This window comes from Lytechinus variegatus, chromosome 16 (assembly GCF_018143015.1).
Source record: "Lytechinus variegatus isolate NC3 chromosome 16, Lvar_3.0, whole genome shotgun sequence".
Classification (NCBI taxonomy): domain Eukaryota; kingdom Metazoa; phylum Echinodermata; class Echinoidea; order Temnopleuroida; family Toxopneustidae; genus Lytechinus; species Lytechinus variegatus.
The window spans coordinates 14,031,373-14,175,551 of record NC_054755.1 but is presented as its reverse complement, the minus strand read 5'-3'; the positions used below and the strand labels follow the sequence as shown (position 1 = coordinate 14,175,551).

At 35.8% G+C, this 144,179-nt stretch overlaps 2 protein-coding genes across 3 annotated transcripts in view; one reads left to right on the top strand and one right to left on the bottom strand.

The window, feature by feature from the left end:
- The window catches only part of LOC121429426 (ragulator complex protein LAMTOR4 homolog), a 10,356-nt gene extending 4,818 nt beyond the window's left edge, over positions 1-5,538 (top strand). The window contains exons 3-4 of the mRNA XM_041626412.1: positions 2,732-2,849; positions 5,411-5,538. Coding sequence (XP_041482346.1) covers positions 2,732-2,849; positions 5,411-5,508 — 216 coding nt within the window. The 3' untranslated portion in view covers positions 5,509-5,538. The remainder of the gene's footprint in view (positions 1-2,731; positions 2,850-5,410) is intronic.
- Positions 5,539-28,295: 22,757 nt separating this feature from the next.
- Positions 28,296-108,597, bottom strand: LOC121429445 (trafficking protein particle complex subunit 14-like). 2 transcript variants are annotated; one of them, XM_041626447.1, is made up of 11 exons: positions 108,056-108,597; positions 93,021-93,258; positions 85,044-85,130; positions 79,901-80,003; positions 73,919-74,069; positions 64,978-65,138; positions 61,544-61,629; positions 47,103-47,233; positions 38,446-38,864; positions 34,700-34,819; positions 28,296-29,405 (listed from the first exon to the last, which is right to left on the bottom strand). In XM_041626447.1, the coding sequence occupies exons 1-11, from the start codon at positions 108,578-108,580 to the stop codon at positions 29,303-29,305; spliced, it is 2,124 nt and encodes a 707-aa protein (XP_041482381.1). In that variant the 5' UTR covers positions 108,581-108,597; the 3' UTR covers positions 28,296-29,302. The 2 variants fall into 2 exon arrangements, with proteins under 2 accessions (XP_041482381.1, XP_041482382.1); XM_041626448.1 differs by lacking the exon at positions 85,044-85,130.
- Between the last annotated feature and the right edge of the window lie 35,582 nt (positions 108,598-144,179).

Below are 144,179 nucleotides of genomic sequence, written 5' to 3'. Positions count from 1 at the left end.
TTGTAGGCCCCTATATATGCATTATTAATCCTTAGCAAGCTGGCGGGGGGGGGGGTCAATTTGAGCCCCCCTCTTGAAAATGTTGTCGCTTCATGTATGCCGTTGGTGCGGAATTTTTTGACCGCACAGCTTGCTGACTTTTACTTTCAAGTCTTGCGCATCATTTCAGACCAAATTTGCGATGCCCCGGTGTGCTACATCTTCAAAATTACGCAACATTTTGTACGTACTTGTCTCACCCAAAATTGCTCAAAAATGTGATTCCATGCACAAGGTCAATGTAAATTGTGTTTTTCAACCATTCAATTTAAATTGAATGACACTCACCAAAAATGAGTATTCTACTTCTATATGGTAAATAAATTGATTTAAAGGCAAAAACATAAGAAAAACAAATTTAGAGTGAATTTTATATAAAATTAATTAAAAAATATTTTTGTCATGTAAATTTGATGTAGAAGTACATTGAAGCCCTTAGATAGATCTGCTTTAAGCTGGTATATGCATAGTTTCTCAAATGAAATTTGGATTTTAAAGCCAATTTTGTAAAATATGTTCCAACTAACCCCAATCTCCCCTGGTTTTACTGTGATTTTTGTCTCACCTGCATAGCAGAGTGAGACTATAGGCGCCGCTTTTCCGACGGCGACGGAGGCGGCGTCAACATCAAATCTTAACCTGAGGTTAAGTTTTTGAAATGACATCATAACTTAGAAAGTATATGGACCTACATAAAACTTGGCCATAAGGTTAATCAAGTATAACTGAACATCCTATTAGAGTTTCATGTCACATGACCAAGGTCAAAAGTCATTTAGGGTCAATGAACTTAGACCATGTTGGGGGAATTAATATCAAAATCTTAACCTGAGGTTAAGTTTTTGTCTCAACTGCATAGCAGAGTGAGACTATAGGCGCCGCTTTTCCGACGGCGGCGGCGGCGACGGCGGCGTCAACATCAAATCTTAACCTGAGGTTAAGTTTTTGAATGACATCATAACTTAGAAAGTATATGGACCTAGTTCATGAAACTTGGCCATAAGGTTAATCAAGTATTACTGAACATCCTAATAGAGTTTCATGTCACATGACCAAGGTCAAAGGTCATTTAGGGTCAAAAGAACTTAGACCATGTTGGAGGAATCAACATCAAAATCTTGACCTGAAGTTAAGTTTATGAAATGTCATCATAACTTAGAAAATATATGGACCTAGTTCATGAAACTTGGACATAAGAATCAAGTATCACTGAACATCCTGCATGAGTTTTATGTCACATGACCAAGGTCAAAGGTCATTTAGGGTCAATGAACTTTGGCCGAATTTGGGGTATCTGTTGAATTCCCATCATAACTTTGAAAGTTTATGGATCTGATTCATGAAACTTGGACATGATAGTAATCAAGCATCACTGAACATCCTGCGTGCATTTCAGGTCACATGACCAAGGTCAAAGGTCAATGAACTTTGGCCGAATTGGGTGTATCTGTTGAATTACCATTATAACTTTAAAAATTTGTGGATCTGATTCATGAAACTTGGACATAATAGTAATCAAGTATCACTGAACATCCTGTGCAAGTTTCAGGTCACATGATCAAGGTCAAAGGTCATTTAGGGTCAATGAACTTTGGGCGATTTGGGGTATCTGTTGAATTACAATCAAAACTAAAAGTTTGTGGATCTGATTCATGAAACTTGGACATAATAGTAATCAAGTATCATTGAATATCCTGTGCAAGTTTCAGGTCACATGATCAAGGTCAAAGGTCATGTGAGGTCAATGAATTTTGGCCACATTTGGGGTATTTGTTGAATTACCATCCTATCTCTGTAAGTGTATTGGTCTAGTTCATAAAACGTGGAAATAAGAGTAACCAAGTGTCACTGAAAATCTTGTGCGAGTTATAGTAGTTTTCAAAGTCAGCAATGCTGCTATGTTGAATCGCGTGATGCAGGTGAGACTGCCAGAGGCATTCCACTTGTTATTGAGTGTGATTATTTTGCTCTTACATTGTACACTTGTATCAAGGAGAAATATGGGATAGGCCTATGCATGCACTACATGTAGGAAATGTTGTGTACTTTTGGAACCGTGTACCCAGGGGTCACAATTTTGATCCCAAAATTGCACAAAACTAAAAGGTAAAAACTCGGCGAGCAATGCATCTGCATGGCAGATTTATCTTGAAAAATGTCCGTCCCCTGTTGGGGTTAACTCCCAAAATGGATTGATTTCAGAATAGTGTGAATTTTTTTGTAAATAGTTTGATGTGAAAACTTTATTTAATACCATCAATTTTATTGATTTAGTCATGGTTTATGTTGGCCACTTTTTATTTATGATGGTAAACTGGGCAAGGTCAGAACCAACGAACAAATAAAAAAAAACGAGACATTACGAACATGTAATATGCATTTCCAATGGCCGATTCAAAATCAGTGGCACAAATCTTTATTTTAATGGACTCTTGAGCACTGTTACGGTTTGAGTTGCTATTGTTGGTACATGTACATGTAGATAACAACCAACTTAATTAAAATTTTACTTTATGTACAAAATGTAAAATCTGTGTCAGTAAGTAAAGAAAAATATAGAATAAAAGTTGAGACATATTACAAGGAGCAGAACATTTTTGAATGAAACTTTTGAGTGTTGATATCTTTTGAGCATTTGGCACTTTGAACTGAATCAAATAATACCAGTATCTATTTTACTTTGATATGCTAGTCATCTGGGGATCTTGAGAATGATGAAGCTACTGCTGCTACCATAATAAAGATGATCAGGCTAGCATCAAAAGTAAATATTACATCAGACAACTCACAATCCTTCAAACGACTCTCAGGTATGATTGAATGTATGGAAATCATTCAGTAAACATACATGTAGAACTCTGTGAAAATATAGTATGTTTTTTTATTTTATGTAAAACCATAATTTTGTGTTTTATTGTTTTATTATTTGTTCTTTTTATATAAAATAATAATTATATGTGTTTTACTGAATCATCTACATGTATAGACATAATCAAAGAATGTGTACTGTACATGTTTTCAGTAGCTTGGAGATTACTAAAAACAAGTGAGAAAAGGACAAGATTTTTTTCCCTCAATTTTAAACTTGATTGATTTTTGATAGAGGAAAATAGAAGAAAAAATGGAAAAAAATGAAGAGCAAAAACTTGGTTTATAATCAACCTTGATTTCTATGAGACATTGGACTCACCAAAATGAAAACTGAGTCCAATATCCATGCACATACATATACATCGCGTCCCCCCAAAAAATGTCCCTCTGACATAGGACTGAATGAATTCTAAAATGTGGTAGGATTGTCAAAGAAATGTTCATGAGTAGAAAGTTCATTTCATGTTCTAACTTTTATGAAAATTTCATTGGTCGCGCTTCAGTGGTTTTGAATACACACTCTGTTGCGTAACAGTGGTGCATTTTAGCTCATTCCAAGTTTGCAGCATTGATGCATTTCTTCATTGTCTATGGCATGTTAACCCGCATTCTTACATCCATGATCTGAGCAGGGATAATTCCTTAATCATATCTAGGCTCATCAAATCATAAACTTCAGCATGTTCAGAAGGACAAGAAACATAAAAAATTAAGTTTGTTTGATGATTAATCAGTGCACCAACTTGAAAGAAAATGTGATTGATGGATGAGTAAAATAAGCTGAAAAGGGGGGAATCAACAAGTTAATCACCCTTTGCGAAAAGGAACTATACCAAAGATAATTTTGACTTTTTTCTTTTAAAAAGTTGCACTGAATTATTGAACTTGACCTCAGTAGCTAATTAACTAAAAAAAAAGTAATGAAAACAAAAATGCAGTATTGTTGGAATTATGCATGAAACAGACATGACCCGTTGTCTCAATCATTGTGCATCTCCCGTTTATCAAACATGAAATGAACTGTCAAATACTGTTTTTGCCCTTCTGAACATGCTCAAGGTTGTGATTTGATGAGCCCAGTTAATAGATCCATGGATTTCCCTGGTCAGATCAGGGAATTCTTTGGTCAGAACAAGGAGATAGAGGTGATATCTCCTTGGTCAGAATGGTCAACGAGGGTTGATATGCAAGAAAGTGCAGAACACAAAGCAGTGTTGCATGCATATAAACTTGGAATGGGTTGAAAAGCACCACTGTTACATAATAGATTGTGTATTCAAAACCACTGAAGTAAGACCAATGAAATTTTTATAGAAGTTAGAACATGAGATGGGCTTCCTATATCCATACATTTCATTGAGAATAATTTTTATTTTTGGAAGTTATTAAGCCGCATATCAGAGGGACATTTTTTTGGGACGCGCTGTATAGAATGCATTAATTGGCTGAACATTGAGCAAGCCCAAATCTACAAAGGTGTTTTGAATTTGTGGTTAGAAACCATGGTTTATGCATATTCTATGCATCGATTCAGCATGTACAAAATGAAATCTTTACCAAGGTTAAGTTTTTGAAATGTCATACCTTTGAAGGTATATGGATCTAGTTCATATTTAGACATAAAAGTAAATCGAGCATCAGTGAAGATCCTGCATGAGTTTCAGGTCGCATGATTAAGGTCACTTTGTTGAGTTGCCATCATACTGTTGAAAGTTTATGGATCTAGTTTGTAAAATGTAGACATAAGAGTAATCAAGTAACATTGATGGTCTTTTACAAGTCTTTGGTCACACAATCAAGGTCAAATATCATTAAGGCTCAATGAACATAGTATTTTATTATCATATGAATGGTGCTTTTTGTGAATAATTATTCTAGAGTTCTTTTCAAAGTTAGCACTGTTACTAAAGTAACTTACTATATTGAATCGCGTAATGCAGGCGAGACTGCTAGATGTGCTCCACTTGTAAATCAGCCAACAAATCTTTATCTGTCCTTTGCATACAATCACCAGTATCCAGTACTTATGGGTTGAGCGCTAAACACAGTTAATTTTGATAATCTGCTTTCTTTAAAACAACGTGCTCATCAATGTGTAGCCTCAGTAACAAACATCAAATTAGCATCCTGTTATAATATAAGATCAGTGCAACAAATCATTTAAATCAATAATAAATTTCCTTTTTTAATTACTACTGATAGTAAAATATGCTCCCATAAAGATAGGCTGGTGACTAAGGCAGTTCTAAATATTCCAATCATAGTCCTTTTAATCCAAATTGGCTGGTAAAGATTCTTGAAGAAAATTCCTTTGGAGAGGCTTCTTCTCCTCAAATTATATTCCTCAATACATTTGAATAAATTGAAAGCTTTAATAATTGTTGAATTGTTAAAAATAATTTAATAAAATTTAAAAGAAAGAAAAGGAAGAAACCTATTAAATTTGCTATTCAAAATGTTTTTTCTTGAAGATGTATTTCATTATTTTCTTTTCCTGCAGTGATTTTTGATGACTTCCTGTATATAGCCACAATATCAAGTGACAAGGTCTACATTAGTAAAAGGAAAAATATTCCCAAAGAACCCGTTTTGGCATGATAAAAGAACCATTTGATGCATTACAAGGTTTGTATAAAGGATGTACCTCTTTACATTTGTTCAACAATCTATTAAAGGGAAAGTTCACCTTGCCTAAAAGTTGATTGTATTGATAGCAGGGAACAAACAAACAAATCACCATCAGTAAAGGTGATGGTCCAACTATTTTTTGAGGGAAGCTGGGTGTAGCTATCTTTTGAAGCGAAGCTGAGGAAAGATAGTGATAACAAGTACATTCATCTTGCCGAGGAAGTGATAGTTTGCCTCACTACCTGCAATCAAGAGGTGATTATATGCTTTATATTCCATTAATTGCCTGTTCAATACTGTTACTAGAGTTTATTCCTAAATATTTGGTAGGTGACTGTCCACAACTTGCTGTTCAATATGAGACCTTATTCAACGGTCAAGTGCACATACGCAAAATGTACACCTACAACAATGAATGCAATGTGATACACACCATAAAGCACATTTTTATGATGATTATATGAAGTGAGACCACATTATCTTATTGTAGTGACATGAGACTTACAATCAAATTTTCCCCTCTTTCTTTTTTTTGGGAGGGGGGGGGGGGGGTGGGATAGATAAGATAATAATATTTGATAGCTTTATTTCATGGAATACAAGACATATTCCACTCGTTCGGACCAACATTCCTCTGCAATTCATGGAATAATTATATATAATATCAGATGGGTGAGAATGGGATACCAGAAATATTCCAAGAGTTTGGTAAAATATTCTACGAATCCTAGATGAGTGGAATGTTGGAGCTAGAGAGTGGAATATTTATGGTATTCCTTGAAATTAAGTCATACAGTATAATTACAATATATCTCCCCCCCACAAAGAGGGAAAATTTTTATTGAGCGCGTCCTTTCACTTACCACAATCGGTTAATATGGCGTCACTTCATAAGATCAAATTAGATCATAGAAATGCGTCGTGACATCATAGAGTGTGAGTGTCATTGGCCCGAATTCACAAAGGTAGTTTTGAAAACCCACAGTTGAGTCCATGGTTCATGCAGATTTCTTGTATAAATCACGCTTATTATGCCACGCATATTAAAATATGTCCAATGCTGATGCTCGCTTTTGTCACAGTGCACCAAATTGACGCCTGTTGCCATGGTTATCCACGCTATTTTATTCATGTGTCCACTCTTCAAACAGTGGACTTGTGAATAAAAAAGCGTATCTTACCATGGTAACAGGCATCAATTTGGCGCACTGTGACAAAAGCGCGCAACAGCATTGGAATTTTTTATACATGTTAATGCGCCTGATGCGCGATAAAATAAGCGTAATTTATACAGGAAATGTGCATAAACCATGAATTCAACCGTGGGTTTTCAAAACCACCTTTGTGAATTTGGGCCATTGTGCTCTATGCTGTGTATCACATAGCATTCATTGTTGTATGGGATGTATATTTCATGCATTCCTGCATACGCACTACATGTAGACTGTTGATTATTGTCCCATATTGAAAAGCAAGTTTTGTACAAGAAACTTGGATATTGGTCCTTTCAGGAATACACTCTCATAATGAACAGGCACTTCATGCAGACAGAAATATGTATTTTTGCTAACTCTATATAGATAATAATTGACCTTATCCCTAATAAGATCGGGAGGGGGGGGGGGGGGTGGCTGATTCAGAAATTTAGAAATTAGAAATTTAGCAAACAATATTTTTAAGAAAATAAATGTGATGTTGGAATTTTAAGAAGTACATTTGATCAGATTGCTATAAAGAGTCTACATGTATAAACCAAAAATTAGCACTTTTGGGGCATTATTTACTTAATGGGAGTAAACTTTTGATTTTACGTATATATTAGCATAATCAATTAGCAATGAGATATTTCACAGAATCTGCATTAGTAACATGCGTGCCAATTTTCGACGGCTAAGATCCTAAGGGGCCCTCCCTCTTCTTAGGCATCCCAGTCTATTTAATAATGGTATCCCATTCCATCCCATTTTTTCTTGTATTTTTACAGCAAAGTTTTTGTCAGGATGAACTGCCCCTTTTGGTGACTTCAAGCTCAGTGTCATGAGTGAAATTCAGTCAAGGCTAAGTGTCGCATGAAAAAATGGTTCCAACCATATCTTGATACCCCAACATCAAGTAAAGTTTGATCTTGCACCAGCCTCATTTATACTTTGATGCAGTGGCAACAATAGTTGATGTGGTTTTGTGATCATCAACTGTGACCTGCCATTCCCAAACCATCAAACAGGAAGGTTCTCTGTAAACTGCCAAAGTTGTGAGTTGGTCTTCAAAAAGTTAAAATTTGACCAGGCATATCAAAACCCACTTACAGTCACCAGAAACAATTTTTTTTTCAGTTAAAAATTTCTACTTAAAAGAGGAGACTCTCAGCTTTAAAATGACATACAACTCACTACTTTTAGATGATCTAAATCTTCGTTAAAAAGAAAAGAACATTCACTATCACAGTATGTTACTTTTGAGAAAACAGGGAAGCATGCTTACCCTCACACCTTTTTCCAAAGGTGACAAAAATATTAGAAATATTAGTTTTCCTAATTTTTTTCAGTCTGCAAACCCCTATGTTAATGAGCGAATGAGCAAGATTTATCCAAGTCCTCTCGAGGCTGAATTCATATCCCTACAAAATCTTGTGAATTGTGAGACTTTTTTGTCAAAGAATTTAACCATTTTCTCCTTGAGTAAAATTGATTATTTTTGTACCATAGGAAAGAGTAAACATTACTCTTATATTGGTTATTTCTTTTGAATAAAATATTTTGATAAATAGGTGAATTTCAGGCCTGAAAAGAGGCCTCAAACAGAGTTTTCTTCCTCTGTTTTTCTCTTGCGAATTGTGCAAAATTTTGTGTTTTGGGCACAAACATTATTTATATCATGAGAAAGCTCAAACTCTACTATCATACAATGTTACTCTTTGATATGTGACACCTTTTAGATGGGTCAGCAGCCAGCCTTTTCCATCAAGATGCAAGACGAGATTTCTGAAATTTCTAGGTAGCATAAAATCTAGAGTTCTGATTGGCTGAATGTTTTAAAAACAACAGGCGCTGGTAATTTGAAGAGATTATCACATGGAGAGTGTGACCTTCAGAGGCATGGTGTGGGGGAACATCGGAATTTGCGTGGGTGTGTGGTCTCTATGACCAATCAGAGAGCAGTATTCTTGCTTTTGAGCTGCTAAATGTACTTATCCTATGAAAAACTGTCTGCTGACCCATCTAACATACATGTACCTCTTAAAAAAAAATTAAAAATTATATCATATTAAAGCTAAATCTTCAGCTTTATCATAAAAATCTAAAAACCATTTGTGCTCAAACCGAAATTAAGGGTAAAAACAACAACTTTTGTTGCATGAAAATAATCATATAGTTTTATGTTTTAGATCAAAAGCTTCCCCTATATTACAACATCTTTTTAAAAATCCAAACACATGACCTAAAAGAATGATTTTTCTTCTTTATAAAGATACCAAAAACATGGTTTTTGGTTAATATTTAGAGCAGCAATGGCCGAATAAAAAGAGGTGTTTTGGTCCCAAGCTAATTAATGCAAAACCACTGTAGTCGTGAATATCACTTGGATAAAAGAAGCCACTTTTTCAGGGCTTGTCGACTGACTAACTCCAAACTGATTAGGCATATCCTGATAGCATAATGCATTTTCTTTATACTGTTAAACTTTTAAGTTGTAAAGTTGAATAAAAGACGAGATACAAGAAATTCTTTGATAATTTCCTTGGGGATTGCTTAGCAGTTTCACTGAGATTTAGTATGCACATATCATTGGGTATCCTCAGGTGATGGCTCTTTTACACTCTACTACACTTCACTACCTTTACACTTTGCTACACCGACCCAAACCATCAGGGCTCGTAATTCGGATGGACACTATGAGTGACAAAGGGTGTCACTTTAAAATTGCTAAACACAACAATTTATGCAAAAAATAACATGTGATCTAATCTTAGATTTCACCCTGTTTTACCCCTTCTATCAGTTTAAAAATCAATGAATTACATCACGCACCTGATATCTTTGCACCTTATTCACAACAGAATTGAAAACATTGAATTGCAAGTATTGCAGCACTACATGCGATTGCTGAAGTGATGTTTTTGATTAGGTAGTGAATTTATAACGTGCAAAGATATTAGGTGTGGGCTTTTAATTATGAGACTGGTAGAAGCATGGACAAGGAGTGTCCAAATACTGGATTATAGATTCCTGGTCATATATTTTTCATCAATTATAGTTCTTGTCCCCCAAATTGTACCTTTGTGAATCAAAGTGGCAATTTCAAGGGTAAAGCCCTGTTCCTGATGGTTTGTGTAGTGTAGTGGTATTGAAGTGTAGTGGAGTGCACACAAACCATCACCTCAGGTAATGCTTGGGTGAATCCTAAACTTCAAAAGTTCAACCCTTGTTTTCTCCTCATTTCTTGAAGCTGTATCTGAATTTCTGCATTTGTTGGTTATTGTTGAACTATTTTGACAAGTCATCATTTTGAAGCTTATGGCGGGTTTTACAAGCTCAATCTTGAAAATCATTTTGGACAACTTATTGTTGTCCAAAATGGGTAAACTATCATTCTAGGCTTGAATTCTTCAAGGGGATTTGCTGTAGTAATTCACTAGAAGAAATGCCTTACGGGATTTACCACTTAGTATCTAATCATAACCAGTATCATATCATGGATAATATATTCTTGGAGCGTATTACTGTCCATTTCAGCAACTTCTCCTTTAAAAGGGTTCTCATTTTCTAAGTGCTATGTAATACATGTATCTGCCAAATTAAATTTTCCAAAGGCCTTAGCCCATTTTGTCCTGTGACCAAGACAGTACTGGCTAGAGCCTAAGGAAAATATGGATTATGCTAAAATCATATTTTGATCAATGGGTTTATTGTAGATATTTGTGCTGAAAATGTGATTTTATCATTTGTGTATTTTAAGAAATCTATACAATGTTATAAACCTGTCTGGAGGTTTTATATCTTGTAAATACACACTAGTCTCTGCTGAGGCAAGAGTAGCCATCTCATTAGATTCATGAGAAGGTTGTGTTGTCAGGGGTTGTTTTTACTGCAGAAGCATTAATAGACAATTTGTACTGTTAGAAGATAGAAAAAAAATGCAAGATCCTAATATATCTCGGCAAAACTATATTGTTAATTTCTTGAAGAAAAATGTAATAAGAGGTCTTATTTAGTGCAATAAAAATTTGTGTTTTCTTGTAGTATCCCTGGTTTTTCTGAAGAGAAAAAACAACAACACACAAATTGTTACTAAAATGGAAGACATGAATTGATACCCTTTTCTTAAAACCAATCAGGACAAAATGGCTGAGGAATCAGTAAAAGGCAGACTTTTTATTTTCCATTTGTGTATGTTTTCATTTCTATGTGAAAATTGTCTTGAATTTAAGCACTTTGATGATGAGCCCAGTTAGTTTCTTGAAAACAGACATTCAACAAAAGTTTGAAGGCCTATAAGTGGTACGAGATGTGATCAGTGATGACAATAAGAAGACCAATAGTGAAAGTTGCTTTGTTTTGTCCATAACAGTATTGTATGTTGCAAACTAGCAGAAATTAAACTTTTTAAATTTAATCTGAGAGATATATATGATATACTTTATCATTTTAATGGTCCAAACCAGATCTAAATGTGAAATTGATTTTAGAATAAGGAACCTATGAGCTACAAAGCATAGCAAATATATTTGTTTCATTCTTCTTCAGAAAACTGAAACTAGCAGGTTGTGTATTTTATTCGTCAGAATGACATGATGTCACATTGCGTCAGTACACAGGAGTGTATTAGTCATTACAAAGGTTTCTTAATTTGCTTTTGGTGTACATTATATTTTGTCAATTTAACTTTTGAGACCAGTTGGGATCTTTATATAAAGTGTGTCGGCTAGAAAATGTTAATGGCACTTTAAATAAGTATTATGTGAAAATTAAATTACCAAATCATATTGGGTATAATTCAATAATCGCAAACTAGCATTTAATTTATACATCTGGCATAAATTTTATGTGATATGGTTGATTATAAAACGCAGATATATGAGGCTTCCAACAATTCTCATCAGAAAACCTCTCAATCCAAGTTTCTTTTTTATGTTGAATAAAGTACATGTCCTTAATATACATGTACATTAGTTCACTGATGTCTTCACTCACTCTGATTTTATTTCCTTTGAGTGTTAAGGTGACCATATGCTGAAAGTACAAAAAAAAAGTTTTAAAAATTTGGCATATCTTTAATCAAGCATAAAAATAACTACAAAGAAATAAAATCAAACGTGTTTTGACCCATGAGCTAATCTTGAAAAGTTGCTTTTCCTTTCTTCTAGTTTTTTTTCTCACCTGCTTAGCAGGTGAGACAAAAGTCTCACTCTGCATAGCAGAGTGAGACTAACTATAGGTGCCGCTTTTCCAACGCAATTTTTTTTTAAATGACAGCATAACTTAGAAAGTGTATGGACCTAGTTCATGAGACTTGAAAATAAGGTTAATCAACTATTACTGAACATCCTGGTTCAGTTTCAGCTTATGGATTTGATTCATATGACTATGGGGGTGTTGCAAGAAAATATTTGCGATCAATCGCAAATATTCTGTTGCAGTGTTACAATTGACTGATCACTTTTAACTATAGCAAATCAGATCACACTCCTTGTTGCATGGAGCAGATTAGCAATCAAGCGCAATTAACCAATTAATTGCACGGCATATGCTTGATTTCGGGAATGAAAATAGACTTGCAATTGATCGCAAGTTTCTAGCAACGCCCCATTAGACATACACTGTAAGAGTAATCAAGTATCACTGAACATCGTGTGAGAGTTTCAGGTCCCATGACCAAGGTCAAAGATCATCTAACCCTCGACGCTTTGCGAAACACAAAAATTTAGCACCGCACTATTTTATGACTTTTTCTTTGAAGTCTCGCGCATCCTGTGCAAGTTTTAGTTCACATGACCAAGGTCAAAGTTCATCGAACTTTGACCATGTTGGAGGGAAATGTTGAATAACCATAACTCTGAAAGTGTGTGAATCTAACTTGGACATAAGAGTAATCAAGTATCACTGATCATCTCATGGGAGTTTCAGGTCACATGACCAAAGTTAAAGGCCATTTTGGAGGTAATTATTAGATTGCTGTCATAACTTTCAAAGTTTATAGATATAGTTTATAAAATGTGGATATAGGGGTAATCAAGTATCCCTTTCAAGTCTTAGGTCACATGGTCAAAGTCTAATGTCATTTATTATCAATGAACGTAGTATTTCATCATTATATGAATGGTGTTTTTTTTAATAGTTATTTTATAGTAGTTTTCAAAGTCAACACTGCTGCTAAATTGAATCGTGTGGTGCAGGTGAGACTGCCAGAGGTGCGCCACTGTTTTAGCATGTACATTTATTTTCATTATTTTTTATTCTAAAGCATTTTCCTGTGGAAAGATTTGACCGTACTAATTTATGCCCTAGCTGATCTGCTCATCAAGGTGAAGGCATGTCTTGAGTCTGTGTCACTTCAGCCATGTCTTCATGTGGAGGAGACTACACATACTACATTGTAAATACCAAACTTGGATGGAGAGGTTTTGTGATGTGTAATGAAAGAAGGCTCATATCTTTGTAATTATTAGACTATATCACATAAGATTTCATCCAGTTGTAAAAAATGAATTTTACATGTAGTTTATGAGTGTAAAGGATACAATGTTAAAATTTTAATGTTATACCCATCTAAAGTGCCATTAATATTTTTTGTGGGACATGCTGTACAAATAATCATCCATATTAAAAGGGAAATGAAATAATGTACAAACATGTCCAACTCTGTTAAACAGATTTTTGCTATCTAAAATAATTTATGTACATATGTGAATAAGAAATTTGTGATTTTCAAAGAAATGATAATCATTTTGGTATTTGTGTTATAATAGACTAGTTGACATTCCATTGTGCATTTTGTTCTCATATATGTCAAACATTGAGAGTATTAGAGACCTCCATCAATTTCAAGCTCAAGATAGCGGTCTCCTACATCTATTCTTTAGCTCATTATACATGTTTCTGTACTTTAATGAAATAAAAAAATTCCAAGTATATTTACTATGTGTGTTAGAATAAGGTAAATGAATATATTATATTGGAAAATGTTGGCATATTGTTATAGTTATCTAAATGTTGACAAATGATTATACATGTACATGTACTTGTGTGTAATTTTATTATTTAAATGTGGAAATGAAATAAAATCAACCAGGAAGCTATGTATGTTAGTAATGATATTTCATTTCAAAACTTAATCCAAAAGGAAATCTATTTTTAAGACTATCTAGGATTTAGTGTTATCAGAGTTTGAATGCAAATATATACCGTATATAAACTATTAAAAAATGTTTGGAAATCTGACTTTGATTGATAACCCCTCCTCGGTCTTAGTGAATATTAATGTGTGATTGATGCCAATGCATAGATCATATAATTCTCTTTAAAACGACACGCTACATGATAATGTATGATTATGGTTAATATGTAGGTGCAGTGCCTTGAAATGTGGGACAAGGTCAAAATTCAAAAGTTGAAAAATTAAACTCTTGAAAGTCACTGTTGATTTTTTTCTGTGGGGATGAGTGAATTTCTCAGCGGTCTAGTTTTTTTTATGCACCTTAACATCAACATCAGCATGGTATCAAACACACCTCTGCACAAGCAAATACAATAAAGAAACATGCATGGGTATTTCAAACGACTCAAACCATGTTATCTTACAGAACCATCACTACATAGACCACATCAAAACAAAAAATGAAGCAGGGGCTTGATTTGAATGGATTTTCATCTCTGTTGACACGGACAAAAGAATGATGTTCTTTATTGACCCTTCATGACTATTTCTGCTCGTTTTGCAGCTTTTCAATTCAGACCTCATCCAACACTTATGAATCCTGCTCATTTAGTGATGGCATGATCATACCAAGTATGGTATCATTTTAAAGAAAATTACATGATCCTTTGAATGATATCAAATATGCATTGTGTAAAGTTGGGAGAAATTAATGGCCAAACTCAAGATTTCCAAACTTTTATTGAGAGGTTTAATAGTTATGTGCAGTTTTAAATGAAGTTGAGTTAAAACAGTGCTTAAAGGAAAATTAAACATTTGGAACAAGATAGATTGTGTGATAGAGACAAATCAAAGAAACAGATCAACACAAGTTTGAGAAAATCAGACAAATAATGAGAAAGTTATGAGCATTTGAATATCGCGATCACTAATGCTATGGAGATCCTCCTATTGGCAATGCGACAAATATGTGTAATGTCACTTGTGATCAACTCTCATCATACATGGTATAGATTCGTTGTTGATAACTAGGCTGAAACCGTAGCCCATAGACAGTGGCAGAATTACGGGGGGCACGTGCCCCCCAATCGACTGAAAAAAACGGGGAAAAGGAGAAAGGAAGAGAAACAAAGTGGGAAAGAGGAACTTCTTTTTCATTATAATTTTATATTAGAGAGTCAAAAGGGGTCTAAGCTTTCGATCCTAGCAGAATCTTCGTCGGAGGCAAAATTTTGCCTGCGACGAAGATTCTGCTAGGATCGAAAAGCTTAGGCCCCTTTTGACTCGCTAATTTACTCCATTGGCTCTTTTTTTAGATAAGCAGTTTTCAGCAGCTTCTTTTTGCCTATAATTTTATATTATAATTATTTTATGTTACATTACATGATAAACATTTTTGTCTCGCCTGCGTAGCAGAGCGAGACATAGGTATCACTATTTCTGCTGTCGGCGGCGTCGTCAACAATTGTGTTGTACACCCAATAACTTTCTACAGCTTCGAGGTGGGATCACCAAATTCATACCAGAGGTCCATCTCCTGAAAGCACAGGTCAAGTTTGAATATGAGTTGAATTTGAATAAGGTCAAAGGTCAATGAACTTTCCATGACTGGCACTGTGCTATGTTGTACACCCAATAACTTTCTACAGCTTCGAGGTGGGATCACCAAATTCATACCAGAGGTCCATCTCCTGAAGGCACAGGTCAGGTTCGAATATGAGTCGAATTTGAATAAGGTCAAAGGTCATTGAACTTTCCATGACTGGCACTATGCTGTGCTGTACATCCAATAACTTTCTACAGCTTCGAGGTGGGATCACCAAATTCATACCAGAGGTCCATCTCCTGAAGGCACTAGTTAAGTTTGAATATGAGTCGAATTTGAATAAGGTCAAAGGTCAATGAACTTTTCATGACTGGCACTGTGCTGTGTTGTACACCCAATAACTTTCTATAGCTTCGAGGTGGGATCACCAAATTCATACCAGAGGTCCATCTCCTGAAGGCACAGGTCAAGTTTGAATATGAGTCGAATTTGAATAAGGTCAAAGGTCAATGAACTTTCCATGACTGGCACTGTGCTGTTGTACACCCAATAACTTTCTATAGCTTCGAGATGGGATCGCCAAATTCATACCAGAGGTCAATCTCCTGAAGGCACTGGTCAAGTTCGAATATGAGTCGAATTTGAATAAGGTTAAAGGTCAATGAACTTTCCATGACTGGCACTGTGCTGTGTTGTACACCCAATAACTTTCTACAGCTTGGAGGTGGGATCACCAAATTCATACCAGGGGTCCATCTCGTGAAGGCACAGGTCAAGTTCGAATATGAGTCGAATTTGAATGAGGTCAAAGGTCAATGAACTTTCCATGACTGGCACTGTGCTGTGTTGTACACCCAATAACTTTCTACAGCTTCGAGGTAGGATTGCCAAGTTCATACAAGAGGTCCATCTTTTGAAGGTGCAGGTCAAGTTAGAATGTGAGTTGAATTTGATTAAGGTCAAAGGTCAATAAACATTTTACTTCAGAACTCAGTACTCTCTATACTTGAACCAGATTTTGTATTTTACTTGTTTATTCTTTAAAAGCTGTTATTTATTTAATGAGCTATAGTTCTTGGCACCATTTATATTCACACAAATTTGCCAAAGGTACAATAGAAAAGCTGTCAAAGTTTCTTAAATGTTACCCTTCAGATTTGCTGTATGTGCATTTTCTGGTAATACTGTAGATTATACAAAACAAATTGAGAAGTTATTCCTCTACCACCATCCAACATAATTATAAAAAGATTGGCATTTTATTACAGTGAGAATATTATGAAGTGTGATCCGCGTCCACGCCGTGGAACTTCCATGGAAATCATTATAGCTTCATAGTTTTAACAGCATTCTTAGTGTTATCTCATTTCCTAGGGATAAAGTAGGCCTATAGCATTATTGCATATGTAAACTGTCAGAACCACAATTCACCCCCTAAACTGCTGACAGCCTCGGAAGTCATCGAGCCATCTTCGTCAATGTAAATTGGGTTAAATCCGCTGTCAACCTTCGTTTAAATGATATTGGTCAGCAGAATTGGAGTTCGGAAGTAAATAGAAACCGCCTTTGCACTAACTATAGGATATTTAAAGAAAGTTACATTTTTGAGGATTATTTGATCAAACTTGATTATTCGGATCGGTTAGCATTATGTAGATTTAGATGTGGAAACCATAGACTACCTGTAAGCGAGGGACGATATCTTCCTGATCAGAAGTAAAATTGTGCACCTTGTGTAAAATGAATGATCAAGGTGACGAGTTTCATTTTATTTTTAAATGTCAATTTTTTAAACAGATCGGAAAGCTCTGATTAATTCCTTTTATGCTCGTCGACCGAATGTTTTGAAAATGAAGCAGCTTTTTAATTCTAGAAACAAAAATGTATTAAAGAAATTATCACGATTCTGTCAAATCATAATGTCCAGATTTTGATGTCTTCACACTATTTTCCTTTTACATTGTATACATATTTTGAAAGATACTACTGCCACTGTTTGCCATTAAGTACCTATTTAACTATTATTTAGTAATAGTATTTGATCATTATTTTGTTAATTGAAGTTGTTTGCTTTATGAAGTTCATGATTTGTAAATAGTATATGCTTTTTGCGTTATCTTTATATCTTACTTGTTTGTTATTCTTCCATGCCCCCTGGCGGGGCCGTTCAAGAATAAAATTCATTGTCATTGTCATATAGCAGAGTTTTGACATACATTCTCTTCATGACTGCAATATGCAGGCGAGACAACGCTTGGCGTTTGCCTTGTTATCATAACTTTATGAAACATAATTTTCTCAGAGCCTATGTCTTCACTGTTCTTTGTGCTTGCATTGTCTGTTAAATGAGATACATGATCCTGTTGTACTAAAACCTCCCGTTTTCAAGTCAATATACACCAAATGTATTTCCTCGCACTTCGAGTTACATGTATTATTGTTTTATGTAGTGACATACATATGCTTCTTTTTCATGACTACTTAAAGAGAAATGCCAGTAGTTGCAGTAACAATGATTTCATGAGAAAGTCTGTAAAACCAGGCTTAATTGTCAGAATATCATCGAGGATCTAGATCTGGTAGTTACACAAATTGAACTTTGTGAAATCTTGAAATCTATGCTGAAAAACGTTCACACTGAAGATCACCAACACAGATAGGCACACGTGGGACAGTGTATTATTGCTGGAATAAAGACCCGACGGAAGTGACCGAATCCGCGGTTATTTTGCTATTTCTCAGCAATTACACAATTTCTCCTAGAATCCTTTGGCACATATTTTTTATTCATACAGACACTTGGGTGGTCATTATATTAGATTCTGTAAAAAATCATTTTGAGATCGTAACCAAAACTAGAATTTATCTTTAAAGTGATTGCCCCATGTTAAGGTCTTAATATAAAACAGTTCCTGTCCGTGATTACGTTCGCATTAGTGGATAGGCGAGATACGTCTGTTCTCCATGAATACGGATCAGTCCTTGAAATGTCCCTTTTTTCTGACATGAACATCAAAACTTTTCAGCTGGCTTCGCGCTCGCATCACTTGATTAGTAAAATACGTATGGTCTTCGTGAATTCTTACAAACAAGCCTTGAAATACCCCTCTTCAGGTCTGAATTATCTAAATTTTCAGCTCGCGCTTCGCACTCGCAATGTTTGATTAGTGAGATGCATATGTTATTCATAATTACAATGACTACAAATGCTTCATGTGTATAGATGTAATTCTAACAAAACCCGCAAGCGCTTGGCACTCGCATTAGATGACTGGTTAGATATGTATACTTTTAATGGATTCCTTAAAATATAGTCCTTCAAATCTCCTTGTTTGGGGTCAATTTATACAAAAGTTTCAGCTCGCGCTTGCATTGTTTAGCGAGACAGGTACGTATTCTAGTCATGATTACAGAAATTTGATTATTATGTCCCTTTTCAGGTCTAAATATCAAAATTTTCAGCTAGCGCTTCGCGCTCGCATTACTTGATTAGTGAGATACATATTCGTTTTATGGCATTGTCTTTAAAATGTCTCTATTAGGTCAGTATACCTGGCAACTGAGCGCGCTTCGCGCACTCAGGAAGTGACTCAATATTTTTGCCGGTGCCCCCCCCCCCCATGCCATGACCCATGATACGCCACTGCCCATAGACTGCCCAGTGGGCAATCAATCTTTGCTGAAATCATTTATTAGCAGAGACATAATGAAGATGAAAATATGTTTTGGAAGATTTGATATCATGAAAAATACAGGAAACATAAAGAAAGTAGGCATATAATTCGCACACCTCAGCAATGTGGTGAAATGGGGGTTAAAATCGGTTTATAATTTCATTTTCAATTACATATTTTCTTAAAGTAGAGACATAGAAGAAGAGAACGATATTATGCTTGACAGGAAATATATTGTCAAAGAAAGTACACTAAAAAAGAAAATGAATTTCTAAATCGATTTTCGACAATTTTTGAAGCAAGATTGCAAATTTCATGACGTATATGTAATATGCATATGTAAACAATGAATTCTGTTTGTGATATTTTGCATGTCTCTTTTGCACTACTTGAACAATACAGTGTGTATAAAAAAAAACGGGACAGTTTTGAAAAGTCTATCAAAATTTTGTTTCAAATTATGATGTCTACACATGTATTTTATTGTTTATAGATGATCTGAAGTCTTAACTTTCATATGCCATAGAAAAATATCAGTTTCGTTCATGCTTGAGCGAACATGGAACACTTTTGTGAGGGGTTCAAAAAAGGCTTGCGCCAAACAGTAGAAAACTGAGAAAATACCGATTATCAGACTTCTTGCTAATCAGCAAACTTCCTTTCAATCTTTACATTCTCTCTGCCATAATTTTTTAATTATGCTGTCAAAATCCATTTTATCTATTAATTAACTTAAATTGTTTTGTTGGTGTTTCTTAAAATACATCTTTTAGCATTGAATTTTTTTCATGAGTACATGTAAAAGCAAAACTGTCAACCCAAGTAAGGGGATTCGTATTATTAATGGGATAGCTTGTAGTTTTATCACGTCCTTTTCTTGTGGGCTGCTAAGGTTTTGGTGCCTTCAAGAAAGGATGGACATGACCACATACACTCGGCAAAAAAAAGTTCTTGGACACTTATAAAAGTTTAGATATTCCATATAGATATTTGATTAAAGGTAAATTATTGTATGTCAACATGACCAGACAATATTCCCCTTCCAGTATGACAGGACATTTTCATGTGAACAGTCATGCATGGGTGGTTAAATGGTTAATGGTGGTTAACAATAGCAATGTCAGTAAAAGAAAATTGCAAGAAATGGACTATTCAAATGCTAAAGATCATGGCCATCCTGTAGGCATACTTAATAATTTCAACAGACTGTGGTTATCATTTGAATTGAATGCTTGGAGATGCATAATGAGATGGATCATTTGGACACTCACTTTCAAGTTTAAGCTTTCCAACCAAGAGCGTTCAAGGGCAATAGGAATGCATTCTGGGCAGTCATTTAGAAGAGTGGCTCGATATTTCCAAGTTTCACCAACAACAATTTCAAATTTGAACCTTTGGTATTTGGCTACTGAAGACCGTCCTAGGAGTGGTCGACCTAGGGCCACCACCCCTGCAGAAGAGGTTAAGGATGCTTGCGTTGAGAAGGTGATTTGTCACTGCACAAACTATCGGATCATTCGGATGTGAAATTCATTGACTAACTTTGACTTAAAATTCCAGTGGAATAGTGATGCGTCGAAGGTGGATAATTCTCTCTTCTCTTTTAGAGTGGTATTTGACTTTAAGTTTGCTCTTATCGTTTAATGGTTATTTATGCCACATAAACTTTCACAACTGAAAGAATGACTGATCATTTTCTTGCTATTTCTTTTTACTGACATTGCTATAGTTTAATGCCTGTAACCAGCCATGCACTGACTGATCTATTTCTTGCAATTTTCTTTTACTGACATTGCTATTGTTTAAAGCTATAGCCACCCATGCATGACTGTTCGCATGAAAATGTCATGTCATACTGGAAGAGGAATATTGTCTGGTCATGATGACATACAATAATTTACCCTTAGATATCTATATGGAATATTTTAACTTTTTTAAGTGTCCAAGAACTTTTTTTGCCGAGTGTATAATTTGACCTTACATTTATGACCCTTAGACGACCTTTTAACTCATTATCCTCATGGACAGATATATAGAATTATCCAACGACAATATTTACCAAGTATGAACATAAATTTAATGAAAACTTGCTAGAAGTCCTCACAAAATCCCTCACAAAAACGTCTGGTGTTCACTCAAGCATGAACTAAGCCAATTCTTTTTAAAGCATAAGATAGGACATCATATAGACATCAAAATTTGAAACAAAATTTTGATAGACTTTTCTAAACTGTCCCTTTTTTTATACACATTGTATACATGTACATATGTAGTTTGAAAGTTTCATACAAAACAAGCATGAATGGCTGAGATATTCTACCTTGACTTCACGCTATGCGGAAAATGTCTATGTAGGGCCATTTTGTAGGGACGTCATTTCGGAGGGAAGACCACAGATAGAAGCCGGCAGCAATGCATTTTTGTAAACTTCAGGGTCCATGCCAACCAGCTGTGGGGTCATTTGCTTGTCCAGCTTTTGGTTGAATAAATCTCCTGGGCTACAAGACTAGAGGGGAAGGGAATGGAAGGAACAAATGATGTTGAGTAGGATGGTTGATTCGAAGGAGACAAGTGGTCAGAGGGGAAGGGGTGATTGCAAGGAGCAAATGATGTTGAGTAGGAGGGTTGATTCGAAGGAGACGAGTGGCCAGAGGGGAAGGGGTGACCAAAGACATGGAAGAAGCAAATGATGTTGAGTAGGAGGGTTGATTCGAAGGAGACAGGTGGTCAGAGGGGAAGGGGTGACCAAAGACATGGAAGAAGCAAGTAGTAGATGCGACTATAAAATGGAAGTTTTAAACTGTACAGTGAATTTCTAGAATTTACTTACATTGCTGTGCATAACATGTGTAATCTATAAAGAAACCTGCAATGACTCAATCAAGCTCAGTTATATTATACCTATAATGTCATAAAAGTTATCTGACAATATAATTACCCGAAACATAACACCCTCAACAGATGATGTGCAACTGTGAACACAATTAATTGTACATACGAATGACAAGTTTACATTCTGTTTCTTCATTTTAATCACACCTATTTCCTGCCTGTACTTTGTAACATCTACAAGACACAGGTATTTTTGTAATAAATCAAGTAATGGCTTATAGATGAAAGGCACTTTTCAAAGGTACATGTATGAAAAGTGAGGTGATGATACGATAGTAAACAGTATAACCTGAAAAAACAATGGATCCTTTATTGAACTGCATGAGTTTACACAATTAACTTGTTAAATTTCAGTTCAGTTTGACTTCCAAAATTTTTTTTGGGGGGTTTTACTAGTGAAGAGAGAGTTGACATAAAATACAATACCAACATCATTAACAAACATGTATTTCAGAGATTAATTGCTAAACCTATTACTGGGTTACACTTCGTATTTCTGAAGGTTATTTATTCTGAAGGTTCGTAATTCCGAAACATGTAAATTGCCTATACCTCAATATTCGTTAATCCGAAAACGTAAAAGGGTTCGTTAATCCGAGTATTTGTGGCGTTATTCCGAAGGTTCGATAATCCGAAAACGAAATAAGGTTCCTTGTTCCAAAGATTCATTAATCCAAAAACAAAATAAGGTTTGTTAGTCCGAAAACAAAATAAGGTTCGTTAATCATTACGTTTTCGAACTAAAGTACCTTCGGAATTATGAAACTCATTTCGTTTTAGGATTAAAGAACCTTCGGAATTACGAACCTCACTTTGTTTTCGGACTTACGAACGTTCGGAATTATGAACCTTCGGAATAACGAAGCTTCGGAATTACGAATGTATGCGCTATTACTGTAGTTGCATAACATATCTTGTTACTGCTGAACATTTTTCAATTATCAACATCTGTTTGTTTTGTGAAATGAAATACATATTAAATCTATATATATATATATATATATATATATATATATATACATGTATTGCATATATTCTTTGTACTGTACATGCACAGGTTTCATTATTCATTACCTGTGTACAGTGCAAAAATACATACATGTAGCATACACATACTGTACATTCAGGTAGATATATAATTGTCTTTCAAATACTTAAGGTCATACTGCACATATTAGTCATCATTACAGTTGATTACATTTGAGACAATATTGCACATAAGGAATCCCAACATTAACAGGGCCAGCGCCAGGATATTTTGATATTTTTATTTGGGGGGGGGGGGAGTGTAAGACAACCTTAGGGTCACGTCCACCCCAGAAAAATGTTGATTTGAATAAATAGAAAATAATCAAACAAGCATTATGCTGAAAATGTCGTTAAAATTGGATGTGAAATGAGAAAGTTTGAATTCTTCCTTAAAAAAAAAACAGTGATGTGCACAACTCGGTGACATGCAAATGAGACAGTCGATAATGCCCCTCACTATTTCTTTTTTTTTATTGTTTGAATTATACAATATTTCATTTTTCACAGATTTGACAATAAGGACCAACTTGATTGAACCATATACATGTAGTATTAAATAATGCTAGATACACATGTTCAGGGAGGAATTAATCATTGTTTTACACAACAACAGGGAGAAAATTTGAACATTTCATATTTTATATAATAAAATACCAAAGAAATAGTGAGTGAGTGATGTCATCAGTCTCCACATTTGCATACTGACAAGGATGTGATATATAACTGTTTATTATTCATTTACTGTAATATTACCATGTATTTTCCATCAAATAATTTGAATTTATTGTCATCTGATGGACTCTACACATGGGTACATTGGTAGCAATTTGAATACTCATGAATATTCATAAGTCACATGACTAAAGGTTTAATGGAAATGTAAGATACTGTTAAAAAAAATACATGTAAACTAACTCTTAACAAGAGTGCCGCTTAGGCGAGCACATAATACGCCTGCCTGTAATGCAGACAATCGAGTTATTGGTCAAGCAAGAAAAGTTGAAGGTGGCGACTTCACCTTTGACCTTCTGACCTCAAAATCAATAAGCTTCCTAAGGTCCATGCTAGTATCATATACACTATGTGAGCCTAGGTTAAATTAATTTAATATGAAGTTATTGCGTTTACACGTAAAAGTTAAAGAAAGGACGGACACCTAGCGTGTTACGTCCCGTAGAACGGGCGTATAAAAAATCTTAATCATGCTTGAAATAAAGGAGAGACTATTGTTTTTATTCAATCAAATGGCTGGATGAAATACATGAACAGAAGGGTATGGTGTCATTGAAACTCAGTTCTAAAACAATGAAATATTACCAAAGATGAACAGAAAAATAACTAGTACTAATAACTATTGATTTGTCATGGTTTGAGATGAGGATGGTTTTACTTTTATCAAATATATAGGATCCACATCAGTCTTAAAGGTCAAGTCCACCTCAGAAAAATGTTGATTTGAATCAGTAGAGAAAAATCAGACAAGCACAATGCTGAAAATTTCATCAAAATTGGATGTAAAATAAGAAAGTTGACACTTCAAAGTTTCACTTATTTTTAACAAATAGTTATATGAACGAGCCAGTTACATCCAAATGAGAGTTGATCTGTCACTCACTATTTCTTTTGTTTTTTATTGTTTGAATTATACAATATTTCAATTTTTACGAATTTGACGATTTGGACCTCCTTGACTGAAGCACAAAATGTCAAAATAATGGTATTCCATGTGTTCAGGGAGGAATGAAACTGCATTTCACATGACAAGAAAATCAAAATATTTCATATTTCGTATAATAAAATACAAAAGAAATAGTGAGTGATGTCATCAATTCCCTCATTTGCATACCGACCGAGATGTGCATATCACTGTTTTGTGAAATAGAGCGAAACTTTAAAATGTCATAACTTTCTTATTTTACATCCAATTTTGATGAAATTTTCAGTGTTATGCTTGTTGAATTTTTCTCTTTTTTTCAAATCAAGTTTTTGTTGGGGTGGACTTGTCCTTTAAACAAGGAAATAATTTTGCTCTGGTATTAGAATAATTACATATATGTAATAAACATTTCCTTAGAAACAGTCCAAACGGAACTGTTCCAAAGGTACCAGCTGCCTGTCACGATGATTTCCATTCATCTATCTAATATAAATTGTACTACGCCTACTTAGCTTGTTGTACATGTACGCGTGCAAATGCAGAGCTGCCAACCTGAACAAGAACATTTCAGTATTTTTAACCCTAAAAAGACTGGGGGGGGGGCTGATTCAGCCCCCCCCTCGACATTTTTCGCGATAAATCCGCTGCGCAAAATTTTTTGACCGCGTCGCTCATGGACTTTTTACTTTCAAGTCTCGCGCAACTTTTGAGACCAAAATTGTGACCCCCGGGTACACGGTTCCAAAATTACGCAACATTTCGTAAGTGCATGCAGACCCAAAATCACTCAAAAACGTGAATTTGTGTACAAATCCAATGCAAATAGTGTTCTTAGCCAAAATTCATAAATGTTTCATTATTTTTCCTTTTACTGCTGAAAATCAATTAATTTTATCTTGTTTATGGTCAAAATAAAGTCCCTGACAATTTCCATTGAAAAAACAATAAAAAACAAAAAGTCGAAAAACAAAGAAATACATAAGAAATTTAGAAAACAATATAATACATAAGAAAATAAATTTGATTTTGAAATTTTTTAAAAATCAATTTGATCAGATGCCTATCTAGAGTATGTGAAACAAAAATTAGCATTTCAGGGGCATTATTTTATTAATTAGAGCAAACTTATGATTTTACGCATAAATTAGCATAATTAATGAGACATGAGATTTTTTGCCGAATCTGATGTTATAGTTTTGTAGATAATGCCATGGGTAACGCGAGTGCCAATTTTCGTCGCGATCGCGCGATCAACGGCCGAGATCATAAGGGGGGGCTGAATCAGCCCCCCCCCCAGTCTTTTTAGGCGTCGAAATAGCCCAGTCTATTTAGGGTTAAAGCAGAAAATCAGTATTTTGGCAAGGAAATCAGTATTTTCAAAGAAATACCATAGGACAACACATAAAAATGAAACTTGAGAAATCAGTATTTTGCATGAAACCATCAGTATTCTCATTTTTCAGTACTAAATACGGAAAATCCGTACTACTTGGCAGCTCTGCAAATGGGAGGCTGAATGTCAAACATACCGCTGCACACAAGACGTACCATCCAAAATGTACCGTTGCAGGGCTTTAGATAACGTCACCATACGTTTTAATTCATTGCGCTCAGTAAATATGAAGGTGCAATACGTATATAGCCTGCTGGCTCAATGCGCAATGTTGCCCAAGGTCATGTGCGCTTGTGGGATTTTTCTTTTTGCTTTAATATTTTTACACCCTTTTCATAGATTACTGCATATAAAAAATCCTTGTTTTTTCATATTTTCGCTAGATTCTGAGGCGTTGGGGGCATAATGGCCCCCCTTCTGATCTCGGCCATTTGCGTGATCGCGCCGAAATTTGGCACGCACATTCTTTACCGCATAAACTACAAGCCAGTATAAAGAAAAATTTCTGAAAATTGTTTTTATTTATTATGAATAAAATATGCAAATTTATTTGAGAAAAACACAATTTGCATATTTAACACCCAATTTCACTTCAAATTTCCTTTTTTTTTCAGAGGTAATCTTTGTAAACTAATTGTTTTTGTTTTTTTCAATGAAAATTATTACAGACCATGTAACAACTAAATTAAACCCTAAACTAATTAAACAGACCATAAGAATGAAGAAAAATCACCCTTTTATGAATTTCATCTCCCATAGACTTTGTACACAAACAATGAAAATGAGCCATTTTTGGCATGACACTGTCGTAAGTCGCGAAGTTGGTCTAAAAAATTGCACGAGACTTCAGAAATATCGAGCGAAGCGTCGAGGGGGTTAATGAACCTTCATGCCACATTTGAAGATGATCGGAGAAGAAATGCAGCTGGAAGAGCGCTCACAAGGACATCTCTGCTATTTCCTCAAAAAACTCTTCTTACCATGGCAACCAAGTCTCCACCCACACCAAAATCGATACGCTGCTTTGCTTTACCATAACGGACCTTCATGCCACATTTGAAGATGATCGGAGAAGAAATGCAGCTGATAGAGTACTCACAAGGAAATCTCTGCGGCCGAGGAGGTGGCGCGATGAGGCCAAATCAATAGTATCCTCCAAACTCTGTTCGGGGGATACAACAATTCATACCAATTCTTACTAATGCCCTTGATGTACCATAACTATAACAGATTCCATAACTAGTGTATATCATACAGAACCTGTATCACACACCTTGTTTATCGCTTTTTTTTTCCTCAAAGAATTGCTCTCAACCAGTCAGTTACTACAATCTGCAGCATTGAAGAATGAATACTTGTCAGCCTTTCATGAAGCAAGGGAGGACTGAAATTGATCTAAAAAAATTTCATGACATTTCTCACAACTGGACAATGTCAAGCCAAGGAAGATAACCTAATCTATTAACTACATCAGCTAAATGGTATACATGCATGTATCTTGTCAAGCAGTCTGAATATCTAATTAGAGAATGTGGTTCAATCGTGAATCCTTAACCCTAAAAGGACTGGGGGGGGGGCTGATTCGGCCCCCCTCTCAACATTTTTCATGATAAATGCGCCGCGCGAAATTTTTTGACCACGTCACTCACTGACTTTTTACATTCAAGTCTTGCGCAACTTTTGAGACCAAATTTGCGACTCCCGGGTACACGGTTCCGAAATCGCAACATTTCGTGCATGCAGAACCAAAATTGCACAAAAACATGAATTTGTGTACAAATCCAATGCAAATAGAGTTTTTAGCCAAAATTCATAAATGTATCATTATTTTTCCTTTTACTGATTGAAATCAATTAATTCCATTGGAAAAACAATAAAAATCAGAAAGTCCAAAAAAAAAAACAAGGAAATACATAAGAAATTTAGAAAACAATAAAAGCATAAGAAAATAAATGTGATTTTGAATTTTTTTAGAAGTACATTTGATCAGATACATATAAAGTGTCTGTGAACTAAAAATTAGCATGTTAGGGGCATTATTTAGTTAATCAAAGAAAAATTTTGATTTAATGCATAAATTAGCATAATTAATTAGCAATGACATTTTTTTGCAGAATTTGATCTTGTAGTTTTGTAGATTATGCCATGGGTAACGCGCGAAAGGGGGGGGGGGCTGATCAGCCCCCCCCCTGTCTTCTTAGGCATCGAAATAGCCCATTCTATTTAGGGTTAAGCTCAACTAAAATTTCAAAATTGTTTATATTCACTTAGTTTACAAGCAGTTATCCTACTTATCAGATACATGTAGTCTATGTACAGTACCACATGGACTAACCCTCAGATAGTCTTATACTACATGCGCTAATCCTTGGATAGTCTTATACCACATTGACTAATCCTCAGATAGTCTTATATCACAATGACTAATCCTCAGATAGTCTTATACTACATGCGCTAATCCTCGGATAGTCTTATACCACATTGACTAAACCTCAGATAGTCTTATACCACATTGACTAAACCTCAGATAGTCCTATACTACATGCGCTAATCCTCGGATAGTGTTATACCACATTGACTAATCCTCAGATAGTCTTATACTACATGCGCTAATCCTCAGATAGTCTTATACCACACTGACTAATCCTCAGATAGTCTTATATCACATTGACTAATCCTCAGATAGTCCTATACTACATGCGCTAATCCTCGGATAGTGTTATACCACATTGACTAATCCTCAGATAGTCTTATACTACATGCGCTAATCCTCGGATAGTCTTATACCACACTGACTAATCCTCAGATAGTCTTATACCACATTGACTAATCCTCAGATAGTCCTATACTACATGCGCTAATCCTCAGATAGTCTTATACCACATTGACTAATCCTCAGATAGTCTTATACTACATGCGCTAATTCTCAGAGTCTTATACAACATTGACTAATTCTCAGATAGCCTTATACCACATTGACTAATTCTCAGATAGTCTATACCATAAGGACTAATTCTCAGAGTCTTACACAATATGGACGAATTAGACTCAATAAAATTTGATAAAGTTGGTATTAGACATATTGTACTTAAGACCTAACAGCAATTACAACAAATTGAGACGATCCGAGAATTAGACATCCGCTTACAGACCAAGTGGATGCAAAGTCTTTTTAATACTAAAGGAATCAAGAAGGAGTATCAGGGTGTGATGTAAACTTGAGACCTGTGTTTGACAATCCTCTCAACGCTGAGGCCTGTGTCTTCTGAGCTTGTTTCCAGTTGAACTTTCTTCTGTAAAGGCCTGGGGAAAAAAATGAGAAGGGCACTTAACCGTAAATAGACTGGGCTATTTCGACGCCTAAGAAGACTGGGGGGGGCTGATTCAGCCCCCCCCTTATGATCTCGGCCGTCGATTGCGCAATTGTGACGAAAATTGGCACACGCGTTACCCATGGCATTATCTAGAAAACTATAACATCAAATTCTGCAAAAAATCTCATGTCTCATTAATTATGCTAATTTATGCGTAAAATCATAAGTTTGCTCTAATTAATAAAATAATGCCCCTGAAATGATAATTTTTGTTTCACATGCTCTAGATAGGCATCTGATCAAATTGATTTTAAAAACATTTCAAAATCACATTTTCTAAATTTCTTATGTATTTCTTTGATTTTTGACTTTTTGTTTTTTATTGTTTTTTCAATGGAAATTGTCGGGGAATTTATTTTGACCATAAAAAAGATAAAATTGATTTTAAGCAGTAAAAGGAAAAATAATGATACATTTATGAATTTTGGCTAAGAACACTATTTGCATTGGATTTGTACACAAATTCACGTTTTTGAGTAATTTTGGGTCTGCATGCACGTACGAAATGTTGCGTAATTTTGAAACCGCGTACCCGGGGGTCACAATTTTGGTCTCAAAAGTTGTGCGAGACTTGTAAGTAAAATGTCAACTAGCGACGCGATCAAAAAATGTTGTGCGACGGATTTATCGCGAAAAATGTCGAGGGGGGGGGGCTGAATCAGCCCCCCAGTCTTTTTAGGGTTAAAATCATTTAATATTTGGTCTTTCTCTAAATGATATGAAGCTCTTTGATCATCCCTCTTTTTGGTTGCCAGTACACTGCCCCCCGCCACATTACAGATAGCTTATCCCTTAACCACTTGACTGCGTGCTAGGCGAGCATACGATCTGTGCGAGGCACGTAACATTACGTGCTTGACCTATCTTCTGCTTGAGGCGTCAGCACCGCGCTGTTAATACCCCTACGATGAAAACAGCGTGTGTATATCAAATTTCAGACTATTGACACCAGTGGCCTGTTGCATAAAACTTTTTACCTGAGAAAACTCTGGTAAAAACTGAAAAATAAGGTTAGTCTGTTTTCTGCCACTGACTTTAACACAGGGCAAAAACTCCGGTAATAACAACCTGAGTTTTCTAAGGTAAAAAGTTTTATGCAACGGGCCCCAGATGGTTCTTTTCCACAAAAGTTATCAAAACTTTTGCAGTGATTTATATATGTTTGCATTCACTTTGCCATAGCGAAAATGTACGACGCTCAGTTCAAAATGGCGGCTCGAAGTGGAGAAGTGAATCAGAAGGATCTAGACAAAACTTTTGACGATAAGAGTGATAAATTTAGTGAAAGATCTGGGTCAGAAGGGGAGGATGATTTTTTTTTTTTAATGGATATTGGAAATAATGATGAGGAAAGTGGTGTGATTATTTTGATTTTTTCCCCCAAGTTGCTGTTGGTTGTAGTCTAAAATCTAACTTGTTAATCCCATTAAGCAGCACCAGGGGGGTCAGTGCGCATTACAGCCTATAGCAGTCAAGTGGTTAATACAGTGGGCTACTTTGACACCCACGAAACCTGAGGGGCCGTCAATCATGCAATCTCAATGAAAATTTGCATGCACGTTTAACCCTAAAAAGACTGAGGGGGGTTTTTGCGATAATTCTCCCGCTTGAAATTTTTTGACCGCATCACTCACTGACTTTTTACTATATTGACCCCTGGGTACGCGGTTCTGAAATCACGCAACATTTCGTAAGTGCATGCAGACCCAAAATTAGTCAAAAACGTGAATTTGTGTACAAATCCAATGCAAATAGTGTTTTTAGTCAAAATTCATAAATTTATCATTATTTTTCCTTTTACTGCTTAAAATCAATTAATCTTATCTTTTTAATGGTCAAAATAAATATTCCCCGACAATTTCCATTGAAAAAACAATAAAAAAACAAGTGGAATGCCTCTGGCCGTCTCACCTGCATCACGCGGTTCAATATAGCAGCAGTGCTCACTTTGAATACTACTCTAACTCGCACAGGATGTTCAGTGATACATGGTTACTCTTATTTCCCTTTTTTATGAACTAGACCAATAAACTTACAGAGATATGATGGTTATTCAACAAAAAACCCCAACATGGCCAAAGTTCATTGACCTTACATGACCTTTGCCCTTGATCATGTGACCTGAAACTCGAACAGGATGTTCAGTGATACTTGATTACTCTTATGTACAAGTTTCATGAATCAGATCCATAAACTTTCAAAGTTATGATGGTAATTCAACAGATACACCCAATTCGGCCAAAGTTCATTGACCTTTGACCTTGGTCATGTGACCTGAAACGCGCACAGGATGTTCAGTGATACTTGATTACTCTAATGTCCAAGTTTAATGAACTAGACCAATAAACTTTCAAAGTTATGATGGTAATTCAACAGATACCCCCGATTCGGCCAAAGTTCATTGACCCAAAATGACCTTTGACCTTAATCATGAGACCTGAAACTTGCAAAAAAATTTCAGTGATGCTTGATTACTATTATGTCCAAGTTTCATGAATCAGATCCATAAACTTTCAAAGTTATGATGGGAATTCAACAGATATCCCCAATTCGGCCAAAGTTCATTGACCCTAAATGACCTTTGACCTTGGTCATGTGACGTGAAACTCATGCAGGATGTTCAGTGATACTTGATTAACCTTATGTCCAAGTTTCATGAACTAGGTCCATATATTTTCTAAGTTATGATGACATTTCAAAAACTTAACCTCAGGTTAAGATTTCGATGTTGATTCCTCCAAAATGGTCTAAGTTCATTGACCCTAAATGACCTTTGACCTTGGTCATGTGACATGAAACTCTAATAGGATGTTCAGTAATACTTGATTAACCTTATGGCCAAGTTTTATTAACTAGGTCCATATACTTTCTAAGTTATGACATCATTTCAAAAACTTAACCTCAGGTTAAGATTTGATGTTGACGCCGCCGTCGCCGTCGGAAAAAGCGGCGCCTATAGTCTCACTTTGCTTCGCAGGTGAGACAAAAATGATCAGATGTCTATCTAGAGTATGTGAAACGAAAATTAGCATTTTAGGGGCATTATTTTATTAATTAGAGCATAAATTAGCATAATTAATGAGCAATGAGATTTTTTGCAGAATTTGATATTATAGTTTTGTAGATATTGCCATGGGTAACGCGCGTGCCAATTTTCATCGCGATCGCGCCGTCGACGGCCGAGATCATAAGGGGGGCTGAATCAGCCCCCCCCCCAGTCTTCTTAGGCGTCGAAATAGCCCAGTCTATCTAGGGTTAATACCGTTGACATATTCTACTAAACTGTTAGGTCAAATTCTGTGAAAAATATCACTGCTACATGTATTGTGCTAATATATGCATAAAATAAAACTATTTGCATTGGATTTGAACACAACCTCACGTTTTTGAGCTATTTCGGGCCTGCATGCACTTACAAAATGTTGCGTAATATCAGAACCGCGTACCTGGGGGTCGTAATTTTGGTCTAAAAAGTTGCGCGAAACTTGAAAATAAAACGTCAGTGAGCGACGCTGTCAAAAAATTATTGAAGAAATGTCAAGGGGTCTACTTAGGGTTAAGGGTTCCTTAATACTCAACTTTAAATAATTTTTTAATTGGTTTATTTTGATAAAAAAATTGTGTGTAGAACTTTTGTAGAGAAATTAACAATCCTGCCAATAGTATCAATTTTGTTATTATACACGTTGAGACTATCAACTATACATCCTGCATCCAAACCCTCTCTTAGAAGGTTCTGAAATATCAAATACTTTATAATCAAGGCTTATTTTCTATCCATGAACTTCACATCCCAATGGCATATCTTGGAGGTAATTCTGTGAAAAATCTCATTGCTAATTAATTATGCTAATAATTTATGCATACATGTAAAATCAAAGGTTTGCTCTAACTAACAAAATAATGCCCCCAAAATGCTGATTTTTGGTTCACAGATTCTATAGGAATCTGATCAAAATGTACTTAAAAAAGATTTCAACATTTATTTTCTTATGTATTTGGTTTTCTAAATTTCCTATGTATTTTTTTCTTTTCGACTTTTTGTATGTATAATTTCTAAATGGAAATTGTAGGGAAATTCATTTTGAAATTAATTGATATCAATCAAAAAGGAAGAATAATGATACATTTATGAATTTTGGCTAAAAACACTCTTTGTATTGGAATGTACACAAATTCATATTTTGAACAATTTTGGGTCTGCATGCACTTACCAAATGTTGCGTAATTTCGGAACCACATACCCGGGGGGTCGCAAATTTGGTCTCAAAAGTTGTGCAAAATTTGAAAGTTTTATTAGTCTTAAAGTCTCATCAGGGTTAATTGCAATATACATGTATATGTAGAGTACCAAAGTGCGTCATCACTATGTCATAACAACGAACGGCTGGTTATAAACTGAATCGCAGGTGCACGATCGTCTATAGTTGCAAAAATGGTGATGTGTTTCGTCCATGGTTTTTTATACCATCATTCTGAGAGCCAATAGGGTCCCGTTTCATAAAACTGTTCGTAAATTAAGAGCCGCTTTAAGGACTGGTGATCCTTTCTTGTGGTAAATGCTGTAATAAATTAGCGATGATTTTACAGCGATAGAAAGGATCACCACTCATTCTTAAAGTCTCTCCTAACTAACAAACAACTTTATGAGATGGCCACTGGGTTCATTTGTTTAGAACCAGGCTGCCATGACACCATGACACCTGACGTCATCGCTTCGGTACTCTATTAGAACCATAAAACCTGACCTTAAAGGGGTATTCCTGGCTGACAATAATGATTTGAACAGACAAAATCAAATCAGACAGACACTTCAAAGGAATAACAAACTTAATTTCATATTTGAAAATATGAAATTATGTTAATTCAGATTTCTTTCTCTAAGAAATTGTAGTGAAAATCATTTTTTATGTGCATGTAAGTTAAAATTTCTACATGTACATATCATATACACATTATGAAAGCATGAAATAATTACAATTTCATGTAAAAATATAGGATAAAGGAAAGGGAGGACATGGATGACATAATCAGCCCTTCTATCCCATATTCATAATGACAGCATACATATAACAGTTTTTAAACTTTCAATTTTAATAACTTAATGAATTGTTATTAGATTATAAAGTGTTTTGCTTAATAAATTTTACTCTATTGATTTGAATATAGATTTCAGCCAGGATTACTCATTAAATTTCCTAAGACTGATATAACAAACTGTACCTGATTCCAGGATCACTACCAGAGCTTCTATCTCTTGGGATGTTGTCATCATGATTGTCCTGGTGATCACCTCCTGACTCACCGCTAAACGAGTGTGATCTGATCCCAGCTAAAAACTTCCTAGATGAGGTCAAGGTGGAGAATACACCGTCATTGTGTGTATAACATACATGTACAATAAAGACTTTTGGATCAACTATTAAATGTTAGCATAGGGAAGATAAAAAATTTCAGTAAAAAAAATCAGTAAAAATACAAGTGACATCCCCAGAATGTTGAAATGGAGTTTTCAATCACTTTCGAAGAGAAACTGTCATTAATGCATGGTGCTGAGTAGTCTGCAGGAACAGACCTTTGATTATATCTAGGGTTGCAAAGGGCTGGAAACTTTCCGGAAATTTTGGAAAATTTCCATGGAAAGTTTCGGGAATTTTCAGCTGCCGGGAATTTTGGGAATTTTCGGGAATTTTCATTTTTCCACAAAAAGAGACAAATTCTGTTTTTAAATACAAAATTATAAATTGATAACCTCAAATATCATACTTTCCATTTGTATTTTATAAACTATTCTTCATTCTTTAAATTGCCAAGGATGTAAAATATTCACCAAACTGTATTATAGTACATGTATCCAGTAACATGATGGAGCAGTGTACAAAATGAAACTTTTCAAGTCAAGAAAAAAATAAAACTTAGCATTACATTTTTTTTATTTTTCTTTAAATGTCAAGGGTTTTTTTTTTTCTGAGAACCTGCCATTATATAACAAAATGATAAGGGAACATTGCCCCCTACATGTACTCTGCACGCACAGACCCTTATTGAAACTTTGATCCACATGGGGGTCTTCACACAAGACTAGCACAAACACAACTTTCTGTTGAACACAAGAATCTTCTGTACACAAGTCATTGGCAGAATTCTTAGGCTGCATATTCAGACCACTTTCCTTGAGTGAAGGGTTCGCACTAGTCTGCTTTACAAAGCCTTCACTCAGTTAAGGGTCTGAATGTGCAGCCTACTCATGCCTTGTGTACATGTACTTAAGGCCTTCTCGATCAGGAAACAGCAAGATTTTATGTGCTAGTCTTTGTGTGATCGAGACCCACCTGTTGATCAAAGTTTCAATCAGGGTCTGTGCCTGCAGACTAGGTTTGCACAGCAGACTATTCCCACCAGCAGCTATGGCAGGTCCAGGAACAAAAAATGTAACATTACTATTATTTCTGAGATGCCCCCCCCCCTCCTAAAACAAAAATAAGGGTGGTAAGAACTGTCAATATAATAGCTGAATTTGAAAACAATCAAGATGAATATTTTTTTCACAAAGGGAGAAAAAAACATGTGCACTAAGTTTGTTGACCTCAAATGACCTTTGACCTTGATTGAGATTGAAAAACTTGTTATTAATTTCATATTTTTGTGATATTACATGTAAATGACAATCTCATATCAGTTTCATTTAATTTGATCTATTATTTTGAAAATAATGAACAAAAATGTTTATTTCTTAGAGGTTTAATTGAACTGAAATAAACTTAAAGCTAGAACCAGCAATCTGTATATATTTACAATGTATACTAATAAAATTAAAGCCACAAACAGCACCAAGTTCTCACTTCTACTATGCAGAAATAAATGAGAAATAAAGTAATGATGATAAAATAATAATGATAATAATGCTAATAACAACAATTAACAATATAATATTACAATTATCATTAATTATTCTCATCATCTGCAAATAGATCAGAATATCCAATAGGCATCGTTCCATGAACAATATGTAAATCATTGTGTAAAGCCCTTGTGTAAAGCATTTGCAATGTACATACTTCCTAACCATTCAGCTACTAATACAGTAAATCAACTTATACATGAAATTCATTTAAATTCTGCCTTGTCTGACTGTCTTAACAAAATATTTGGCTTGAAACTTGCTGACAAACCACCATCAAGCATCATCTGCCATTGTAATCCTTTCAATTCCTGTATAGAAATATCAGAAAATTGCTACTTTTTGAAAATTCCCTACACATTTTGAAAATTCCCAACATTTCTTGAAAATTCCCGAATATTGCCGAAAATTCCCAAAATTCCCAATAAATTCCCATTTATTCCCATGGAAAGTTTCCACCTCGAAAATTCCCGGGAATTTTGCAACCCTAATTATATCGCAATTTATATTGTGAAATGCAGAGTCTGCAGTTGTGAGACTAGATTCAAGCTGTTCTGAAGCTGAAAGTTTTGAGTCTAGTCTTATCTTGTAACTCTAAACATAACAAATTAGATTGGTATAAGTGTCCAACTTGATTCTGTGCTTACACACTAATAGAACATGCTGAGCATGCTTGTCCTTGCTGGAGATGATAAAACTCTTTAAACTCCAATAAAAAAGTGATGTCACTATAAAATTTGTGTGCACGTATTTTGAAATAAATTGAGATCCACTATGATACTGTAGTACCCTTTAATAATGACTTGGTTCCAAGGTTATACAGTCCGATGTCTCTTATCCGGCCTTCCCTTATCCGGATCTCTCTATTATCCGCACGCACACTTGCCAACATTTTATTACTTTTTGAAAATTCAATCTAGTACGAGGAAATGAGATTCAAATCTAAACTCAATCCTATATGCAAACTCACTTCGATTACATATATTTTCCAATATACAACAAAATTATTTTTTCATGAAAATATCTCACCCAAATCAACGAAAGAACTTAGGCATAATAATTTCCAGTAAATCAGGGTGCAGCGCAAACATTTCATCACATTTCTCTTTTTGCTTCCCGGGAAAAACAACAGATGTCTCGCTAGCTAACGTTAGGCCCCAATACGGACAGCGCCATCTATCATGTTTGAGCCTACAGTCAGTGTAACAATGGCTGACATTGCGAAGCTGCGATACCCGCCGCAATGATCTAATTGTAAGACTTACATGTAGTTTCATCAGGTCATTCTTTCTTTCGAGGTACATGTATGCTCGATGTATACCTCAATCATTTTAGCTGGTAAATCATCCAACTGTTTTGGCCATCGATCGATTTCAATCCCTTAAAAATACCGCCCATAATTTGCACTGACACTGCAGTGAATACTGTTTGTACGCCCACTACAATAGATAATGGGGAGGCAGCCAGCAGCACAGCTGCGTGTATGCAATATTGGGTCTCCCAGATCCTGATAAGTCCTTTATCTGGATTGGTGCTTGTCCCATCATGTCCGGATAAGAGAGGTTGGACCGTATGCAACTTGTCTTTCACAGCCACCCCCCCCCATCCTCTAAGTGAGCTATCATACAGTTGGTTTGTACAATACATTACACTTAATGATAAATTTAATCTGTCATAGGTCCACCCTTTATAGTGAGCTATCATACAGTTGGTATGTACAATAAATTACACCTAATGATGAATATCAGTCCTACAATCACAGATTCTAAGAAATGCATAAATTCCATCACATTTAGGAATATGATGAACTTAAAGGTTTACTTCCTTATAGATGAGGGATGATGATATATCAACCACATGTAGGTCTATAATCTCACTATTGAGGAGATGACATGTTTGTGGGAATTTAAATCCCGAAATATGAAAGACCTGCTCGTCTATGAGGTTACAAAATCATAACTGTTTATCTTTGAAGAATTTTTATTGATGAACCGTAACCATAAAAAGCAAATCCAATTTTAAACAAAGCGAGAGACGTGAATTACAATGTAGGCATCTTAAAACTTACTTGATAGGATGAGAGCTTGGTGTCGCAAGTGACATCTGCCTGGTAAAACCACCTTTCTTAACTAGGGCGCTGTTTGGTCCCATGCTGAACATCCGACGAGGCAAGATAGGGCTTGAATCTCTTTCCTTGGAAACTAGCATCTCAGACTCCTCATGAGATGACAATGGTGGCTCGGAGATCGGTAATGATGGAGACGATGTGGATGCAGTGAGGATGGCAGGAGAGGATGTTTTAGAGGTAATGGAAGAGGCAGATGATGATGATGACGAAAATGAGGAAGAGGTGGAGGATGATGATGATGAGGAGTAAGTTGACTTGAGAAGAGGTTTAGGAGACTGGGTTGCTCTGGAAATTACTGGAGGTCTGGTTGCTACGGGCTTGGAGGCATACTGGAGACGTAGCTTCATGAACTTTCCAAGCTGGTGGTATCAACAAGGAAAAAAAATTCTATAAGCCATTTACTTAATGCTATTTTGTTGAATTGCTAAGAACGTTTTTTCCTGGTTTCGCACAAAATGTGCATTCCCATGATGGTAAATTACATACAGTATGCTTATAAAGTATACATGTGCAATGTATTTCCTTGAAGCGTATTTGCCTATCAATGTGTACATGTAAAATGAACCTCCATGAAGCTCTGACTATTAAAGTGTTCATGTATATTCTTGAAGCTTCAGATAACACAAGGCATAGGCGATGTTGTGTACCTCTCCCGCTTTGTGAAAATGATTGACCAGTTTCGCATGTTTGATATGGTTTCGACCAAGTTTCCTAGCTGTTTGTAGAGTATGCTCCCTGTAGAGCTAAGTGTTCCCATCAACGAAGCCTGCAAGATAGTCAGGGACAGACTCCTCACAGATTTCACCCTATCTGAACGAACTCAGTTATCACCAAACCAAATCTACGACCTTCTACTGATGTGCCTCAATGCCACATCCTTCCGCTGGAGAGATGGGTTCTACAGACATCAGGGGCAGCCATGGGATCGCCTCTCCCTCCCCCCATCATAGCAAATATATTCATGGAGGACTTCAAAACCACTACTTTTCAACTAGCTCCTGTCAAACCAAAGCTATGGCTGCATGAGTTTTTGTTAAATGGGAACACAACCAATGGCAATTTCAGGACTTTTTTTAGGCACCTGAATGAGCAACATCCATGATGGAAACGAACCAAACAAACCCATCTCCTTCCTTGATGTACTCGTCACCAAGTCTGATAATGGCAACGTCTCCCACCAAGTGTACAGGAAACCTACATGTACCCACACAGACTGATATCTCAACTCTTTCCATCACCCAAGATCCATTCTCCGTTTGGTTCCCAAGACTCTGGTCAAACGGACACACGACCTAAGCGACAAACAACACAGGACTACAACACATCAAGAGGACCCTTGCCACTGTTAATGGCTAACCTGCTGGGCAGATCAAGACATGTCTTACCACTAGCCAGCCTACTGACCAACCCTCCAATATTCAACCTATACAGTGCGTCCCAGAATAAACGAAACCGAGATTTAGCGATCATTTATCATACCTTAATCATAAATAGAATAGACAAATGACCTACCAATTTAAAGCTTAGAATCTCCTCTTTCATCTGATATTACTTAGGTTATTTCTCATTCACGCATGAATGAGCAAAAACAATTTGAAGAAAGGATACCAAAAACTGATTTGGCGGGGGGTATCTGGGTTTCAAAAAGAAAACCACATTTCCGAAAAGTTCAATATCTGCTCTTTAATTTGGTACCAAAATTACAGAAAATGGTGAAGAAATAAAAAGTTCTGGTCATTTGAAATAAGGCTTGTATAATTTCATGAGATAAACGTGTTTTCACCGGTTTCCCACAGAAGCTTTCGCATGGTGAACAAAAGATTTAATGCATGGCTGATCGTCAACAAAACAGAGTGTCGAGAGAGTTTGAAAGCCAGCCTGGAGAACCTCTTCATTTTAAGAAATTATTGAAATTCAAGCCTTATTTCAAATGACCAGAACTTTGTTATTTCGTGACCATTTTCTGTAATTTAGGTATCAAATTAAAGAAGAGATATTGAACTTTTCAAAAATGTGGGCTTCTTTTTGAAACCCAGATACCCCCTGCCAAATGAGTTTTTGATATCCATTTTTCACATTGTATTTGCTCACTCATGCGTGAATGAGAAATAATCTAAGTAATATCAGATGAAAAAGGAGATTCTAAGCTTTAAATTGGTAGGTCATTTGTCTATTTTATTTATGATTAAGTAATGATAAATGATCGCTAAATCTCGGTTTCGTTTTTTCTGGGACGCACTGTATAAAAAGCACAGCCGTCCTACCCTACCTTGGTAGGGCATCTAACAAGCTACAATGGAACGTCAACATCGAAACCAGATACAGGTCTTCACACAAACTGCATTCTACTCTAAACACCAACAAGGACAAGAATACCCAACACAAGCTACCAGGTGTCTACAAAATCCCTAGTGAATGTGGGAAGGTCTACATTAGGGAAACTGGTAGAGACTTCACTACTGGGAGAAATCTTCTATTGTTAAACATGCTCAACAATACAAACATGAAATTCAGTGGGAAAACAGCCAGCTCTTAAAGGGGAAGTTCACCCTGAAGAAAACTTTGTTGTAAAAATAGCAGAAAAAATAGTAAAAAATATTGGTGAAGGTTTGAGGAAAATCCGTTAAAGAATAAGACAGTTATTAGAGTTCAAAGTTTTGGATTTGTGACGTCATAAACGAGCAGCTGCCCCATGTGTTATATAATATAAAATGCATGAATTTCAAATTTTATATGGTTGCTGATGACTTAATTTTGTTTTCTATTCATGATCGGGTGTGAAATGATTTGTCTATTGATATACAAAAGGCACAGTGAAGACCATTTTCAATTTTATGAGAAAATGACATTTCATTGGTTTTTTTACCATTCGCTATGTAGGAATGATGCTCGCATGACGTCACAAATCAAATAATAGGAATTCTAATAACTTTTTAATTATTTGATGAATTTTTCTCAAACCTTCGTCAATATTTTTTATTATTTTTTCTGCTATTTTTACAATAAACTTTTTGTCAGGGTGAACTTCCCCTTTAACCACCATCAAGAATTGGCAGTCCGATTCACCTATGCTCTGGATAATCTGAAATGGATCATGTCAGCTTTATTCCTCCTTTCGTAGATCAAATTTTTCCAGTCGTAGATCAAATTCTTGTCTTAGAAATCATTCTTGTTGCTCTATGTTGGATATTTCCAATTTTATGGTGATGAACAAGTTCAAACACAGTCAATCCTAACAGGTAGTTAACTTTAGCACACATTTCAAGAATTATTGAAATGGTGTCTGATCATAGATGTTAGCTCATACCTGGATTCTTTTTTTCGATGGACATTACTTTGCATTTTTTCTGAGTATAGGCAGGAAGTAATTCCTCAAAAAGCTGTGAGCACCATAATTGGTAGTCAAGCTTAGCCAGGGTAATGCCTTGAGCAACTAACAAGGTGGATATATGTGCGCAACAAAAATACCCTATATTGTTATTATATTCATTTTGTTAAATGTTTAATAACTGGCCATTTCCTGCCCATGATGAAAGATTGAACAAATCATGTTGAAGGCTTACATTACAATTTATATCACGATGACATGCATACAGATATGTGCATCTGACTAAAGAGTTCTTAGAAAACACATATATACACAACAAAAAAAGTAAGTCCCCCCTTGAACAAACATCAATAATTTCCGAACCAATTCGAATTATTGATATATTTTTACATGAGCGTGTAGGTAATTTTATAGGCTACCCTCTGAGTAAATGTTATGGACGTATTTTACGTCATGCTTCAGTGAGCACCGTCAGAAGGCAAAAATGTCACTTTTCAAAAGTCACAAGCCAAATATCATGACTTTGATTCCATTTTACTGGAACTAATTCCACATTCTCATCATGAAAAATAGTCAGAAGGTTTGTAAAAGGTACTTTCTAAAGTACGATACAACTTTTTTGCTAAATTTCATGGTTGAATAAACACAAGTCCAAATTTGCAATAATTGGATTTTTACACGTTTATATCACTAAGAATGAAAGAATATGATGACAGTTATTTTTGGGAAGAGTATCTTCAACAATATTCATCGTTTCACGGTTCAATGAACATTTATTAAAAACAAAAAATACGATTTTCAAATATCATAGACAAGTAATGTTTCATTTTGGTAAGTGAAAATGATCTTTTCTCAACTTTTTCGTTATGTTCACAACTATTTAACATGCTTCAATGATTCAAAGGCGTTTAATTAAACATTCACGCTTGAATGAACATGTGGAATGTGATGCTCTCTTTTTTACGTTATTGGAAAAAATGCAATTCGTATCTATGGATATCTGTTAAAAACCTCCTTGCATAGTTCATTTGATTTGATTTTTATGAAAATCCCGATGTTTAATGCATCAGTGAGCACATAATATTCGAAAATTATGCAAATGAGAAGAAAGTTCAAAGCCTTGGCCCCACTTTCTGCCGTGTTGAATGGTTATTTTGGTGTGCGCACCTTTTGGATAGTGTTACTCTGAAGCCATGTGTGAAGTTTCATGAAAAAACTGTTGGCAGAAGTAGCAAAAACCGTCCATTAAACAAACCCTCATTTCATATTTGTGAAAATTTTGACTTCTTCTCTCATAGACTTGTGTACATTATGAGTGCATATGTTTAAGAATAAGTAAACCCTCATTCAATATGGTGGAACTTTTTTTCAAGGCTGTCTTTAGCAACGTCATTTGGCAGTAATGTTTATTAACCTATGGGCGGAATTCTGTGCAAAAATGAAATCTATATGTTTATTCATGGATGAGTGAGCACGCATCAAAGTGGGAAAATTGGTATTTTCAATGTCACAGACTCATTTTAAAGGGACATAAAGTGCATATTGAGGGCAAATTCGGTTTCAAATGTTTTTGTTTTATCATCCATCATTTCTATCACCACACACTTTTCGAACTTAAAACATTTTCATGGTTGAGCGAGCACATTCGAAAACTTAGGAATGAATACTCTTTATACGGCATAAATGTATTCTTTTCGTAACAATTTTTCATGATCAGTTTAATTTATGGGCAAATTAGTGGTGGACCCAGAATGCTAAATGGGGGAGGGGCCTATAATCGGGGGAGCCACCAACATTTTCAAATTTTAACATGATCTATAGCAAGTTGTAAAGGATACTACCATAACCCCCTATGATGATACGTCACAATACAGGGGCCGCGGAACGGTTTTCAAAGTGGGGGGGGGGGGGAGGTGGGGGGTAGCTGAGCCAAAAGTGGGAGGGTGGGGGCTGACCATGCAAAAATCACAATCGTAAGGTCATTTTTACATTTTTTGTACATGCTTTTTGAAAAAAGTGGGGGGACTGAACCCACTCCCCCTGCTTCCGCGGCCCCTGCAATACAATGTGCTCACTCAACCATGAACATACGATATCAAAATTGTGTGTGGAGTGGCTAAATGATGGATAGTAAACCAGTATAACACCATAAAATTCACCTAAAAAACAACTTTTGTCCAACATTGTATTTGCACAATCTGAAACACGACTCTTGTGACTTTCAAAAATGGTCATTTTAAATTCAATCTTTGATTATTCATGCATGACTCAACCGATCAACTTGATATTTCCCCAGGAGTTGCCTAATGATTGTAGAAATCCACCTACGAAATATCATATCTCAAAATAATTCCGTTCAAAAGTTACAGCAATTTGATTGAGGGGGACTTACTTTTTTTGTTGTGTATAGAAGAACAATGGTATTCCAATGGTCACCTCACACTCCATGGACAATACTCCATCTATCACTGTTTGTTTACGATCAGAAACAAATTGTTTAATCCATGCCCATATTTTTTCCTAGAATTCCATATCCCTGTATTTAGGTGAGGATTTATCAGGGAAAAAATTATTATTATTTTTTTTTTTTTCGGGGGCTCCATTTTCAATTTTCTGTAATATTTTGGGGCTCTATTTCTACCTTTTGGGGGCTACTTTTTGCATTTCAGGGGCTCTTTTCAAATGCTACGTTTTGGTATTTTGAGGAATACCTGTTCACTTATTAAATGAATTATTACTTATTGTTTACAGGCCTGTGAGTGGGGTTTCAAAAAAATAGCGGAAAAATCTGAAAATTTACCTTATCGCCTAGCCGCTGCATTTGCCCATCATGATTCACGGTGTATTCTAGACCAAAAGCTTCAGTCTCTGTATTTTGGTTGTTCCGCTGAACTGCGTTGGCTCACTCACCAATACATAGACTGGAGAGCTTGGAGGCCCGTACGTACAGACAACGTATTTTAGCAGTAACGTTAGATCTAACAGTGGAAACCCGATTTTCCGATCGTTTTTTTGTACATAAAATGTCACATTATGAAAAAGAAATCACATCCATATTCACGAAAAAATGTTCAAAATTAAGAAATATCATACCTTAGACCGCAGTTACCTCTAATTCCTATGAAATAATGATAGAAACATCGTCATCTTCGATCCTTTCGTTGGTCAACGTAAGTTGCCATCTTGGATGACGTCATCATCCTTACAGACGTATTTACCAGTCGCAAAATATCGCGATTTGAGCCGCTGCTTTGCGCTTGTATGCCAACAACGGCAACGGTGCACGGTGTGATCCGCAGCAGTTTCATAGAGTTACATATACTACTGTAGTATACTAAAAATTCGAAACTTCGCGAAGGCAAAAGACAAGGCCCCGTAACGTGTATATATTCACAACACACACATTCTGCTCGCATCCATTAACCTAGAATTGTTTTCCAGCCGTTTTGGATAAAATAGCGGAATTTGACTAAGAAAAAACGGAAAAGGAACACAGGAAAAAAGCGGAAATTGAAATCGGTCTTAAAAATGAAAATAGCGGATTTCCGCTAAATAGCGGAGATTTCACAGGCCTGTGTTTAATATTGCATGATTTTTTAAGTTATTTTTTTCATGCTAAGAATATTGGATGTGGGTGTGTTTGAGTGGGTGTGACTGTGAGTTGAACTTGGATATTAATGAATTCAATATCTAATTTCTACTCCATCTATTCCAGTACAATAACCTGTGCTCGGCCATGTAATAAAGGCCCACATACCCTAACTTTTCCTGAAGTTCTTGGAAATGCAGATCTCCAAGAAAATTGCATTTCTCTATGGGGGAGTCTAAATTTTGGTGAGAATGAACTCATTAATAACTTCAATAGACATGACAATGAAGAAATAATCAAACTTTATTGGCAGTTTTGAATAATATACCCGAAATGTAGACTCTGTCTGAAACAGAAAATCACTATCATTGAGGCCTTTACAGAGCGAATTGTCCCACAGAGATCTGGCAGAGAGACAGAGCTCAGACTGGCTAACTAGTACAAGCGCGCCAATGCGTACATGCATGAGCCTCCCGCCGGCCTTGTAAAATAGATTGAGCTTTGTTTGATGATTTATTGTCTGATATTTACCTCATCCCCTAGAAAAATAAACAAATGATTTTTAAGTTATAATTAGCAAATAAGATAAGTTATTTTGGATGTTACTTGGCCGTTTTAAATTAAGCAAAGCCGAATGACAACTCATCATCAATGCGAGGTTACTAGACTCTGGGATTTATTTCCTGTGTAATTCGAATTATTTTATCACAGAATTGTGTGTTGCTTTGATATTTTTTTCATACCATGTGTACCGGTATGGAAAAACGTGGTACAGAAAAAAAAAATGCAACTTCGGAATTTGAAACTGCACTCCTCGCTATTTCCAAGGCTTGTTCATGATTTTGAGTGCGGAAGAGCGGAGCTCGAGCATATGGCGCTCTAGGGCCACTGAGTTGTTATTGCTCGGCAATCATTTCGGGGGCGACATTAAGATTTTATGTCGCCCCCCTCCACCGTGTATTTTTTTCACTGGGATTTATGTATGTGGAATACTAATGAATGCTTTGCAAGAGTCCAGCTTAATAAAGGCAACTATATCCTTTGTGAAGGTCAGTACTCTGATTATTTCTCCAGTAGTTGGGTAGTGTATGTTGTCCTTTCCTGAACCTGTGTTCATAAGGCTTTATGAGATATTGGATTCTAGATACAAAATCTCGTCCCTAAGGAGTGTTTCCATGATCTTACAAACAACACTGGTAAAACTAATAGGTTGATAGATCTCTGCACCATTCTTCAGTCCCTTCTTGTGAATGGGTACAATAGGAAAACACCATGGATTTGATCAGTAGTAATTGGAGTGGTGGAAATATCTGCAAAAAAATATGGATACCGTTTCCCCTTGAGTACCTGAACATCACCTGTGAACATGTTTATCAATTTAAAGGGAAGTTCACTCTGACAAAAAGTTTGTTATGAAAATACAAAATAATAAAAGAATATTGGCAAAGTTGAAGGAAAATCCATCAAAGATAGAGGAAGTTATTAGAATTTGAAGTTTTTAATTTGTGACATCATATACAATCAGGGGATATATACATTGCATGGCTCTTTTATCCTTGAATACCAGAATTATTCGACTTATTAGGGCCAATATTTTATCTGCTATTGTGGTATTGGAATACTTCTGGTATTCCATTCTGCGCCATCCAATATAATATAAATAACATGAAAAAAACCTACTTCTTGAACACCAGCTTTCAAAGCTTGAAAGGTGATAGGCACTTTAATGGTTGATCCTTTCTTTGAAGGTCCTAGCTGCTTAGTTGGTTCTTGGCAAACTATTCTATCTGCTATTCTACTCTCGCTGTCACCTGTAGTATTAAAGAAAAAAGTTTTTATCAATACATCATAATGAGTTGTATGCAAGAGCAGAAATAAACTGATACCTAAAGAAACCAATATTAATGTATAATACGTGACTCAAACCAGGGGCAGCACTATGGGGGTTGGTGGGGGGGGGGGGGGCAGAAAAAAAATAGGGAGAAAGGAAGGGTATAAAATATAGATATCTTGACTGTGTAGCTCAATTAACCTGTAGGGGAAGGTGGGGGTAAGATGAGCCATTTTTCCTTTTGATTAATAATCTTGTAGAAATAAGTCCCTTGTCTTAAAATGTAATTTTCCGGAAACATTTTTACCTACATGTACCTGTATAATATTCTACCCCTACACTGAAAGTCATTGTCACCTTTGAAAAAAAGGATGTCAAATGGCTAAACTTGCCTCACCCATGGGGTAAGTTTTGAGCCGCCTTCTGGGGAAAAAAGTTGAGCCACAAAAACTATGTACAAATGGTATGGGACAAGAACCAACCTGACAATTTTCTAGTCTTTTCACTTGCAAATTCTCAATAAATACTAACATTCTCTAAAAGTAGTAAAACAACTGTTTTGTGACTTTGGTCTTTTCTGCCTGCACATAAATGGCTTTTTGATTTTTCCTTTAATACATACAGAGTGTCCCATAAAAAATGAAACCGAGATTTAGCGATGATTTATCATAACTTAATCATACATGTAAATACAATAGACAATTTACCTACCAATGTAAAGCTTAGAATCTCCTCTTTCATCTGAAATTACTTAGATTATTCCTTATTCACGCATGGGTGAGCAAAAACAATACGAAGGATATCAAAAACTCATGTGGCGGGTGGGTATCTGAATTTCAAAAGAAAACCACATGCCTAAAAGTTCAATATCTGCTATTTTATTTGATACCTTTATCACAGAAAATGGTTAAGAAGTAAGAGTGTTATGTTTGCTCGAACCAATGCTTGTATTTACATGTAATTAAATGAGTTTTCACCAGTTTCCACAGAAGCTATCGCGAGGTTAACAAAACAGAGTGTCTATTGGGTCTGAATGCTAGTCTGTTTGCCAAATTTTGTTCCCACATTATCTCAAAATCAGGCCTGGCACATTTCTTGATTTTCATGTCATGTATGGATATTATTCTGGAATCGCGAAACGAAACTTTTCAAGGTCATCAAATCGTGATGACGTCATCTAGGCGCCATTTTGTAAAATTAAATTATTGATCATATCATCGCAACTAATCATCATAAATCATTCATATTTGCATCATATCAAGTTCAGAGGACAGGTCATCAGGACAAGTCAACAGAGGTCATACAAAGGTCACGACGCGCACGTACGCGCGAGTCAAAATTTTAAAATTCCCCAAATCAATCGTAGTCAAATTTGGGTACGTTTCAGGCCATTTTGAGCATGTCAAAAATTTGCGCGCGCACAGGTATGCGTGCGCGTTTTTGCTCCTACCATCGTTATGCATCTTCGAGTCGTCATTTATTTTATGTCTGTCCACTGTCCATTATCTTCTGATTAATTCGATACCTCATTCAGCCTCTTACGACCAATAATACGCAAATGCGCGTCCATTCAAATTTGCATTAAACGCGCGTGCAAACTCGCAAAATAAGTCATAAGTGGGCAAAAATATGCCTATATAAAATTCACTGTAGCTCTTCAAGGTGTCCGTTGACCCCAAATTTTTCCTCACTCTTGGATAAATATCTCATCTGGAGATTGCGTAAATACCACAAAATTACGTTAGAAATAAAAATTAGACATTTTCGCAACATACATCAACATATTTTTGCATATTTAACCGTATCTTTGTTATAAGTGGTCAGTTTTTTCTCAAATTTTGATATGATGTAGTCGAAAAAATTCTCTACAAATAACGTGTGAATAATTTTCACTTTTGACCACAGCATCAATGTGTTGTGACCTGTTTAAATTTTTGCCAATTTTTTCTGGGCCTAATTTTTGAGATTTTTTTTAATAAAATGTTTTAATAATCAATTTTACGGTCTTCCTGTAAATTTTAAGCCAACTGGTTTTGCAGTTTTTCATGTAGGACATTTTTCGTAGTTTTTCCGGAACTTTTTAAGAGGTAATTTTAACATTGTAAAACATCATTTATGTATTTTCTTAGTAAACGCTACAATATTGAAACGCTATTGTGTTGAAAAATTTAATTCCGGACATTTTGTGGAATTTTCCAGATTTTTTTTATTTGGTTATGCAATTTACTTAAATACACATTTTTCCAAAAATCTGCGGGAAAATTGCCTGGATTTGAATCGTTCACCTGACTTTTTTCAGTAAAATCATCAAGAAAGAATTTTCAAGCAAATGTTAAAGTCATACACAATTAATAAATGGATATTGAAAATTCTTGACGGAAAATATAATGTGAAATGTTTAGGAATTTGCAGAAATTTTGCAAACATTCCCCCCCCAAAAAATCTACTTAATTCTTTTATCAAATACATCCTTAATGAGTTTTGAAGTGAATGCTGTGAAACTGTAGCATTGTGAAATTTCTCATTAAAAATAATTCAAATTTAGCAGAAGTTTTGAATAAAAATATTTAAGACATTTTAGTTTTCAAAAAGTATCACCTATGAATTTTCAAGCATTCTGTGAAACTGATACCCACTGACATTGTGAAAATTCTTGCTTGAAATCTTTAAAGAAAAATTGCTGACAGAATAGAGAATTTTAACAAGTGGAATGCCTCTGGCCGTCTCACCTGCATCACGCGGTTCAATATAGCAGCAGTGATGACTTTGAATACTACTCTAACTCGCACAAGATGTTCAGTGATACATGGTTACTCTTATGTCCACTTTTTATGAACTACCCCAATAAACTTACAGAGATATGATGGTTATTCAACAAAAAAACCCAACATGGCCAAAGTTCATTGACCTTACATGACCTCTGACCTTGATCATGAGACCTGAAACTTGAACAGGATGTTCAGTGATACTTGATTACTCTTATGTACAAGTTTCATGAATCAGATCCATAAACTGTCAAAGTTATGATGGCAATTCAACAGATAACCCTGATTCGGCCAAAGTTCATTGACCCTAAATGACCTTTGACCTTAATCATGAGACCTGAAACTTGCACAAAATTTTCAGTGATGCTTGATTACTATTATGTCCAAGTTTCATGAATCAGATCCATAAACTTTCAAAGTTATGATGGGAACTCAACAGATATCCCCAATTCGGCCAAAGTTCATTGACCCTAAATGGCCTTTGACCTTGGTCATGTGACGTGAAACTCATGCAGGATGTTCAGTGATACTTGATTAAACTTATGTCCCAGTTTCATGAACTAGGTCCATATATTTTCTAAGTTATGATGACATTTCAAAAACTTAACCTCAGGTTAAGATTTCGATGTTGATTCCTCCAACATGGTCTAAGTTCATTGACCCTAAATGACCTTTGACCTTGGTCATGTGACATGAAACTCTGACAGGATGTTCAGTAATACTTGATTGACCTTATGGCCAAGTTTTATTAACTAGGTCCATATACTTTCTAATTTATGACGTCATTTCAAAAACTTAACCTCAGGTTAAGATTTGATGTTGACGCCGCCACCACCGTCGGAAAAGCGGCGCCTATAGTCTCACTTTGCTTCGCAGGTGAGACAAAAATTACGATGACAATTCCACAAATACCCCCAAAATACCAAAGTTTGTTGACCCTAAATGACCTTTGACCTCAGTCATATGACCTGAAACTAGCACAGGATGTCCAAAGATACTTGATTGCTCTCATGTCCAAGTTTCATGAACTAGATCCATAAAATTTGAAAGTTTTGATGACAATTCCTCAAATTACCCCAACATTGACCATAAATGACCTTTGACCCTGGTCGTGTGACCTGACACTCAGACACGATGTTCAGTGATACTTGATTACTCTAATGTCCAAGTTTAATGAATCAGATCCATAAACTTTCAAAGTTATGATGGCAATTCAACAGATAACCCTGATTCGGCCAAAGTTCATTGACCCTAAATGACCTTTGACCTTAATCATGAGACCTGAAACTTGCACAAAATTTTCAGTGATGCTTGATTACTATTATGTCCAAGTTTCATGAATCAGATCCATAAACTTTCAAAGTTATGATGGGAACTCAACAGATATCCCTAATTCGGCCAAAGTTCATTGACCCTAAATGACCTTTGACCTTGGTCATGTAACGTGAAACTCATGCAGGATGTTCAGTGATACTTGATTAACCTTATGTCCAAGTTTCATGAACAAGGTCCATATAGTTTCAACGTTATGATGACATTTCAAAAACTTTACCTTGGTTAAGATTTCAATGTTAACGACGCCACCGTCGCCGTCGGAAAGCGGCGCCTATAGTCTCGCTCTGCTATGCAGGCGAGACAAAAATGGACATACATGTAAGCTCATTTAAAATCCACCGAGGAGATATGATTTTGGTGTCCACACTATGGTTTCATGGTTAGAATAATACGTTTGGACTGGTTACATTGATATGCAGTTGTCCCGTTTGCCTAAAAATCTAAGAGGATTTTCAAAAAAGGCATCTATATCGACTCATATCACACAATACTGGTCGAGTTCGACAATTCTACATGTACAGTGTATCTGTAAGAAATAATGTTGGTGTCTAAATTGTGGTAGGAAAGGTCATTAATTTGGACAAGTACCAATGATGGTTAGTATCCACTTTGTCTAAAAATCAATGATGGATTCTAAAATTAAAACTTAAAATCAGAATAAAAACTTGGATTTTAAGGCAAAATGGATAACTGCATATCATGGTAACCAGTCCCAAAGTATTTTTTTGACCCTGGAAACCGTAGTGTAGACATCAAAATAATATCCTCAAGGTGAATTTGTAAAGTTCTATATTCACTTTTAAGTAGAAACAGCCATTTAAGACCCCAATTTTTAAAGCCATTCGCTTTTTGGACATATCTGACACCTGACTGTCCTTTACTTAACCCTCTTAACTCTAGTGTAGACAGCAAAATCATACCTTCAAGGTGTATTTCTAATAAACTATGTACTTTTAAGTAACAGCCAATTTACACCCCATTTTTTTGAAGTCATCTTAGATTTTAAACATGCAGCCATTTGACTGGTCTTGTATAAAACTTACCCAAGACTATTACCTGACCCTTTAAACCATGGTTTAGACGCCAAACTCATATTCCCTGGACAGATATTTATTAACCTTCGTCCTTTCATAAGTAACAGACAGTTTTTTACTCCATTTTTGGAAGCCATATTGTAATTTTGAACATGCTATACCACTGACTGTCATTGTAACTTGTCCTAGATTATAACTTGACCCTTGAAACCATAGTTTAGACACCAAAATCATATCTCACATGCAGATTTAAAATGAGCTATGCCACTTTTAGCATCAGCAGCCATTTTAGATTCAATTTTTGAAAGCCATATTGGATTTTTGGTCATACCAGACCACTGACTGTTAATAAAATTGTCCTAATGCATATTTTGACCCTTAAACCAGTGGTTTAGATACCAAAATTGCATCTCCCAGGCCGATATGACATACATGTAAGCTATGTCTGTTTAAAGTAACAGCAGTCAATTTAGAATAAATTTTTGGAAGCCAAATTTAATAGATTTTATGACAAACCAGGCCACTGACTGTCCTTGTCGCTTGTCCCAATATATTAATTGATCCTTAAAACCAGTGGTTTAGAGTTTAGACACCAAAATTAGATCTCCCATGCCGATATGAAATGAGCTATGCCCACTTTAAGTACATGTATTAGCAGCCATTCCAGAGTCATTTTTTGGAAATCCATCGCAGACATTTGCACATACATGCACCAGACCACTGACTATCCTTGTAACGTATCCCAATGTATTATTTGACCAATTTAACCATGGTATAGACACAAAAGTTCTTTTTCTGGATATTGAGCAAACTATGTCAGTATTTTTAAAGGCCATCTTGGATTTTTTTAACATACTGGACCACTGACTGTCCTTGTAACTTGTCGAAATGTCTATTTTACCATTGAAATCATGGTCTAGACACCACAATCATTATGTCCCATGACCATTTTAATTATCCACAGCCATTCTAAACTCCATTTTTGGACACCATCTTGGCTTTTTGGACACACCAGGGGCCTGTTGCATAAAACTTTTTACCTGAGAAAACTGATATTTTTTACCAGAGTTTTTGCCCTGTGTTAAAGTCAATGGCAGAAATCAGACTAACCTTAGTTTTCATTTTTTACCGGAGTTTTCTCAGGTAAAAAGTTTTATGCAACAGGCTGCAGACCACTGGCTGTACTTGTAACCTTTTCCATTGTACTTCTTCACCCTTAAAACCATTGGATATAAACAAAAATTAAACTTAAATGAATTGTGGATTTTCGGTCTACTGCAGCCATTTTAGGCGCCATCTTGGATTTTCCAGGTACACTTCAGGGCTTATAATTCACTATAGGATGTATCAACAATTTTTGTACCCTCATAGACCATGGAATAACTATGGACCAAAATCTAGGGTGGATGTTTCAGTTGTATCCATTTTCAGTGAGTGGTGGCAATCTTGGATGCCATCTTGAAAATAACCATTTTCCCGGATGCGGATTTTGGTATATTTTTTTATGTTTTTCCCGAGATCAAACAGAACCAAAAAAAAAAAAAATGTTGAAAAATCCCTTGTTGCAATTTGTTACGGGTAAGGGTATTTTTGGTTGTATATTGACCCGTCTACTACTACTGTCTGAACTTGATGTAATACTCCCATCCACACATATAATATGCATCCATCATGTATAAGACTATGTTATATTATATTTTTTCTCATGTTTCTTAGTTTTGATGATGATCCTTAAATGTCATAATTTAAAGCAATAGACTTTTGAATTTGTAAAAGACTATGAGTGAGGATCCATACCTGGACTAAATGTATTGTTCATGTGCCCTTATATTCAGATGCATGTGGGCAAAAAGCACTTAGCTATTTCACACTTTTTTTTACCTTTTTACTAAAATTTGTACTTTTCCCTATGAAAAATTATTTTTTTGCTTCAACTTTGAACAATCTGGCAGAGTTAGGGATTATGCAATGGGTCACCAACATATGGCACCACACAATGTCTGACTCGTTCATTATAGACCTAGGGTTGGTGGCTCAATATACCCCTAGGCTAAACTTAACCCCCCATCCCCTACTATAACACAGTCCAGGCTAGATGACACATAAACTTTTTTTTTTATACATATATATCAAATATTTTTTCTATGGTTTCTTGTCAATTACTTGCATTTTAGAGCTCACTTTGGTGAAAATTAGTATTCCCCATTCATACTGTACATAAGAGAGTATACAGGGGTTTAATCAAGAAAATATCAAGAAAATAAATAATTTGTCAAAAATCATTTTTTCAGAGAGTACTTCACTCCTTGAACATAGTGATTGTGCAGGCAATAATTTTATGATTTTCATGGGCAATTTGCATATTTTAGCAGATGCCAATTGGGGAAAATGCTCAACATTTGACAAGTCGCCTCATTCAGATTTGTAACCTGCACCCTCAAAATGACAAGAAACTATAAAAAATATTGTATTTGAAAAAAAAAACCCACAAGGTAAGTCCATCATCTATGACGCCTATCCTGGACTACATACTGTACAATCAACAGATGTCACCTAGGTTTTCTAGCCCCCCCCCCCCCCAAAAAAAATCAAACATCCTGCCAACCACATGGTTCAAGCTGCTACCTGATTTCTATATGACGGGAAATTGTATTGTATTGCATGAAACAAAGCCCCCATCATTTCAAAGTGGACATACATGTACATGCATGGAATGGCAAAAATGTTTGAAAATATTTTGTTTGATTCCATAACAATGCTTAAAATATTCAATTTTCAAGATAACGTCAGTGTCTCCCTGCCCATCCCCAGCAAAGTGAATTACTGTACCACCACGGTCAATGATAGTCATTCAAGAACATGTACATGTATGACTAAATTTTAACAGAAACAAGATGCACAAAAAAGTTAAATGAGTCCACGTTGTGATAAAAACTACAATAACATGCAATGAGTCATGGTCCTGTGTTTTGAGGTACCTACATGTACACACTATTGATAGTCAAGTATCAGGGTTCCCAGCTTTAAAAAAAAACAAATTCCATGATTTTTCCCTGAAAATTATTCAAACCCAGTCCCAGTTTTGCATGTTTTATGAGTTGTTACAGTGAATTTCATGTACATGTACATGCATTTTCAGTATAAAAACAATAGTATAGAACTAATTAGTAGCACCATAAACCAGTCACTCAATGATTATGCAACAAAATATAACAGAGTCTGACTGACTACTGTGCCTTCGACTTTTGAGCTAATAAAATATTTCTGATTTTTCCCTCATTTGAGGCATTTTCCCCTGATTTGAGGTATTAAAAAAAATCATATTCCCTGACTGGAAAAAAGTGAAATAATTTTCCTTGATTTCCCTGATGGGCTGAGAATCCTGTGTATGTGTACATGTACAACTGAGAGATATCTTGTTCCTTTTTCAAGTTTTCTTAGTCTTGAAGTTAAACAATACATGCACTGTAATGGTAATAGAATGTAAATGAAACCTTGCAACCAAAAAAAAAATCTATAGTCTCAAAAGTTTCAAGTACTGTGTAGCATGTAATGTACTACGAAGGTCTCAATTTCTACTCCATAGGCTTTCACATCCTACTAACCCACTATCCAATTTAATACATGGATGGAGACAAGCAGATTTACACCTTAGAAAAGGGACCCTAGGCCATGAAGAATACAGAACCATGCTTCCTCTATTCATATACATGTACTACATGTACATGTATAAAATACTAACAAATCAGAATGCTTGAAACTGTTAATAACCAAATCTAGCATGCACAATTTCCATTGAATCTTCCACGGTCAATTTTCATTTGCTAAATGTTAAGACACAAAGTGTAATTTTACATAACAAGAAAAATAATCTTGATCACTACAGAACATGCAGCTGTGCTGAGCTCCCGGTGGGGTCACTCAATATGACTTGGGGACCGCATGACCGTTACCAAAATCGCGGGAAAAGGGGTCAATTTCACGGAACGTCCGCGGACAGAACACTCCTCGAAGTAGTGAAAATAGGGGTGCTCTCCGTCCTCGATCTGATGGAAATGGGGGTCAGGAAAAAGGGGAGAACGATCACGGGAAGTAAAATCCGTCGCCGAGTCACCAGCCGCAGACTGCGCGCTCATCATGCTCTGTATCTTTATGTGGACAACTCTACATTTATTTTTACAAAGAATTGTACTTTTTGTATTTTTCATGAAAAATAAAGTTCTTTTGGATTATTGTATCAGTATGACATGGCTCTTGGTCATCTATAAGGACTGAGCACTCTGACGCCTGTGTTGCAATTTCCTCTAATGATGAGGAAAGGGTATAAATTCCCTGTCCTTGAAATATGGTAAATAGGGGTAAGTTTTCGAAATGGACAAAAAGTGTCCTTACAATATTATAATTAGGGGTGTTTCAAGGTACCATTTTACCGCAATTTTGTCCTTGTTTTGCGTGAAAATAGGGGGGTAGATTTCACAAAATGTCCTTGAAATTGACTGCAATAGGGGGTTACTTGCATTTGTGGTAACGGTCATATGCGTCCCCCTCTGCGGGTGAGTGACCCCACCGGGGCTGAGCTACCAACATACTTCTCCATGCATAATTTTATAAAATTGTAGTATGGCTGAATTACATTGCATGCTTCATTTAAGCCTTCAATTTTTATTTTGCCAATTTGATATTAAAGGCATGTTAATGTATAATAATAAAAACAATAATTTTATGTTTTAATCAATATGATGTGAATTACATACTGTAACACAGAATAGACATTCACTAATGAAACAAAATTGTATTTTGAAATTCATTATATAGTTTAAAAGAAAACTTATGTTGGTGAAAACCATGCAATGTCATGCACTGTCATGAAGGGAACAAATAAGAAAAAATCCCTGAGAAATAAAACAACACTATAACAGAGAAATGAAGTAGGGAATATCAACACAGGAAAAGAAAAACAAAAATTAACTAAATTCTGGACTGGATAATGATAATATACATGTAGGTTTTCCCGTCCAATTTCATCAGAGTTGCAATTAAATTAATGAAAGGACGTTCACATTCGAAACATTTCGTCCATCCTCTACACACATAGTTCATTTCATTCATTTAGCATTCAATTCCGTTCTATATCATTCCTTTGAATTTTGTAGAAATTCAATTCACAGAAACTCGTTCAAATTAATGGCCCTAAGGTGTCATTTAATTTCGCGACGACTAACTGATCGTTTGATTTCGCCTGAAACACCATTTTCAATTTCATTTATCGGCACACATATTTGCACTTTAAACTTCCAAATTCAGATAACGTTTCTGTATTCATTTTTTTTCAAACTTTACCCTTTATTTCTATCTTTTGCGGATCTTTTCAGTTAGAATAATTTTATTCCAAATATGTTTGATAAAGACGTAATTCATGTAACACTTATAGGATATGGTTGTAAATGCTTATTCTTTTAGTGATTGATGAGTGGGTGCAGGGGCGGATCCAGGATTTCCCAAAAGGGGGGCACATTTTCCGGAGGAATTTGACGAGTAAAAAAAAAGGTTTTTAACCAAAGAATAAGGGTATTTCGTCCACGAAAAAAAAAAATTAATTGTGCCTCTAAAGGGGGGGGGGCACCAGTCGGCTGTGCCCCCCCCCCTGGATCCGCCATTGAGTGGGTCGATGACCTAGTATGCCAATGGTAGGTATTTTTTCTTCATCATCTTGTTTTTTTTTATTTTACATAATTGTATATAATTTAAATCGTCTTGGGGAAGGGATGGGAATCATGGTATTGACCACAGTCTATAGTTATGAAAGTGGAACAAAAACGAGATGTTGTTCCGATGATGGTCTGTCAGATGTAAAATTTCTAACATCCAATTTAGGGGTAAAACCCATTTCCATAATTATTCAAAAGAAGTACAAAAAACAACAACGAAAAACACTGTCCATATCTTGTAAGTGATTGCATATTAATGATTTTGAATTCCTAAACGTTCGCAAGGAAGGTACCGGTGCGAATTTGAAAACACTACTCAGCTATTTTAATTTGAACGTTCTTTACAAATTTATGTTTGAATGAAATAACTATGAAATCGCGTGCCAGTAGAATTGAATTAAATTAAGTATTTGGCTATTTAAATGCTGATCTCATAGGTCATTCAAATTAGTTATTCAAATTATTACATCATTAAATCGGTTGAAATTTTGACGAAATTGGACGGGAAAACCTATAATATGTCCAATTGCATAGCACAGGTACTACATGTACATGTGTATATGGGCATTTTCAGGGTAACCGACGTTACATGGCATAATTTTACACACCTTTCATTGTATGATTATCTCTAAAACAACAAATGATGGGAGTTTGCTTTTAAGCATACGATCAGTGATACTAATGATTACTCTCAAGTTCAAGTTTCATGTACGAAATCTGTATACCTTTCTTAAAGTTTTGTTGACATTTCAAAAACTTAACTTTGGGTTAAGATTTTGATGAAGATTCCCTCAACATGGTCTATGAAGTTCATTGACTCTACATGTATATGAACTTTGGCCTTGGTTATGTTACCTACATGTAAAACTTGGGGAAGATGTCCAGTAATACTTGATTAAACTTATGTCCATGATTCATAAACTTGACCTACATGATTTCAAAGTCATGATAACATTTCAAAAACTTAACCTTGGTTATCAATGATTGTTAAACTACTACGGGTATATGATTATATTTAAAAAAATTGACCTCGTTTAAGATTTCAATGTTGACGATGCTGGCGTCTACATGTGCAGTGTACAGTCTCACTTAGACTGCAAAATCCTCTGTTTCTGACGATTTTTGAAAAATGACATTTTCTGTTTTCAGTCCTCCTCCTTCACAGACTGAAGACTACCATGGGACTCATAGTCATAATATTGGACATTTGCCCAATGCTTAACTACAGCAACTATAGGGAAAACAGTTAGCTACCTCACCCTTATTGATTTCACTTAAATTACATGTACTAGATGGCATGAATGTGAATAAACATTTTACAGTATACTCCATACTTGGACCTCTCCTATTCCTAGTGTATATAAATGATATTTCACATGTTTTTACAAATCTACAATATGTCTTGTTTGCTGACAACACAACCTACTGTATGTTGATGAAAACCTGGATAACATCTTCTGTCATTTTAACCCGAATTCCCTGAAGTACTTAATTGGCTTCGTTTCAATAAATTATCGCTTGATATCATTAGGACCTATTATATAGTATTTCACAGTAAAAAAAACCAATTATTGATAACCCAAATCATAACATTAGTAAACAATACTATCTTAGAAAACGAATGTCTTACATGGAACCCCCAGTTTGAAAATCTTAAACTTAATGTATCATGCAGGCTTGGCATCATGTCTAAGCTTAAATTCTACCTTCCCTCTATAAGGCAATGATTTTATTACATAATTCTTTTATCCTGTCTTCAGTGTCTTATGGTGTCATTGTCTGGGGAAATTGTTACTCCAAATTTACATGTATAGATAAGTTGTTCAAATTACAAAAGAGAGCTATAAGATTGTGTACAGGATCTCACTATCTAGCCCACACCGACCCAATCTTTAATTTAAAGAGCTGGGACGATTAAAAGTTGCTGATATGAACATCATTCAGACTGCACTTTTATGTTTAGATTGAAGAATAAGATATTGCTTTCCAAATTTGATTCAAAGTTTTCATGTTATTGTCAAATTCATTCATATAACACAAGCTCGGAAAATTACCATTTAATAAATCCCAAAATGTTAACATCTAAATCAATAAACAACAGGGGTCCCGATGTATGGCACTCACTTCCCAGTGAGATCAAACAATCTTCATTCTTATCGACATTTAAAAGGAAATTAAATAACAAGGTTCTAGCTTAATATTAGTCGAAAGAAAAGCAACTTTTGGTTATGTAAGGGGGGGGGGGCAATTACATGTAAGGATTTCTCTTGGGCAAGTTACATTACATGTATAATCATGCTTTCCTTGTATATTTCATGTACATTTATTCTGCAATCGTATTCTGGATCTAGGATTTTTTTTTGGATTCTTTTTGGTTTTTCCCATATTTCTCTTACAACTTAAGTTTTATAATTTCAAATTCATATACCTATTCACTATATTATTGATTCAATTAATATGTTTTTATTGTTTGAATGTATATATTTTGCATTGGTTTTAAAAATTATCATAAGAAATAAAATCTATCAATCAATATTCATTTACATTTTGGCAAGAGCTCGCAATGGCATCTGCTACTTGCTTATTTGCATATTTTATTATTGATTAAATCTGACCTGCGGAAATAGCTCCTTTGTCACTCGTGAACAAATCAAAAAAGCGTTATATTGGTATATTTTTACTCCATAAAAACGAGAGTTATCTTATCTGAAACTATAACGTCTCGCCTTTGGATGCTGATTTTTGCTATTTACGGTAAATTTTATTTTTATCTTTGTATCTCATACACTGCTTTTGTTTGAGAATATATTATAAACCTCTGGACACTGCTATGCATATGGGAGTCTTTGGTCTATTGCGGGAGATAGATAGATAGATGGATGGATGGATGGATGGATGGATGGAAAGATAGATAGATCTATAAATGGTTTAATTGATAAAATTCATACATCATGGCGGCCAAGCCAAATTGTGATGCATTTACATATAAATTAAAATAAATCAATACATGAAAATTGGAATGCACATCTTTGAAATGAATAAAATGCTGTGAAGATGAAGTCTCAGTGAATCATAAACCTGACCAAAATGGACAGAGTTTTCCATCTAAGTCTTGCTGTGCTATGCAGGTGAGAAAAACAAACCTTACATTTTGTTTTTAAACATTAATGTCAAGATCAAAAGATTGCCCTCTCCTGTGTTCCTGAATTAAAAATGTCACCAAAGTATATGTTGCAGATATATAATTTTCAAAAATTTAATTAAAATATCTTCTATTAGAAAGTCATAATAAGATTCCCTTCTAAAACCTCTGCTGGTGTTCCTGAAATGAATAAATGAACATGCTATGCAATGTATTTTAATTGTATGAGAAGACCCATGCAGACTTTCCAAATGCACCAAGCAGCAAGAGTTCCATGAGTTATATAATAGATGTAATGTTTTATACCTCTTGGTTCCCTGTCTGGTATCCAAATGAGAGTTATTCCAAGGAAATCTCGGAGATTGTTCAGTAATGTGTAGGTCACTGTAAAACTACATAATAATATAATAAAAAGAATAGCATATACATGTACATGTAGGCATGAGTGTGATAGTACGAGATTTTGCATGAGGTGAAAGAGACAAGGCATAGCCTCATATCATTTGACCTTCTGACCCCATCATTCTCAACGGCTCACATTTGGTATTAAATATGGATCATATGTTCTACATGTATGTAGATGCATGCACATAACTGATATAGAAATAAATAAACGAGAGCAAGTTGAACAAACACACATTTTTATGACGGACCACAGGACAAACAGTCTAACAGACTAACGGACCAGTGGACAAACAGAAAAGGTGATCACTAGGGTCTCTGCCAAACTTTGTTCATGCGAGAAAAAATATGATCTGTAGATTGGTGGCCCCTGCATAACAAATAATTACCCTTCTCAAAATAGCGATATAGGATTCACCTTGCTAGGTGCTCAAGGCGCTCCTACATGTATATTACTCCGGCTAAGCTAGTCTACCAATTCAAAAGTTCATGATTTTGCCTCTGAAAAATTAAGCATAAACAGCAGGTTTGCCATTGACGTTCTGAAACATTGCTTAAAAAGACTGATTCATCTTCGCAATGGACGCATAAACACACCCTAAGCTAAATGTTCCAAGAACCCTTTTAAAACAAAACAATTGGAATGCCTCTGGCCGTCTCACCTGCATCACGCGATTCCACATCGCAGCATTGCTGACTTTGAAAACTACTATAACTCGCACAAGATGTTCAGTGATACTTGGTTACTCTTATTTCCACGTTTTATGAACTAGACCAATAAACTTACAGAGATAAGATGGTAATTCAACAAATACCCCCAACGTGGCCAAAATTCATTGACCTCACATGACCTTTGACCTTGATCATGTGACCTGAAACTTGCACAGGATATTCAGTGATACTTTATTACTCTTATGTCCAAGTTTCAAAAGTCAGATCAATAAACTTGCAAAGTTATGGTGGTAATTCAACAGATACCCCCATTATGGCCAAAGTTCATTGACCTTTGACCTTGGTCACGTGACCTAAAATGCGCACAGGATGTTCAGTGATACTTGATACTCTTATGTCCAAGTTTTATGAACTAGACCAACATACTTCCAAAGTTATGATGGTAATTCAACAAATACCCCCATTCGGCCAAAGTTTATTGACCCTAAATGACCTTTGACCTTGATCATGTGACCTGAAACTTGCACAAGATGTTCAGTGATACTTGATTACTATCATGTCCAATTTTCATGAATCAGATCCAAAATTTTTTAAAGTTTTGATTGTAATTCAATAGATACCCCCAAATCGGCCAAAGTTCATTGACCCCAAATGACCTTTGACCTTGGTCATGTGACGTGAAACTCATGCAGGATGTTCGGTGATACTTGATTAACCTTATGTATGTCCAAGTTTAATGACCTAGGTCCATATATTTCCTAAGTTATGATGACATTTCAAAAACTTAACCTCAGGTTAAGATTTTGATGTTGATTCCCCCAACATGGTCTAAATTCATTGACCCTAAATGACCTTTGACCTTGGTCATGTTACATGAAACTCTAGTAGGATGTTCAGTAATACTTGATTAACCTTATGGCCAAGTTTCATGAACTAGGACCATATATACTTTTAAAGTTATGTCATTTCAAAAACTTAACCTCAGGTTAAGATTTGATGTTGACGCCGCCGTCGCCGTCGGAAAAACAGAGGGACTCGATATGCTTGATTGAATATTAAAATGTTTGCAGAGAATTGGCAGTTAAGACACTGTGGTTCATGAACCTGATTTCTTGATCACTGAAATATGCAATATGATCTCTTGACCTTTGGCATTATCCTAAAAAAAAACGTGTGGTATTACCTAATGTTTATATGTAGTAAGTATAAACACAACTGATAAATTAGATCATCTAGGGGTCAAAACTTGACCTTTTGACCCCTACATGTAGATGACTTTTGACCCATCATCCTCAACACAGCATATATGTAATTACCCAAGGATCTTTTGAACCAAGTGTGATCAGAATTAATGCAGAAATAAAGAAATGAGAGCAAGTTGAATAAAAATTCCATAAGGGTGAACATGACCTCATATCATTTGAACTTTTGACTCCTAGATAACCTTTGACCCAATCATCCTCATGAAAACACTTGTGGTATTACAAAGGATAATTTGTTATAAGTGTAAACATAATTGAAGCAGAAATAAATCAATGAGGGCAAGCTGAACAAAAACTGAACCTTTTACCCAATATCCCCCAACACACTGGTGGTATTAGGATCTTTAACTCTTTGTCCGCCAAGTTCGCTGATTGGCACACTTGCTGCTTCGCCGAGTACGCCAATCAGCACAAATCTCAAGACAATCTGATTACATTGATTTATACAATTCTATCAATCACAAAAGCTAAGCTCCCTAAGCTGACCTTCCTGCATTGCCATTGAAAAAATAGCCTCGGCTTAGAGTATTGAGCCTGTACTATTATCATTTGACAAAGGAGTTATAAGTAGCTTGACCTCAAAATGACCTTTGGCCTTACCATATGACCTCTGACTGCAGCATAACATGCAGGTCTCCTATGTATATGTACAAGCCAAGTTTAGGTGAAAATTGACATAAAGTTGCAGAGTTTAGCGCCATTATGTTTGTGGCGGACGGACGGACATTTCGATCCCATATTCTACCCTTCACCTCTGATGGGCAAGACATAGCATGACCTCATATCATTTGACCTTTGGCCCAATCATTTTCATGGAATTACATGTTGTACTACCCAAGGATCACATGCACCCAGTATGAATATAATTGATGCAGAAATAAAGAAATGAGAGTAATGCTGTTTTCACACTGAAGGCGAAGTGGGGTTACATGTAACTCCGGATTGTGGTGATGTACGCTTGTACTGCTGACCAATATTACACCCCCTTTTAAATTGGCAAGCTTCACAGCGGTGCATACGCAGTCGTTTCCATGGTTTCCAAGCAAGTTTGCTTGATTTTGGCGCACATAATCTCCCCAATGCGGAAATGAATGAGATAGGCAATAGCAAACTTCTGGCATAGACTAACTCCGTTTGTAACCCTCTTCTAGAAGTGGGTTGAGTACTCTGCTATAAATCAATATCAAAATAATCCTAGAATTTTCATACTGCCCTCCAAAGTGGAGTAACTCCTTCTGGACTCCAAAGTAACTCCACTTCAGCTGTCAGTATGAAAGTGGCTCTAGTTGAACAAAAACTTAATATTTTTGTAACAGACAAACAATTGTAATTATTTTATGCATTTGTACTCCTTGAATTTTTAATGGAAAATAAATGAATTCAAATTAAAAACATATGACTGACCTTTTCCCTGTGGTGACAGGTGACTGACACTGGGAAAGAACTATGAATGCTGGAAAGTCCATGGTGACAGTTGGTAGATGATAATGAGACTGAATGGATTGTTTCATTGCGATAGAAGGGGTGTTCCACTCAATCACCAAGAACAGGGGAAAATCTACAGGCTAAAAAATAGAGAATATATACTAAAGGTAAGTTTGCCTTTAGAAGTCAACTCTTTATTGGGTCCACAGGGATCTATTTGACTTCCAAGAATAGAAAAAAAAACGTATCACGTTTTTCATAATCTGATAAGAAAATGACTTTGACCTGGGTGAATATTTGACTAAATATGAAGTCAGCTGATGCAAATGAACCTATTAAGAGAAATAAAAAAAAGCAAATACAGAATACAGACAAAGAGATGAAAGGTATGAACTAGAGATTTAATAAAAAATAAATTACAGACCTACCTTGTACTACATGTATGTTATTCTTAAACAGTATTAAACTAGGGTTATATAAAAGCTCAAGTTCGAGAAATTACCTGGTACATGAATTCTGAAAAACGTTTAAAAGCTAAACAGGTGGTAAGGGTTAGTCGGGGGGTAAAACAAAACAAAAAAATACACAAAACGTTGCTGAAATTTCACAATTCACATCCATGAAATGAACATCTATTATCCATATTTCATTGAAAATGTTTTTATTTAGTTAGAAATTATAATCAAGACAAGGCAAAAGCAATTTTGTGTCTCGCCCACTTTGTGATTTGTGAGGACATGCAACAGAATTGTATCAAAACTTCATTGTGAAATAACTGGGATTGAATAACGCTTGTCATATTAAAGTCTTGCACTTAAAATTTAATGTTGACCTACAAATGACCTTTGACCTTACCATGTGACCTCAGACTGCAGCATAACATGCAGGTCCCCCAAGTCCATCTACCAGTGACTTACGGTTGTGGAGTTAGGTGTCATGAGAGAGTCTTACATGTAAACTTTAACCCTAACTAGGCCGGGCTTTTTTGGCTGTCCGAGATCTCGGCCTCCGATCACGCGAGCGCCGCAAAAATTTACATGCTGGTAGTGTGCGATGTAATCTACAAGGCGATATGGTAAAATTTTCCAAAATAATGAGATTTTATTTTTCATGAATTAATTATGCTAATTTTTGCATATATCATACTTTTTGCTCTAATTCCCTCAACAAAACTCCTAAAATGCTAATTTTTGGTAAAAGTAAAAGGTCATGTACAGGTCACAACGCGCATGTACGCGCGCGTCAAAATTTTTAAATGCTCAAAATCACTTTTTGATCAAAGTAGAGTATGTTTCAGGTCATTTGAAGCATTTCAAGAATTTGCGCGCTCACAGGTTTTCGCACGCGTTTACGTGCGTAGCGTCAGTACGCAATGTACAATCGCCGTTTCTTTTACGTCAATGCATTCCTCATGAAATTCTGATTAATTTGATACCTTAACCAACCTCCTACGACCAGTAATAAAGGAATAAGCCTCCGTCAAAGTTTGCATTACGCGCTCAAGCGCGCGTTCACAATAGGTCAAATATGTGAAAAACATGCCTTTACAAAATTCAATATAACTCTTCAGATAGTCCGTTGACCCCTAAATTTCCTTTTGTATTCGGATAGGGTTTAAATTGTAGATGTGATTTCATGTCACATTTGACCCTTAATTTTATCATGACCTCATCAAAATGGTGTCGGAACTAAAATTTTCCAGTTTTGTCTTATGACGTTTTAATATTTTTGTAAATATGACTATAACTCCGTATTTGTTGGTCTTTTTTGCCCATATTTCGACATATTGTAGCTGAGTTTATACTCTTACTAAATATTTTCTAAAATCTTCATCTTTATTAGTTTTTTATCCTCAAAATTGAGAATTTATAGAGGCATATCACAATGCCAATTTTTCACTGCCATAAGTCAGGATAATGGTCATTCTTTGAATGATAAAATTAAGAGAAGCTTTGTGGTCTAATACATGTAGATAGCGTACCTGCCTTGCAACTCAAGGATCCTTGGTTCGAAACTCACTTGGCAATTTTTTTTTTTGGCTCATGTATTTGTGTGTAACCTCTCTTAGTACTGATTTTTCTCAAAACTTGATTCTACATTCATGGATTCTGGCAACATTATTTTCACTATTTTGTGTAGTCACTTGCAAAATTGCATTTGCCATTCTCTCATAAAACGAGACTTTTTACGCAACCTAATTTTCTGTCTTTCAGTTATATTTAATATGTTCTGTCGTTAATGAACATCCGTTCATGATCATGATGATCATATTGCTCTGCATTGACATGGTTATAATGATCAAAAATTAGATTATGCTCAGGAGACTCACAGACAGATCACCTAATTCGTCCTTAAGACGAATTAAAATTCTAGTGTATTTTATTGTTTTATGAATTTCTTTGTATTCAACCTTTTGTTTTTCTTTGTTTTTTTCACCAGATTTATTGCACAACTTTTTTTAAACATAACTATGCTAAAATCGATTGATTTCAGCTGTTCGAAGTAAAAATAATCATATCTTTATGAATAAGATGAGAGAACTCAATTTGCATTGAATTTGTACACAAAATCACTTTTTGGAACAATTTTTGGTCTGACATGCACTTACAAAATGTTGCGCAATTTCGGAACCGCGTACAGGGGGCTTAAATTTGGTTTTATAAGACTTAAAAGTATAAACTCTATGAGTGGTGCGGTCAAAAAAATTTGCGCGGCGGAATGATCACAGAAAATGTTGGGGGAAGGCTGATTCAACCCCGGCCATTTTAGGGTTAACATTGACCTAAAATGATCTTCGACCTTATGATGTGACCTCCAATTGCAGCATAACGTGCAGGTTCCCCAAGTCCATCTACAATCCAAGTTTGGTTAACTCATTGAGTGCTTCGTGCACGTTACGTATCCTACTATAACATGCCACACTCGTGCTCGCACGCCTACTATTGATTGCTTTGTGCTTGCATTGTTTCTTACCCTCGCCTGCTTCGTGCATGACTGCGCACATTCGGAATAACAATCATTGTTACGCCATTTTGCATTGTATTGCGCATCGCATGCACGCCGTAATTAGCACTATTGTGTGCAGTGTGAACTCTGCTTTCTGACAGATAAACTTACTCACGCGGTTTACATTCGACTTTTTCGAGTATTTCTACATTTTTTACAAGATAAGGCTCCGCCTCTGAGAGAGAAGAGACCTAGGTTTTTGATCCATACAAAACACTCCACAAAATGGAACTACTTGATACAACTCATATTTTAGCGGTAAAGATAATAACCAATCCACATAATGAGGACATCATTATAAGCAGTAGGAAATTTCCTACAACTTTACTACATAATATTTTGTGGATAAACTAATCGTTATAGAGTTACAAGCAATTGTAATCATGACTATTGGAAGGAGTGAATACGACTCGCGATCCCAAAATCAATGTGGCACAGGGGGGTTTTGTGGCTGGCACAGGGGATTAGCATCGGATTAGCACTGTGGCATTGGCTTAGTAGTGTGCGTGGCATGTTAAGAGTTAAAAAGTGAATTGCGGTTGCGGAGTTAGGTGTCATAAGAGAATCTTGCATGTAAACTTTAAAGTTGACCTGAAAATGACCTTTGACCTTGCCATGTCACCTGCGACTGCAGCATGACATGCAGGTCCCACAAGTTCAACTACCATCCAAATTTGGTTGAAAAGTGATCTACAGTTGCCTAGTTATGCATTATAAGAGTAGGGTTCACACTCTTTTTTCATGAAAAAATTCCATGACTTTTCTAGCTAGAATTCCATGACATTTTAACAAAGTTTTGGCATAATCACTTACTGCGTAATAATGGCATTTTAATTTTTTTCAATGGCAGTTACATACAGATCTCTGGTTGTAAACAGTTCATGCAGACCACAAGCTTGATGAGTAACTACGGCGCAGACCAGGGAATTTTTTTTTTTTTCGGAGGCCCAAATTTTTTGTCAAATTTCGGGGCTCCATTTCTACCTTTCGGGGGCTACTTTTTGCATTTCGAGGGGCTCTTTTTAAATGCTACTTTTCTGTATTTCAAGGAATACCTGTTCACTCATTAATAAATTATTACTTTTTGTTTATTAAATACTGTATGATTTTTTAAAGTTTTTTTTTTCATGCTTAAAATCTTGGATGTGGGTGTGTTTGTGTGTGTGTGGGTGGGTGTGAATGTGATTTGGACTTGGATATAAATGAATTCAATATCTAATTTCTACTCCGTCTATTTCAGTACAATACCCTGTACTCAGCCGTGTACATGTAATAAAGGCCAAAAACCCTAACTTTTCCTGAAGTTCTTTGAAAACGCAGATCTCCATGAAAATTGCATTTCTCTATGGGGGAGTCTAAATTCGGTGAGAATGTATTCATTAAGAGCTTAAATATACATGACAATAAAGTAATCATCAAAATTTATTGGCATTTTTTAAATATTATACCTGAAATGTAAACTCTGTCTGAAACAGAAAATCACCATCATTGAGGCCTTTAAAGCGAATTGTCTTCCAGAGCTCTGGCAGAGAGACAGAGCTCAGACTGGCTAGCTAGTACAAGCGCCAATGTGTGCGTGGGTGAGCCTGCTGCCGGCCTTGTAAAATAGATAAAGCTTTGTTTGATGATTTATTGTCTGATGTTTACCTCATCCCCTATAAAAATAAAACAAATGATTTTTGAGTTGTAATTAACAAATAAGGTAAGTTATTTTGGATGTTAATAGGTCGTTTTGAAAAGCAAAGCGGAATGACATTTCACCCATGCTACATATGTACATGTAGGTTACTAGACTCTGGGATTTATTTCCTGTGTAATTAGGTGATCTGTCAATCGACAGATCAACTATTAATTTCGTAAGAATTTTCTTTTTTATTTATTTATTTCTTAATTTTTCCACCCTTTTCTTGTTACCACAAAATCTCCAAATCTACATCATCAATTATCTTCAAAATATCATCTGATATGGGGACTTATCATGTCATGTGAACAAAACAAGTTCAAGGTCAAAAGGTCATCATGACGTCATCTAGACGCCATTTTGTAAAATCACATTATCAATCATATCTTCATTATCAATGATCAAAAATCAACAATATTTACATCATATTAAATTCAGGTCAAGGGTCAACTGCCCATGTCATCAAAGGTCATGTAAAGGTCACGACGCGCGTCAAAATTTTAAAATGCTCAAAATCACTTTTTGACCAAAACAGAGTACGAATCAGGTAATTTTAAGCGTTTCAAAAATTTGCGCGCGCGCACGGTTACGCGCGCGTTCTCGCGCGTAACGGCACTATACAAAATAGGATTGCCATTTTTTTCATATCAATGCACCGATAATATAATTCTGAACAATTTGATACCTTGATCAACTTTTTACGACAAGTAATAAAGGAATTAGCCTCCATCAAAGTTTACAGCACGCACGCACTAACCATAGACAATGTATGTGCAAAAACATGCCTATACAAAATTCATTATAGCTCTTAAGGTAGTCCGTTGACCCCCATTTTTTTTTCATATTCGAATAGAGTATGGATGGGAGATGTGATTTCATGTCGCTTTGACCCGAAATTTTATCATGACGTCATCAAAATGGCTTCGGAACTCGAAATTCCCATTTTGCTACTTATGACGTCATCATAATTATGCAAATTTGACTCTAACTCTGTAACTATTTGTCAATTTTCGCTCAGTTTTCAATATGTTGTAGCTGAGAACATGTTCTTTTTAAATGATGGCTTAATTCACTTTTAAAAAAATGGATCATCCTGAACAAGTGGAATGCCTCTTGCCGTCTCACCTGCATCACACGTTTCAATATAGCAGCAGTGCTGACTTTGAATACTACTCTAACTCGCACAAGATGTTCAGTGATACATGGTTACTCTTATGTCCACTTTTTTATGAACTAGACCAATAAACTTACAGAGATATGATGGTTATTCAACAAAAAACCCCAACATAGCCAAAGTTCATTGACCATACATGACCTTTGACCTTGATCATGTGACCTGAAACTCGAACAGGATGTTCAGTGATACTTGATTACTCTTATGTACAAGTTTCATGAATCAGATCCATAAACTTTCAAAGTTATGATGTTAATTCAACAGATACACCCAATTCGGCCAAAGTTCATTGACCTTTGACCTTGGTCATGTGACCTGAAACGCGCACAGGATGTTCAGTGATACTTGATTACTCTAATGTCCAAGTTTAATGAACTAGACCAATAAACTTTCAAAGTTATGATGGTAATTCAACAGATACCCCCGATTCGGCAAAAGTTCATTGACCCTAAATGACCTTTGACCTTAATCATGAGACCTGAAACTTGCACAAAATTTTCAGTGATGCTTGATTACTATTGTGTCCAAGTTTCATGAATCAGATCCATAAACTTTCAAAGTTATGATGGGAATTCAACAGATATCCCCAATTCGGCCTAAGTTCATTGACCCTAAATGACCTTTGACCTTGGTCATGTGACGTGAAACTCATGTAGGATGTTCAGTGATACTTGATTAACCTAATGTCCAAGTTTCATGAACTAGGTCCATATATTTTCTAAGTTATGATGACATTTCAAAAACTTAACCTCAGGTTAAGATTTCGATGTTGATTCCTCCAACATGGTCTAAGTTCATTGACCCTAAATGACCTTTGACCTTGGTCATGTGACATGAAACTCTAATAGGATGTTCAGTAATACTTGATTAACCTTATGGCCAAGTTTTATTAACTAGGTCTATATACTTTCTAAGTTATGACGTCATTTCAAAAACTTAACCTCAGGTTAAGATTTGATTTTGACGCCGCCGCCGCCGTCGGAAAAGCGGCGCCTATAGTCTCACTTTGCTTCGCAGGTGAGACAAAAATGGCAAGATATAGAGGCATGTCATTTTCGCTCATTTTGTGTGAAATCTCTATGGGAAATGACTTTTTCTCAAAACTGGATGTTACATTCCTCTATTTCGCGAGCCATATCTTCATTTCTGTTTGTTGGTTTTCTCTGAGCTTTGAGTATGTTCTAGCTGAGATTGTAAGCTATCGCAGTGTGGTCTCTATTTTCCGATCAGATGCCGGGATCATGCCCGTATTTCACTTGCAAAATTGGATTTCAGATCCTCTTGTTTTGCTTATGTGTTAAGTCTATGGGAAGCGTGTAGCTCAATGGGTAAGGCATCAGACTTGTGTCCTTAGGGTCCCCGGTTCAAATCCAAAAGTGGACATAAATTTTTTTTCCTTTTTTTTCTTTTCAACTTTTCGCAGATGTTCCTTAATCACCATTACAAGGTATATTAGTTCAAATATCGCACAATAAAGTAGCAATACATGCAACTGTTTTCCGACAGTTGCGTTGATTTTTTTTTCCATACCTGATACCATGTGTATGAAAATAAGTGGTACAGAAAAAAACGCAACTTCCGAATATGTAACTGCGCTCCTCGCTATTTTCAAGGCTTATTCATGATTTTGAGTGTGGATTTTGGATGATTTTTAAATGATAAGTGAAGCTCGAGCAGATGGTGTTAGTGGGCCGTTGAGTTGTTACATTTTTATTCATTACTATTTCTAACTTAAAATCATTGAATTAAAAAAAAAAAGATTTTCCATGACTTTTCAATGAAAAAACGATTTTCCATGACTTTCAGGGCCTGAAACGCAAAAAGTGAAATTCCATGACTTTCCAGGTTTTTTATGACCCATACGAACCCTGTAAGAATCTTGCATGTAAACTTAAACGATAGACCTGAAAATAACCTTTGACCTTACCATGTGACGTCAGACTACAGGATAACATGCAGAGGTGGTATTCCGAGATCCATTTTATCTCAGATAAAATGAAATATTCTATCTTTGTTAAAATCATTGAAATAAAATACCCTTATAATTTCTCCGAATTGGTATTCTGAGAACAATTTTATCTTCCTTTTATCTCTGTAAGACACACCAATTTTTAAATCAATATCCTATTAGAAACATGCTTGTATAGCTCTCTCATATCACTCAACCACTGAAAATCCATTCCACCAGGAGGTGTGGCAAAGAAGTGAAATTGCATCAATTTATCGACTTCAAATACGCTTGCACGTCTTTTCAGAGATTTCTTTAAAAAATGACAATACTCTCATCTTTTTCGAAGTCTATATGGCATCTTTTCAAGCATCATTTTAAAGATAATATTAGTCAAGGAAAGTCTTATGAAATACTTCCTGATTGTACAGGAATAACGTTAAGGTGTTATTCTCAATATTCATGTCAACATTTGGAGTTAATTGACCTAGAAATAATGATGAAATCAATGTCGCGGAGATGAAATAGCCCTTAAACCTCTTTTAAATCTTTTTTCTTTTCTTCAAAGTAATGTGGGCACAAGCGTATCATCCGCATTTGCAATGGCCAGATATGCGAAGGGTATGTCTACGCAGGCATTGGTTTGTGCATATCATCTGCAGATACGCAAGATAAAATTAAAAATTTTATCTGACAGATAAAATGTCATCTCAGAATACCAATTTCATTTTAAGAGATAAAATAAAATATTTTACATATAAAATGACCTAAGAATACCGCCCAGGTAACCTAAGAACATACCATCCAAGTTTGGTTAAAAAGTGATTACAGTTGCGGAGTTAGGTGTCATAAGAGAATCTTGCATGTAAACTTTAACGTTGACCTCAAAATGACCTTTGACCTTACCATGTACCCTCCGACTGCAGCATAAAATGCAGGTTCCCCAAGTCCATCTACCATCCAAGTTTGGTTGAAAAGTGACTTTCAGTTGTGGAGTTACGTGTCATACCATTTGTGACAGACGACATTTGGATCCCTAAGTCTCACCTTCACCTCTGGTGGGCAAGACAAGTAGATGTTAACCAATCAGCATGATAAAAAGCCTTAATACCTCATTGGGTCTATTTGAAGGTAGAGAGCAGTCCCAAGTAACTTGGAAGACAAAAGTATGTTCCTCTTTAGGATGCAGACTGGTAGATGATTGATCTCTTTGACTGGGTAGAAGCTCTATCCAGAGAAATGATGACCAGTCTCCTGCATCACTGTACCATAATAAAGAAATATAAACTTTTAATAAAAGACTGGTAGATGATTTATATTTCTGGCTGGGTAGACACCATGGCCTTTATTCTGAAGTCAGGTTTAACTTAGACCATGGTCTAACTCTGTGCTAAAATTATTGGGAGCCAAAAGTTCAAAACTTCTGTTTATATTTTATCATTCTTATGTTTAATGCAGTATTTTGTTTTGTTTTGCTTTCAAAATGAAGAAAAATACTTATCATTCTGAGACAATTATGAACAATTTGGGTGTCATATGAGTTAATAAATTGATGTGTACTGTAAGGGATTTGTGCTCCAATTGGCTCTCCATAGTTAAACCTTAATCCTACACCAGGGTTTAATTTAAACCCGGGTTCAGAATAAGGGCCTATAGCTATATCGAGAAATGATGCTCAGAGTCCTGATGATCACTATAATACACAAGATATGGGCTGATGGCAGGATGGATGGATGAAAGGAGGGATGGACAAACGAACAAATGAATAAATGAATGAAAGAATGATTTTTTTTTTCAAAACCAAACATAAATCATACATGGATCACTTTCAAAATGCATTTACATGTACAGGGGTATACATGTAAATAAGAACATGAATAGTGTTTAAGAGAGAATTTGAGAGAAGCCCTATCCAAATGAGAAACACTTGACAGCTTGTTCACTAATGACTACATTGTGTTCAAAATAGATAGCAGCTATGCCAAAGGAAACCTGTAATATATAGGGGAAGGCGGGGTTAGTTGAGCATAGGGGCTAGTTGAGCCACCAGCCCCAGGCCAATAATGAATGAGTCAGACATTGTGGTGGTGTCATGTATTGATGACCCATAGCATAACCCCTAACCCCACCACATTGTTTTCAACTTTGAAACAAAAAGTAGTTTTTTTAGAGGAAAAAGTATGAATTTCGGCCAAAAAAGTAAAAAAGAGTGTAAAATAGATAAGTGCTTTATACACACACGCGTCTTTAAATATAGTAAAGGCATGATAACAACATTGTTAGTCCAGGTATGGATCTTCATTCTTGTCATAGTCTTTTAAATGATGGATGCATAATAAATGTGTGGATACAAAATTATCGCACTAAGTTCGGACTGGGGTAAGTTGAGCCAAACAGCATGGGGCAAGTTGAGCCATGGTAATTCTTATGGTAATTAAAAAACAAAAAAACAAACCATAAAAATCGATTGAAATGCAGGCTGAAAGGAGCAAATTTACATGACTGCTCTTTTCCTTTTAAAGGATGTTAGTAGAGAATTAGCAAGTGAAAAGACTTCAAACAAAAAATTGACATGCTGATTCTCCCCATACATTTTGTACGTTGTTTTTGTGGCTCAACTTACCCCAGACGGTGGCACAACTTACACCATATATGGGGCAAGTTGAGCCATTTGACATCGTTTTTTTTCAAAGGCCACGATGACTTTCAGTGTGGGGGTAGAAAGTTATATGTAGGTGAAAAACATTTCCCAACGATCAAATTTAAAGGCAAGGTACTTATTTCTACAATAGTATTAGTCATATCAATTCTAACATGCAAAATGCAAAAAGTGTCACAACTTACCCCGCCTTCCCCTACATGTACACAACAAAAAAAAGTGTAAAGTCCCCCTAAATCAAATTGCTATAACTTTTGAACGGAATTTTGAAATATGATATTTCGTAGGTAGTTTTCTACAGTCATCAAGCAACTCCTGGTGAAAAATAAGATTGATCGGTTGAGTCATGCATGAGTAATCAAAGATTGAATTAGAAATGATTTTTTAAAGTCACAAGAGTCGTTTTTCAGATTTTTTAAATACAAAGTTTGGCAAAGGTTGTTTTTAAGTGAATTTTATGGTATTAATTCTATTTTACTATCCATCATTTAGCCACTCCACACACACAATTTTGATATTAAACGTATGTTTATGGTTGAGTGAGCAATATTTTTTTGTGATGTATCATCATCGAGGTTTATGGTAGTATCCTCTACAACTTGTAAAACTTTTTAAAATTTGAAAATGTTGGTAGCTCCCCAATTACTCGTCCCCTGCCCATTTTAAAATTCTGGGGTGGTATTCTGGAACTCTGTCATAACTTTTGTCATAAATTTTGTCATTTCTCTCCGAGATGTGACACCGCTATGATTGTCACAAATCGGTATTCTGAACACTGTCTTTTCCCTGTCATATCTCTCAAAATTCCCACCCATCTTTTCGGAAGCGAACCATTCAAAATCATTGTTAGTTCCCAGTTGGAGCCCTTCTAGCCAATAGGAAAGCCCCGTGGCAGGTAGGGCGTATCCCCAAAACAGTTGCTGGCATCGCGCAACTACGCGTATATTGATGCGCTTAATTACAAAGAGAGACAGGGAGCTGTGAAGAATTTTAGAGAAGTAGAAAAGTAAGGAAAACAGAGAAAAAAGGAGGAATAAATATGTAGGGCCTAACTAATTGTAGCATGAAAAAATAATTTTGGAAATTGTCATGGAAGATGAGTGAAACTAATACCACAATCTAATCTAAATAATATAATTATTTGCTTGACATTCAGTCGGCAGGGTATCGGGATATTTGGTACTAAAAGATATGACAAAATTTATGACTGCTACCCCCCTGTCATAACTTTTGTCATATCTTTTGCTTGTACATGTATAAAAGGATTACGTGCATTTAAAGCCGCATATTTTTGCTGCAAGCTAAAGGGAAGAGACAAAATTTATGACAATTTTTGTAACAAAATTTATGACATCCACCAGAATACCGATTTCGTCATATCTCTGAGATAAGATAAAATATGGAGAAAAGACAATGGTCAGAATACCCCCCCTGGATCCACCACTGATTTGTCCATAAATTCAACTGATCCTGAGATATTGTTAGGAAAAGAATACATTTACGCAGTATAAGGAGTATTCTTTCCCAATTTTTTAATGTGCTCTCTCAACCATGAAAATGTAAAAAGTTCGGAAAATGTGTAGTAATAAAACTGATGAATGCTAAAAACAGTGACATTTGAAACCGAATTTGCCACCATTATTAATTTTATTACCCCTCAAAATGAGTATGTGACATTCCCCTTTTCCCACTTTGATGTGTGCTCACTCATCAATAAACAAATCAATTTCATTTTGCACAGAATTCTGCCCATAGGTTGATAAATATTAATGCCAAATGATACTGGTAAAGACAACCTTGAAAAAAGGTTCCCCCATATTGAAAAAGGGGTTACTTATTCTTAAATGCATACACATATAATGTACACAATGTCTATGAGAGAGGAAGTCAAAATTTCAACAAAGGTGAAATGAGGGTTTTTTTTTTCATTGACAGTTTATTCATGAAACTTCGCACATGGCTTTAGAGTAACACTAACCAAAAGGTGCGCACACCAAAATAAACATTTGATACGGCACAGAGTGGGGCCAGGGCCTTGAACTTTCTTCTCATTTGAATAATTTTCAAATATTGTGTGCTTGCTGAAGCATTAGACATCGGGATTTTCATAAAAATCAAATCAAATGAACTACATGTATGCAAGGTTTGTGACAGATATGGGCAGGTCCAAGCTATTTGACTTGTGATGTACGTGACAATTTAGAGACTTTAAAGTTTTATAACAAAAACAAGGCAAAAGCGATTTTGTGTCTCGTCCACTTATGAAAATAACCAGAATTATCGTGATTTGCGAGGGCACGCAACAGCATTGTATCAAAACTTCATTGTGAAATGCTGGGATGGATCCAAGGGATCCAAGTTTGGTTGAAAAGTGACTTATGGTTGCGGAGTTACATGTAAGTGTCATAAGGGAGTCTTGCATGTAAACTTTAACGTTGACCTGAAAATGACCTTTGAGCTTACCATGTGACCTCCGAATGCAGCATAACATGCAGGTCTCCCAAGTCCATCTACCATCCAAGTTTGGTTGAAGAGTGACTTTCGGTTGCGGAGTTGGGTGTCATAAGAGAGTCATGTAAACTTTAACGTTGACCTGAAAATGACCTTTAACCTTAATACCATGTGACCTCCGACTGCTGCATAACATGCAGGTCTCCCAAGTCCATCTACCATCCAAGTTTGGTTGAAGAGTGACTTTCGGTTGCGGAGTTGGGTGTCATAAGAGAGTCATGTAAACTTTAACGTTGACTTGAAAATGACCTTTAACCTTAATACCATGTGACCTCCGACTGCAGCATAACATGCAGGTCTCCCAAGTCCATCTACCATCCAAGTTTGGTTGAAAAGTGACCTATGGTTGCGGAGTTAGGTGTCATAAGAGTCTTGCATGTAAACTTTAACATTGACCTGACAATGACTTTTAACCTTACCATGTCACCTCCAAATGCAGCATGACATGCACGTCCCCCAAGTCCATCTACCATCCAAGTTTGGTTGAAAAGTGACTTACATGTACAGTTGCGGAGTTAGGTGTCATAAGAGTCTTGCATGTAAACTTTAACGTTGACCTGAAAATGACCTTCGACCTTACCATGCGACCTCCGACTGCAGCATAACATGCAGGTCTCCCAAGTCCATCCACCATCCAAGTTTGGTTGAAAAGTGACCTATGGTTGCGGAGTTAGGTGTCATAAGAGTCTTGCATGTAAACTTTAACATTGACCTGACAATGACTTTTACCCTTACCATGTCACCTCCAAATGCAGCATGACATGCACGTCCCCCAAGTCCATCTACCATCCAAGTTTGGTTGAAAAGTGACTTACATGTACAGTTGCGGAGTTAGGTGTCATAAGAGTCTTGCATGTAAACTTTAACGTTGACCTGAAAATGACCTTCGACCTTACCATGCGACCTCCAACTGCAGCATAACATGCACGTCCCCCAAGTCCATCTACCATCCAAGTTTGGTTGAAAAGTGACTTACATGTAGTTGCGGAGTTAGGTGTCATAAGAGTCTTGCATGTAAACTTTAACGTTGACCGGAAAATGACCTTTGACCTTTCCATGTGATTTCCCACTGCAGCATAACATGCAGGTTCCCCAAGTCCATCTACCATCCAAGCTTGGTTGAAAAGCGACTCATGGTTGTGGAGTTATGTCATTAGGTTTGTGACGGACGACAGACAGCATTTAGATGTTGTTTGAAGGTTTGCATGGTGGCATGTACAATTGCTGATGTGGTTTACGGTACACCATGTGGAGTGTTATAGAAGCAGTGGATAGAAGAAGAGAGGAAGTGGATAGGCGAGAAAGTGGAGATTTGAGAATAGAGTATTCTTTCTTGAGAATAGTCCTGAAAAGGACTGTAAACCAGAAGGAATGTTGAGTGAGAACAGCTTGAGTAGTAGAGCTGATGAGGAGATGCTGAAGACGGACAGTCAACCTGTCCGAAACGTCGAGTCTCTCTACTACTCATCATCTCTACTCGCCGACGCAAGCCAGCATCTCCTCATCAGCTCTACTACTCAAGCTGTTCTCACTCAACATTCCTTCTGGTTTACAGTCCTTTTCAGGACTATTCTCAAGAAAGAATACTCTATTCTCAAATCTCCACTTTCTCGCCTATCCACTTCCTCTCTTCTTCTATCCACTGCTTCTATAACACTCCACATGGTGTACCGTAAACCACATCAGCAAAAGACAGCATTTAGATCCCTAAGTCTCGCCTTCACCTCTGGTGGGCGAGACAAGAAGTAGCAAATGAAATACCTGAAAATACAAATGTTATTATCATTTCCACATCGAAGCCCTTTCATAACATACCTTTTGATTAGAAAGCAAACCCTGTTAAACCAAGACCAAAAATATAAACTACTGACCATAAATTGTTACTCTGTTAGAGCAAACAGTAATTTTATCATTAGGTCTTACCTTGTTAAGGCTGTTGAAGCACTTGCAGATTCCATGTTTATATTCTTATTTACATAGACTTGAATATTTTGAATGACCAATTCCTCTGGATAACTATTGCACACTGTTCATAAAGAAAGTTTAACAAGAAAATAAATTATTTGTCAGTTTGTCATGTTTTCTACAAAATGAAGCACTGACATCCCGTAAACATTAAACTAGACCACTGTAATTGGTAGTCAAGCAGAGCAAAGATAGTATACTGTAAGACCTAGTTTTTTGGTGAAAAAAATGTGCGACTTTTGATCTTATTTCAACAAGGGAATCAAAATATGAAGAAGGAAAGGAAATACAGCAGAAAAATTGAAATGGAAAGACAAAAAAGGATGAAAGAGGAAATTAGAGGTATTCTTTTCTTGAAAGTGAGTGAAGTCCTGAAAAGGACTGTAAACCAGATGAGATGAGCTAAACAAGGCTTGAGTAGGGATGGATTGAGTAACAGCAGGATAAAACTAAGAGAGGTTACTCAACGTTTCAGGCAAGTTGACTGTCCATCTTCAGGAGTGAAGGAGCTAAACGAGCGCAAGTTACTTATTACGAGAATACAGACGGAGGAATCGGTGGCACCGTGACTTTGTGGAGTTGTGTGGACATGAGTGTTGACATCGGAGAAATTGGTGGCAGGCCGGGCCGGCAGGGTTTTTGGTGGTTGATTTCGAGAAGTTGTGTGGGCATGAGTGCACGGCAATACTCCACAAAGTCACAGCGCCAGCACTAATCACCCGCCCGCGATCCGGCCTGCCACCGATTTGTCCGATTGTCCGCATTCTCGCCATAAGTATCCCGCTCGTTAAGAATCCTTCACTCCTGAAGACGGACAGTCAACCTGCCTGAAACGTAACCTCTCTCTAATCCATCCCTAAATAGCTGTAAATGCCTTAAAAATGGGCATATTCACATTTTAAGGCATTTACAGCTATTTTTAGATCGATGTCAAGGTCAAAATATACACATATTACTTTATGTATTATTTGCAGCTTAAAATTGAACAGGAAAGGAACATGATTTGCAATTATCAGCTAAAATGTCATAATTAGTATTAAAATGAGACAAAAGTGAAAGTTGGTGTAAACAATCTATAATGGGATATTGGCTGATTATTGATTTTTTGTATAAATTTCAGCTGTATTTTCAAGGTCATTGTCATGTAAGAACAATTAAGGAATACTATATCTTCCAAGTACTCATTATGGACTACCAATACTGAAACTATCCATATGTTCAGGCATTCAGTCTGTGAGAAAATCAATTTTGAAATGTGTTGTAAAGCTCACTTGTTGTGAAGATGCTAATATTAGGGCATTTACAGCTATTTTTAGATCAATGTCAAGGTCAAAAGATAAAGATATGACTTGATACATTATTTGGAGCCTAAAATAGAACCAGAAAGGAGCATGATTTGCAATTATCAGCTTAAAGTCACCATTAGTAAATTGCAATGACACACAAGTGAAAGTGGGTGTAAACACATTTTAACACCCTATCATTACGGAAAATTTACCCGATTTATTGTTTTTCATGACTTTCAGCTGTGTTTTTCAAGGTCATTGCAAATATGTGATGCATATCCTTTTAGTAACGGTACTAATAACAGACTACCATTACAGACAATACCAGTGATTGCTCCCTTTTCATTTTAGATTTATCCCAATTTGAAATGTGCTGAAAACTTGTATGTGTCGTTTTACATCGATTTTGGGGTGTTTATGACCATTTTCGAATGCGTAAACCAGCTATTAAACATTTCGGTCACAAAAAAAGTATCCCATAGAAATATAGGTAAATGTCTATCAGTATACAGGAAATGGGGTTGCACCTGGATAGGACGAGGGGTGATTCATGACCTTGAACTTGGCAACTTTTAGAAAAAAATCCAACTTTGAGGGCGCCCTTCAAGAAATCAACACACATGGTAGGGCCAATTTTTTGTAGGTCTGTTGAGCAAGTCATAGTCATGGGTAATTGAATTTGGACGTTATGAGCCTCCAAACATGCACCCCAAAGCATTGACTTGGACGCTTAACACCATTTTTGGCGACCTTGTGCGCAATAACGGCTGGTCAGATTCACGTCAAATTATATTGTGTGTGTTAAGACTATAAAGTTCTTCCAATTTACAGAAAATCAAAACACTGCATCATCAAACTTGGCTCCAGCAGTCAATAAAAAAACAGCTAATTTTATTTAAACTTTGTTTGGCCAGATATTGGTTGCTAAGGGAGGCCGCAACTTAGCAACCGTTTGACCTTGGGGCAAAATATTTCAGTTTTTTCCATCAGACACTTGGGGGAACATTTGGTGCGAGTTTAAAGAAAATCGAAGGGGGTCGGGTGACAAATTGTCTAAAAATTGATTGATTTGACGTGGATTGACCCACAAAGAAAGTTTGAGAAAAATCAGACAAATAATGAGAAAGTTACGAGCATTTGAATATTGCAATCACTAACGCTATGGAGATCCTCCCTTTGGCAATGCGACATGAATGTGTGATGTCACATGTAACAATTTTCCCTTTGATGGACTATAAAATAACCTCAAAACGTCTCTTTCTGCTTTTTCTTGTGGTGATCCAAACTCTTTATCCATGATGTAGTCTTTAAAAATCTGTATTACATGCCCTCCTATAGAGAGATAAATGGTTTATTAATAACAAGTGGAATGCCTCTGGCCGTCTCACCTGCATCACGCTGTTCAATATAGCAGCAGTGCTGACTTTGAATACTACTCTAACTCGCACAAGATGTTCAGTGATACATGGTTACTCTTATGTCCACTTTTTATGAACTAGACCAATAAACTTACAGAGATATGATGGTTATTCAACAAAAAACCCCAACATGGCCAAAGTTCATTGACCTTACATGACCTTTGACCTTGATCATGTGACCTGAAACTCGAACAGGATGTTCAGTGATACTTGATTACTCTTATGTACAAGTTTCATGAATCAGATCCATAAACTTTCAAAGTTATGATGGTAATTCAACAGATACACCCAATTCGGCCAAAGTTCATTGACCTTTGACCTTGGCCACGTGACCTGAAATGCGCACAGGATGTTCAGTGATACTTGATTACTCTAATGTCCAAGTTTAATGAACTAGATCAATAAACTTTCAAAGTTATGATGGTAATTCAACAGATACCCCCGATTTGGCCAAAGTTCATTGACCCTAAATGACCTTTGACCTTAATCATGAGACCTCAAACTTGCACAAAATTTTCAGTGATGCTTGAGTACTATTATGTCCCAGTTTCATGAATCAGATCCATAAACATCAAAGTTATGAGGGGAAATCAACAGATATCCCCAATTTGGCCAAAGTTCATTGACCCTAAATGACCTTTGACCTTGGTCATGTGACATGAACCTCATGTAGGATGTTCAGTGATACTTGATTAACCTTATGTCCAAGTTTCATGAACTAGGTCCATATATTTTCTAAGTTATGATGACATTTCAAAAACTTAACCTCTGGTTAAGATTTCGATGTTGATTCCTCCAACATGGTCTAAGTTTATTGACCCTAAATGACCTTTGACCTTGGTCATGTGACATGAAACTCTACTAGGATGTTCAGTAATACTTGATTAACCTTATGGCCAAGTTTTATTAACCAGGTCCATATACTTTCTAAGTTATGACGTCATTTCAAAACTTTAACCTCAGGTTAAGATTTGATGTTGACGCCGCCGCCGCCGCCGTCGGAAAAGCGGCGCCTATAGTCTCACTTTGCTTCGCAGGTGAGACAAAAATCAAGACATCATCGCGGCTAAGTCCGAATTGCGATGTATTCACAAGGTAATAAAGACACAAAAATATTCAAACAATAACAAAGATAGTTACAAAATAAAAAATACAGATTAAGTATGGTTTTGAAACTACTTGTGTGGTGGAATTCTAGAAAGAAAAGAGTGAGATGGGGAGGAGGAGAGGCAGATAGAGAGAGGGGGGGGGGGGTGGAAAGGGATAGAAAGAGAGGGCGGGGGTTAAGGGAAGGAGTGGAGCAGAAAGTCAGAAGAAAAGAATGTACAAACATTATGAAAGAGGTAAAAACATGAAGTTGTAAGGCTGCAAAATTTTACGTTAGAATATACAAAGTAAGAAGAATTTGAAAGTAAAATATTATCCTTAACATATATTGGTATAGTGGTCCAGACTATCATTTGCCGGTATATATTTCTTGTAAATTAAGAATACGTGCCATACAGAAAAGCAGTAGTTTTTACAATTCAAAGAAAGAGAGGAAGAGAGATGGATAAAGAGAGAGGGAGAAATATGGATAAAGAGAGAGGGAGAAATATGGATAGAGAAAGACAAACAACAGGAAGAGAGGAGTTGCAAGGAAGGCAAAGGAATACAACACAGAGATCATACCAGTTCATCAGTTAGTAAGTACATTGTAATAAAAGTGTCAAAAAGTTATGGATTTATATTCGCACATGTATATATGCCCAAGAAAGATTACCTATCAAAATTTGTGTAATACAATAATACCTAATTTTCAAAGATCACATGATCTACTGATAGCTGTGATAAAAGAGGCAATTTAAGTGAAATATATACAAAATGGGGAAAGTTGTTCACAAGTAACATCACACATCTTTGTCGCACTGCCAATTTGAGGATCTCCATAGCATTGGTGATCGCAATATTCAAATGCTCATTTGTCAGATTTTTCTCAAAACTTTTGTTGATCCGTTTCTTTGATTTTTCTGTTTTCACACAAGCTACCTTGTTCCAAAGGTTTCATTCTCCTGTAAGTATGACTTAGTGACACACTTGAATGCCTAATTATAAAAGGCATGACTGCATTGGTAAGATCTTGCCAAGAGGACGCGCCCTTCTGTGTATTAATCAATAAGATTGCATGTTGCATTTCATATCTGCATCGGCATTTTCTGTGCGACTATACATGTAAGTCATCCTAAATCTATGGTGCATGTGAAACACTCCCATGTTCACATGGCAGGATATGTTCTTTTGTTTAATATCTACAATGTATCTCGCCATGACAACATATGACTCTTTAAAGATGACTTGGCAAGAAAATGGATGTCACCATCTGGTCAAGCTTCCATTCATCTCATGTTATGGACTCACCTTTAGTTACTAAGTAATGTTTTCCAGAGACACTGAAATGTTGACAATTAACCTGAGGTGGTGGAAGCACTGTAAAATCTGCAGATACTGTAGCAATGAGATGGAGGGGGGGAATATTATGTGTCTTCAATAATAGTCCAGGGTCAAGGATAGTATTGGGTTATGGTACTGAAAAGCATATTACAGTCTTTCCACCTCATACATGTAGGGGAAGGCGGGGTAAGGTGAGCATATTAGGGGCAAGTTGAGCCACCACCCCCAGGCTAATAATGAATGAGTCGGATATTCTGGTGGTGTCATGTATTGATGACCCATTGCATAACCCTAACCCCATCACTTTGTTTTCAACTTTGAAACAAAAAGTACTTTTTAGAGGGAAAATACAAATTTCAGCCAAAAAAGTAAAAAAAGGTGTGAAATAGATAAGTGCTTTTTACCCACACACGTCTTTAAATATATTATAGAAATAAGAACAATATTGTTAGTCCAGGTATGGATTCTCATTCTTGTCATAGTCTTTTACATGAGGAATGCATAAGAAATGTGTGGATGTGAAAATATCAATAAGTTCGGACTGGGGTAATTTAAGCCAAATCAACATGGGGCAAGTTGAGCCATGGTAATTCTTATGGTGATGTATAATAACAAATTTAAAAATGTAAAAAGCCATTGATATGCAGGCAGAAAGGAGCAAATTCACATGACAATTCTCTTACTTTTAGAAGATGTTAGTATTTATAGAGAATTAGCAAGTGAAAAGCGCATACATTGGTAATTCCGAAGCTTCGTTATTCCGAAGGTTCGGATATTCCGAAGGTTTGTTATTCCGAAAGTTCGTATTTCCGAAGGTTCGTTAGTCCGAAAACGAAATGAGGTCCGTAATTCCGAAGGTTCGTTAGTCCGAAAACAAAGTGAGGTTCGTAATTCCGAAGGTTCGTTAATCCGAAAACGAAATGAGGTTCGTAATTCCGAAGGTTCTTTAGTCCGAAAACGTAAAGATTAATTAACCTTATTTCGTTTTCGGATTATCGAACCTTCGGAATACAAACCTTCAGAATAACGCCACAAATGTTCGGATTAACGGACCCTTTTACGTTTTTGGATAAACGAACATCGAGGTATGGGCAATTTACCTGATTCGGAATTACGAACCTTCGGAATAAAGAACCTTCGGAATTACGAAGTGTAACCAGTGTAAAGACTTTAAATGAAAAATTGACATCCTGGTTCTTCCTGCATACATTTTGTACATAGTTTTTGTGGCTCAACTTACCCCACAAGGTGACACAACTTACCCCACAGATGGGGCAAGTTGAGCCATTTGACATCGTTTTTTTCAAAGGTCACAACGACTTTCAGTGTGGGGGTAGAAAGTTATACATAGGTGAAAAATATTTCCCAAGAATCAAATTTAAAGGCAAGGTACTTATTTCTACAATATTACTAGTCATATCAATTCTAACATGCAAAATGCAAAAAGTGTCACAACTTACTCCGCCTTCCCCTACCTATCTGATCCCATATGTAGAGCACTCATATTTCAGCCACTGCTCACAAAACATCTACCCAACTCTAAGAATAAAATTTCACTTGATATATTTTAGATAAATTCAAAATTCTGTTACTAGTATCACAATTCTGCTTGCTAGCATTGGTCTGCAATACTCATTCTTATTTTTTATATAAAAGAGAAATTCCAGTAGTTGCAGTAAACACTGATTTCATGAAATAGTCTGTAAAACAAGGCTTAATTGTCAGTATATCATTGAGGATCTAGATCTGGTACAGTTACATTAACTGAACTTTGTGAAATCTTGAAATCTACGCTGAAAAATGTTCACACCGAAGATCCCCAAAACAGATAAGCACACGTGGGACAATGTATAATTATTGCTTAGGGCGTCGGGCCCGACGCCCTACCCGATTCCTGTGCTTATTTGCTGATTTCTCAGCAATTACACAATTTCTTCCAGAATTCTTTGGCACATGGGTTTTATTTATACAAACAGACACTTTGGTGGTCATTTCATTGGATTCTGTACGAACTCATTTTGATATCGTTACCAAAACTAGCATTTACCTTTAAACTATGTTTTATATTTTTTGGTCTTTGTGTATTCCTCTAGAATAATAATAGTACTATAGCTGTTCAAGAGAGTTTTATTCTTCCGAATTGCCAAATGTCTGCAAATTCAACATCATGCAAAATATTAACACATTAAGGTACTAGTGCCTATGTCCCGAACAGCAAATCTTAACTACAGTTGGCAGCAAAATTATTCAACCCCCCCCCTCACATTTTCGACATTTTGGTGAACTGAGTGATATTGCAACTGCCTATTGTTACTAAATCATTGAAGTAATCAAAAGATAGTAAATTACAATTGAATACCAAAGAAAAAACTTAGACTTAATTCCTAGTCTATTCTAAATTGCAACTTTCACATAAAAAGCAGGTAGCAAAATTGTTCAACCCCCTATAGATATACAAGTATGAATGCATTAATACTGACAAATGACAAGCCATGTGCTCATGTTTATATCAGAGGTAAATTCAATACAGTAAAGGAGCTGTAGATGGACTTGGCTACAGGGGGCAGTGATGTTTCTGAGGACACAGTACACCACACACTTCATGCTGAACGCCTGAGGGCAAGATCCCCTAGACGCACACCACTTCTGAAGCCACATCACAAGAAACGCCATCTCCAGTTTGCTAGAACCAACCTGACAAAGTCACAGAAATTCTGGGACAATGTTTTCTAGACTGATGAAACCAAGCTGGAGCTCTTTGGTCCTATGGATCAAAGATACGTGTGGCGCAGGAAGAAGGAAGTGTACAAAGAGAAGAACACTCTGCCTACTGTGAAGCACGGGGGAGGGTCTGTGGTGTTGGGGGGTCCTTTGCTTCTACTGGCACTGGAAATCTCCATTGTATTGAAGGCATCATGGATTCTGTCAGGTACCAGGGTATTCTAGCAAAGAATGTCAACCCGTCTGTAAAGAAGTTGAAGCTTGGATGTCATTGGACATTCCAGCAGCACAACGACTCCAAGCACAGCTCCAAATCTACAAAGGCTTGGCTGGAGAAGAAAGGATGGAAGGTTCTTGAGTGGCCATCACAGTCTCCAGACCTTAACCCGATCGAGAATTTGTGGTGGGATCTGAAGAAAGCTGACCTTGATACCACTGCCCAAGGGGAATGGGCCGAAAATCCACATGTAAGGAACATTGTGAGAAGCGTGTGAGATGCTATTCATCTTGTCTGCAGGAGGTAGACAAGTACTAAAAACACACTCATCTGGGTTGAATGATGTTACAACTTGTTTGTTGTGCATATAAAGATTCCAGTTTTAGGGGGAGGATAAGTAAAATCGGCATTCACCTGAGAATATATGCACTGGCTTTTCAATGGTCTTATTTGTGCATTCCTTTCTTGTGTGTAAATAGGGGGTTGAATAATTTTGCAACATGCTTTTTGTGCGAAAATTGCAAGTTTGGATGAACTATGAAGTAAAATTTTATTTTTTTCTTTGGTATTCTTTAGTAATTAACTGTCTGCTAACTATTTTAATGGTTTAGTAACAATCTGCAGAACTTTGCAATATCACTCAGTTCACCAGAATGTCGAAAATGTGAGGGGGGGTTGAATAATTTTGCTGCCAACTGTATTAACCCTTTCCATCAATCCCATCAGTGCTGCATGAACTTTGCATTTCACCCTAAAACAATCCAGTTTATTTATCCTTTACCATATTGTATTGTATGAAATTAGGCATTATTTACAAAAAAGTTTGTGAAATTCCCTACAGCTGTGAATCATTTCCCTTTATAGAAATTTTGAAGTGAAAAGTTATGGCGAGTTGTTTTGCAGTGAAAGTTATAGCATGTTGAATTGAGCAAGTCAATTTTGTATACTGCTCCTGATGCCTCCTGGAAAATAATTCAGCACAGGGGGTTCATGCTGTGTGTTGGTTTACCCACAATATTCATCTCTATCTACAAAATAGGTTGAAAAATTCAGTTTTTTATAGTAATTCAAAAAGTTAGCTAGAATTTCTCTTTTTTTGTCAAACAAAATCAGAGTCTAAATTATTTCCTAGCATATTATAATCAATAGTCATTCACTTTAACAATACTGTACTAATGTATTTCCCCAGGGCAGATCATTTTTCACAGATTTTCTACAGGTGGCTACAGTGTAATTTCAGGAATCATGGAATCGACTTGAAATATATATTAAAATGTCACCTACTTTGCAAAGTTTTAAACACAATAAATGAATTCTGTTATCTGCAGACATTCTTTATATTCCAAAGAAAATATACAGCATGTCCCACAAGAAACAAAACCGTGATTTATTGATGATTCATCATAACTTAATCACAAATACAATTTAGACAAATGACCTACAATTGTAAAGCTTAGAATCTCCTCTCGTCTGACGATTATTCCATATTCACGCATGAGTGAGCGAAAACAATTTGAAGAGGGGATACCAAAAAGTCATTTGGTGGGTTGTATCTGGGTTTCAAAGGAAAACTGCATTTTTGAAAAGTTCAATATCTGCTCTTTAATTTGATACCTCAATAACATAAAATGGTCAAGAAATAATAAAGTTCTGGTTATTTGAAATAAGGCTTAAAAACTAGGAATCAAATTATCAAAGGACAAGTCCACCCCAACAAAAACTTGATTTGAATAAAGAGAAAAATTCAACAAGCATAACACTGAAAATTTCATCAAAATCGGATGTAAAATAAGAAAGTTATGACATTTCAAAATTTTGTTTCATTCCACAAAAACAGTTATATGAACGAGCCAGCTACATCCAAATGAGAGTTGATGATGTCATTCACTCACTATTTCTTTTGTTTTTATTGTTTGAAATATGAAATATTTTTATTTTCTCGTCATTGTAATGTGAAATGAAGTTTCATTCCTCCCTGAACACATGGAATTCCATTATTTTAACATTTTGTGCTTCAGGCAAGGAGGTCCTAATCGTCAAATTCGTAAAAATTGAAATATTGTATAATTCAAACGATAAAAAACTAAAGAAATAGTGAGTGACATCATCAACTCTCTCATTTGGATGTAACTGGCTCGTTCATATAACTATTTTGTTAAAAATAAGCGAAATTTTGAAAAGTCATTACTTTCTTATTTTACATCCGATTTTGATGAAATCTTCAGCATTGTGCTTATCTGATTTTTCTCTTTTGATTCAAATCAACATTTTTCTGAGGTGGACTTGACCTTTAAGAATCTTGAATTGTAAAGCTCGAGGTCTCGTATCTATAGTAGTATGTAGATCCAGTTTTAAGAGTTCTCTTACTTCTTCTTGTTGAAACCCATAGGTGTCTTTTAAATGTGTAAATATATTTGAAATTGGTTATTTTCCTTCATAAAAAATGTGTAAAAATATACTTTGGTACACCTGTTACTTCTCTAGTGATGCCATCAATAGTTAAAGTTGGAATCAATGAAATGTTGTCGACAATGGGATGAAAGTTTTGAGATAGAAAAAATAATTTCCATTTTGATGGCATAAACTTGTAACAGTCGAGAAGCAGAAAGTATTCAACAAATGTTAAGCCTTTATTTTTGGCATTTTTCCATCTTAATGGTCTGCCATACTCATCCAACATATGTGACACCTTAACAAAACCTTTGTTTTTTATCTCTGGCTTATTAAAAGATTTTCCATTTTGTAATATACATCTGTTATTCCATAGTATTTGGTCACATATTTTGATGTTTTTTGAAATACTGTGCTCCAACTAATCATGACATCATGATCTTTATACCATTCAGGAATTGTCAGGTTTAAAATATTAAGATCATAATTACAATGGAATATAAAGTCACCACCTACATTTTGAAGCAGTGTCAACAGAATAATCTTCCATCCCTTTGAATTGGATATAAAAACTCTTTGTATCCACTTGACTTTTTGCACTTGTAAAAGAGATTTTAAGCATATCATTTTGAGCCCCCCATCTTCATACTGCTTAATAAGTATCTCCCTTTTGATCCTGTCAGGGCCATTCCAAATGAACCCCAAAACTAACTTCTTAACTTCTTTTCTATAATAATCTGGGATTTTTGACAAACTTGCAAGGTAAAGTAATTGCGAAAAGGTAAAGGTTTTGACAAATTTTATTTTGCTTATGAAGGATAAATGACAAGCTTTCCATAAATTCAACTGTACTCTAATTTTATCAAGTGTTCTTTGCAATTGTAAAGAAAAAACATCGGGTGAATAAGCTATATCTACTCCAAAAATTGTCAAAGACTTCTCAAACTTAATATTCTCTAGTGAATGTTGATTATCTTTACAGGCTCCTATCCACATTGCCTTTGTTTTGAAAATATTGATAGAGTGATGATTCCTTTCGGAAATTCTGAAGTGTATTCAAAAGATGTCTAAATGAAATATTGCCTGATAGGAAAACCGTCATGTCGTCCACGTACATCGACAATTTTAATTCTAAATTGTCTGATATTTTCAAACCATGTACCGGTATTGTCTTGTTTTCACGAATATTTATAGCAAATGTCTCTATAGCTGAAACAAATAAATAAGGACTCAATGGGTCTCCCTGCCTAACACCTCTTTCAACGGGAAAATCACCCGATGACAGACCCCGATTCATTACCGCGCTTTCTAAATTGGTATATAAAACTTTAATAAAATTACAAAATCTTTCTCCAAAATTAAATGATCGGAGGACGTTCAACTTGAATGATCAGAGGACGTCCTGGGGTTCTTGGATATAAGATGGTACGAGGTGAACGATGGCAAGCACCTTCATATAGCTATGTTGCTTTTATTCATCTACTTTTGGGTTTTACGGATTTTTGTAAAATATATCTTTAAAATTTTTTTAAAATGTCAATTATCCATTGGGGCTATAAAGATACAATGTACTCTGCATACACGTACTGCACTACATACATGTACATGTAAATAAAACATATGAATAGACACCAAAACCAGAGAAAAAGACCATCAAATGAAAGTTGTGGCCCAAAATGTGATTCTAGGAGGTATTGGTGGCCATTTTGGATTTTGGCTCGGTACACTTTTTCTTGGACTTGAGACAAAAAATATTGTTATTTCATGTTGAGATAAGGTAAAAGGAACACGAAAAAACTGTTGGCACAGTAAAACCAAAAAAACTGTGGGCACAGTAAAACCAAAAATCGCCCATTTATGGCCCACTCCTAATACAAGCATGGTTTTGAGGGAACATAACTTTTTACTTATAACTTGAGCATTTTTTGTAATTAAGGTATCATATAAAAGAGCCGAAACTGAACTTTTTAGGCATGTGATTTTCTTTTTGAAATTCAGATACCCCCGCCAAATGAGTTTTTGGTATCCTTTCTTCAAATAGTTTTTGCTCACTCATGCGTGAATGAGGAATAATCTAAGTAATATCAGATGAAAGAGGAGATTCCAAGCTTTACATTGGTAGGTCATCTGTCTCTAGTATTTTTGATTAGGTTACGATAAATCAACGTTTCGTGTTTTGTGGGATGCACTGTATACTATGTATATATATTTTATTTTTAGACATGAACCTTGTCAATGTATCAATTTTTGCTGGTCTTGTGAGTCCGGAAAAAAGATTGCGATTGATTTCTACTATCTAAGCCATAGTGAAAAGTCCATTTGATATTATTCCATTGTCTGAGGAACAAATATGAAAAGGGCAGTTACCCTTGTAAAGGTTTTATCAGTTTTATTTGCAACCCAATTTCTATAAACCCAACACTGCTTTAACAGATCAAACTGTGGCACAATTTGGGTCCATTTCTTGCTGAAGGAAATTACACAATGGCTGGGGTTCGAACCCACAACCCTGTTTCACAGTCCGAAGACTAATCCACTGGGCTTCAACTGACAACTTACCCAAAACCCTCTAGAATTTAAGGCACTTTACATTTAGTTATCATTATAGCTCGTACCATTGTGAATGACATTTTGTTCCTCTTCAGCATGAATGACCTCCTCCATTGGACATTGTAGCAGCATGTCTATTCTATCATCCTCCCTCTTACCACAGCTTGCTCTGGCTTCTGATATGTCCACATTGACCGTTGCTATGTGAGTGTCCGAAGGCCCAGTCCCCTCAGGCAAGGAGCCAAGAGATACACTCATAGGAAGAACTAGTGTCCGCTCCTTTAAACAAGGAACAACCTCAACCTGGTATATAGAGAAAACAACTATCATTATAGGTAATGGTCTTTGCTAAGTTCTGGAAACTATTTGGAGAAAAAAGAATGAATTAGACATTTCTATTTCAACCTATTTCAAGATTGAATGTTGATGTGCATGACCTGAAGAGAAATAGAGTACCAAAGTGTTATCAATCTTTTTGCATATCAGTGTTTTGATAACACATTTTGGTAGAGCATGATATAAGCCCCACAACCCAAATTTGGTGGAAATCGATCAATGGGGCCCAAGATATTACCTCATGAATACATAATTAGCCCCAGTAAATTCAATGTATTATTGGCCTGGGGTGGTATTCTGAAAACGTTCTTATTTGTTCTTATCTCAATGAGATAAGAAGATGCTAAAATCATTGCAAATTGGTATTCTGAAATCTTCTTAACGTGTTCTTATCTCTGTAAGGACTGCCACCTTCTTATCTTTAACACGCTTTATATTGGCAGTTTAACAAATAGAAGCATTCCTTATTTGTGAAGAGAATATCATGGGCGCTGCGCGTACACTGTTTCTGGCGCATTGCGCGAAATAGGCATTTTATACGCAATGACTGATTATTTCGAGACACGTGCACAAAATAAAGAAAGAAAGTAAAGAAAAAAGGTAAAGAAAGCAGTTACAAATAAGAATGAAACAGGAAGGAAGAAAGCAAGTAGGTAAGTAAGAAGACAGAAAAGGGTCAGAATGAAGCAGAAATCTAAAAAATAAAAGGATCAAAGTAGAAAACAATGAAAGAAAGAAAAGGTAAACGAAAGAAAGCAAGCAAAAGGAACTTAAAGAAAATTTAAAAAATTAAAAGAAACAAGGCAAAAGCAATTTTGTGTCTCGCCCACTTTCGATGAAATATCATGATTTGTGAGGGCATGCAAGAGGATTATATCAAAACTTCATTGTGAAATGACTGGGATGGAATAACACTTGTCATAATTGCCTTGCACGTAAACTTTAATGTTGACCTGAAAATGACCTTTGACCTAACCATGTGACCTCCGACTGTAGCATAACAGGGAGTTAGGAGTCATAAGAGAGTCTTGCATGTAAACTTTAACGTTGACTTGTATGTAAACTTTAACGTTGACCTGAAAATGACCTTTGACCTTAACATGTGACCTCCGACTGCAGCATAACACGCAGGTCCCCCAAGTCCATCTACCATCCAAATTTGGTTGAAAAGTGACTCACGGTTGTGGAGTTATGTGTCATAAGGTTTGTGACGGACGGACGAACGACACTTGGATCCCTAAGTCTCGCCTTCACCTCTGGTGGTCGAGTCAACAAAAAGGAAAGAATACAAGAAAACGGAGGAATAAATAGAATGATAATCAATGATAAAAAGAGGAATAAAAAATTGAAGGAAAAATAAAGGAAAAGGAAAGAAACTTAAAGGAAAAAAAAACGAAAAAGGACAAATTGAAAAGATTAAAAAGGATAAAATGAAGGAATAAAGAACAAAAAAAGGTTAGAAAAAACAAATGAAAGAAAGTAAAAAGGAAGGAATAAAAATATGTAGAAAGTGAAGGAAGAGAGAAAAGGGGAAAATGAAACAAAGAAATAAAGAGAGGTAGGGAAAGAAAGAGATAAGAGAGAGAAGATAAAAGATGAAAGGAAAATCAAAGCAAAATTGAAAACTATATAAAGATAAAAAGAAAGATAAATTCAAAGAAGGAAAGAAAAGAAGGAGAAAATAAAAAGACAGGAAAATGAAGAATGAATGAAAAACGAAGAAAGATTAATGGAAAGAATAAAGAAATAGATTTTTAGAAATTAATAGAAAAAAGAGTAAATAAAGATCGAACGAAATGAGAATGAGCAAAAAAATAAATTAGAATAAAGAAGAAAGTAGGCCGAAAGAAGGCACACATTTAGTGTCATAAAACAGAAATAAAAAAAATGAAAGAAAGAGCAAATGAATGAGCGATAACAGAAAAAAAAGAACCCAAAAATAAAATGAAAGAAATTATAAGAGAAAGAAAACAGGAAAAAAGAATGAGGGGAAAAAATAGAAAATTAAGGGAAAGAGGAAAGAAAGAAAAAAGGAACAAATAAAATTCAATAATAAAAAAAATATAAAGAGGAAAGAATGAATGAAAGATAGAAAAAGAATGAATTAATAAAAAGATTACAAAAAAAATAAAGTCAAGGATGAAAGAAAAGAAAAACAGAAAGAGAAAAAAAAACTTAGTAAAGAAACTGAAGGAAAAAATCGAAAAGGGAAAATAAAAAAGGAAGGACCCCTCGGTAGACCATGATTGATGCTGCTGTGTAGGCCCATCCTCCCGTTTTTTCATTTATCAATTCACATGTATCATTTTATATATAGTGTTATTAGTTTTTAACGGAAATAAATTCAATTTTAAAAAGAAAAAGAAAGAATAGATAAAATAACGCAAAAGAAAAATAAGGAAGAAGTTAAAAGATTCAAAAGAATAAAACAAAATGAAGAATGAAAGAAAGGAAAAAGACAAACAGAAAGAAAGGAAGAAAAAGCTAAAATAAATAAATGAAATAAAGACAGAACGAAAGGAAGAAAGAAAGAAAGAAAGAAAGAAAGAAAGAAAAAAGAAAAAAAGAAAAAAAGAAAAAAAAGAAAGAAAAAAGGGATAGAGAAAAGAGACAGGCAAAATAAAGGGTGAATGAAAGAAAGGGTGGGAGGAATACTTGTTACTACAAGTGGCCATCGATTTTTAGCAAGAAAGAAGGCGGACCTCGTAAGATGTGATCTTAAATATTATTATAAATATCGTAAAGAGATAAGAAAGAAAAAAGATAAGAACGTTTTCAGAATACCACTTATCTTCATTTTGTTCTTATCTTTTAGTGCGCTTTTGTATCATATGCACGAATTATAAATTTACGCGCTCAGCATTGGATGGAAAGCAAGATAAGAACAAAGATAAGAACAAAAGATAAAAACTTTTTCAGAATACCAACTTAAGAACGTGACGTACAGTAGATAAAAACAAATTTAAGATTAGAATGTTTTCAGAATACCGCCCCATATCAAGTCCTTTTATGCCTTTTGGATCCCTTGCGCGAGCAAATGCTCAGCGGCGCACGCACTGACGCACAGTCGCACAAGCGCAGCCCGGCTAGCCCCCTGCCTGCTGCACTGCATATTAGGTACAGTACGCGCCCGGATCGAATATGACAACTTTTGCCATTGGCTTGTGGTCTGACACATGGGTCAATCCATGTCAAATCAACCAATGCTTGTCACCCGACCCTCTTCGATTTTCTTTAAACTCACACCAAATGTTGCCCCAAGTGTCTGACGGAAAAATCTGAAATATTTTGCCCCAAGGTCAAATGGTTGCTAAGATACGGCCTCCCATAGCAACCAATGCGCACTCAAAGAAATAATTTTAAATAAAATTGCCTATTTTTGATTGACTACTGCAGCAAAGTTTGATTGATTAGTCTTCATTTTAAGTAAATTGGAAGAACTTTTTGGTCTAAACATGCAGAGTATACTGTAGCGCGGACCTGTCAACCGGATTTTGCACACGAGGTCACCGAAAATGGCGTTAAGGATCCGTGTCAATGATTTCAGAAGCATGTTAGTAGGCTCATAAATCCAAAACTAAATTAGCTTAGAACCAAATATTATGCACATTTATAGACTTTCATATACTCAACAGAATTACAAAAAATTGAGATAAGATTGTGTGTCGTTTTCCTGTAGGGCGCCCTCAAAGTTGGATTTTTTTCAAAAGATGCCAAGTTCAAGGTCACGGATCACCTCCTGTCCCATCGAGGAGGGGGACCAATTTCTGTGTTTTGATAGACATTTACCCATATTTTCAAGTGTTACTTGAGAAATTTTGCTACCGGAATGTTTAGGAGCTGATTTGCGCATTCCAAAATGGTCGTAAACACCCTAAATTTGACGTCAATGACACATACATGCTTTTCAACACATTTCAAATTGTGATAAGTCAAAGATGAAATGCCAAAAGACATTGATATCTTCTGTGATGATAGTCTGTAATTGGTATTAAAAGGATATATCTTCAGAAATAGTTTTTATTGTTGGTAATGACCTTGAAAACACACCTAAAATTCAATAAAAACAGTAAATTGGCTAATTTTCCAGAATCATATGGCATTCAAATGGTGTTTACATTGACTTTCAAATGGGTGTCATTTCAATACAAAGGGTGAGCTTAAGCCAAAACTTGAAAGATATGTTCAACTTTTGGTCTACTTTAAGCAACATAAAATATTTGAACTCAAAACTATATCATTTGACCTTGAAATTATTCCAAATATAGCTGATTATTGCTTCGTAAGTAGCATATTCAAATTGCGCGAGTACATTGCACTTTGCAACACATTTCAAAATGGATTTTCTCATAGAGAGAATACCTGATCAGGCTGATATTTGCAGTATTGGTAGTCTGTAATGAGTTCTTGGAGGATCTACAGATTAAGTACCTATTCTCTGATGCCAATGACCTTGAAAATACAGCTGAAAATCATGAAAATCAATAAATCATACAATTTTCATTAGTAATCTGATTTTACCCACTTTTCATTGTGTGTTATTCCATCTTAGCTTGTGAGCTCATGCTGATAATTGCAAATCATGTTCCACTTTTGGTCTACTTTAAGCTACATAAAATATTTGAACTCAAAACCTTATCATTTGACCTTGAAATTGTTCCAAATATAGCTATTTGTGCTTCATAAGTAGCATATTCAAATCACACATGTACTTTGCAACACATTTTAAAATGGATTTTCTCAAAGAGAGAATACCTGATCAGGCTGATATTTGCAGTATTAGTAGTCTGTAATGAGTTCTTGCAGGATCTACAGATCAAGGAACTATTCTTTCATGACAGTGACCTTGAAAATACAGCTGAAAATCATGAAAAATCAATAAATCAGACTGAACTCAAAACCATATCTTTTGACCTTGAAATCATTCCAAATATAGCTATTTGTTGCTTCATAAGTAGCATAATTATATTCAAATCATGCATGTACATTGTACTTAGCAACACATTTCAATACTTGGAAATAATTTCAAGGTCAAATGATATGGTTTTGAGTTCAGTCTGATTTATTGATTTTTCATGATTTTCAGCTGTATTTTCAAGGTCATTGTCATGAAAGAATAGTTCCTTGATCTGTAGATACTCTAAGAACTCATTACAGACTACTAATACTGCAAATATCAGCCTGATCAGGTATTCTCTCTTTGAGAAAATCCAATTTGAAATGTGTTGCAAAGTACACGTGTGAGTTGAATATGCTACTTATGAAGCACAAATAGCTATATTTGGAACAATTTCCAGGTCGAATGATAAGGTTTTGAGTTCAAATATTTTATGTAGCTTAAAGTAGACCAAAAGTGGAACATGATTTGCAATTATCAGCATGAGCTCACAATCTAAGATGGAATAACACACAATGAAAAGTGGGTAAAATCAGATTACTAATGAAAATTGTATGATTTATTGATTTTCATGATTTTCAGCTGTATTTTCAAGGTCATTGTCATCAGAGAATAGGTACTTAATCTGTAGATCCTCCAAGAACTCATTACAGACTATCAATACTGCAAATATCAGCCTGATCAGGTATTCTCTCTATGAGAAAATCCATTTTGAAATGTGTTGCAAAGTGCAATGTATTCGCGTGATTTCAATATGCTACTTACGAAGCAATAATCAGCTATATTTGGAATAATTTCAAGGTCAAATGATATAGTTTTGAGTTCAAATATTTTATGTTGCTTAAAGTAGAACAAAAGTTGAACATGTCTTTCAAGTTTTGGCTTAAGCTCACCCTTTGTATTGAAATGATACCCATTTGAAAGTCAATGTAAACACCATTTGAATGCCATATGATTCTGGAAAATTAGCCAATTTACTGTTTTTATTGAATTTTAGGTGTGTTTTCAAGGTCATTACCAACAATAAAAACTATTTCTGAAGATATATCCTTTTAATACCAATTACAGACTATCATTACAGAAGATATCAATGTCTTTTGGCATTTCATCTTTGAGTTATCACAATTTGAAAAGTGTTGAAAAGCATGTATGTGTCATTGACGTCAAATTTAGGGTGTTTACGACCATTTTGGAATGCGCAAATCAGCCCCTAAACATTCCGGTAGCAAAATTTCTCAAGTAACACTTGAAAATATGGGTAAATGTCTATTAAAACACAGAAATTGGTCCCCCTCCTCGATGGGACAGGAGGTGATCCGTGACCTTGAACTTGGCATCTTTTGAAAAAAAAATCCAACTTTGAGGGCGCCCTACAGGAAAACGACACACACTCTTTGGCCAATTTTTTGTAATTCTGTTGAGTATATGAAAGTCCATAAATGTGCATAATATTTGGTTCAAAGCTAATTTAGTTTTGGATTTATGAGCTCCAAACATGCTTCTGAAATCATTGACACAGATCCTTAATGCCATTTTCGGTGACCTCGTGTGCGAAATCCGGTTGACAGGTCAGCGCTACAGTATACTCTGCATGTTTAGACCAAAAAGTTCTTCCAATTTACTTAAAATGAAGACTGTAATCAATCAAACTTTGCTGCAGTAGTCAATCAAAAATAGGCAATTTTATTCAAAATAGTTTCTTTGAGTGCGCATTGGTTGCTATGGGAGGCCGTATCTTAGCAACCATTTGACCTTGGGGCAAAATATTTCAGATTTTTCCGTCAGACACTTGGGGCAACATTTGGTGCGAGTTTAAAGAAAATCGAAGAGGGTCGGGTGACAAATTGTCTGAAAATTGGTTGATTTGATGTGGATTGACCCACATGTTTAATTAAAGCTAAAGGCAAACGCAAAGTTTGACCAATGAACATCATTCTTACATCATCGTAAAGCTTAGAAACAAGTGGAATGCCTCTGGCCGTCTCGCCCGCATCACGCGGTTCAATATAGCAGCAGTGCTGACTTTGAATACTACTCTAACTCGCACAAGATGTTCAGTGATACATGGTTACTCTTATGTCCACTTTTCATGAACTACCCCAATAAACTTACAGAGATATGATGGTTATTCAACAAAAAACCCCAACATGGCCAAAGTTCATTGACCTTACATGACCTTTGACCTTGATCATGTGACCTGAAACTCGCACAGGATGTTCAGTGATACTTGATTACTCTTATGTACAAGTTTCATGAATCAGATCCATAAACTTTCAAAGGTATGATGGTAATTCAACAGATACACCCAATTCGGCCAAAGTTCATTGACCTTTGACCTTGGTCATGTGACCTGAAACGCGCACAGGATGTTCAGAGATACTTGATTACTCTAATGTCCAAGTTTAATGAATTAGACCAATAAACTTTCAAAGTTATGATGGTAATTAAACAGATACCCCGATTCGGCCAAAGTTCATTGACCCTAAATGACCTTTGACCTTAATCATGAGACCTGAAACTTGCACAAAATGTTCAGTGATGCTTGATTACTGTTATGTCCAAGTTTCATGAATCAGATCCATAAACTTTCAAAGTTATGATGGGAATTCAACAGATATCCCCAATTCGGCCAAAGTTCATTGACCCTAAATGACCTTTGACCTTGGTCATGTGACATGAAACTCATGCAGGATGTTCAGTGATACTTGATTAACCTTATATCCAAGTTTCATGAACTAGGTCCATATATTTTCTAAGTTGTGATGACATTTCAAAAACTTAACCTCAGGTTAAGATTTCGATGTTGATCCTTCCAACATGGTCTAAGTTCATTGACCCTAAATGACCTTTGACCTTGGTCATGTGACATGAAACTCTAATAGGATGTTCAGTAATACTTGATTAACCTTATGGCCAAGTTTTATTAACTAGGTCCATATACTTTCTAAGTTATGACGTCATTTCAAAAACTAAACCTCAGGTTAAGATTTGATGTTGACACCGCCGTCGCCGTCGGAAAAGCGGCGCCTATAGTCTCACTCTGCTTCGCAGGTGAGACAAAAAACTGCACAATGACTCATGGGAACTAAGCTGTAAGATACCATCAAGCGAAATTGGAATGAGTGGAAATCGTTTGTGGTGACATAAAGTAGGATTTTACGTTGAGTTTCATCCTATTTTTTATATGAAAGGGATGTTTTTGACCCCAAAACGCGAATGTAATTACATAACATCTTTGCAAAAAATTCAATTATTTAATGGAAATAATATGATATCCTCAGCATTATATCATTGGAACTAGGGATAAAAGTGGGAACTTTTTTCAGGAATGACAAAACATGAAATTTCCAATGGTATTTCCATAGAGTGGTAGACACGCGCGGAAAGCACGTGCAGTTAGTGTCCCATAGGATTCGATATGCAGGTTCCTAACATTTAGAATCAGGCCAATAATACACTGACTTCAATGGCGCTAATTGTGTATTCATGAGGTCATGTCTAAAGGCCTTAATGGATCAATTCAAACATAATTTTGGTAGTGCGGGTTTTCATCATGATCTACCAAAACATGGTCAAAATGGGGTCCCTAATTCTGTCAAGTGACACATCAAATTGTTTGTTTTGTTATACTGAATAAGAAAGTGTACAGTCAGACACCATATACTCTTGACCTCCCATTAAAAAGTTATGACCGGAAATGTCAAAAGGTCAACAAACTTTCTTTGAATGGAAAATTACATTGAAGGTGTTGAGAAAGCTAACTTTTTCGGGTTATTTACTTTTTTTTTGCATGAGTTTATTTTTTATTTTTTATTTTGATAAATTCATCTTCAGAAGGCTTTATCCAGAAGATATAAACATGATAAAGGGTCAAGACAAGGTCAGGCAAAGGTCAACAAACTTTCATTGGTATCCAAACTACACTAAAAGCGGTAAGAATTGTAGAAGTCTTATTTTTCGTTGGTTCTTTATATTGAAAAGTCTCTATCTAAGAAATATATGAAGCCTGGCTCAAATGTGCTTACCGGGTATTTAGGAATGAAATAGATCAACAAAGATAGACGTCAGATACATTCAGTGTGGTATCATGGTATTGCAGGAATACATTGAAACCACTTGACAAACCATTGAAATTTTATCATCTTCATGATGTAATAAGTGAAAAGAGCTCTTTGCGTTTTTTTTTATTCATGTTAAATGCATTTTCAATTTACTAGTCTTTGATGATGTAAAGAAGCATTTGCTTCGTACAGAATATTTCAATTAAGAGAAATTATTGCAATGTATTGGAGCATAAGTGTGATACTATGTTAACAGAATAATCACATCGATTTATCAGAGCTCCCAGCTCGTAAGAAAGATGCCTAACATTTCATTTGGATGAACATACGAATAAGATATTGAAGTAAGGATTGAGGATGATATAAGTTGGGCTCCAATTGCTCCTCAATTAGTTCTAATGTGTGATGGCTATATTATTTCTGACAAAGAGGCAACATTGTGCAGGCGTGCTTATTATGGGTCTCCATTATGCTGTGATATATTCTGACCATAACTTGATCTCTGGAGCCAAGGACTACATAATTATTTCTGGTGCTGTGTTGTTCTGAGCTTATCATTGGGGCCCTTTTGCATTTCGTAAAGTGAAATTTAAGGATTTCGTGCATACTTTTGGTCAATCATATGTAATTTTCTGTCAAAAATGCAAGTTTACGCAATTTTGGGTACACACATACATGTACCCCAATACATTAAAATAATTTATGTTTACTATAATAATTATCTGTACAAAGCAAATGGACGAAATGTTTATTTAAATTGAGAATATATGGAACTTGAATTGAATTCCTACCTCATGAAACACGGAAAGAGCAGGTAGCACTTATAACATCATGAAGATAAGATTTTAAGAGCATTAAGGTTTATCAAGTTGTTTCAAGGTATTCCTGCAATACCATGATACCCAGAATGTTTTCAATGTCTATGTTTTTTTATCTATTTCATACTACATAAGCACATTTGACCCAGGCTTTAATGTATTCAAGATAGAGACTTTTCAAAATAAAGAACCCATGGAAAATAAGACTTCTATTTAATACTAACCACTTTTAGTATATTTTGGATACTGTACCAATGAAAGTTTGTTGAACTGATTTCTACCTTTCACTGACCTTGTCTTGACCCTTTATCATGTTTATATCTTCTGGATAAAGACTTCTGAAGATGAAAATATCAAAATAAAAAATAAACTAGATGCTCGGCGGGTCGCGCAGTCGAGCACATGTATCCCCCGAACCCACCACATCATCCGTCATTGCAATATACATGTACTACTGTAGAGCTCAAACAGAAATTTGACAAAAAAATACATGTACAATTATCATGGCGACAATGACCCTAGCATGCAGGTCCCCCAAGCCCAACTACAGTGGTTGAAAAGTGACTTACGGTTGCGGAAAAAGAGAGTCTTGCATGTAAACTTCAACATTGACCTGAAAATGACCTTTGACCTTACCGTGTGACCTCTGACTGCAGCATAACATGCAGGTTCCCCAGGTTCATCTACTATCCAAGTTTGGTTGAAAAGTAACTTACGGTTGCAGAGTTACATGTAGGTGTCATTAGAAAGTCTTGCATCAGTTGCATGTAAACTTTAACGTTGACCAGAAAATGACCTTTGACCTTACCATGTGACCTCCGACTGCAGCATAACATGCAGCTTCCCCAAATGCATAGATCTACCATTCAAGTTTGGTTGAAAGTGACTTACAGTTGCAGAGTTAGGTGTCAGTAAGAGTCTTGCATGTAAACTATAGCATTGACCTTAAAATGACTTTTGACCTTACCATGTGACCTCTGACTCCAGCATAACATGCAGGTTCCCGAGGTTCATCTACCATCCAAGTTTGGTTGAAAAGTGACCTACGGTTGTGGAGTTACATGTATGTGCCATAATAGAATCTTGCATGTAAACTTTAACGTTGACCTGAAAATGACCTTTGACCTTACCATGTGACCTCCGACTGCAGCATAACATGCAGGTTCCCCAAATCCAGCTACCATCCAAGTTTGGTTGAAAAGTGACCAACGGTTGCGGAGTTAGCCTGTGTCATAAGAGAGTCTTGCATGTAAACTTCAACGTTGACCTGAAAATGACCTTTGACCTTACCATGTGACCTCCGCCAAAACAAAAATCAATAGGCGGCTTCGCTATACCATACTCGACCTTCATGCCAAATTTGAAGATGATCGGAGAAGAAATGCAGCTAATAGAGTGCTCACAAGGAAATCTCTGTGGCAGCGGCGGAGGCGGCGCGACGAGGCTAAATCCATAGTATCGGATCCTCCAAACTTTGTTCAGGGAATAATCATGCAAAAAAATGGTGTCATATCGTCGCACGCACCACGAACCGTCCTCTCTGCGCACTTCGATGCTGAAGTTACTTTTGCAGAAAACGTACATAGAAAAGCTTTTTAAAACCAGCAATAAGTGCACCTACAAGGAGAGCAAACTATTTACTGGTGTCTTTGTTCGATAGTTCAGGTTCCAAAGTTTGATCCCTTATCTTTATATTTTCTTGAACTTATTTATGCCACACTGGGCATCGTAACAGAGCAGACGGTTCGTGGTGAAATCACGAGGCGCGATAGCGCACTGTATCTAATCCACGAACCATCCTCTCTGTTACGATGCCCACCGTGGCATAAATAATTAAGTTGAATAAAATATAGAGATACAGGATGAAACTTTGGAACCTGAACTATCGAACAAAGACACCGATAAATAATTTACTCTCCTTGTAGGTGCACTTATTGCTGGTTTTAAAAAAAGCTTTTCTTTAAATGTGTTGTCTGCCAGTCTGCAAAACTAATTTTTGAATCAAAGTGCACAGAGTGGACGGTCCGTGGTGCGTGCGACGATATGACCTCACCTTTTAGACAGAAAAGATGTGCCATTACGCATGGGAAGCAGAAAGACAACTTTTGAAAAAAAATTCAAGTTGAGAATTCTCTGAAAGTATTTCATTTGTAACTTGGTGTGATTGAAGTCACAACGGTGACAGCCCAAGAGACGGAAGCCCGTGAGACCGAGGGCCCGCAAGAACAAAGGCCCACAAGACCGAAGGCCCACGAGACCAAAGGCTCACGGGATCAGGGTCGAGTGGTTAAATTAGCCTTGTTGCAGCAGTGCAACAAGTGTCTGTTATCAGAGGGGGAGGGGGCAGAGCCAAATATTTCCCAGTAATCCTGTCTAGAATTAGTGGGATAACTAGGATTTCAGTTTAGGGGGCAATGTGTGTGTGTATTTTAAATTTGTCAGACGTGTATCAATCAGATATGATTATTTACGTCTGGGACCGACCTTTAACGTCACCATCCGAAAGACGTGACCAGGGCTCGAACCTCGAACTTCTGCATCAATTTGTAACTTCCCCACAGCTTGGATTACAGGCGCACGCCACAACGCCCACAAAGCAATAGTGAGCACGGGAAGCCCATGCAGAGAGGGAAGTGTACCCCCGCAAGAAGCATGGAAGGTCTTATGTTCCTTTAAATTGCTCCTTTCCTGCTCTCGCTCATCTTAATACGTCCTCTACCTGTTTTCTTGAGGGGAGGGGTAGAGCCAAAATATTTCTCGGAACTAAGTCCAGAAGGATTTCATTTTAGGGGGCGGTAGTGAGCACGCGAAATGTGCGAAAAAACGCTCTATATCATGAGGGGAGTTTTCTCCCTCCCACGCGAAGCATGGAAGTTATGTTCGTTCTTTTCTTTAGAACTTTCGGCTTTTTGTTCTTATTTATGCCAAGATAGCATTACCCATCATGAAGGTTCAATGTTCCAGGTGTACTGGGGCCTGTTGCATGACGAGATGAGCGATACGTAGGAACGTCCTAGGACCATTCTTCCGAGATAGGAAGATTGGCGACAAATCAGCGCTTTCCGTTTCACGAAGGCAATTTTGTCTTCCAAGTCCTCGACATCGTTTGATATCGATAGTATCGAAAAAATATTTAGTCTTCATCGTCACCTGAGCCTTTTATTTCGGAATTACGACTTTACATAAACTCATTTATTTCAATAAAAGGAGATCAAATGATGTTTTATTTATTACTGATTGTAGAATTTATGTATGGAGCTTACTTTATGAGGTAAAAAGAGAAACAAACTTTGACGATTCACAAGCATAACTGAATAAAATCGAAATTCTCATTATTTCCCTTATTTATAACACGGTGTTCTTTTAGAGACACCTTTCATTGATATTTCAACGAAAGAGACCCTTGTCCGATATAGAAATTGATTTAACTAAGTAATTTCGACATTCTATTTGTTTAATATTCTGTATGTTTATAGAATACTTATATACAGTGATCATTTTTCGAATTATGCATTAATATGTTATTTGTTGAGGTAAAAATAGGGTTTGAATGGAGTAAACAAAATCAACTGTGTCTGATTGTATGAGACTAAAAAGGAAAATATGAGAGGCTGCGTGTGAAAAATCAAATTAATTTATTTTATTTGTCAGAAATATCGCAAGAAATACAAATGTGAGTGTTTAGAGAATAAACATACCTCGGTTGCATGATAAGTAACCGAAGACAAGGAACATGAACATTGATGCAAGCATGTCCAAGTGAATAAAGTCGTGCTTTGCAATAATAATTAAAACATAGAAAAAGTTGTGCAATCCGCAATGGAAAAATACAGAAATAATGCTTAAAAATTACAACGATCATAAACATTGGTCATATTTAAAGTTGATCACTTAATTCATGGAAGTTTACTGGTATGATATTTAAGAATATACAAAATATATATGTTCAACATTTCAATTCTTTTAACATGACATAGGAGCCAAAAGGGGCTTACCCTACGATTTGAAATATGCGCCTATTCGCATGGACTTTTCATAATCTTTTCTTTGATGAACTTATCTCCATTTGTAATTATTGTGATGGATTCGTAAGCTATAAGTCTAATCTGTATCTTAAATTCAATTACCTTTTTTTTACTGCCGATTTTTGTTTGTATCACTGTATCCCAAATCAAAGAATTAATTTTCATTGATTAAAATTAATCTCATAAAAAATGATAATCATAATGAAAATGAAATAGAAATAAATAAATGATTTAGCATGTTTAACATCTTAGTTTTGTATTGTTCTTTTTCTGCTGAACGTTATAAATACGTTTTTTTTTCGTACATAGTTTCTTTTAAAAAAATTGTTTTCATGTTGTTTAATTGTCTACAATGAGAAAGCATGAGTGGTCATGCAGAGAGATAGTGCAGTGCCGCCCTTTTCGATAGTTCAAGTTTATTTTCTTTTTAATGGAAAAGGGGTGGGGATAGGACGGAGGGAGAATAAAAGAAAATATATTTTAAAAATATATATTTGGGCCCAAGTACATTACCCCCGGAGAAGTTAAAATTGCATCCGTTTTTGGTCGTCTTGTCGACCTGAAATTGATGACAACTAGCCCCCACACAAAGAATAACTTGGCGCCATTCCAGATAAAATGCATCATCAACCCCCTAAAAAAATGTTTAAAGGTGATATGTCAGTGTGGCTTGCCGTAAACGCATTTTCTCTCAATGCCGACGGTGGCGGGCGGTGTGCAAAGAAGATCATGCCTACGTAGGACATGTCTGGAGGTGTCTTTCCAAGGACAATTCTTCGTATCGCCCAAATCGGCTTTGTGAAACAGTTGAGCGATATCTCGTTCTTACGTAGAACGGTTCTACGAAAGACCATTTCATGCAACAGGCCCCTGGTATATATTTCCATAATATTTCCAATTCTCTTGAGGAGGGGGATAGTGAGAGGGGAGAGGGGAATAGTGAGAAAGGGGGGGGGGACTTACTTTTCTCGAAATCATCTTGGACTTGGCAGCTTTCTCGTATTTCCATTCTCTGACAGGAACAGACATAAAAGAAAGACATCTTATTTTATCTGTATGAAAGGCACTACTTTCAGAAAAACGTCGCCCTGATCCGCGAGAACTGTTTGCCTTTCCCCTATCTCGCTCTTGTTCTGCGGTTTCTGCACCTCCCGACTGATCAGGGTAATCTACGCTCTGTGAACGTTGTTGTGAGAAACTCAGCGAAGCGGGTCTGCTGGCGCACGGGGAGTCCCCGGGTGTAGTGTAACCAGCGCTCGACGCAAAGGACAGGGCCTCCCAAGTATCAACTGCTTCTTCTACTGCCTCAGGTTGACCGTTTTTCTTTGAAAGTGATACAACCAGTGCCAAATGGAGTAGCTCTCCGCCGTAGACATATTTTCGATGTCCCTCATTTCGAACATCCACCCAGCTTTTAGGGTATCTTTTAGGTAAGACAATTGAAATTTTGTCTACTTCCCTGACGAGAGACGTCAGACTTCCCTCCATGGTCAAAATAGAAAATAGCAATGAGAAAAATAAAATTGCGCATGCGTGCCGCTAGCCCGGCCCATGCGCGCGCCGCCGGCCGGATCAATATAGGGAAGGCCAGCTTGTCTGGTCTGTTAGCGTCAAAAATGCCCTTCTTGTGGACAAAAGCAGGATTTTTTTCTCCAGACCTTCGTTTATGTATACGAATTAAGAATGGGGTATGCTCCAAAAAATCTGGCTGCAGGAACAGTGAAAAAATGGGTGAAAATGTCAGAATTTATGAGTTTAGATTGGTCTGATATATAGACTAGCGCTAGTGCAAAACTCAATAGCAGTGCATTATTTTGCTTTGGATTAGTTCTTGAATTCAGACCCTTTTTGAACATCTCAATGCATTTAAAAGCAGATGCTCAACATGCCGAAGAGTGACGGTAGTCCAGGATAGGCCCCATAGAAAATTGACCAAACCTTGTTTTTTTGTATATACAATATTTTTTGATGGTTTCTTGTCAATTCGAGGGTGCTGATTACGAATCTGAATGATGCCACTCGTGTAACCTTGAGCATTTTCCGCAAATTGGCAAAATCCAATATGGCCGCCAAAATATGCAAATTACCCATGAAACTCATAAAATTGTCCGCCAATTGGCTGTGAAATGCATGAAATTGTATGGCAGGAGTGAAATAAAATCTTGAAAAATAATTTTTGACAAAATATTTATTTTCCTGATTTTCAAAATGGCCGCCATAGGCCATTGTATACAGTATCATGTACAATACGAATAGGTAAACCTAATTTTCACAAAAATGAGCATTTGTCTGATTTTTCATTTTCCTCTAAAAACAAGAGTTTATTTGGGCTTGATTCCCCTTTATAACGTCATATAATAGCGCAGGGTATTAATTACCTTCAATAATATTTACAGGGTTTTTTTTTTGGGGGGGGGGGCAGAGAAGGTCCTTAAAATCTGACAAAATAAAAATGTAGAAGGTTAAAGACCATGACCATGAGGAACTTAAACACTCTTTAAAAAAAGCACCCCTTGCATTTTTTTTTGTATGGGGGATGGGCTTTAGAAAAATGCCACATAAAGAGTAAAAGGAAATTATTACGACTAGGAACTTAACCCCCCCCCCCAAAAAAAAAAGGAGGGATCCTTTACACTTCAGCGTATTAATTTAAAGCCTCAAACATTCTGCTTTGAAAAAAAAAATGTTTCCGGTGTCCAATTAATAAAAATTTCATTTATCTTCTACTCAGTCTTTGTTCATTTCAGTTCCTACTCTGACTGTCTGTCATCACTCCTTGCACTTTTGAGCTTTACCACACCTTCTTGTTTTGTTTCCTCCCCCCCCCCCCCTCTTTGTCTTCCTTTCTAAGTACATTTTTCTTTGCTATTTTAATTCATTATTATCTAGCAACAATTATTCAATTTTTAATGCTTACACCTACACCGAAATATAATACCATGACATTTATAATGTTTTTTCTTCATAGTCTTTGAAACTCCATTTTGGCTACACTGTCGATACTATTCGCAATATTTAATGTCTAGTTTAAAGAATTTAAGAAATGACTGTCATGATATTATATTTGGGTAAAGGTACATCAAATTTATATTAAAAAGGTTGCAGCATTCAGAATGGAATAACTGTTGCTTGACAGAAATGGATGTAGTTATTTTCCGAAAATCCTCTGTGAAAATTTTAGTTTTATATTATATCACTGAGTTTTCCCATTCCTGCAGTTACCACCATCTGAAATGCATATGACTAGAATATAATTATATGTAGAGAAATAAAAGTTTCTCTACATATAATTATATTCTAGTCATATCCTTTATAAGTTTGTCTTTACTTCAATGGAAAATTATTTGCATTTGTTTTTATGACAGTCAGAGTTTGCATCCAACAATTTTGCTACTGAAACATATATAATCATATTCATTTTTTTTGACAATGGGAGATGTAGGATTTATAAAGCAGGTGCTATCACAGAAATATACTGGAAAAATTAAATGAAAGAAAATATAAGGCTAAAATCTATTGTGCACAATGTATATTTTTGATATGGTATGTTACTGAATCATGGATTTGCAAGTGAATTTCTAAAACAAGTGCAGAGATTTTTGTATATATTTATATTTCTATAATTAGTTGCATGATTAAAGGTACACTTTAAAATATGTCAGAAAAAATATACTTAGAGACAGGACACAGAACGAGATGGTATGGTGAAGCTTAAAATCAAGAGTGATGTGAAAGTTAAAAAGAAACAGAAGGAACGGAATATGAATATGAATAAAAAAAAATGAGTAGGAGAATATAAATAAACAATGGTTAATTGGGTACTGTAAACATTTTTTTTATCAAATCAGAATGCATTAAACTTCAAATGAATGGTCTGAAGTGCAAAGGACTCTTCTTACCTTTGAAGGGGGGGGGGAGGCATTTTCTGCTCAAAAAATATATCAGCCCCCTATTTTTCGGGGGGGAGGGGTTAAGTTCCTAGTCATAATCCTTTAACTTTTATGAGGTCATTTTATAAAGACCCCAAGACCCCCCCCCCCCCAAAAAAAGAGAGTAATGTCTAGCTTTAAAAATGCAAAGACCCCTGAGGGGCAAAGGTGTATACTGGTTTGAGCATGGGGAGGTAGAACTAAAAGTGGTATGGGGAGGGGTGCACATCTTGGGGAGGTGGAACTAAGGCTTGGAAAATCAGCTAATAATTGAAAGTAGAAGGGGTACACATTTCGTTTTGCTTGCCAGTGTTGGAACTCCTCTGCCTCAGCGGAAGGTTTCACATTCACCCAGTGTACCTCCAGCCTATGCCCTTGAGGGGATGCGTTTTTTAAGAGTATTTATCACTTTTATGTTTCTAATGGCCATCGCCTTTAACCTTCTTTGATGTCAGATTTTGATGTCAGATTTTAAGGACTAATCCTGCCCCTTCCCCCAAAACCGAGAAATATTAATGAAGGTGATTGATACCCCACATTTTAATGCAGAGAAGACATCTAGAATTTAATATGAATCTTTACCATAAGATGAATATTTCTTCCAACTTTTATGAGCACTGACTAAACACAGGGGAACTAGTTTGATCCACAATGAGTTTTCCTGCATTTCTGACTATCACATGTGGCTACCTGGTAATTCACTCTCTGACAAGTTTTTTACCTAAATTTTGCCATATAATATTTTGTTACCATGGCAACACAGTTTCTGAAACACACACAAAAAGTGCCTAGTACATCTTTACTTCAATACCAATGTGTGTGCCAAATTTCATGAGAATTGATTGAAAACTGATGAAGCAGTTTGAATTGTAAGTTTTTTCCCAATTTTCACCATATAATATGTTGTTACCATGGCAACAAGATTTCTGAAAGACACACAAAAATGTGTCGGAAACATCTTCACCTCAAGACCAATGTGTGTCCCAAATTTCATGAAAATCGGTTAAAAACAGAGGAAGTGGTTCTAACTGCAAGATTTTTTACCTTACTTTTGCCATAATACACTGTTACCATGGCAACACAATTTCCAACACATGCAAAAAAATGTATATTGCACACCTTTACCCCAAGACCAAAATATGTACATACACACCAACGTTCAAACCCCTCCACCGCCACCCTTGGGCTTGGTTAGCATCTGCGTTCAGATATTTGGTGCATTGAGATGCGAGGGCAAAGAGAAGATCTGTTCAAAAGGGGTCTGAATTCAAGAACTAATCCAATGCAAAATAATGCATTGCTATTGAGTTTTGCACTAGCGCTAGTCTATATATCAGACCAATCTAAACTCATAAATTCTGACATTTTTACCCATTTTTTACACATCTTGCGGGTGCTTCAGCCCCCGCTTCCAAGTACCAGGGCCTCCTCTATATAATGTAGATGCTGCCTTTAATAAGTGCCCTTTTCCAGATGAGGGCTTCATTTAGACGATATTGTCAAAACAAAATAAAGGGTTGGGCAACTTCGACAGGCCACCGTCATGTACACGAACTTATTTTATGCGATATAAAACAATGCCTTCTATGTTTTTTTTCAAGAGGAGAAAGTAAAGAGGCTTTTACTCTGTGTAGTAGAAATGTATCTTTCTTCCGAATGGGCTCTGAAATTATTTGAATTCAACACAGAGTGGAATCAATAAAGGGCCGTGTGGCTGTTCTTCAATTTACCACAGCTCCTCTACATGTCAGTTGAAGAGTATTTTCTCCTCAATCTATTCCAAGGTATCAATACAAACAAAAGTAATCTTTTAAGAGTTCTAAAGACAATAAACTATTTTTGAATACATAAAACCAAAAGGGAAAAGGGTATCCTAGGCATGCTCCTGATGGGTTATAGCCTTTACTGTGCTAGAGCACTATTACAAACTGCAGAACAATAATAATAATATTAATAAAGATAAATATGAAATATAGATATAAAAGTTGCTTGCGTCGGCCTTATGCCAAAAGGGCCTTAACTGCTTTTGGCCATTCCGAGATAATGGCGTTTAAAGGTTTTGGCCTCTCCAATAATCAAAAGTTTGTGGTCGTTTTTTTTGCTTTTGAAGCCAATTTCGATAAACGTGTTAAGTTATTAAGTTTTACATGAAATGTGTTAAATTTATTATAAAATATTCAGAACCCCTAAAATCGGGTTAAGGCCCTTTTGGCATAAGGCCGACGTTATTATACCAAAAACGCAATTTGCCTTGCCGGTGGCTTTTAAACACGATATATTTTTTTATTTAGTGTCGAAATACAGAGAGGGGATGGAGTAAATTCGGAGGGCTCCCGTGAACGTAGGTTTAAATAAAAAAAAAAACTATCTTCAGGAATCATGTTAACTGATGTCTCATACATCTGTCTTTTCCAAGTCGATAATACAAGTCAAACTGGTTTTGGAAAGTAGCGGGAATGCCGCGGGGAATGCAGTTTTGCCACTTCGGGGTCTCCAAAAGACATATATTTTAACAATATCAAAATATGGATTGAGGTGGGGTACATTCGTCATGATTCATGTGCCAGAGCTTCATTTAAGCAGTAACCAGCAAAGCAATGTCTCCTGTATATTTTCCAAGAGAAACAAATTAGAAACAAACTTAATAGTGTTTTACCGATACCGAAATGCATTTTGCCCGTATATAGCACAGATTACGGTGTGGCAGACACACCAACAAAAGCGATACGAGAAGCCGATGGAAGCTATTGTGTTGAGTTGTGTTATCTCGAAAGACATACCATTGATCGCTTTATTGTCCGATTCGTGAGTGTGACTGTGACATAGAGGTTGTTTGGTCTCGTTTTAGCGCAATATCACTTCATACATTTTGACATATTTGCCCTCTTTCTAAGCAAATTAAGACACTAGTACTGTCATGAAGCATATCGATGTTTTCGCTAATATATTCTCTTTCATGTAGAATGTTGACATTTTGTATTAATTGCTGTTATTTATAAAACAGTTCAGGATTCTTGAAAAAATACTCTGTTTAAAATTATAATTTGCATAATTTATGTCAATTAGGTAATAATAAACAAGGACATCCCAATTATTTTATGACAATTTTCTTCCCTGTCTTACCCTAAGTCTTTATTTCCAATTTTAGAAAAGTTCTGGTGAAATATATATTCTGAATTACTTGTTTTTACATATCGACATAATATGCAAATTTATGCAAATTACTTGTTTATTTGCATAGATACAGCGTGTCTCTTTGGATGAATCTTTTTCTTTTGACTCAAGGAACATTTGTGCCAAGTGGGATATTTGTACTAAAAAATGCAGCGTTCACCCCTTTTTTGCAGTTAACAAGTCTACTATCTCCCTCTCTCTTCCGTAAAGTCCTCGTCATCCCCCTCCAGTGGCGTAACTACGGGGGGCACGTGCCCCCCCCCCCAATCGGCTGGCCAAAAAAAAAACGGGCAAAAAAAGAAAAGAGGGAGAAAGTGAAAGAAACATAGTGGGAAGGAAGAAATTATTGTTAATTATGTTATATTATATTATAATTATGTTATGTTATATTACATAAAAATGAAAAAAATATATATAACTTTATGAAACATAATTTTCTCAGGGCCTATGTCTTCATTGTTCCTTATACTCGCATTGTCTGTATAACGAGACATATAATCCTGTTGTACTAAAGCCTCCCGTATTCAAGTCAATATACACCAAATATATCTCCTCGCACTTCGAATTATTATTGTTTTATGTAGTGACATATCATTTTAAGGTCTTGATATAAAACATTTCCCGACCGTGCTTACGTTCGCATAAGTGGATTAGTGAGATAATATGTCTGCTCTTCATGATTTCCTAAAATCAGTCCTTAAAATGTCAATTTTTTAAATCTAAATATCAAAGATTTCAGCTTGCGCTTGCATCATTTGGTTAGTGGTCTACGTGAATTCCTACAAACAAGCTTTAGAATGTCCCTCTTCAGGTGTGAATTTCCAAATTTTTCAGCTCGCGCTCGCAATATATGACTAGTGAGATGCGTATGATAATCATGACTACAATGACTACAATAAGTATGTCTTTAGGTGTAATTCTAACAAAATCAGCATGCGCTTGGCACTCGCATTAGATAACTATGGTGAGATATGTGTACTCTTAATGGATTCTTTTAAAAATAGTCCTTAAAATATCCATGTTTGGGGTCAATATATACAAAAATTTCAGCTCGCGCTTCGCGCTCGCTTCATTTGGTTAATGGAATACGTAGGGTCGTCGTGAATTCCTACAAAAAAGCCTTAAAATGTCCCTCTTCAGGTCTGAATTTCCTAAATTTTTAGCTCGCGCTTCGCGCTCGCAATATTTGATTAGTGAGATGCGCATTTTAATCATGATTACAATGACAATTGCTTTATGTGTTCGGATGCATATAATTCTAACAAAATCAACAAGCGCTTGGCACTCGCATTAGAATACTATGGTGAGATATGTATACTCCTAAAATATAGTCCTTAAAATGTCTGATTGGAATCAATATATACAAAAAATTTCAGCTCGCGCTTCGCGCTCGCATTGTTTGTTTAACAAAACAGGTACATATCATGATTACAAAAATTTGCTTATAATTTCCCCTTTTAGATCTGAATATAAAAAAATTCAGCTCGCGCTTCGCGCTCGCATTAAGTGATCAGTGACATACATATCCGTTTAATGACACTGTCCTTAAAACATCTCTATTAGGTCAGCATAATTAGCAACTGAGCGCGCTTCGCGCGCTCACTTGGTGACTCAAAATTTTTACTGGTGCCCCCCCCCAATGCCGTGACCCACGGTACGCCACTGTCCCCCTCCAAATAAATCTCTGTTTCTTTCTCTATGATGGTCAAGTTCTTCACCCCCTCACTTTTTCTTGCACTCTCTGTTTATTTATGAAACATGAATGAACGGACTCGCATAATAAATAAATCAGAATAAATTACTCCAAAAAGAATTTACCAAGATATATGTAACTGGGTAGAATCTAATAACTTAGAATTGAATTTAAAGAAATGCAAAAGTATGTTGATTGGGTCAAAAAGGAAAATTAAAAATGCTAATTTGATTATAAAATATACAAAATAAATCATCGAACAGGTTCATGAATTAAAATATTTAGGTGTTGTTCTTGATGATTGTTTTTCATGGAACAAACATATTGAAAAAGTATTTACGAAGATTTAATTGGTTGTATCAGACAGATAAAGCACAATATTCCGCAAAATATTTTAATCATGTTATATAATGCATTAATCTCGTCACATTGATTACGGTATCGTTATTTGGGGCAGAACTAATAAGTGCAATATTAAGAAAATACAAAAACTCCAAAACAAGTATGCTCGTTTGATTTTTAATGCTGATTTTTCAATACCTTATAATGTTCTTCGTACCCAATTAAGCTTTACTAAGACAACAATATCAGACCTACCTCATCATGTTTAAATTAATTAATGTTTTATTTTCAACATATTTAAAGGAAATTATTGTTTATCGTGATTTTAACTTTCAAACTCGATATGCACATTCTTGCCCATTAAAAATCAAAACACCTCGAACAGGGTATTACAAGAAATCGTTGCCTTTTTTATGGTTCAAATCTATGGAACAGTTTACCCCAGAATACGCAAACTATAACATCTTTTCCAATATTTAAGAAACAATCTAGAATTTTAACTTTTAACTCCGAATTTTAAAAAGCGGTGTTAACTTTGATTTAATATAAATATTATAGTTGTGTTATTTTAGATTTAATTTAAACTTAATGCTTGTATGTCATTCAAAGGTAAATGCTAGTTTTGGTAACGATATCAAAATGAGTTCGTACAGATTCCAATGAAATGACCACCAAAGTGTCTATTTGTATCAATAAAACGCATGTGCCAAAGTATTCTGGAAGAAATTGTGTAATTGCTGAGAAATCAGAAAATAAGCACAGGATTCGGGTAGGGCGTCGGGCCCGACGCTCCAAGCAATAATAATTATACATTGTCCCACCAAGGAGATATCACATCTAACCCACGTGCGCTTATCTGTGTTAGGAATCTTCGGTGTGAACATTTTTCAACGTAGATTTCAAGATTCGCAAAGTTCAGTTAATGTAACTGTACCAGATCTAGATCCTCGATGATATACTGACAATTACTGACAATATACTGACAATACTGACAACTGTTTTTATAAAATTGCCCCGTCCTATTTACTCGATTTAGTTTCATATTACCAGCCATCCCGAAATCTTAGATCAAGCTCAAAAGCATTATTTGTTGTTCCCTCTGTCTTTACAAAGTCATATGGTGAGCGTGCTTTTACTTATGCCTCTGCTGTCCTCTGGAATGCTTTACCGAATTCAATGAGATATCAAAGTGATTTATGTACATTCAGGAGATCCCTCAAGACATATCTTTTCAATGCATAAAAAACTAACTTTGAACTAATGGTCCAATCTAAATATCTCGATTACTTTATTCTTATATACCTTTCACTATTTCTTCTCTAAGCGCATAGGGACATGCTATGCTATGTGTGATGCGCTATACAAGAATTGAGCATTATTATTATTATTATTATTAATTAAGCCTTGTTTTACAGACTTTCTCATGAAGTCAGTGTTTACTGCAACTACTGGAATTTCTCTTCAAGTTTTTATTTTTTTATTTTAATTCAATGTGATTTTACTTGAGTAAATATTTGTAGTTAAGTATTTAGTTTGAAGTTTTTTGTGTATAAATTGTTATTTATAAGTATTTGTCTTTTTTATTGTGCAGGGCCCCTTGGTAGAGCAGTTTTGTAACTAAAAGGGCTAACCTGCTGAAATAAAACGGAAATAAATAATAATAATAAAAAATAATGTCCTCACCAGCCCCCTTCCTCCATCTCAATCTCTGTTCCTTTCTCTCTATAGTGTCACCCCCTCTTACTCTTTTTTTTTCTCTCAACCTCCCTCTTGCAATTTCTTCCCTTCTATTCCAAATCGCCTTTTCCCTCCATCCAACCTCGGTCCCCGCTCAAATTTGTCGATCTAAATATTCGCAAAGCTGAAGTTTTCCTCAACTGTCAAGAAAACCACGGGTCTCAAAATCAAATGTAAATTTCTCACTCTGAATATTATTTTCCATTGCTATATTGATTTACAGAATCACGTTGGGTTTAATTCTTAACAAAAAGGTTCTTGTCCTAATCTAAACCTAAACAATCTAGATAATATTATACGCTACTTACATGCAGTTTAAGTCGTGTAATCTTCCAGGTTTGAACCCTTCATTCACTTTGCTTTTACCAGACGTAGTTGATTAATTTGTCAACCACTAGGGTCAAAGTGATTTCTATTTTGTCTTTTTGAAAACTCACAATATTTTTCTATAGGCCTATTTTCTTTTTGTTGTATTGTTCTGTTTTTGTTTTCTTTGCTTAATAACAGGGCCCCAGCCTGGGAGAACAGTCTGCAGGATATTCCCTGTATAAACAGAGGACTTGGTAATTAGAATAATGATAATAATAATAATGATGACAATAATAATGATATTATTATTAATTGAATCAAAAGTTCAAAACATCAAAGTGGAGAAGGTAAGTAATAGCAAAATACTGCATAAGATACAACGTTCTACACAACATGCCAAAACTGCTATCCTTGCTACATATACAATGTATTTGAAATATGCATTTATTTAATAAACACTCTATTAGATGAAGCACGCATCACGAACTAATGATATGGAGGGCAGCAGATGTAAACAACTTTAAAAAAAATAGATTGAAAACAATAAGTAAGAGCAACATCATGGACAAAAAAGAATTATTGAAGAAGATCAAGTTTTGATAATGCTGTAAACGCCCCAGGTATGGCGCTCTCTAATGGAGACTATGCCCTGGCATAAATATCTATATTTATATATTCATAGTATTGTTTTATAAGATAATGTTTGCGATGCAATTGTTTCACTGAGTGTTGCCAAGTAATTGCCAAGCAATGACCCGTTTTGCATCGCTGAAATAAGTTCACCCTGAAGAAAAGTCTGGTGCAAAATACACAGACACAAACAAAAGATTGGTGAAAAGAGGACGAGATGTTATCTAAAATGCAAATATTTCAATTTTTCAAGGATTCATGACTATTAATCTTTTTTCTGGAGTAAAATGATTTGCCTGTAGATATACGGAAGGCACAATCAAAACTATTTTTATTTTTTTTTAATGAATATGAAATATTTTGATTTTCTCGTCATTGTCATTTCAAATGAAGTTTCATTCCTTCCTGAACATGTGGAATTCACTTATTTTAACATTTTGTGCTTGAGGCAAGGAGGTCCTAACCGTCAAATTCGTAAAAATTGAAATATTGTATAATTCAAACAATAAAAAACAAAAGAAACAGTGAGTGGGTGACATCATCGACTCTCTCATTTGGATGTAACTGGCTCGTTCATATAACTATTTTGTCAATAATAAGCGAAACTTTGAAATGTCATAACTTTCTTATTTTATATCCGATTTTGATGAAATTTTCAGCATTGTGTTTGTCTCATTTTTCTCTATTGATTAAAATCAACATTTTTCTGAGGTCAGTGGCGGATCCAGAGGGGGGCGCCCCGGGCGCCCCCCCCCCTATTTTCGCCGGATTTTTTTTTTTTTTATGGTTATATTTATTGGATTGGTACAATGTAGTCAATTTCAAGGGCTAGATCTAGTCAAAACTATATTTTAACTTAATTGGAAGCCTATATATGAATTCATGGTCTAAACAAGTTGTAATTTCATAAATGAAAAGCTTACAAAATGCCTTCTGAACTCTGTATACCGAAGACGAGCCTCGGTTTATTTTACATTTTCTGCCACTGATAGTTATAACTTATACAATTATGGACTGGATATCAAAGCTCCTTACATGTATTTTCTAGCATTTTATCATTGACCTTATTTAATTATTTGTGGTATAGTTTTAACAAGTGCTTCGTAAAAATTGATTATCTTATGTTATAATAAGTACCTATTTTACCACCCTTGAAGCAAATGTTGAAAAAGTAATTTCATTATCAAATAATATCATTTTGATGGGTGATTTCAATTGCAACATGAGTAATAATAATGTGTTGTCTAAAATAATTAAGGATATTTGTCATACTTATCAGCTTAACCAGTTAATTAATGACCCCACACGAGTTACACCTCACAGTAGCACAATCATCGACTTAATACTTACCTCAAATTCAATTGAAAGTGTAAAGTCGGGTGTAATCTCTATTGGTTTTAGTGACCACTGTTTGACTTTTGTAGTAGTGAAAGGCAAGCACACAATGTTTCATTCTAAAATAAGTAAATTTAGGTCTTTTCGCAACTTTGATGAAAACAGATTTCGAGATGACTTGAAAAATCAAAACTGGAATGATTTCAATAACGAAAACGTTCAAGTTGACGAAATGTGGTCTCATTTCAAATTTTTGTTTACTACTTTAAGTGATAAACATGCACCTTTTATTTCTGTCAGAAGAAAAAGAAAAGGAATACCTTGGATTACAAATGAATACATAAATTTGGCACGTGACCGTGATTTCTTTAAGAAAAAGTTCCATAAAACGAAAAGTGATTACTATTGGAAAAAGTTTAAGTACTATCGAAACAGAGCAAATAATTTAAACAAATTTCTTAAAAAAGAATATTACCTGAATAAGTTTTCAGATTGTGGAAATGATTTGAATAAAAATTGGAAAGTTCTCAAAGGGCTCTTACCATCAAAGAAACAGGAAATAAACAACACAATCCTGATTGATGAAGAAATGATATCTGACAAAGTAAAGGTGGCAGGTTTATTGAATGAAGCTTTTAATGAAGTAGGCTCAAACCTGCAAACAAGCTCAAGTTCCAACACAGTAGACGGTGCTTTTAACGATTTACAAACGTTAACTCAAACTAATTATTCTTTTGAATTTCAAGAAATTAAATCTGAATTTGTCAAAAACGAACTACGCAATATTGATTGTAAAAAGGCTGTAGGAATGGACGGTCTACATCCTAAGTTACTAAAAGTATCTGCTGATATAATTGCGGAACCACTTTCTAAATTGTTTAACTTATCACTAAAAACTTCTCAATTTCCATCTGATTTCAAAGTCGCAAAAATCACGCCAATTCACAAGGGTGGCTCGCTCAGTGTTGACAATTTCAGGCCCATTTCAATACTGCCCTCTATGTCAAAAATCCTTGAGAAAGCAGTACACAAACAATTGTATTCGTATCTTAACCAAAATAATTTATTGTCGGAACGTCAATCTGGATTCAGACCACTCCATTCCACAGCCACGTGCCTTACAGAAATTACTGACTACCTGTTTGAAAATATGAATCATGGTCAGATTACGGGAGCTATATTTTATGATCTAAAAAAAGCATTTGACGTAATTCCACACGAAATAATACTTGATAAACTAATTTTCTATGGTATGAATAATAAGGTATGTGAATGGTTTAAATCGTACTTGGTCGGAAGACAACAATGTGTTAATATAGATGATTATTGTAGTGAGTTTTTAACTGTGAAATCAGGGGTGCCCCAGGGGTCAATCCTTGGCCCATTGATCTTTTGTCTATATATTAACGATATTAACAACTTAAGAATTCATAAAAATTCCCAAATTTCACTCTATGCAGATGATACCGTTATTTTTAACAATTCTCATAACTTTTCTGAAGTTCAATTGAATTTACAAAATGACTTTGATTTAATATGCAAGTGGTTTGATATTAATAAGATGTACATTCATCCACAGAAAACCATGGTCATGCCTTTTGGCACTAAAAGAAAGCTAGATAATCACCAATTCAAGATCAAATTGTACGATAACTACTTGCAATGTGTTGATAAAATGAAATATCTTGGTATTATACTTGACTCGCAACTGACCTGGTCTGACCATGTAAGATATATATGTAATAAAATATCACGTACAATTGGATGTATTCGCGCATAAAGCAATTAATACCCTATAAAACTCTTGTAACCTTATATTTTGCTTTAATTTTACCACATATTGATTATTGTTGCACTGCATGGGGAAGTTGTTCAAAAACAAATATTTCCAAACTACAAAAATTACAAAATAGATATGCCAGATTAATATTAAATAAGGATTATAATACACCGCAGTGTACACTTCTTACAACCCTAAATTGGCAATCCGTTGAACAAAGACTAAAATATCACTACTGTTTATTAGTATTTAAAATAATTAATTTAAACGCCCCTAACTATTTAAAATCGCTTATTACTTATCGCACCTTTAAATATTGTACCCGCTATGCACTAAATTCTCTCCTCGACATTCCATTCCCCAAAACTGAATTCAAAAGAAAGTCATTCTCTTATAAAGCAAGCTCCCTATTTAATAAACTCCCATTTTCAGTTCAATCCACCAATTCTATAAATTCTTTTAAACGAGGTTACCTATTGGCCAAACATTTATTATAACAAAGTATCTTCTAGTATTCTTTCTTTTTTGTTTATTTCATAGATTATAACCTTTTATGTTAATTTTCACTTGTATTTATTTATATATATTATCATGTTTATGTTCTATTTTATGTTTGTAAAGGCGGAGGGCTTCGTTGTAAAGCAGTTTTATAACTGAACCGAACTACCCTCCACCTTATTTTATCATTTGTTATAAATAAAACATGAATAAATAATAAATAAATAAATAAATAAATAAATAAATAAATAAATAAATAAATATAAATACAATTTCATCCTGGCTGGTCATATAAGTTAAGATGGCAACGCGATGAGAGACTTTGAACGTAAACAATGAAAATGATGAGAATCCCCTTAAGAAGCATTTTATTACTTTTTTTTTGAGGTTGTGCAGAATGACTGGATTATTGAAGATGATTTGAAAATAATACGAGGGAAAAGGTTGATTACCAGAAGATGATGTCGTTTTTTCTGTAGTTTGTAACAATTTACTGTGCATTTTGGGGAAAAAAGAACCAAATTTTATGCATGTTGCCATACGACTAAACAATTCTCGTTTGAAACACACAATGTAAATACACAAATGACAATAAACAGAATGGATTATTCGGAACTTATCGATTACAAGTCTCAGTTTCGTATCATTTAAATTTGACGTTTCAATCACACGACGCAAGCAAGTGAAGAGCCTTTGCCAAATGTATGTTTTGAATGACCGCTTATACGGTGTGTGACTGGAAACCAGCTCCTAAATGAGTCAGTATGTGTCTTTTATTCATGAAGTTACAGTGATTTAAGTGTGCACTTTTCTTCTAAAGGTGCTCTCACAATACGACTTTTGGACATGATTTTTTGAAAAAGTCCTTGCCGTGGGAGGGGGGTATCCCCCCGCTCGGTCTCTTCGCTCCCTCCCCCCGCTCGGTCGCTTCGCTCCCTCGCCGCTTGCGCCCCCCTATTTCAAAATCCTGGATCCGCCCCTGGAGGTGGACTTGACCTTTAAGATGACAAACATGACCGTACGCAGCCGGGGGCCGCCGATCGAGAGGACAAAATTCACAAAATTCACCAAAAGTGTGCACGAAATCCTTCAATTTTATTATAGAAAACTTTTAAGCTCCCCCATCACAAACCCCCTCGAGTCGCTCTTAAGTTTCTTCGAAAATTTAGGTCTTGCAGCCCCACCCACTCCCGGATTGTTTTTTATTTTTGCAAACCTCCATGAATAACAAAAGCTGGGATGAACCAGAGAACATAGCTGCCATCTCGATCTGATTAGTAACAGGTAATGGGAAGAAGTTTTGGAATTTAAAATACATAAGTGCTATATCATATGAGCTGAAATAGTATCAGATAAAACGCCTTCCAATTATGCCAATGAAAAGGAATAGAGGAAAATACGGGGCTGTAAAAATATCTTAAGATTTTTTTTTATAGTAGAGCAGTACTGTAACGCTTATTTTTTTTCTTCTATATTCTTTATTTACATTTTTATTCATATCTCGGATAATATGAGTCCGGTCAAGAAGACACTTTCACAGATGATTTTATTTTTTTCATGTCTAAACATTATCTCAAGTTGCTTTCGAGTGGGATTCACCATTTTCACAAATTATAGATTATATTCCTCTACACATGATTATTCTGCGTGTAATTTTCTGATAACATGTCTACATTGAGTTGAAATGACCTTGGTATTTTCTTTAGGGCACTGACTTGTGCACTGTATTGACTCAATTTATATTTAGTTGAAAATGAAATAATTGAAACAAGTTTCTCGAGATGTTATGGTTTCTGGGCTTGACAGCTATGACATAGATTCCATATGTTGCTCGAGTAACTAGTGTTCACGCGCGTTAGTGATATCGGGTCCGGTTGTTAGACAACAGAGAGTTATATAAGCCTAATCATTGGTGGACCACTATCAATTTGCCATTCGCTTTTAGTCTGAAATGTATTCATTAAAAGGTTAAACGTTATCACATTGTTATAAGATGGAAAAGGGGCTTTTCAAAGGTATGTTTCACAGAGGAACTGTTCGTCGAAAGACGCAAGGCTTACTATGATAATGTATTTGCCCCGTCAAGGGCAATTTTTTTTCATTTTTGACAATGGACATGACAATTTTCAGGCAGAAAAGTGCCTTCGTTTTGCTTTTGTCCTTAAATAATTTATCATTTTTCTACTTTCAGGGGGCACATGGGGGGGGGGAAATCTCGTTTTGCCCCCCCCAAAAAAAAAATATATTTTTTTTGGGGGGGCAAGTTACCCCCTGCCCCCCCCCCACCGCTTCCGGCGCCCTTGTTTTCTAGAGGGAGGGGGGGGGCAAAGAACTTGACCATCATAGGAAAGAAACAGAGATTTATATGGAGTGGGATGACGAGGACTTTACGAGTCAGTTCATTCATAAAGAAACAGAGAGCGTGTGTGAAGACGGGGTGAAGACAGAGAGGGGAAGGGAGATTGAGAAGGGGGGAAGAGAGAGGGGGAGACGGAGAAATCGAAACCTGAGAAAGCATCAACGTCAAGGAGTGTGCTCGTCCTTTCGTTCGTGTACAAATTGATGAAGCTTTAGAACGATCGCGAAGTCCAAGCGCCTGCGCACTTCAGTTTTTTAGCTCAACTTATGAATAATTAATACGCCATAGCGTTCCCATGCACGGAAAAAATATCCGCCGGGCTTGCGGTCAGGGCGCGGGCGCCGCGGCACACACCACAAACTATTTCCCCTATACAGTGGGTATAAAAAAAGTTACACTTTGGGAATTAAAAAAATATACAACATGTGGGTGATTTTTTTTCACATATAATCTTGGGTTTGAGTCTCATCTATCCAATGAAAGTAACATTTGTGACAGAATGCTACACTGTGAGTGAGCACTGTCCATTTTTGTAAAGGTCGCAGAAATCTGTTTGCGCAGAAATGCTCGTTTGTACGCTGTGTCAATGGGAAAGGGCGGAATCAAACTAACCCTCGTTAAAACATTTCTCATACATTTCCCTTGCACTTTTAGTCATTTTAAATAAAACGGATATATTCAAGCATTTTCTAACAATTTTGCCTCCCAAATTTAAATTTCAGCACTTAGCAAACCAAAGCGGATCCAGGGGGCGAGGGGCCCGCCGCTTTCTCCCCTATCGGCGGAGAAAAAAAAAGAAAGAAAAAGGGGGAAAGAAAGAAAAAAATATATAATAATACATATATCTCAAAATAATACATATATCTCAAAATAATATATATCTCAAAAGAAGTTGTATTGCATTGGTAATGCTTAATTAAGATTATCCATAAGTATCAAGTTATCAACATAGATTAAGTTTGCACAGATTTTTATTACAAATATTTTATGAAAGTATATAGACATATTGTGGTGTGTGTACTGTATAATATTGAGTACATATTAAGGAAAGGTATTGATTCATATACATTCGCGTCTAAGCACGTGAAATTATGTATGTAAGTTATCACACTCGCAGATGACACTCACACATGTTACACGCAGACACCCATACAAATCCTACTCCTGTTATTTGGTTATGAAATACCACTCTAAAGATGAAGAGAAATTTGTCCACTTTGGATGCATCACTATTCCACTGGAATTTTAATTCCTCGACTAACTTTAACTTAAAATTCCAGTGGAATTGCGATGCATCCAAGGTGGATAACTTTCTCTTCACTTTTAGAGTGGTATTTGACTTTAAGTTTGCTTTCATCGTTTAATGGATATTTATGCCACATAAGCTTTCATAACTGAAAGAATGACTGATCGTTTTCTTGCAATTTTCTTTTACTGACATTGCTATTGTTTAAAGCATTTGACCACCCATGCAAGACTGTTCACATGAAAATGTCATGTCATACTGGAAGAGGAACGTTGTCTGATCATGTTTACATACAATAATTTGCCTTTAATCAAATATTTATATATATATATTATATTTGTATAAGTGTCCAAGAACTTTTTTGCCGAGTGTATAACGGCCCTTCACCGTCAACATATAAGAGAGAGAGAGATAACATATCAAATTCATAATGTACGTATATAGGCACATATCAACATGCGGAAAAAGAACTTTGTCCAGAGTTCCACGTGGTTCGCCCTTTTACAAATTAAAGACAGATAATGAAAACGAATTGAAAAAAAAAGAAAAATATTTCATATACATTTAAGTAGACCGTAAATTTTTTATTATTTCTCCGAATTTCATTTGAGATTGGGTCTTTTATTATTTCAATGATTATAAAATACAAATAGTAATAACAGAACAATATTCAATTGAACTAAATCATTTATTTTTTCCATTTCATCACATACTTTTCTTGTAGATATAAGTTCATACATTGATCATTTTGTTGTGAAAAATATAAATATATACATGTTGGGTTTAAGGAAAAAGGCATATACCCTAAAAGCTGAGTCTTGTGGCGGAATAGGCATAATAGACATAATAATAATAATGATAATAATAATAATTATAATAATAATAACATTTGTAGGGCGCTGTATACTGGTGTTTCAAAGCGCACAGGTTGGCAGATTATAAAAATATATAGTCAATAAAAAAAATAAATTATGAGAAAAGGTGAGTTTTAAGTGACGATTTGAAAATTTCAACGGAGGGAGCATTTTGGATATGAGTGGGAGTTTATTCCATGCAGAGGATGGGTGCAATTACAGAAAATGCACGACCACCATAACGGGTCTTAGTGCGAGGTCTATGAATTAAATTATAGGAATATGATGAACGTAGGGATCTGACAGAAGAGGAAGAACGAAGGGAAATAAGGTCTTGGAGATATTTGGGAGACATATTATGTGTAATTTTGTATATAATTAGTAGAATTTAAATACAACACAATAAACAATACAAAGGAAAGGGAACAAGAGATGGAGACGTAAGCGGGGAGGCGAGCATGAATTACTAAATAAAATAGAATGCTCAACAAAATATCAGTGGGGGCAAAATATAAATGCCGCAACAACAATTGTCCATGGTTCATGTTATCACGTTTAAAGTCAAAAGGAGAAGTAAGAAGGGAAATATTTATGTATAAAACGACAGAAGCATATTTTTTTTATTTTATACTTAAAAGCTGTTTGTCGATAGAGATTTTTTTATGTAGTCCGGAATTTCCTTCCATATTTTGGGCCAGTATAACGAATGTTGTGTTGGAAGATTATTTTTCTATGTTTGGGAATGAATATTTGATTATTTTAGCTGATATCAAAATGAGTTATGTTGGAAACATGTGCAAATGAATCACGAAATTTTTGTGGAATTTGAGAATTTAAACACCTGAAGAGAAAATGACATTGTTGACTGAAGATTGTTGATGTCTTCTAATTTCAACAATTTTAGGGAATGATTACTACTACATGATTAAGATCAATACACCTCGTGGAGTTACGGAATATAATGTAATTGCATTTGTTATAGTTAATGGTAAGCTTGTTTGCACAAAACCATTTACAAACATTTGTTAGTTCATCATTTATAGTTTCACATAAATGATAAAGATTTTTATCAGAATAAACAATATTGGTATCGTCGGCGTACATAATAAAGGATAGGAGATTTGACGAACGATAAATGTCATAAATGAATAAAATAAACAAAAGTGGGCCTAGTAATGACCCTTGTGGTATTCAATTGTCCTACGTTCAGACTGAGCGGAGTTATAAATTGTGCATTGTTTCCAACTTGAGAGGTAACTAGAAAAAAGGTCGAGGGCAGTTCCACGAATACCATAGTTATTTAGTTTTGGTAAAAGTATATTATGATTAATTATTCTGTCAAACGTCTTTGGCAAGTCAATAAATATCCCTTTTGCGAATGAGTCGTGCTCAAAAAAGTCAATTATGGTATTTGTTATTCAAGAATAGTTATGTTGAATGGTCACTACGAAATCCTTATAACACTTGACTACGAAATCCTTAATAACACTTGTTATTTAAACAAAAAACTATACGCCCTTTATTAATGATCTTTTCCAATATTTTAGAAAAAATAGAAAGCAAGGATATGGGCCTATAATTACAAATCTGCTCTTTGTCCCCAGTTTTAAAGATTGGGGAAAATCGAGCGATTTTCATTTTGTTAGGAAATACCCAAAAGGTTAACGATAAATTGAATAATTGACATAGAGGTTCGCTTATTAATTCGATTACAAGTTCAACAATCTTGGGTGACCATTCATCAAGACCCGGGGCTTTATTGTTATCGAATCGCATGACAATGTTACATATTTCACGTTGGCTTACTGGATTTAAAAACAACGATTTTGAATTTGGTTCAGATAGAATTTCATTTCCAACTGTTGGTTTATGGATACATTTTTATATAGATTGTTTTTATGTCGAATAGATTGAAGCAGAACATCGGTCATCCAGCATTTCAGTTTAATTTTCTTACTGGGTGGTTTTAAATGAAAAATTGTTATTAAACAATGTAGTAAATTTGGTTATGAATAAGGCATATGATTGATTAGCATCCTGCATATGAAAAATTTCATTCCAATTTGAATTTTCGATTTCTTTTTAAATTTCGCAACATTTGTGTTGTAAGAGACCTACGGAGTACGTTATGATATGTTGATTTAGTTTTACTAACATTCATGTAAATTACAGGAAATATTGGCGAGTGATCTGACACGTCAGAGTATATTACTCCACCTTTAGCATCTAAGTCAATTGATTTGTGAGAAAATTATCTAAAGGGTGGCACTTTTATTAGTAATTCTTGTGGGCCTGTGAATTATAGGGAGAAAAAAATACTAAAAAGACATGTCGAAAAGTTCTTACTTTAAGAATTTGAGTTGTGTTTTAAAATATCTATGTTTAAGTCGCCCGTCAAAAATACGTCAAAATAATAATGAAATGTCTGATATTTTTACAACGTTATGTTGACATAACACAATACCCCCCAACGTCAGATGTTTGTGCAGTGTACAGCACAAACATCTGACGTTTGGGGATATTGTGTATGCGAGCGAGTTCGATTTTAGTTCTGTAGTTTGAGTAGCCTATATATATTCGATATTTTCAACCTTTGATTTTATTCATGTACATACATCATTTCCAACATTACATGATATTCATATTAGTACAATCATTTATATTATATAAATATATATACATGATTGGAGCATCTTAAGATCTATGAGCTTGAGAATGATGTTCCAACCTTCTTTTCCCCTTTCTTCCATTCTTTGTTTCTTTGCTATTAATTATTTCCTCTCCTTACCCCCTTCACTGCTTCCCACGCCTATATACGGACAGAATGATTTAATAAAACCGAAAATTGTGATTTCCCAGCACCTTAAGAGAGCGCCCGTGTGGAATTGTAAAGTGTGTGTGTGGGTGGGGGTCTATCGTTTCAATAAAGCCATTAATCCTAAAGTTGACAGAATTCCAATATGGATCTCAAATATCCTCGGACACGACTCATTTAAAGAAATATATGAGAGGGTACCTCTTGTTTACGTATCACAAACAAAATAAGCCATTAGTGTTTATATTACCGGACCCTAATTCCGCTAACCTTTTCCTCTTCTGTGAATGAAACAATTATTGCTTTTTCAGGCACTACCGGCCACGGGCAATGGCATTTTCAGGGACACCTATGAATTGATGATCAATGATCGATGCTTTGATCAAAGTTCATTTTGACAACGGGACCCTATTTAGTTGAAACTGCTCCAATAGTCTACGGTCTACGTTTAATGAGACATCGTTTAATAATTTCATCTCTCGGAGTTTTATCTGTTCATGGTCTTTGTTTGTATTTTCGCAATGGATCGACTAATAGATTGTTTAATATTTCCGATAATCATGGTCATCATAGTGATAGCAGCGATACTGGACAAACCAAAGTGTGTATCAGGTGAGAAAAGTAAGGATATTTTTGTGTGTTTACATAATTCAAATTTAATTTTAGATTATGTTAAATATACACATTCGCTTTTTAAAACACTAATTCTATAGGCTTATTTTCTATTGAAAGACCGGGCATCAGTGAGTTTAATCTATAGTGATAGTATAATGGTAGAATACCTTCATAACATACGTACTTGCAAGGACCATGTCTTGATCATTGTCAACATTGATATTATGGTACATTTACCATGTACATAACACATTAGTCTCCTATCGGCAATTCTCTTGTTTCATTCATATCGTCTGAGGGCCATCACTCACACTTCCATCTTCCTCAAATCGTTCAATTGTTCTTATGTTAAATTGTTTTATTTAGGAATTGTGTTTTACAATGTTACTTTGTTAATTCTTCGCTTAATATATTATTTTGTTATTCTTAGTTTCTGGAATAAGACTAAATTACTTGTATTAAAAGCGCTTAGAGATTCTCATGAATGCGATGTATAAGCATCTAATATTATATTATTGTATATATGTCTTACTATGCACAGTGTTTATGAAAAGTCACGTTTTTTTCTCACATATTTGGTTGTCGAAATTAATGTAATTATAACACAGGTGTATATAGGTACAGTATTATTCAATTTAGTTTTGCTTCTTAATGCTGCTGCTACTAATGTCGCCACCATCACCATCACCACCACCACCACCACCACTTCTACGACTACTATTACTACTACTACTACTACTACTACTACTACTACTACTACTACTACTACTACTACTACCACTACCACCACCACCACTACTACTACTACTACTACTACTACTACTACTACTACTACTACTACTACTACTACTACTACTACTACTACCAGTACCACTACCACTACCACTACCACCACCACTACTACTACTACTACTACTACTACTACTACTACTACTACTACTACTACTTCTTCTTCTACTTCTACTACCACCACTACTACTACTACTACTACTACCACCACTACTACACTACTTCAACTACCACAACCACCACCACCACCACCACCACTACTACTACTACTACTACTACTACTACTACTACTACTACTACTACTACTACTACTATACCACTACTACACTACTTCTACTACCACAACCACCACCACCACCACTACTACTACTACTACTACTACTACTACTACCACCCCCACCACTACTGTTTCTGTTTCTGTTTGTGGTAACTCCCGTAGGAACTCGGCAGGACAGCATCTTTTGCTGGTAAACGCCAAGCTGGTTATAACCAATTACCTTGGAAACATTTTACGTCTAGGTTAATCAGCCATAGTGGCTGACATAATAGACGACAGATATCACTCTTGGGCCTTTTTATCAAAGTGGAGACAATGACAGAGTTGGGGTTCGAACTCACAACCTTACGATTATGAGTCCATTGCTCACTACTACTACTGCAACTTTACGATCGGAATAACATCAGCAACTGTTTTTTTTTTACAAGTCACCTTTTATTTAAAATCAACAGTTTTAACAATACGTTCAGGTGAGCTGTTCGAAACAAACATTTTGTTATTTTAACTATGATAAAGAAACTCGTTTCATAAGACTTGTTTAACAAGTCTTACGAAACGGGCCACGGGCTGCATAACAGTTTGAAGCTATACGGAAATCCTATAACATGATTTGCTGACAGTAAATTTGATAAAGAAATCATGTAACGAGACCCAGGTCTATCATGTCATGCCAAAAATTTATTTGAATGTTTTATGAAATGCTTTGCTCTTGGTAATTGGGCACCATTCTCGTTGATCGAACCCCGGACTTTTTAGTGTCGACCGGGAGTTTTAGACAACTTGGATACGGCACCCTGCAAAGCAGGATATCAGTTGTTGATATTAATCATTGAACAGATAGATTTCAGTGCACATGCAAATTTTAGACCGAAAGCTTGTCAATTTTGGGATGAATTTTCATTTATTTCAAAATATATTAATCGGACTGTCCAGAAAACGATTTCAACCGATTTCTGCTCTCCGAATCATCCCAGTGAAATGCGTATTTATTTACGATTGTCCCATTGTCTCAGTCTGTGTAAAAAATATAAAAATAATGAATTTTCATTAAAAAGATCCAGGAGGGCCGCCATAGAAATCAATTTTGAACCCCGTGGGACACGATTTTGCAAAGGGAACATCAACTAGACGCTTCAGCTTCAGGCAATACAAATCGTTGATCAAAAATATATTTGATCGTGCACAGGAACCCCATTCCCGAAGCGACTACAATAATGCAGTCATACATATAGGTTCATTGTTGAAAACTAGGCTGAAAACGTAGCCTATAGACTGCCCATTGGGTAATCAATCTTTGCTGGAATCATTCATTTAACAGCAGAGACATTATGAAGATGAAAATATGTTGTTTGGAAGATATAATATCGTGTAAAATAAACATCAATAAAGTAGGCAAATCGTTCGCACACCCCAGCAATATGGTGAAATGGGCCAAAAAGCGCACGATTTCTATGTACGCACCATATTGAAAATGGCCTGAAATCACAGTCTGTAATTTTATGCGGATCATAGTGATTCAGTTCCCTTTTCGCCTCCCAGGCACAGGTGACGCCAAACAAATAATAATAATAATGGCTCTTCTCCCCAGTATTTCATATCACTGATCAAAAGTTTTAACCCTTCAAGATCCTTACGTTCCTCCTTTTCCAATTCTCTCGTTACCCCCATAAAGTTTCCAAAACCTGCGGAAAGATCATTCACTCATCCTCTAAGTTATGGAATAGCCTCACTGAAAACATCAAATAGTGCTTGACCTCTCAAACTTTCAAGCAATACCTAAAGCATTTCTCTTCATTTCTTTTTTAATTTCTTTTATAATTTCCTTAAAAGCGCCTTGAGCACTCTATAGAGTGGATTTGGCGCGATATAAGCCTAATGATTAGTATTATGGTTTGGCTGAGATATTCTCCATTGATTGCTATGTGATGAATGTCTAAAAATTGTGAAATATGGCAATTTGTAGTGACGTCATATTTTACGTCATTTCCAAGGGTAGACCACGGATAAAATCCGGCAGCAATGCATTTTTGAAAACTTCAGGGTTCATGCCATCCAGCTTATGGGGTCATTTGCTTGTTCGGCTTTCGGTTGAATAAATCCCCTGGGCTGCTGGACTATGTAGGAGAAATACTTTCTGCCTCCATATGGCCTTCAAAATGGCAATTTTCCAAGAAATAGACAAACTTCGGAAAAATGGATAGGATAACTGTGGCAACCCCTCCCCTCCCCTGGGGGAGGCTTTTCGGCCAATGAACCTTATAAAAAGAAAAAAAATAAAGAAATTGATAGATAATAAAAAAAATGAGTGTGAAGAAAGAAAATGGAATATGGTTTGGAACAGATTATATCCCAGTAAACAAGAAATTCTAATTGATTCATGCAGGGTTGGATAATGGTACTATAAGATTGTGAATAGTAGGCCATATATGGTAGTTAAAACGTATCTGAAATCTGCCCTAATCTTCGTTTGTTTTGAATAACGCATATTAAGACCCACTGTAGTTTTATAGAGCGCATCTCATTTAACGACACAAAATCACTTTATCGTTTTTTCTCATATCTAATTGACATTGGAGTGGATATTGGCCACGAGTGTATTCCTATTTTAAAGGTTTGATATCTAAATTTCACTTTTTAATGTTACTGTAACGATAGAGTTTATATCCCCCAGCAATATTTTGATACATCAACGGCCTCTTTCTTCTACAAGCGGAGATAAGGCAAGTTATATCTCGCTTTATCCTTAAAGCTTATTGTTTTTTCTTTCATTTTTTTTGTTGTTGCTATTTTACATCGCTCTTTAAATTCGACTGTAGAAAAAAAAATGATACCACAATTTGAAACTACTATCATTATTATTATTATTCATTCGGCATTTCAAACAACAAACAAAAACATAGAATTATGACATTACAAAGTATGACAGAATTTTTAAAAGGACTCCCCGCTGCGCTGAGAAAAAAAAAGAAATATGAGATAACCCGCAAGTCCTTCCTTCCAACTCCAGGTAAGGCAGCGAGAGATGTCTCTTACAAACATATAAATATATATATATATGCATATTGAAATTGGAATTGATTTATTGATTTCCGTTTCACCACATATGCATGATAGATTTAACATAACAAGGTCGAAAATACATAAGACAAGACACAATAAAATATATATAACATAATCTTAGATTCAAGGAACACAATTCAATAAATAAAATTACCTAATATGACAGTTGTATTTTAAGTATTAGAGAGGGACTTGTCGAATGTTTGTATGATATATTTATATGTTTGTAAGATGTATATATATATATATATATATATACTACCTACCTAGCAGTGATCTAGAGGATCCATATTAACCCCCTGTGGTGTCAAACCTTTTCTGTGGTGTGGGTTGTACGAACTCCTTAAATAGGGCCTCTGTGAGATCTTGCTCCCGGACTACAGTTTTTCATCGTATTTCTATGAAAACAAGTTATTAGTATTATTAGTAAAATTGAAGCATCAGGAATATACTGAGTATTATATTAAACATACGAAAATGCTGTTGCATTTTCAAAGTACTCGAGGGAGGCTGATGACATAAATTATCGAAATTCATAGTCAGGTAAGGCAGCGAGGGATGTATCTTACAAACACACACACACACACACACGCACACACCCCCCACATACATATATATATCATTATTCAGACAATGCGAGCACCAGATATGATGAACACATTAGCCCTCTATGTATGCCCTATATCAGCCAATTATGTTTCATAAATTTATGAAAAAAATATGTTCTTATATGATATAATGTAATATATATATATATATATATATATATATATATATATATATATATATATATATATAATACAATAATTTCTGCTTCCCCACTACGTTTCTCTTTCTTTCTCTTTCTCCTTTCGAATTTTTTTTTGGCGAGCCGATTGATGGGGGGGGGGGGGCACGTGCCCCCCATCCCCCCAAGTTTGGTTGAAAAGTGACTTATGGTTGCGGAGTTAGGTGTCATAAGAGAGTCTTGCATGTAAACTTTACCGTTGACCTAAAAATGACCTTTGACCTTACCATGTGAGCTCTGACTGCAGCATAACATACAGATTCCCCGAGTCCATCCACCATCCAAGTTTGGTTGAAAAGTGACTAACAGTTGCGGAGTGTGTGCTGCCATCAACGCTCGTCGACGCTTCATTCGGGGGCAAAACTATCCCGGACCTCCCATGATCATGCCGGCATTGCTTTGCTGATCCGTGAGGATGGGGAGGGGGGGGGGGGGGTCGCAACGGTGTCCTTGGAAGTGTTTTGGACAAGGAAACAAGTAAATTGGGTAAAATATATCTTCGAGTCAATCTTCATGAGTAAATTTCATGCGTTCTTCGTGATTGACGTCTACTCTTACATGTCTTATTCATATAACTATTTCAAAGTTCTGCGCAAATTATTTTTTCACGAACTTTTGAACAGTAAGTGGTGCTCACTCAAGCGCGAAGATACAGTAAAAATATTATTAAATAAAATTATACAGTAAAATCGTCATTTGCTTAAATAGATCTGTGTAAATGGTTACCAGTGGAAAAAGCTCCAGGATATTAACATTATTTCAAAGTGTAAATTTTTATACGCTCTGCAATTCGATCATTATTGAAAAGGCCTTTAAACTTGTTTTTTCAACACAATGATTTGATGTCCTTTCTTTGAACAAAACATCATACCATGAAGTCACACAGTCTTAGCAAACAAATTTGAGTTCATGACAACTTGATTTGAAGATGGAGTCACCTTTGACACACATTAGTCCTCTTCTCAGATATATGCAACATCAGGATATAACAATAGAAAATTCGTTAATAAACTTGAATTTCGGTAGACGCCAACCAACGATGCCATCAGTGGCGTAACTACGGGGTGGGGGGGGGGCATGGGGGGCACGCGCCCCCCCCAATCGGCTGGCCAAATAAAAAACGGGGAAAAGGAGAAAAAGAGGGAAAAAGGAAGAGAAACGTAGTGGGGGAAAGAAGAAATTGTTGTTTATCATAGTGTTTTATTATATTATGTTATATAACATAAGAAGCATTTTTCACAACTTTATGAAACATTATTTGCTTAATTGTGTCTTCATTGTTCCTGGTGCTCGCATAGACTTTTAAACGAGATATATAGACCTGCTGTACTAAAGCCTCCCGTTTTCAAATCAATATACAACAAAATAATATATTTCCTCGCAATTAGAGTTATTATTGTTTTAAGTAGTGATATATTCTTCTTTTTCATGACTACTGAAAGTTAATGCCCTATTTTAAGGTCTTACTATAAAAAACATCCTGTCCGTGCTAACGTTCGCATTAGTGGATTGGTGAGATTTATGCTCTTCATGAACTCCTAAAATCAGTCCTTAAAATGTCAATTTTTCTGATCTGAATATAAAAAAATTTTAGCTCGCGCTTCGCGCTCGCATCATTTGGTTAGTGAAATACGTGGGGTCTTAGTGAATTCCTGCAAACAAGCCTTGGAATGCCCCTCATCATGTCTGAATTTCCTAGATTTTCAGCTCGCGCTTCGCGCTCGCAGTATTTCATTAGTGAGATGCGTATAATAATCATGATTACAATGACTTCAAAAAGTGCTCCGTGTGTTTTGACGTAATTCTAGCAAAATCAGCAAGCGCTTGGCACTCGCATTAGACGACTATGGTGAGATATGTATACTCTGACTTAATGGATTCGTAACTATAGTCCTTAAAATATCCATGTTTGTGGTCAATATATACAAAAATTTCAGCTCGCGCTTCGCGCTCGTACCATTTGGTTAGTCAAGTACGTAGGGTCTTAGAGAATTTCTACAAACAACCCTTAGAATGCCCCTCTTCAGGTCTATATTTCCTCAATTTTCAGCTCGCGCTTTTGCGCTTGCATGCAGTATTTGATTAGTAAGATGCGTATGATAATCATGATTACATGACTACAAAAGGTGCTTCATGACTGTGTTTAGATGTAATTCTAACAAAAATCAGCAAAGGATGGCAATAGCATTAGATGACTATGGTGAGATATTTATACTCTTAATGGATTCTAAAATATAATCCTTAAAATTTCCTTGTTTAGGGTCAGTATATACAAAAATTTTAGCTCGCGCTTCGCACTCGCATTGTTTGTTTAGCGAGACAGTTAGTATCATGATTAGAAAACGATTTGCTTATAATGTCAATTTTTAGCCCTCAATATCAAAAATTTCCAGCTCGCGCTTCGCGCTCGCATTGTTTAATCAGTGAGATACATATCCGTTTGATGGCACTGCATGTCCTTAAAATATCGCTATTAGGTCAGTATACCTGACAACTGAGCGCGCTTCGCGCGCTCCCTAAGTGACCCGAAAAATTTGCTGGTGCCCCCCCCCAATGCCGTGACCCACGGTACGCCACTGGATGCCATTGTTTAGAATGTTTGCTCAGCCAAAATGAAACCTATCTATGATCAAATAAGACAAGATGAATACTAATATTTACAAATGAGAGGCTGACGATAGCACTAATCATGTTTAACTTCACTAAATTTTCAAATATCTATTTTTTGTCAATGTTTCGTCTTTTATATCAATAAGGAAACTGGAATTTGAACGCATGAGAAGACATCAATACCTAAACAATTTTACACCGCGAAATTTGGCCAGATTGGATCAGTTATCCTTTAGATAGTGAAAAAAAAGAAAAAAAAATTTACTGAAACAAGATTTGGCGGGGTATTAAAGTTTAACATATGGGCGTTGGGATACATTGTTGTTCCTTACCCAGTTGAGTAAATTTGAGTTATATTTCAGGACATATTGCATAATTTCGCATCCGTCCAAATTATGCATTGCTCATACAGCATATATAGTCTAGGTGATTGGTGGAAAAAATGTTCAGAAAATTGTAAAAGCATGAAAATTGGCACAGAGGTAGAGTAAGTTATTCTAATCACTTTTAGCAGGGGGTGTCAACCTGAATTTGCCAAACATAGCAACGGTTGCTAGGTAACATATTTACCTTAGTAACGGAGCTTTATTGGGCTTAAGTAACATTTTCATGAGCGATGTGTTGCATGAATTTTAACAAAAAGCATGTTCCTTTGTATCACAACAGTTTTGATCCATTTATTCACAGCAACGGCTGCTAATGGACCATTTTCCATAGCAACCAATTGTTTATCATTGTTCAGATGAATATGATCAATATGATTTACTCAGAATAGTTCAGAAATTAAATCTGGCCCATAGATTCCTCATGTAATGTATTTTCCCTTAGGTATACCTAATAAGCACCATAGAAACGGTTGCTAGGTAACATTTTTCCACAGTAACAAATTCGTACAGGGTATTTTTTCATGATCACAATTCATATGAATCATATCTTCTAGCATTGAGACATTAATTACAACAATCCAGGAACAATTATACCATGTATACACGTCCATGCGAAATACCAGATGTTACATGTTTTCTGTAGCAACCAATGGTTAAAGGTCTTACAGTAAGATTATTGATAGATGATATTGATTGTCGTAAAATCTTGCACAAATCAAACTACCTCATGATATGGTTCATATTTCCATAGAAGATGCCTATGGGTTCTATATTCTTGGTATAGAAATGATTGCTGCATGTTAAAAAAATCACCTTAACACCAATTTTTCTCCATTTGGAAACCATTTTATTATTATGGATTAACATAAACACATTTTAAAGATCGGCTATCGATTTAAATTATTTGGTGTCTTTCATAGCAAAGGGTACTTTGTTAATGTCTGTTATCAGTGGCGTAACTACAGGGGGGGCATGGGGGGCACGTGCCCCCCCCAATCGGCTGGCCCAAAAAACGGGGAAAAAAGAGAAAAAGAGGAAAAAAGGAAGAGAAACGTAGTGGGGAAAGAAGAAATTGTTGTTTATCATAGTTTTATATTATGTTATATAACATAAGAAGCATTTTTTCACAACTTCATAAAGCATTATTTGCTTAATTGTGTCTTCATTGTTCCACTTGTTCCTGGTGCTCACATAGACTTTTTAAGGAGATATATAAAACTGCTGTACTAAAGCCTCCCGTTTTCAAATCAATATACAACAAAATAATATATTTCCTCGCAATTAGAGTTATTATTGTTTTAAGTAGTGATATATTCTTCTTTTTCATGACTGCTGAAAGTTATTGCCCTATTTTAAGGTCTTAATATAAAACATTTCCTGTCCGTGCTAACGTTCGCATTAGTGGATTGGTGAGATTTCTGCTCTTCATGAACTCATAAAATCAGTCCTTAAAATGTCAATTTTTCTGATCTGAATATCAGAAAATTTTAGCTCGCGCTTTGCGCTCGCAGTATTTCATTAGTGAGATGCGTATGATAATCATGATTACAATGACTTCAAAAAGTGCTCCATGTGTTTAGATGTAATTCTAACAAAATCAGCAAGCGCTTGTCTCGCATTAGATTACTATGGTGAGATATGTATACTCTGACTTAATGGAATCGTAACTATAGTCCTTAATATATCCATGTTTGTGGTCAATATATACAAAAATTTCAGCTCGGGCTTCGCGCTCGCATCATTTGGTTAGTCAAATACATAGGGTCTTAGAGAATTCCTACAAACAACCCTTAGAATGCCCCTCTTCAGGTCTATATTTCCTAAATATTCAGCTCGCGCTTTCGCGCTTGCAGTATTTGATTAGTAAGATACGTATGATAATCATGATTACATGACTACAAAAGGTGCTTTATGACTGTGTTTAGATGTAATTCTAACAAAATCAGCAAAGGATGGCACTAGCATTAGATGACTATGGTGAGATATTTACACTCTTAATGGATTCTAATATATAATCCTTAAAATTTCCTTGTTTAGGGTCAGTATATACAAAAATTTTAGCTCTCGCTTCGCGCTCGCATTGTTTGTTTGACAAGACAGTTAACTATCATGATTACAATCAATTTGCTTATAATGTCAATTTTTAGCCCTCAATATCAAAAATTTTCAGCTCGCGCTTCGCGCTCGCATTATTTAATCAGTGAGATACATATTCATTTGATGGCACTGCATGTCCTTAAAATATCTCTATTAGGTCAGTATACCTGACAAATGAGCGCGCTTCGCGCGCTCCCTAAGTGACCCGAAATTTTTGCTGGTGCCACCCAATGCCGTGACACACGGTACGCCACTGTCTGTTATTACTATATAATTTAGTTACCTATTTGTCATTGAATGATAATAGACCTCATGTTTACTTATCTGAATGATTGGCAATGGAGATAGAATTGATCGAGTTTCTATCATCGAGAATTACAAGTCTAGAAACCGTTGACATTCTGGAAATTTGTGGCTATGTATTTGCCCTAAGGCTATGAATATCCTTTAAGACCCTCTGTAACACCTACAAATGATGTACAAATGCCCTTGGAAAGAATTCCACAAAACCAACATTTACCAAGAGAAGAACAGTTACAAAAGCTCACCAGGATGGCATGGGTGCTTACAAGTTGAATATCTCTGATCTTGGAGAGATGAAAAAATGACCGCCAAGAATTGATTGAGTCAACTAAGTTAGAAATTATTTCAAACACAAAAATTCCGCCAGAAAATAATTTTTAAATGAGCGGTTGGATACTACTTTATCTCTAGCTAACTGTAGTCGTTCTCTTTAAAGACAACAAACTCTGCCTTGGTTTATCCCCTCCCTTTCGAAGCATGCAAAAAAGACCATATTAGCTTCCCATACCGTTTCTGGACCTAATGCCATGTGCAGGAGTTGATTTTGACTTGTCAATTCCGTCTCCAGGTGTTTTGACTTGGATTAATCCTGCAGCTTTGTGATCTATCATGACGTGGAAGATCCTGCATATTAGAGTTGATTTTGACTGATCAGTTACGTTTCTGGTCATGTTGGCCGGATCCTGTAGCTATATGATTGATCTATCATGACTCGACCCTGCTGAAGTTGATTTGGACATATCCTTTCTGTTGTAGGTGTTTTGACCTGGTGCAATCCTTCAGCTTCAGGATTTATCATCAAGTGAAAGATCTCCCAAGAGTTGATTTGGACTGACCATCAGTTCTGTTTCTAGGCTTGTTGGCCTGGATCCTGCTGCTCCGGGGTCTATCATGACATGAAAGCTCTCGCAGAAGTTGATTTTGACCAGTCAGTTCCGATTGCAGGTGTTTTGACTGGGATCCTGCAGCTTCATGGATCATTACTTGAAAGATCTAGCAGGATGTACCATATAACGCACTTGTAATATTTGGGGCCCGTTGGAGAAAGAGTTGCGATCAAACGCAAATCAAAAAAATCTTGCGCAGCTTGATTTTCAGCCAATAAAGCACTCGTGTTAAGGACTTGCGTTTAAACGCAACTCTTTCTGCAACAGGCCCCAGGTTGGCTGGACGTGTTCCATACTTTACCGCAAAACCCCGGCACAGAACATTAGCATTTTAAGTTCCGATATGCTTCTTCTTTCATAATACCTCCAATAAAAAACTCAGATGGAAATGAATTTGCTGATTGCACTATCACTTTATATAATGTCGTTAGGAGGAGAAATGTCTCTCTGACTGACGAACAATTCATTGTTACACCGAAGATGATGATGGCTGTAACTTTCTTGATGTATTCCTCTGTTGCCTCTAATATTCTTTGTCGAGCATAATGCATGCTTTGTAGTGGTTTTGCTTTTCCCGACTAATAATCAATCCAGACAGTCTTAACCTAAATTTTGGACTAGATATATACCCAACTCTGTGAAGGCATTTGCGACACATAACATGTACATTCTATTCATTCGCTAGAATGGTGCACAAAGTCCCAAGCTATTGGGAACTGCACAGTAAAGATATTTTTTCTTCAATATCTACATAGAAACTATTACAAAATAAATGATTCAACTGTCCAGCATTATAATCAAATAAAAAAGGCCCAACATACATATAGACAATGATACTTGAGCTGTTTCAGATCTACTGCACATGCTCTGCAGTGCATATACAGGAAATGATTCTTGAGGCTGTTTCAGGTCTACTGTACATATATATACAAGTCAGACAATATATCAATTTTTTTACTTACAACTGCCTATCCATTACTGGCCATTACTTCCCAAGAAGGTTTGTCATTTAATTGGGAGTGATTAGTTAATGTCAATAAAATTTCAGCTTCCCTTTTCCCTCAAGGTTCGGTGTTTATCAGAGTGTTACATGTTAGATCTACTGCAATACCCTGTTTCAGTTTCATAACAAGAGAGATCCTATCTGCACATTCAATGACCCAATGATGATTCTTGTCTGTGTGTTAGCCTTGTCATGTGTGAGTAAAAAGTATGCAAAAATAGTAAAATTATGTATATCGAAATTAGGTGAGTTACCTAGATAAGATTAGGCCTACTATGCAGGCATTATGATTATTTGGACTGTCTGAACTTTTTAGGGATCTTGTATATTTTTTTCACTCCGGAGTCATACCTCGACCAATTTTCTAACCACTTTCATTCAAACCTGTCCAGATGTTGTATCAAGTAATATTATCTATAGTTGCTATGGGAAATGTGTTGCTTAGCAACTGTTGCTATACATGGTTGGAATGTTTCTTGATATGTAATTGTAAAATGGGAGCTTCGAAGTAAAAATATAGTTTTTGAAATGTAGAAAATACCCCAAAAATGGTGGTTGTCAAGGTAAATATGTTACCTAGCAACTGTTGCTATATGAGAAGAGGTCAGGTTGGCACCCCCTGCTAAAAAATGTTCAGCACTATTTTTTCTACCTGTCAGCCAAATTTCATGCTTTTACCATAATCTGAACAATTCTTGCTATTTTTTGCACCGATCATCTACAGTGCGTATCAGAAAAAAGTTTACACTTTGAAAAAGCCCTGGGAATTTAAAAATATACAACATGTGGGTATTTTTTTCACATACAATCCTGGGTTTCGGTCTCATCTATCCAATGAAAGTAAAAGTTTTGACAGAATGTTACACTTGAGTGAGCACTGTCCATTTTTGTAAAGCTCGCAGAAATCTGTTTGCGCAGAATGCCCGTTTGTACGCTGTGTCATAGGGGAAATCGGCCGTGATCTGGCAAAACTACGTATCTCCTTTTTTGCCATTCCGAGATATTCGAGCTTGAATATTTTACATTGCTTCTTTTGCTTTTCTTGAAAAAGTGGAAAATGGTATATCGATTTTTTTTTGTTTTCCTTTGATCTGCGGAACTTATATAAGCTATTGGCACCAAAAACTAGTTGATTTACTCATTCAATCTTCTAATTTTCCACTTTTTTAAAACACTAGCAGCAATTACCCGTGGCAGCACAGGGGGTAGGAGTCATTTTTCTTTATCAAAGTGTGTGTGTGGGGGGGGGGGTGACATTCTTGTATGTACAGCTAGACTGCCTATTTACACTGAAAGCCGAGCAGTTTATTGATGAAATATATTTAGACAATTGATTTATAGCATACTTCTCTTTCAATATAGATAGGAGGTTCAATTAAGTTAAGCATCTTGGGTTGAACTGGAGGAAGAACTTCAATAATCATTACAGAGTGAAATCCAAATCTAACTATAAAATGGAAAAAAATGTATTAGAACACGGTGCATTCAGTAAACAGTCAAGAGGCAATTATTGTGATATAGAAATGTTATGATTACATGTATTGGGTCGGAAATAAATATGTAAGTACATTG

What these genes read in the sequence shown, in the direction of transcription:
- LOC121429445 (XM_041626447.1), bottom strand. Translation starts at nt 108,580, where the DNA reads ATGGAGGGAAGTCTGACGTCTCTCGTCAGGGAAGTAGACAAAATTTCA. An exon ending in ACAAAATGTCATTCACAATG is followed by an intron (nt 85,131 to 93,020) that starts GTACGAGCTATA and finishes TCATTGCTACAG; the next exon opens with TATCTGCAGATTTTACAGTG. An exon ending in ACCAGACAGGGAACCAAGAG is followed by an intron (nt 47,234 to 61,543) that starts GTATAAAACATT and finishes TTAATACTACAG; the next exon opens with GTGACAGCGAGAGTAGAATA.